Source organism: Tamandua tetradactyla, chromosome 23 (genome assembly GCF_023851605.1).
Source record: "Tamandua tetradactyla isolate mTamTet1 chromosome 23, mTamTet1.pri, whole genome shotgun sequence".
Lineage (NCBI taxonomy): Eukaryota > Metazoa > Chordata > Mammalia > Pilosa > Myrmecophagidae > Tamandua > Tamandua tetradactyla.
The window spans coordinates 55669454-55791349 of NC_135349.1; the positions used below are offsets into that span (position 1 = coordinate 55669454).

The 121896-nt window shown below is 54.0% G+C and overlaps 8 protein-coding genes, 1 long non-coding RNA gene and 1 other non-coding gene across 30 annotated transcripts; 5 read left to right on the forward strand and 5 right to left on the reverse strand.

Annotated features, from left to right (window-relative positions):
• Window positions 1-7396: 7396 nt before the first annotated feature.
• On the forward strand, window positions 7397-7467 carry TRNAI-UAU (transfer RNA isoleucine (anticodon UAU)). Its single transcript has one exon. It is a non-coding gene; the product is annotated as a tRNA-Ile (tRNA).
• A 21239-nt stretch (window positions 7468-28706) lies between these two features.
• On the forward strand, window positions 28707-31626 carry IGFALS (insulin like growth factor binding protein acid labile subunit). The gene is made up of 2 exons (XM_077140346.1): window positions 28707-28767; window positions 29626-31626. Exons 1-2 carry the CDS (start codon window positions 28752-28754, stop codon window positions 31437-31439), a joined length of 1830 nt encoding a protein of 609 aa, XP_076996461.1. The 5' UTR covers window positions 28707-28751; the 3' UTR covers window positions 31440-31626.
• A 496-nt stretch (window positions 31627-32122) lies between these two features.
• NUBP2 (NUBP iron-sulfur cluster assembly factor 2, cytosolic) lies at window positions 32123-38990 on the reverse strand. 4 transcript variants are annotated; one of them, XM_077142234.1, is made up of 7 exons: window positions 38680-38990; window positions 34338-34456; window positions 33973-34171; window positions 33252-33406; window positions 33072-33182; window positions 32916-32985; window positions 32123-32626 (listed from the first exon to the last, which is right to left on the reverse strand). In XM_077142234.1, the coding sequence occupies exons 1-7, from the start codon at window positions 38693-38695 to the stop codon at window positions 32448-32450; spliced, it is 849 nt and encodes a 282-aa protein (XP_076998349.1). In that variant the 5' UTR covers window positions 38696-38990; the 3' UTR covers window positions 32123-32447. The 4 variants fall into 4 exon arrangements, with proteins under 4 accessions (XP_076998349.1, XP_076998351.1, XP_076998348.1 ...); XM_077142236.1 differs by having other exon boundaries at window positions 38873-38944; XM_077142233.1 differs by lacking the exon at window positions 38680-38990 and adding an exon at window positions 38467-38549.
• Window positions 38335-44580, forward strand: SPSB3 (splA/ryanodine receptor domain and SOCS box containing 3). 8 transcript variants are annotated; one of them, XM_077142227.1, is made up of 7 exons: window positions 38335-38421; window positions 40538-40675; window positions 42800-42977; window positions 43066-43253; window positions 43331-43433; window positions 43501-43626; window positions 43832-44580. In XM_077142227.1, the coding sequence occupies exons 2-7, from the start codon at window positions 40550-40552 to the stop codon at window positions 44167-44169; spliced, it is 1059 nt and encodes a 352-aa protein (XP_076998342.1). In that variant the 5' UTR covers window positions 38335-38421; window positions 40538-40549; the 3' UTR covers window positions 44170-44580. The 8 variants fall into 8 exon arrangements, with proteins under 8 accessions (XP_076998342.1, XP_076998343.1, XP_076998346.1 ...); XM_077142228.1 differs by lacking the exon at window positions 38335-38421 and adding an exon at window positions 38881-39138; XM_077142231.1 differs by lacking the exon at window positions 38335-38421 and adding an exon at window positions 39109-39190.
• LOC143667703 (uncharacterized) lies at window positions 40973-42354 on the reverse strand. Its single transcript, XR_013168142.1, has 2 exons — window positions 41731-42354; window positions 40973-41200 (listed from the first exon to the last, which is right to left on the reverse strand). It is a non-coding gene; the product is annotated as an uncharacterized LOC143667703 (long non-coding RNA).
• On the reverse strand, window positions 42358-47812 carry EME2 (essential meiotic structure-specific endonuclease subunit 2). Its single transcript, XM_077140324.1, has 10 exons — window positions 47593-47812; window positions 47159-47295; window positions 46668-46760; window positions 46070-46161; window positions 45838-45928; window positions 45633-45748; window positions 45293-45482; window positions 43747-45221; window positions 43059-43603; window positions 42358-42957 (listed from the first exon to the last, which is right to left on the reverse strand). Exons 1-8 carry the CDS (start codon window positions 47810-47812, stop codon window positions 45051-45053), a joined length of 1110 nt encoding a protein of 369 aa, XP_076996439.1. The 3' UTR covers window positions 42358-42957; window positions 43059-43603; window positions 43747-45050.
• Window positions 47813-47944: 132 nt separating this feature from the next.
• MRPS34 (mitochondrial ribosomal protein S34) lies at window positions 47945-49252 on the forward strand. The gene is made up of 3 exons (XM_077140347.1): window positions 47945-48274; window positions 48455-48497; window positions 48569-49252. Exons 1-3 carry the CDS (start codon window positions 47954-47956, stop codon window positions 48859-48861), a joined length of 657 nt encoding a protein of 218 aa, XP_076996462.1. The 5' UTR covers window positions 47945-47953; the 3' UTR covers window positions 48862-49252.
• A 287-nt stretch (window positions 49253-49539) lies between these two features.
• On the forward strand, window positions 49540-50768 carry NME3 (NME/NM23 nucleoside diphosphate kinase 3). The gene is made up of 5 exons (XM_077142249.1): window positions 49540-49604; window positions 49679-49809; window positions 49890-49991; window positions 50117-50229; window positions 50341-50768. Exons 1-5 carry the CDS (start codon window positions 49559-49561, stop codon window positions 50456-50458), a joined length of 510 nt encoding a protein of 169 aa, XP_076998364.1. The 5' UTR covers window positions 49540-49558; the 3' UTR covers window positions 50459-50768.
• On the reverse strand, window positions 50175-100757 carry MAPK8IP3 (mitogen-activated protein kinase 8 interacting protein 3). 11 transcript variants are annotated; one of them, XM_077142242.1, is made up of 31 exons: window positions 100411-100757; window positions 83710-83830; window positions 81330-81400; window positions 80955-81046; window positions 78072-78095; window positions 75024-75075; window positions 71222-71450; window positions 70757-70859; window positions 70403-70521; window positions 61462-61519; window positions 60883-61035; window positions 60145-60199; window positions 58566-58696; window positions 58176-58232; window positions 57884-58054; window positions 57120-57246; window positions 56857-56952; window positions 56327-56482; window positions 55577-55742; window positions 54709-54891; window positions 54442-54631; window positions 54179-54298; window positions 54016-54096; window positions 53855-53922; window positions 53590-53738; window positions 53287-53458; window positions 53078-53191; window positions 52958-52996; window positions 52624-52803; window positions 52385-52534; window positions 50175-52306 (listed from the first exon to the last, which is right to left on the reverse strand). In XM_077142242.1, the coding sequence occupies exons 1-31, from the start codon at window positions 100735-100737 to the stop codon at window positions 52185-52187; spliced, it is 3876 nt and encodes a 1291-aa protein (XP_076998357.1). In that variant the 5' UTR covers window positions 100738-100757; the 3' UTR covers window positions 50175-52184. The 11 variants fall into 11 exon arrangements, with proteins under 11 accessions (XP_076998357.1, XP_076998353.1, XP_076998352.1 ...); XM_077142238.1 differs by having other exon boundaries at window positions 50176-52306; window positions 60118-60199; window positions 75024-75072; XM_077142237.1 differs by having other exon boundaries at window positions 50176-52306; window positions 60118-60199.
• Window positions 100758-103519: 2762 nt separating this feature from the next.
• Window positions 103520-118699, reverse strand: JPT2 (Jupiter microtubule associated homolog 2). The gene is made up of 5 exons (XM_077142250.1): window positions 118586-118699; window positions 114146-114294; window positions 109729-109871; window positions 107079-107127; window positions 103520-106097 (listed from the first exon to the last, which is right to left on the reverse strand). Exons 1-5 carry the CDS (start codon window positions 118627-118629, stop codon window positions 105919-105921), a joined length of 564 nt encoding a protein of 187 aa, XP_076998365.1. The 5' UTR covers window positions 118630-118699; the 3' UTR covers window positions 103520-105918.
• Between the last annotated feature and the right edge of the window lie 3197 nt (window positions 118700-121896).

Consider the following 121896-nt stretch of genomic DNA (forward strand, 5'->3'; position numbering starts at 1 on the left):
AAATTGTAAAATCCAAGTTGTAATACACTGCTTATTTTTAGAAGAGAACAATCAGGAAAATCGATAGGCCTTACCATTTCTCATTTCTCCTTCCAGGAGCTGCCAAGAGCAGGCATGATTTTTTAAAAAATTTTTATTGATAAAAACAAGCAATATACAAATATGAACACTCTTTTAAAAATATATGAACATTCCATACTTGATGTGCAATCAGTGGCTCACAGTATCATCACAGAGCTGTATATTTATCACCATGATCATTTTTTAGGACATTGGCATGTCTCCAGAAAAAGACATTAAAAAGAAAAAATTCACACATACCATACCTCTTACCCCTCCCTCTCATTGACCACTAATATTTCCATCTACTCAACAGATTTTAACTTTTGTTCTATTTTTTTCTATACCGTTTACCAGTCCCTTTCATTGATCACTTGTCTTTCAGTCTACTCAAATTATTTTAACATTTGTTCCCCCTATTATTTATTTATTTTTAATCCATAATTTTTACTCATCTGTCCATATTACAGATAAAAAGAGTATCAGACACAAGATTTTCACAATCACACAGTCACACTGCGAAAGTTCTATCATTATACAATCATCTTCAAGAAACATGGCTACTGGGACACAGCTCTACAGTTTCAGGCACTTCCCTCCAGCCTCTCTACTACACCTTAACTAAAAAGGGGATATCTATATAATGCATAAGAATAACCTCCAGGAAAACCTCTTGATTCTGAAAACTCTCAGCCACTGACATTTTATTTTGTCTCATTTATATTTTCCCCCTTTTAGTTGAGAAGGTTTTCTCAGGCCCTTGGTGCCGAGTCTCAGTTCATTCTAGGATTTATGTCCCACATTGCCAGGGAGGTTTATACCCCTTGGGAGTCATGTCCCACGTAGAGAGGGGGAGAGCAGTGAGTTTTCTTGTTGTGTTGGCTGAAAGAGAGGCTACATCTGAGCAACAGAAGAGATTCTCTGGGGATGACTCTTAGGCCTAATTTTAAGTAGGCTTAGCCTATCCTTTGCGGGGATGTTTCATATGAACAAACCCCAAGATTGAGGGCTTGGCCTATTGCTTTGGCTGTCCCCACTGCTTGCAAGAATATCAGGAATTTTCCAAATGGGGAAGTTGAATTTCCCCCCTTTCTCACCATTCCCCCAAGAGGACTTTGCAAATACTTTTTTATTCACTGTTCAAATCAATAATCTATTTTTCCTTCTGGTTTCATATGTACCCCCAGCTCTCCTCCCTCTATCATTCTCCCATTCAGCTTCATTCAGTGTACTAACATTATTGTGCTACAATTAGGTAATATCGTACTATCCATTTCTGAATTTTTACAGTCAGTCCTGTTGCATAGTCTGTATCCCTTCAGCTCCAATGATCCAAAATCTACCCTATCTCTATCTTCTGATGGCTCTGTTCTTAACTGAAATTTTCCCAAGTTCATTCACTAAAGTCGGTTCATATCAGTGAGACCATACAGCGTTTGTCCTTTTGTTTCTGGCTAATCTTACTCAGCAAAATGTCCTCAAATGTTCATCCATGTTGTTACATGCTTCAAAACTTTATTCTGTCTTAACAGCTGCATAATATTCCATCGCATGTATATACCACAGTTTGTTAAGCCACCTGTCTGTTGATGGACATTTGGGCTGTTTCCATCTCTTGGCAATTGTAAACAATGCTGCTGTATACACTGGTGTGCAAATGTCCATTTGTGTCCTTGCGCTCATGTCCTCTGAGTAGATACCTAGCAATGATATTGCCAGATCATTTGGCAATTCTATACTTAGCTTCCTGAGGAACAACCAAACTGCCTTCCACAGCAGTTGTACCATTTTTCAATCCCACCAACAGTGGATAAGTGTGCCTCTTTGTCCACATCGTCTCCAGCACTTGTCGTTTTCTGTTTTATTGATAATGGCCGTTCTGGTGGGTGTGAGATGATATCTCATTGTGGTTTTGATTTGCATTTCCCTAATACACAGGGAAGTTGAGCACCTTTTCTTGTGCCTTTTAGCCATTTGTATTTCTTCTTCTGAGAAGTGTCTATTCATGTCTTTTGCCCATTTTTAAATTTGGTTGTCTTTTTGTTGTTGAGTTGAACAATCTCTTTATATATTCTGGATACTAGACCCTTATCTGATATATTGTTTCCAAATATTGTCTCCCATTGTATAGGCTGTCTTTTTACTTTCTTGACAAAGTCCTTTGAGGCACAAAAGTGTTTAATTTTGAGGAGTTCCCATTTACCTATTTCTTTCTTTAATGTTCGTGCTTTGGGTGCAAGATCTAGGAAACCACCTCCTATTATAAAATTTATAAGATATTTCCCTACATTTTCTTCTAAAAATTTCATGGTTTTAGATCTAATGTTTAGGTCTTTGATCCATTTTGAGTTAACTTTTGTATAGGGTGTGAGATACGGGTCCTCTTTCATTCTTTTGCATATGGATATCCAGTTCTCTAGGCACCATTTATTGAAGAGACTGTTCTGTCCCAGGGGAGTTGTCTTGACTGCCTTATCAAAGATCAGTTGTTCATGGATGAGATGGTCTATATCTGAACACTCAATTCGATTCCATTTGTCAGTATATCTATCTTTATGCCAGTACCATGCTGTTTTGGCCACTGTAGCTTCATAATACGCCTTAAAGTCAGGTAGCATGAGACCTCCGACTTCGTTTTTCTTTCTTACGATATTTTAAGCAATTCAGGGGACCCTGCCCTCCCAGATAAACTTGGTTATTGTTTTTTTTATTATGTCTGACAATTAAGTTTTTGGGATTTTAATTGGTATTGTATTGAATCTAAAAATCAATTTAGGTAGAATTGATATCTTAACTATATTTAGTGTTCCAATCCATGAACCTGGTATGCCTTTCCTTTAGGTCTTCTGTTATTTCTTTTAGCAATTTCTTATAGTTTTCTTTGTATAGGTCTTTTTGTATCCTTAGTTAAATTTGTTTCTAAATATTTTATTCTTTTGGTTATAATTGTAAATGCAATTTTTTTCTTGATTTCCCCCTCAGATTGCTCACTATTAGTTGTCATGGTCAGATTCATGTCAACTTGGCCAGGTGGTGGTGCCCGTTTGTCTGGTTGGGCAAGTGCTGGCCTGTCTGTTGCTATAAGGACATTTCATAGAATTAAATCATGATCACGTCGGCTGCATCCACAGCTGATTCCATTTGTACTCAGCCAAGGGGAGTGTCCTCTGCAATGAGTGATGCTTAATCTAATCACCGGAAATCTTTTAAGGAGGATTCAGAAGAGAAAGGCTCTCTTCTTACTTTGGCTGGCAAGCCTCTCCTGTGGAGTTCATCCAGACCCTCCACTGGAGTTGTCACGGATTTTTGACTGTATGTTCCCATGGTTACATGAGACAATTTTATAAATTTTATATCTACAGATATTTCCTGCTGATTCTGTTTCTCTAGAGAACCCTAGCTAAATCACTAGTGTATAGAAACACTACAGATTTTTGAGTGTTGGTCTTATAACCTGCCACCTTGCTGTACTCATTTATTAGCTCTAGTAGTTTTGCTGTGGATTTTTTTGGGGGGGTTTCAGCATATAGTATCATATCATCTGCAAACAGTGAGAGTTTTACTTCTTCCTTTCCAATTTTGATGCCTTGTATTTCTTTTTCCTGTTTAATTGCTCTGCCTAGAACTTCCAACACAATGTTGAATAACAGTGGTGATAGTGGACATCCTTGTCTTGTTCCTGATCTTAGGGGAAAGTTTTCAGTTTTTCCCCATTGAGGATGATGTTGGCTATAGGTTTTTCATATATTCCCTTTATCATGTTAAGGAAGTCCCCTTCTATGTCTATCCTTTAAAATGTTTTCAACAAGAAAGGATGTTTAATTTTGTCAAATGCCTTTTCTGCATCAATTGAGAAGATCATGTGGTTTTTCTGCTTTGATTTGTTGATATTGTGTATTACATTAATTGATTTTCTTATGTTGAGCCATCCTTGCATACCTGGAATAAATTTCACTTGGTCATGGGTGTATAATTGTTTCGATGTATTGCTGGATTCGATTTGCAGGAATTTTGTTGAGGATTTTTGCATCTATATTCATTAGAGAGATTGAGCTATAATTTTCTTTTCTTGTAGTATCGGGGCTTTGGTATGAGGGTGCTTTTGGCTTCGTAGAATGAGTTAGGTAGCCTTCCCTCCTTTTCAGTTTTTTTGAAGAGTTTCAGCAGGATTGGTACCAATTCTTTCTTGAATGATTGGTAGAATTCACATGTGAAGCCATCTGGTCCTGGACTTTTCTGTTTTCGGAGCTTCTTAATGACTGTTTCAATTTCTTTACTTGTGATTGCTTTGTCGAGGTTGTCTATTTCTTCTTGAGTCAATATTGGTTGTTCATGCCTTTCTAGGAAGTTGCCTATTTCATCTACACTGTCTAATTTATTAGCATAAAGTTGTTCATAGTATCCTTTCATTACCTCCTTTATTTCTCTAGGGTCTGTGGTCATGTCTCCTGCCATTTCTGATTTTGTTTATTTGCATTCTCTCCTTCTTTTTGTCAACCTTGCTAAGTGTCCAGCAATCTTATTGAGTTTCTCATAGAACCAACTTCTGGTTTTGCTGATTTTCTCAATTGTTTTCATGTTCTCAATTTAATTTATTTCTGCTCTAATCTTCGTTCTTTCTTTCTTTTGCTTGCGTTGGGGCTAGTTTGCTCTTCTTTCTCTAGTTCTTCCAAGTGAGTAGTTAATTCCTTGATATTTGCTCTTCTTTTTTGATATAGGCATTTAGGACAATATATTTCCCTTTTTAGTACTGCTTTTGCTACAGCCCATAAATTTTGATATGTTATGTTTTCATTTTCATTTGCCTCAAGATATTTACTGATTTCTATTCTAATTTCTTTCTTGACCCACTGGTTGTTTAAGAGTGTGTTGTTGAGCCGCCACATATTTGTGAATTTTTGGCCTTCTGGCAATCACTCATTTCCAGCTTCATTTCTTTATGATCTGAGACAGTGTTTTGTACGATGTCAATCTTTTTAAATTTATTGAGACCTGCTTTGTGACCCAACATATGGTCTGTCCTTGAGAATGATCCATGAGCACTTGAGAAAAAGGTATATCCTTCTGTTGTGGGGTGTAATGTTCTCTAAATGTCTGTTAAGTCTAGTTCGTTTATTGTTGTATTCAAATTCTCTGTTTCTTTATTGATCCTCTGTCTAGATGTTCTGTCCATTGATGAGGGTCTCCAACTGTTCTAGTCTATGAAAACTGCCAGAATGCAACACACCAAAGATGGATTGGCTTTTAATAAAAGGGGATTTATTTAGTTTAAAATGTATAGTTCTTCAGAGGAAAGGCAGCTAACTTTCAGCTGAGGTTGTTTTTTACATGGGAAGTCACAGGGTGATCTCTGCTGACCTTCTCACCGGGCCTCTGGGTTCCAACAGCTTTCCCTGGGGTGATTCCTTTCTGCATCTCCAAAGGGCTGGGCTGAGCTGTGAGTGCTGAGATGAGGTATGCTGAGCTGCTTGGGCTGTGCTACGTTGACCTCTCTCATTTAAGCTTCCAGCCAATTAAATCAAACATCATTCATTGCAGCAGGCACGCCTCCTAGACAACTGCCGATTAATCAGCAACAGATGAGGTTCACATGCCATTGGCTCATGTCCACAGAAGAACTAGGCACCTTCACCTGGCCAAGCTGACACCTGAATCTAACTACCACACCAACTATTATGGTAGATGTGTCTATTTCTCTTTTCAGTGTTTACCTCAGATATTTTGCAGCATTCTGGCTTGGTGCATAAATATGAATGATTTTTATGTCTTCTTGTAGAATTGTTCCTTTTATTAATATGCAGTATCCTTCTTTGTCTCTTTTAACTGTTTTACACTTGAAGTCTAATTTGTTGGATATTAGTAAAGCTACTCCTGCTCTTTTCTGATTGTTGTTTGCATGATGTATCTTTTCCTAACCTTTCACTCTCAACCTATATTTATCCTTGGGTCTGTAATGCGTCTCCTGTAGACAGCATATAGATGGGTCCTGTTTTTAATCCATTCTTCCAGTCTATGTCTTTTGATTGGGGAGTTTAATCCATTAACATTTAGTGTTATTACTGTAAGGGCTGTACTTTCTTCCACTATTTTGCCTAATTTTTCTTTTTACCTTTACTGATCATCTTCATTTCTACACTCTTCTCCACACCTCTTTCTCCTGTCTTTTCCTATCTGTCTCTAGTGCTCCCTTTTGTATTTCTTGCAGAGCTTGTCTCTTGGTCACAAATTCTCTCAGTGATTTTTTGGTCTGAAAATGTTTTAATTTCCACCTCATTTTTGAAGAAGAAAAGGACAAGTTTGCTGGATATAGAATTCTTGGTTGGCAGTTTTGCTCTTTTAGTATCTTTTTGGGGGGGAGGGTGTATGGTCTGGGAATCAAGCCCAGGTCTCCTGCATCAAAGGCAGGCATTCTAACCACTGAACTACCTGTGCACCTGTTCTTTTAGTATCTTAAATATATCATACCACTGTCTTCTTGCCTCCATGGTTTCTGCTGAGAAATCTACGCATAGTCTTATTGGGCTTCCCTTGTATGTATGTGATGGATTGCTTTTCTCTTGCTGCTTTCAAAATTCTTTCTGTTTGACATCTGACATTCTGATTAGTAAGTGTCTTGGAGTACATCTATTTGGATCTATTCTGTTTGGAGGTACACTGCACTTCTTGGCTCTGTAACTTTAAGTCTTTCCTAAGAGTTGGGAAATTTTCAGTGATAATTTCCTCCATTTGTTTTTCTCCTCCTTTTCCCTTCTTTTCTCCTTCTGGAACACCCACAACATGTATATTTGTGCGCTTCATGTTGTCACTCAGTTCCCTGAATCCCTGCTGTATTTTTCCATTCTTTTCCTTATATTTTCCTTTGCTGGTCAGATTTCAGATATTCTGTCATCCAGTTCACCCATCCTATCTTCTGCCTCTTGAAGTCTAACATTGTAGGTTTCCATTGCTTTTTTTTCATCTCTTCCACTATGCCTTTCATTCCCATAAGTTCTGTGATTTTATTTTTTCAGACTTTCGATTTCCTATTTTTGTTCATCCCTTGCCTTCTTTATATCCTCCCTCAATTCACTGATTTGAGTTTTGATGAGGTTTTCCATGTCTGTTAGAACATCCTAAATTGTTTCAACTCCTGTATCTCACTTGAATTGTTGGTTTGTTCCTTTGACTGGGCCATATCTTCAGTTTTCCTAGTATGATTTGTTATTTGTTGCTGGCATCTAGGTATTTAATTTCCTAAATTAGTTTATTCTGGAGATTGTTTTCACTTTTTTTTACCTAGGGTTTTCTTGCTGGATGACTCTGTTGTCTTTCTGTTCTTTAACATTCAGTTTAGGGTGCATGGGTGGTTCAGTGGTAGAATGCTCCCCTTATATGTGAGAGACCTGGGTTCGATTCCCAGACCATACACCAAACAAACAAACAAAAAAACACAAAAACTTTCCATTCAGTTTATTCTAGACCTCTAGCTTAGATTTTGTTTAACAGGTAAGAATTTTTCAGTTCTTGTTTTCTTCTTTCTTGCCCTGCCTGTATGGTGCCTTTTCTTTTTTTTTTTTCTCTTGGGCAGGCACCAGGAACTGAACCTGGGTCTCCAGCATGGCAGGGGGGAACTGTGCCTGCTGAACCATCATGGCCTGGTGCCTTTTCTTTTATTCCCTTAGGAGGGTCTACTTAGGTGTTATAGACCCTAGTCAGATTTTCCCAGACCAAACTGCCATCCTCTCAGGAGGAAGCAGTCACCTGGGTCAGTTGACTGTTTTCTAGGCAGAAAAACACAGTCCTGCCCAGTATTTGGTGCTTGTCTGCCTGTGGGTCCCACCAACATAAGATGATGTGGTTCCTTTAACTTCAGCAGACTCTCCCTGCTAGGGTGTGGTCAAGACAGAGGAGAGCATTTAGGCTGGCTTTAATCACCCTAGTTTCCCAGTCCCTGGAGTCTGGATTCCTCGGGGGAGGGATTCCACCTGAGCTGGGCCCCACCCCTCTCCTGGGGAAGGCACAGCCTCCAGACAAGCTCTCAGACAAGCTTAATTCCGCTCTTGCCTGGGGCAGTTGGAGCCCGAGAAGCCCTGCAGGTATATCCAAAGAGCAGTCAAGCCATAGAAACACAGCTACAGTAAAGAAAAAAAAATCCTTTTCAGAGCAGGACCCCCATTCCCCGGGTTTGCCAATCAAGAGCTTAAGTTGGTGCTTTGCTCTGTGTATCTCCAGGTCCTATGTGCCCCCTCCTTTCCTTCAGAGCCCAGATCCTTTCAAGTATTTTGTGCTGTCTGATCCAAAAAATCTGTTTTGTTTTTTTTCTTTTTCCCCGCCAGCCTTGTCCCCTCGGTGCTGGGGCAAAACCCAGCAACCTCAGCTTTTATTTGACGTTCAGCTGAGCTGGGGGCTTATTTTCAGTAGTCAGAATTTGTTATTAATTCCACAGTTGGCGCTTGGTAGAGCTCAGCCCCTGCTGTTAGTAAAGTTCCTTTCCAGTCCCCTCCAGGAAGCAGCCTGCAAGGAGGGCACCGGCTCCGCGGCTTGGGGGACTCACAGTTATGAGTGGGATCGCAGCTGGTCCAGACTTGGGCACACTGTGTGTCTGGTCACTGATGTGGCCCCAGCAGGCAGCTGTTCTGTCCTGTTCCTGGCTGTTCACCAGCTGCTCTGCAGGACAAGCTAAATCCCACATCTCACTGTGCCCCCATCTTGGACCTGTGGAAAGATTTTTGATGACTAATTGAGTGTCTTTACTTGTAATTGGTTCACTGAGATCTTCTGCTTCTTGAGTCAGTATAGGTAGTTTATGTATTTCTAGGAATGTGCCATTCCATCTGAGTTATCTGGTTTGTTACATATAGTTGTTCATAATATTCTTATGATTTTTAAAAATTTAAAAATTTGTTCATAATATGTGGTAACTCGTTCTGTTTATCTGCGTATCTGTTTATCTGACTTTTTGTTAGTCTAGCTAGGGGGCCATCGATTTTATTGATCTTTTCAAAGAATCAACTTTGGATTCTATTGATTCTTTCTATTGTTTTATTGTTCTCCAGTTTGTTCATTTATTATTTCTGTTCTCTTATTTGCTTTGGGGTTCATTTTCATTCTTTCTCTGAATTCTCCAGGTGAGCAGGTACATCAAGTTTTGCTTTTTTTTGCTTTTTTAATATAGGCATTTAAGTGCAGTAAACTTTCCTCTCAACACTGCCTTTGCCACATCCCATGAGTTTTGATATGTCATATTCTTATTATCATTTGTCTCCAGATATTTACTGATTTCTCTAGCAATTTCTTCCTTGACTCACTGATTATTTAAGAGGATGTTATTTAATCTCCATATATTTGTGAACACTTTGGTTCTTTGATGATTATTAATTTCCAGCATTGTTCCCTTGTGATCAGAAAAAGTGCTTTGGATGATTTCAATTTTATTAAATTTATAAAGACTCAGTTTGCATCCCAGCAGATGATCTATTCTGGAGAGCGTTCCATATGTACTAGAGAAGAATATATATCTTGGTGTTTTGGGGTATAGTGATCTATATATGTCTTTTAGGTCTAAGTCTCCTACTATTACTGTTGATATGTCCATAGTGCCCTTCAGTTTTTCCAATGTTGGCCTCACATATTTTGGAGCTCCTTGATTTGGAGCAGACATATTTATGATTGTTATTTCTTCTTGGTGGATTGTCCCTTTTATTAATATGTAGTGTCCTTCTTTGTTTCTTATAACCTCTTTCCATTTAAAGTCTATTTTGTCTGGATAGTAGTATAGCTACTTCTGCTTTCTTTTGGTTACAGCTTGCGAAGATCTTTTCCTATATTTCACTTTCAATCCAGCTGGGCCCTTGAGTCTAAGATGTGTCTCTTGTAAACAGCATATAGATGGATTATGTTTTTTAATCCATTCTGCCAGTCTGTATCTTTTGGTTGTGAGTTTAGTCCATTAACGTTCAGTGTAACTACTGTAAAGGTGGTTCCTGACTCTGTTTTTTTGCATGGGCAGGAACCAGGAAATGAACCCAGGTCTCTGGCATGGCAGGCAAGAACTCTGCCTGCTGAGCCACTGTGGCCTGCCCCTTGGCTCTATCCTTTTATCTTTTAGTTTTTATTTGTCAGTTCTATATATTCTTTTCCTTCTCTCTCTTTTTATCATTTAAATTAATGTTACTCATATTCTTCAATTCTGTGCCCTCCTCCAGACCTCTTTCTCCTGTGAGTGAACTCAGACTGGTGCCCATGAAAGGGAGAGAAATTTTAAGGCAAATAAATAAATAAATAAATAAATGAAATAAAATAGAATAAGAAGTGATATAAAGAATCAACAAAATAAAAATATAAATATAAAATATATAAAAGTAAAGAATGAAAAAACAATTATACTACTAATAAAAACATACAGAAAATATGTTTTTTAAAAGGGGAGAAAGAGAAAAAGAATATTAAAAAAATAAATATGTAAAAGTAAATCCTTAGATTGGGAGTTAGCCTCCCTGCACTTACCGCTTCTAGCCAGCAGGTGGCGATCCTAAGGCTCCTGCTTCCTCAGCCTGGCCCCTCCGGCAGCAGTGGCTTGAGGATGGTGAGCATGGTGGGGTGCTGCTCCTGGCCCCCCATGGTGGATGATCAGGTGACCTCTGGATGGGGAGTTCTCCCCACCCAGCAGCTGGACTGGAGGGATGGTTGGTTCCCTCCGACCACGCCTCCCCTCACAGCAGCCCCCCACTGGTGGGGATCACAGTCACCCATCCCACCCCGCTCTCTCTGTCGCGTTCCCCCAAACCCCCTAGAGACCCCGTTTGAGGAACCTGGTCTGTTCTTCCTGTCCTGTCTTGTTCCATGAAGCAGGAGAGAACTCAGTGCACTCCGTGCCACCCTCTTCCCATGAATCCCCCATCTCTGCACTCCTGATTGGATTTCACTGCTCAGTACGTCGACGTTTGTGCCAGAGCCATGCTGTTCTGACCACTGTGACTGTGATAAGCTTTAAAGTCAGGATGTGTTAGTCCTCCCACTTCATTCTTCTTCTTTTTTTAAGGATATTTTTAGCTATCAAGGTCTCTTTCCCTTCCAAATGAATTTGATAACTAGTTTTTCCAAGTCTTCAAAGTGGGTTGTTGGAATTCTGAATGGCACTGCGTTGGATCTCTAAGTCAGTTTGGGTAGAACTGACATCTTAATTGCATTTAACCTTCCCATCCATTAGCAGGGAATGTCTTTCCACCTATTTAGAACTTTTTTTTTTTCTTTTGGCAACATTTTGTAATTTTTTGTTTACAGACCTTTATATCCTTGGTTAACTTTATTCCTAGATACTTGATTCTTTGTTGCTATTCTGAATAGAATTTTTCCTTACTTATCTCCTCAGTTAGGTCATTGCTTAAGTATAGAAGCATTATCAATTTTTGCACATTAACCTTATAGTCTCAGTTTCTTTTAATCTGTGAATATTTCAAACTCGCACTCATTTTTGAGGGACAGTTTGCTGGATAAAATTTTTTGGTTGATAGTTTCTCTCTTTAGTACAAATGGATGGCTTTAGCCCCAAACAAAAACAAACAAACAAAAAACCCAAAAAAACCAAACAGACAAAAAAAAACCAAAAACATGACAGCAATCCCAGAGGAATGGGAGAATTAGGTTTCCAAAGGTACAACAATGTAATACTAAGATCATCCAGTTGTCAACAAAAGCATTAGAAAATACCAACAGTAAAGTATGGCCCATTTCAAGAAAAAAATAATTTGACAGGAACCATTCCTGAGGAAGGTCATACATTGGAATTATTAGTCAAAGATGTTAAATGGACTAAAGGAAACCATTGAGCAAAGAACTAAAGGAAATTAAGAAGCAAAATAAAGAGATGGAAATGGTGAAAAGGAACAAATCAGATTTGGGAGGTGAAAAGTAAAATAATTCAAATGAAAAACTGATTAGGGGATTCAATACCAGATATGAGCAGACAGAAGAAACGATCAGGTGAACTTGGAGGTGAGAAAAATGGAATTATCTAATGTGAGGAGCAGAAAGAAAAAAAATGAACAGCACCTGCGGGACACCATCAAGTGAACCAACATACACATCTTTGGAGTTCAGGAGGAGAAGAGAGTGAGAGAGAAAGGGGCAGGAAAATAGTTGAAGAAATAATGGCCAAAAATTTCCCAAATCTGATGAAAGACATGAATTTCACATCCAAGAATCTCAAAAAACTCCAAGCAGGATCAACTCAGAAACACATAATCAGACATATTATAGTCAAAGTGTCAAAAATCAAAGAGAAAATTTGCAAAAAACAGGACAGATGTGACTCATCATGAGATCTTCAATAGGATTAACAGCTGATTTCTTATCAGGAAGTATGGAGGCTAGAAGGCTGTGGAATGGCAATTAAAGGCCTTAAAGAAAAAGACAACAACAAAAAACTGTCAACCAGAAATTTTACATCTAGCAAAATTATACTTTAAGAATGAAGGCGTAGTTAAGACATTTACAGAAAACAAAAGTTGAAGGAGTTCATTACTAAAAGCTCTGCCATATAAAAAATACCGAAGGGACTCCCTTCATGTCAAAATAAAAGCATAGTAGAGAGTCGCTGGAAGCCCTAAGAAGGAGAAAAGAACACTGGGAAAGGTGACTGCATTGCTAGGTTATATATGAAATACTTTAAAAAAAAGGATTAATGTACTTTTGGTTTGTAATTGATTTTTCCCACCCTATATGACTTAACATGCAAATGTGTTAAATAACACTTTAAGTCTATGTTAATGGGCAGACAATGTATGAAGATGTGTCTAAGGTAATATCATTATAAAGGGGGAGAAATGGAGATGCATAACATGAAACTAACTTGGTAATACTCAGTCTGGGTTGTTATAAGTGTAACAAAGGTAATCACTAGAAAAAAACCTTAAAAATATGGCAAAAAGAAAAGAAGAAGGGAATCAAACTAGTACAGTACAGAAAAATCAACAAAATACAGAAAAGGGGAGGTCATGGAATCATTGAGGAACAAAAAATATGTTATACAGAAAACAAGTAATAAATGGCAGAAGTAAATTCTTTGGTATCACTTATTACTTTAAATGTAAGTGGATTAATTTCCTATGAAAAGGCAGAGACTGACAGATTAGATTTTTTTTAAAAGTCCATCTATATGCTATACACACGGTTCACTTTAGCTCCAAAGACACCAAGAGGTTGCAAATAAAGGGAGGGAAAAAGATATTCCATGCAAATAGTAACTAAAAGAAAGCTCAGATTACGATATTATTCACACTCTTAACCAATGGGTTAAAGAAAACAATCACAAGGGAAATTAGAAAATACTAGAGAAGGATGAAAACAAAACCATAACATACCAAATCATAAGGGATGCAGTGAAATAAGTGCTCAGAGGGGAGTTCATAGGTGTGAATGTTTACATTAAAAAAGATCACAAATCAAGACTAACTTCACACACAGAGGAACTAGAAAAAGAACAAACATCCCACAGTTAGCAGAAGGAAGGAAATAAGATTACAGTACAGGTAAATGAAATAGAGAATAGAAAACAATTGAGAGAAACAATGAAACCCAAACTTGGTTCTTTGAAAAGATCAATAAAATTAACAAAGCTTTAGCCAGACTGACAAAGAAGAAAAGAGAAGAAATGCAAATAACTAAAATCATAAAAATGATTTAAAATTTAAAAATGTGGGTAAATTACTACTGATTTTCTAGGGAAAATGATTATAGAAGAATATTATGAAGAATTGTCACCCCAAATATACAGGCATACTTCATTTTATTGCACTCTATTTTATTGTGCATTGTAGATATTGTGGTTTTTACAAATTAAGGGTTTGTTGCAACCTTTCATTGAGCAAGTCTGTTGGCATCATTTTCCCAACAGCATGTGCTCACTTCGTGTCTCTGGGTTGCATTTTGGTCATTCTCACAATATTTCAAACTTTTTCAGTTATAATATCTGCCACCTTTCATGCTACCATTATAATTGTTTTGGGGTGCCACAAGCCTTGCCATATGTGATAGCTAACTTAATACATGTTGTGTGTCCTCACCGCTCCACTGACCAGCTGCTACCCTCTCCCTTCTTCCCTGAGACACAACAGTATTAAAATCAGGCCAGTTAGTGACCCTACCATAGCCACTAAGTGTTCATGTGAAAGGAATAGTCACATGTCTCTCACTTTAAATCAAAGCTAGAAAGATGAAGCTCAGTGAGGAAGGCTGAGACAGATGGAAAGCTAGGCTTCTTGTGCCATTTGTGAATGAAAAGAAAAGCTCTTGAAGGAAATTAAAAGTGCTATTCCAGTGAACACACAAATGATAAAAGGAAGAAACCAGCCTTATTGCTGATATAGGGGAAGATCAAACCAGCCACAAGGTTCCTTTAAGCCAAAGCCTAATCCAGAGCAAGGCCCCAACTCTCTTCAATTCTGTGAAGGCCGAGAGAGGTGAGGAGGCTGCGGGAGAAAAGTGTGAAGCGAGCAGAGGTTGGTTTCTGAGGTTTAAGGGAAGAAGCTGTCTCCATAAGATGAAAGTACAAGGTGGAGGAAAAATGCTGATAGAAGCTGCAGCAAGTTACCCAGAACACCTAGCTAGGATTACTGAAGGTGGCTACACCAAACACGTATTTTCAGTGTAGACGAAGCAGCCTCTATTGGAAGAAGAGGCCATCCAGGACTTGCCCAGCTAGAGAGGAGTTGGCAATGCCTGGTTTCAGAGCTCCAGAGGTCAGGCCGATCCTCACGTCAGGACTGAAGCAGCCGGTGACTTTAAGTTGAAGCCGGTGCTATTTACCATTCTGAAAATCCGAGGGCCTTCAAGAAGTGTGCAGTTTACTCTGCCTGCGCTCTCCAAATGGAACAACAAGGCCCTGATGGCAGCACGTCTGTTTACAACATGGCTTTCTCTGACCTATGCTCAGGGAAAAAGATTCCTTTCAAAATACGACCACTCACCGACAAGGCACGTGGTCAGCAGGAGCTCCGGTGGGGATGTATGATGAGGTGAGCGTTGCTACACAACAGCCATTCTGCAGCCAGGGATCAAGGAGTCACTCTGATTATCAAGCCTTGTTTAGAAATACATTTGTCAGGCTATAGCTGCCCCAGACAGTGATCCCTCTGACTGGGTCTGGGGAAAGCTCATTGAAAACCTGGATTCAGCACGTGACTGCAGATGGGGTGGAAACAGCAAGAGATCTAGCGTTCGAGGTGGAGCCTGAAGATGTGACGGGAAGGCTGCAATCTCATGATAAAACTTGAACGGTGAGGAGCTGCTTCTCACGGATGAGCGAAGAAGGGGCGTTTCTGGAGACGGAATCTCCTCCTGGTGAAGGCGCTGTGCATACTGGTGGAATTATAACAAAGGATTTAGAATATTATGTCAACCTAATTGATAAAGGGGCAGCAGGGTTTAAGAGGAGTCCCCCAATCTTGAAAGAAGTTCTAGTGGGGGTAAAAAAAAAAAAAAAAAAAAAAGCTCAGAGACAGCACTGCACGCCAGAGAACTCTTTCATGGTCAGCGTGGCCGGCTTCACCGCTGTCTTACGTTAAGGAGCGGCCTCAGCAGCCAGCACCCTGCACAGCCAGCGCCCTGCACAGCCAGCAGCGCCACCACGGAGCCCTGCGCAGCCAGCAGCGCCACCACGGAGCCCTGCGCAGCCAGCAGCGCCACCGCAGTGCAAGCCCCTCCCCCAGCAAAAAGGCGGCAACCCGGGGAGGGCTCAGATGGCGGCTGGAGCTTTTTAGCAATAACGTATTTCTTAACTAAGGTATGTGCATTGGTTTTTAGACATAATCGCACACTTAACAGATTACAGTCTAGGGTAAACGTGACTCTTATTTGCACCAGGAAACCAAAACCATCATGGACTCACCTGCAAGGGTCTGGAGCCACCCACAGTGTCGCTGAGGTGTGCTCTTATAACCCTGAAGAAAGGGACGGATTCCTAGAGACGCACAAATTACCTAAACTGACTCAAGAAAAAACAGAAAATCTCAAATCAGTAACAAGTAGAGAGATGGAATCAGTGATCTATAATCTCTTAAAAAGACATCCAGGCCCAGATGCCCGTGCTGGATTCTCCCAAACATTGTAAGTTAGCACCAATCTTTCTTAAATGCCAAGAAAAACAGGACTTGTTCCATGAGGCCGGAATTACCCTGGTACTAAATCTGAATACTGACGGCACAAGAAAAGAAAATCACAAACCAGTTTCCCCTGTAAATATAGACGGAAAAATCCTCAAAAAACACTGGCAAACCAAACCAGATAGCATGTCCAGGACCACGCACCGTGGCCAAGTGGGATTCACTCTGGGAAAGCAAGAGTGGTTCAAGATTGAAAAATCAGGGTAATACGCATTAATCAACTGAAGGAAAAAAATCACATGATTATCTGAATTGGTGCAGAAAAGGCATTTGGCAAAATCCATATATTTTCCTGATAAAAACATTCAGAAAACTAGGTATAGAAGGAAACATTCTCAAAATGATAAAGGGCATTTATGACAACCCACAGCTAATGCCACACTCAAAAGTGAAAGACTGAAAGCTGGGAAATCCCCCTTAGATCAGGAAGAAGACAAGGACGCCCACTGTCATCACTGCTGCCCGACATCGGGCAGGGAGTTCTGTCCAGAGCAATTAAGCAAGAAAAGAAATAAAAGACATCCAAATTAGAAGGAAGTGGTAAAACTATTTCTGTTTGCAGATGACATGATCCTATATGTAGAAAATCCCAAAGAATCCAAATAGAAGCTACAAGAACTAATAAATTCAGCAGGGTTGCAGGGTATAAGAGCAGTACACAAAAATCAAGGTTTTCCCCATATCTCCATATACTAGTAATGAACTACCTGGGAAAATTAAGGAAACAGTTTCAATTACAATAACTTCTAAAAGAGTGAAATTCCTAGGAATAAGTTTAACCAAGATGAAATAATTTCATCGGACTATAAAACACTACTGAAAGAAACTGAAGACATAGATAAAATAGAAGGAATTCCATGCTCATGGATTAGAAGACAATATTGCTAAGAGGGCACCACTTTCCAAAACAATCTACAAATTTAATGCAGTGCCTCTCAAATTTCCAGCAGCCTTCCTCCCCCACCCCAAAATGGAACAGTTCATTATCAGATTCATACGAAATTTGCAAGGATCCCAGGAACCTTAGAAAAGAACAAAGGTGGAAGATTTACACTTCTGATTTCAAGACTTACCATAAAACTACAGTAATTAAAGGTGTGGTACTAAATGGAATCTTGAAGAGGGATTGAGATTTTGTTGATTTGTCTGGTTAGTGTAATGCCCCAATATATTCCGAACACAGCTCTACATTTTCAGGCAGTTCCCTCCAGCCTCTCCATTACATCTTGACTAACAAGGTGATACCTATTTAATGTGTAAGAATAACCTCCAGGATAACCTCTCGACTCTGTTTGGAATCTCTCAGTCATTGATACTTTATTTTGTCTCATTTCACTCTTCCCCCTTTTGGTCGAGAAGGTTTTCTCAATCCCCTGATGCTAAGTCTCAGCTCATTCTAGGGGTTTTCTCAGTCCCTTGATGCTGAGTCTCAGCTCATTCTAGGATTTCTGTTCCATGTTGCCAGGAAGGTCCACACCCCTGGGAGTCATGTCCTACGTAGACAGGGGGAGGGAGGGTGGTGAGTTTGCTTGTTGTGTTGGCTGGAGAGAGAGGCCACATCTCAGTAACAAAAGAGGCTCTCTTGGGGGTGACTCTTAGGCCTGATTTAAAGTAAGTAGCCTTGACTCTTGAAGACTATATAACATTTACAATGTGAATGTGTGATTGTGAAAACCTTGTGTCTGATGCTCCTTTCATCCAGCATATGGACAGATGAGTAAAGAATATGGATAAATAAATAATAGGGGAGGCAAAGGGTAAACTAGATTGGTTAGATGGAAATACTAGTGGTCAATGAGAGGGAGGAGTAAGGTATATGGAATGTATGAGATTTTTCTTTTTCTTTCTTTCTCTGGAGATGCACATGTTCTAAAAATGATCATGGTGATGAATTCACACCTATGTGATGACATGAGCCACTGATTTTACACCATGTATGGAATGTATGTGTTTGAGGATGTGTCAATAAAAATACATGTAAGAAAAAGTGTGGTGCTGGCGTAAGGACAGTCGTGTGAACCAAAGGAACAGAATTGAGAGTCCAGAGCTACATCCACATATCTGTGGTCCGTTGGCCTTCAACAAGGCTGCCAGGAAGGACAGTCTCCTCAACAAACGGTGTGGGCTGACTGGACATCCACATGCAGGAGAATGAAGCTGGGCTCATAACTGACACCACATACAAAAACTAACTCCAAGTGAATCGAGCACCTAAATATAAGAGCGGAACTATAAAACTCTTAGAGCATGACATAGGGCAAAACCTTCCTTCTGACATTCGGCAGTGGGCTCTCAGATCTGACACCAAAACCATAAGCGATAAAAGATTTAATAAATTCAGTCTTACCAAAATTTAAAACTTTTGTGCAAAGAACATGATCAAGAAAGTGAAAAGACAAAAGATAAAAAAAAAAAAAAAGAAAAGAAAGTGAAAAGACAACCAACTCACAGAACGGGAGAAAATCATTGCAAACCACATAACTACAAATGAATGGAGAAGCAAAACGTGGCACATACACAGTATTATTCAGCTATAAAAACGAATGGAAATTCTGAGACTTGCTGCAACATGGATGAACCTTGGAAACATTATGTTCCGTTAAAGAAGCCATGCACTAGGGACAGGTGCCGTGTGATGCCACTTCTAGGAGGAGTTAGAAATAGCAGGTTCATAGAGTGTAGAGCTGACTGCGGTGGGGAGGAGGGAGGGAGAGTGTTTACTTGGTGCACATAGACTGTTTACAAATAAAAATCTATTTTGAAAGATGAGTTAGTATTTAGAGTAAAAAACCAAAATACATATGGTCCCCTTTTATTGAAAAAGCAGTCAAAATAGGTAGTTACCATGGAAAACACCCTGAACCCTTGGATGTTTAGTTGACCATGTAATTGTCAGTACAATTAAATGGATGAAGCAGAAACACTATTTTAAAACTCAAGACAAAAACAGGCCTGCAGTTTTGTTTGAATGATGACCAGAGATCAGATATAATAATCATGCCTGGTTAAGAGTAATGATCCTTACTTCACTCTGTGTCCTGTTTTCCCTTTTTTATTGCTTTAGAGTTTTAAGGAATTACAGATGAGCTAAGACATTTTTTGATCTAAAAATTCTAAGTGCGTTCCCCAGGGGCAAGCACTGCGTTTCTGCTTTGCATTCCCACGGCTCCAGGAGGGGGCAGCCCAGCACAGAACCACGGACAGTGGTCGTGGCTTCTTGGAAATAAATAGTTAAGCAGAAACTGAATAATCTATCTCTTTTAATTCTCTGAAATTTTGTGCGTTTCAAAGGATGCGTCTCAGTATTTTTTGTTGACTTACACAGTTACCAGAGTTTTCGGGGAGGTCGTAGAAGGAGGGACACGTCTGACTCAGAACCTCCTTTTTAACAGGTAAAAACCAGGAGACGTATCACAAGAAAAGTAATTCGGAACTTCTATCTTTGCGTTTTCTAGACAGCACCATTTACCCCTGCAGCATGTGTGTGTGCTGGGTTCCATGCTGGTTAGTAGTGTGTGATGCTTTTCTCAGCTACAGACTTCACATTTCATAGACATAAATAGCCTTTCCTTTCCAGTGCACACATGCATCTCCCTCCGGGAGAAATCAATTAACAAATACACCAGTTATTTCGATACTATGGACAATAACCAATATTTTCTTTAAAGCCGTACTTCGTAAATAGTAATTTGCTTTCTCTAAATCTGCAACCCTGACATACACATATATATATACACACTTTATTTTCAATTAAAAAATTAAAAATTAAAATGTTTGTGTAAAAGACATTAAGACAGTAAAACAATAAACTGCTGAATGTGAGGAAACATTTGGAAACTATGTATCTGATAAGGGTTTAATATCCAAAACATTCAAAGAATGCCTCCAATGAAACGACACAAAGACAACCCAATTAAAACATGGGAGAACTGGGATAGCTGTTTCTCCAGAGACATACGAGTGGCCAATAAGCACCTGAAAAGATGCTCAACATCATCAGCTATAAGGGAAATCACATCAAAACTAGGATGGCTGTGAGTGAAAAAATGGAAGAGAAATGCTGTCAGGGAAGTGGGAAAATTGAGACCCTGTGCATTGCTGGTTGGGAGGACATAAGCTGCCGTGGAGAATCCACTTGGCAGTTCCTCAGGGAGTTAAACACAGAATTATTATGTGTCCCAGCAACTCCTTTCTAGGTATATACAACCAAGGAATTGAAAACAGGGACGTACACAGGTATTTGCACAGCAGTGCTCACACTAGCATTATCGGGACAGCCAAGAGGCGGAACCCCCCGAGCGCCCATGCCGCAGATGGCTGGGCCGACGGTGGGAGCCAACAAATGGAGTGCGACAGGGCAGACACCAAAGGACGGTCTGGTATGGTTCCCCTCACGTGAGACCCCCAGAACAGGCTGCAGCAGGGGCAGGCAGTGCTTAGCAGGGGTGGGGCAGGAGGGAACAGGGGTTACTGCTTAATGGATAGAGGTTCTCTTGGGGTGATGAAAATGTTCGGAAATGGTGAAAATTACACGGCGCTACCAGTGTACTTGATGTCACTAACATACACTTAAAAATGGTGAGAATGGCTCTATGTACACTTTAACATAAAAAATGACCATGAAAACAAAACAAAGCCCCCTAGGCTTCTACCTTAAGAAAACAGGAAAAAGGGTAAGAGGGTTACCACACTAATGTAAACTGCTAACAGGGAAAACTGTGTGTGTACACGCGTGTGTGCGTGTGTGTGTACGCTTGTGCATGTTGGGGGGATGTGGTTTATGATAGCTCTGTACCTTCTGCACGATTTTTCTATAAAATTACAACTGCTCTAATCTCAAAAAGAAGAGCAAACTGAACCCATAGGAATCACAAGGAAGGAAATAAAGGTTAGAGAGGAGGTCAGTGAAACAGAAATCAGAAAACCCAACAGTTGGCTGTTCGAACAGTCAACCTCAACAACAAAAGCCGCAGGTGGGCTGACGGTAAGATAAGAGGGAACACACGTTCCCTCTTACGTGTCGCTGCATCAGGGGCCCTCGCTACAGGCTGCACAGAAATGAACACACGAAAGGGGAACCTAGAGAACCTTAGTCAACAAAACAGACACGAGATGCAACGGCCGGACTTCTAGAAAGACACGCCACCAGAACTGACTGCAAAGGAGTGGGGCGTCTGGGCCGCCTGCAGGAGAAGCTGCGGGACCAGGTGCACAGGCGCTTTCCAGAAACCAGACGGGCGGCCGGAGCAGGTCCGCTCGTCCGCGGGGCAAACTCCACCCCGAGGCCAGCGCCGGAAAAAGCCCCCGCGAAGACGCAGGCTCGGCTCGCCATCTCGGACGCGCACGGACGGAGCCTCCTCGGTAAGGTGCAGCGGCTCCCACGCAGCAGGATGCCCGGGCCAGCGGGCCTGCCCCCGGGACGCGAGTTTGGGGCAGCACCTAGAAACCGCTGAGTGCAGCGCCCCGTGCCAGCAGAAGAAGGAGAAAACCGCAAGATTCTCGCGCGGGTGCCGAGAACGGTCACACCCCCCCCGCTCGTGAGCGCCCCCCGCGGGAAGGCGCGCGCAGCCCGCACGGCATCTGGACCGCTTTCCCGGAACTGCCGCCACAGGTCCCCGCAGACAACCCACCGCCTCCCGCTTCTCCGGCCGCTGCCCGGAAACCACTCGTGAGCGGGGCGCCCGGCCCCGGCCTCAGCCGCCTCCCGACTTCCTCCGCTGTGGCTTCACGGCCGGCGCGGGGGCGACACTGAAGGCTGCCCCCAACGAGGGCCGGGCAGGCGGGTGCGCGCCGGCCTCTCCCGCTCAGGCCTGCCCTGGATGCGCCGTAAATTAGAGTTTTAAAAAGGTGGGGGCAGGTACACGGATTGGAAAAGAAGACCTGGAAATGTCTTTCCTCACGGATGACATGATCCCATAGCTAGAAAATCCTGTAAATCCAGTTCGACACACGCATGCACATGCATGCACACACACACACACACACACACATGCATGCATGCACACTCCCAGAACTAAGTTTAGGAAGGTCCCAGGATGCAAGCCGAATGTAGAAAAGTCCACTGTATACTAACAATGAACGATCCAAAAATGAAGTTAAGGAAACACTTCCCTTCACAATAGCATCACAACGAGTAAAAATTCTTAGGAATTAATAAAAAGGGCAAAATGTCCTCACGGAAAACTACAGAACGCTGCTGAGCAGATGAAAGGTCTAAATACATGGCAGACACCCTGGGCAAGTGCTGGGGGAGCTGGGCCCATGGGGGGGCCAGAAATGAACCCCGACACTCATGGGCAACTGGTTTTGACAAAGATGTCAAGACATTTCTGTGGGGAAAGGACCACATTTTCAGCAAATGGAGTTGGGACAGTCGGACATCCACGGAAGAAAAGTGATCTTACAGCCTACTGCACACCACACGTGTGAGTTCAAAATGGGCCACAGACCTAAAAATGGGCCTGAACGTAAGAGCTAAAGAGACAGATGAAAATGCAGGAGATCTTCGTGGTCGGGTTGGGTGGAGAGTTTAGAACGACAAAGTCAAAAAGCATGAGCCATAAAAGAATGGAATATCAATAATTTGGGCTTAATTAAAAGTAAACGTTTTAAACTTTTTTTCTTTTAATTTTTAAAAACACTTCCTGCCCCCTGCTTCCCCCCTGCCCCTGTAACCTCTAATCTGCTAAATGCTAGCATATGATTTTTGTCCTCTGTGTCCTCCTTATTTCCCTGAGCATAATATGTTAACGTTTCTTCCATGTGGCAGTTTAGCTCAGAACTTCGTTCTTCCTTGTGGCCAAGTAATATTCCACTGCACGCATACAGCACATTTTACAAAGATCCATTCACCTGTGGATGGACAGTTGGGTCGTTTCCACTCAGGGCTACTGTAAATAATGTTGCGATGAACACTGGTGAACAAGTGGGATTTCCGGGTCATGTGGCAATTCCATATTTAACTTTCTGAGAGACCGCCCTACTGCTTTCTGCTGTGGCCGCAGCACCTCCCGTTCCTGCCAGCAGCGGCTAGCGCTGTTCTCTGCATCCTCACGGAGTAACTACTGCTCCCTTGGGTGTGAAGTGGCACCCCACTGCTGTGTTGATTTGCGTCTCCCCGATGGCTAATGGTGTGGAGCATCTTTTTACGTGTGTGTTGGCCACCTGTGTATCTTTGGAGAAACGTCTGTTCAAGTACTTCGCCCATTTTTCAGTTGGGTTGTTTATCTTTTTGTGATTTCACTGTTCTTTGTATATTCTGGATATTATGCTCTTTTTGATATATGGTTTGAAACTACTTCCTCCCATTCAGTAGGTTGTCTTTTTACTTTCTTGATAATTTTCTTAATGCAAAAAGTTTTTAATTTTGGTGAAATAAAATTGATCTACTGTCTTCTGTTGCTTGTGCTTTTGGTATTATTAAGAATCCATGTCAAATCCCAGGCCATAAAGATTTCCCGTTGTCCAAAATGTTATAGTTTTATTTCTTGTATTTAGGCCCTTGATCTGTTTTCCGTCGGTTGCTGTATATGGTGTGAGGTGGGATCTAACCTCCATTTCCCCAGCACCGTTTTCTGAAAAGATGATTCTTTCTTCACTTCTTGCACTTAGCACTTTTGTCAAAAATCAGCTGGCAAATTTAAAGCTTTAGCACTTCAAAAGGCATCTTAAAAAAGGGGGGGGGCAACTCTGAGACTGGAAAAATATTTGTGAATTTTTTATCTTGTGTCCATAAAACATAAAGTGTTACAGCTCAACTAAGAAGACCCAATAAAAAAAATGATAGAAGTCTTGGGTGGGCCACTGTGGCTCAGCAGGCAAGAATGCTCGCCTGCCATGCCAGAGGACCTGGGTTCGATTCCCGGTGCCTGCCCATGTGGAAAAAAAAAGAAGTCTTGAATAGAGATTTCACTAAAAGAGATACAACGATGGCCAATAAGCACAGGGAAAGGTGCTCAACCTTAATAGTCATCAGAGAAGTGCGGATTAAACTGAGAAGCCTTCACTATAAAGGGTGACCACCCCAAATGCTGGAGAGGGGGCGGGCAGGCAGGCCGGGACGCCCCTGGTTCTCTGGTGGGGGTGGAAGATGGCACCATCCTTCTGGAAAGGAGAGCGGCAGGTCCTTTACAGGTTAAACAGGCTGACCTGGGCGGGCCTGCTGCACCCCAGGGGCGGCCCTGGTGCAGGGCGCTGAAGGCAGAGGGCAGAGGGCTGAGGGCTGGGCCTGATGGGGACGTGGGACTAGGAGGTGAACCAGGCCGTGTGCTTGGGCTACCGTCACGGGCACAGCCCGGGGACCCGGGACTCGCCCCACGGCCCACGCACCTGCACCCGTCACCTGGCCCCGCGCCCCACGCGCCCCCCCACCCCCCCACCCCATCTCAGCCCAGCCTGCACCCCTCCCGAGCCACCTCCCCTCCTGGTGCCCTGCAGGCTCTCGCCAGCGCACGAAGGCTGCGGGCGCCGACCCCCAGGCCGGGGCCGCAGAGCCGCCGAGCCTCGCCCCGCCCTCCCGAGCTCCCCGCAGCTGCTCACGGCCTCCTGGACCCGCGCATGCGCAGGGCCTCAGCCTCCCTGCCCAGCTCTGACCTGCGCAGCCGGGTCACATCTGCCCGCGATCCACGGAGGCATGAGGCGGCCGCTGCCACAGCTCTGCGCACGCGCACGAAGAGCCCTGCGCTCGACCCGCGCGCACCGGACCCACCTTCCCCGGACCGGCGCACCGCAGAGCTCGGCCCTCCCTGCCCCTGGGCGTCCACGTTCACAGCCACCCGCGTGATATCCCCAACCTGCGCTGCAGCGCATGCCCCCACTGAGCGTGCTGCCGGGTGCCTGCGCCCTGCAGACATGAGGCTGTAGACTACTGAAGGAAGTCAACTCCCAAAGCAAATCAGTCGAGATGCACGGCGCGAGGAAGACAGCAGATCACTAAGCATATCACAAAAGTTCAACAGCTCGTAAGCCAGCAGTTCCACTCCTGGGAGTCCATCCTAGAGAAACGCAGACATGTCCACACAAGGAGGTTCACGGCCACCTTCATCATCGCCCAGATGGACGCAGCCTGAGTGTCCACCCACCTTGAAGAGAAAGACACACGGTCTGTGCCTGACGCGGGCACCAGTCGGCCAGAGGGAAGGCGTCCCGCTTCCGCCGGCATCATGGCTGGACCTGGAGACGACTTTAGGCTGAGCGAGAGAAGCCAGACTCGAAAGAGCCCACCCAGTGGCGATGGGCGCAGACTTCAGTCACTGCTGCGCTGCGGTCCTCCATTTGGACAGTGTTTAGATTATGTACCCCTAAAGCCACTAGAAAACAGTTTCGGCCTATACAAGCAGGAAATGAAATTAAAGGGGGAAAAGAGAATATTTATAATCATATTAAAAAGTAACAAACATCTAGCGCAAATATTAAAAATACACACAAGACCACAACACAGAAATCTACATAACACCGTTGAGAGAAATGAAAGCCCTAAATAAAGGGACAAATATGCCACATCCATGGGCTGGAGGACAATACTGTAAAGCTGCAGCTCTCTGCAAATGGATCTGTAGTGTTACTGCAACAGTTTAGTTTTGGTTTTGTTTTAGAATCTTGACAAGGCGAGTCAAGGCCCGAGAAGCAGCCATGTGCTCCTGGGTAAGAGCTGGCAGGACCTGCCGAGGCAGGGGACCGGCTGCAGGGAGCTGGCAGGACCTGCCGAGGCAGGGGACCGGCTGCAGGGAGCTGGCAGGACCTGCCGAGGCAGGGGACCGGCTGCAGGGAGCTGGCAGGACCTGCCGAGGCACGGGACCGGCTGCAGGGAGCTGGCAGGACCTGCCGAGGCAGGGGACCGGCTGCAGGGAGCTGGCAGGACCTGCCGAGGCAGGGGACCGGCTGCAGGGAGCTGGCAGGACCTGCCGAGGCAGGGGATCGGCTGCAGGGAGCTGGCAGGACCTGCCGAGGCAGGGGACCGGCTGCAGGGAGATGAGCCCAGAAGGGCCCTGGAGCACCTCTGACGACGGATGGCACCGAGGCCACAGCGTGAGCCCAGGGTGGCCCATCAAACGCGACCTGAGCTCATGTTCTTCTAGGTTAACTGCAGGTGGCCCTTGTATGTCGGAAAGGCAAAGCAACAGGAATCTCACCTGGGACAGGTACTCAACTCCAGGTGCCCAAAGGCCTGATGTGTTGGGCCGTAAAGGCTTTTTGGGAGTTTTGCCATCTTTATTGTTGGTACTTGGGGATCAAGTGCAACGTGAAACGTTTTAAGGAACAGCTTAAACTTAAGAACTCTCACCAGACTCACCATGAAGAGAAGGAAAAGGCAAACGACAGCACAGCGGGGGTCAGCACACCCGAGAAAGGGCTGATGCCCAGAACTGTCTTTAAGACCCCACGGATCGGCCGCAGAGAGCTGCAGGGCAGAACGGCAAGACGGGGTGACGCTCCGCGCCCTCGGAGGCCGGGCCACAGGCGCCCGCAGCCTGGGACTCGCAGGGATGAGCGCCCTGTGGCGGCGTGCCTGACCCCACGCGTGCCACCCTGACCTGAGCACCGGCCCCGGCCGTCTGCGAGGAGCCATGGGCCTGGAGCTGACCGCGGCTCGGAGGTGGCCATGTGCCCAGCGGGAACCCCGCGCCTAGGAGGGGACCCTGGGTTCCAGGGCGGCCGGCTGGCGGGGCTGGGCTGAGCCCTGAAGGGAGGCCTGTGCAGGCAGGTGGAAGGGGGAGCCAGGAAGTGACCGGCTTGGAGGCTGGGGAAGTGGGGGCCGCCCTGGGGAAGGGGGTGGGCTACAGGGGGAGGGCAGAGGAAATGTGGTTGGGGCCTGTGTGGGGGAGTAGGGGATGGAGAGGGTGCAGGCTGGGGTGGGGGTGCAGAGTGAGGGTGTGTGAGGGGCTGGGGTGAGGATGGGGGCCCAGGGGTGGGTGGGAAGGGCTTGGAGCTGAGGGGTGCAGGCTGTTCTGAGGCTGCCCCATGGCACAGCGCTGGAGCCCGGCTGCTGGACGCTGGGGTCGGGCACCCTCCCTGCCGCTCCACAAATAAAAAGCTTTCCGGGCTCTAACCAGCTGCCCGCGTCCTGACACAGCCCCCCTCTCGCGCCCAGGCAGGCAGCACTGTCGGCCCTCCCAGCCCCCCCCGGCCCTGCTGAGTCCGCGCTTTCTGCTGTGTACACTTGAGGTCCAGCCTCTCTGGTGTGGACTTTCTCCCTGCGGATCTATAATTTCTCAGAAGAGAAGCTGAGAATCAAAGCTCAACCCAGGGAAGGGAGGCCGCAGCTTGGGGGGCAGTAGGGGCACAGGCTGCAGTCAGAGAGTCAGGGGAACCCACCCTCCGCCTCACCCTACCTAGCCCTGGTCTTGCCTTCTGTGCCCCTTCTAGCACCTTCTAAACATGTGCTCACGTCTCCTAGCAGAGCCAGAGGAGGGTCCCCTGGGGATGCAGCAGGGGGTGGGGGGTGGGGTGGAGGAGCAGTGACAAGGTGGGGAGGGAAGAGGACCCGCAGAGCGAGGGGCTGCAAACAGAGAGGGTGGGTGAGGGGCCCCGGCTGCCCACCGCGCCCTGGACACTCACGAGCCTCCTCCCACCTGGCTGGGGGCGGACCTCAGGCTGGGCCAGGGCCCAGGTGTACCTGGCAGGGGCCTCCATGTGCACAGGGCCCAGGCACGGGGTGGGGTGGGGTGGGTGGGGGGGTGGGGGGGAATGGAAGTCAGAGGCTGCCCGCTCCCAGGCCACTCCCCCACGACTCCCAGGCCACTCCCCCCACTCCTAGGCAGCTACCCCCTCCCAGCAAGCTCCCCCCCAGGAGATTCCCCCACTCCCAGGTGGCTCCCCACCTCCTAGGCCGCTCCCCCCTCTCCCAGGTAGCTCCCTCCTCTCTCAGGAGGCTCCCCATCCCTCACAGGCTGCTCCCCCCTCCAAGGAGGCCCGTGGCCCGAGCCGTGGCCCGAGCCCCGAGGTCACTGGCAGGGTCAGCGAAGCCAGAGAACAGCTGCTCTGCCAGGCATTCCTAAAAGAGGCCAGGGCAGTGGCCAGACAACGGCTGACCCTAGGGTCACTGGCGAGGCTGGGGCTGGGTGACAGACAGTCCCTGGCAGGGGGGAAGGGGACGAGTGGTTGATGTCCCCAAGGGGGAGGGGTAGGTAGTAAGAGGAGGTGGTCCGGCTGAGCTGGAAGTCGCAAGGTGCCTCTTAACCCTGGCACGACGGCCAGCCCAGGCTGAGGGTGCAGGACCCCAAGACCCCTGGAACTGCTGAGCACCAAGGCCTCCTCCCCTGGACTCCCCAAATGTGCCCCAAGCACCTGCCCCTCAACCCCAGGAGCCCCCGGCAACGACCCAGCCCCCACCCTGCAGGGGACAGGACGGGGGACTCAGGCTTTTGCCCCCGGCAGCTGCGTCCTGGCCCTGCAGAAGGGCTGGGGTGGATGCAGCTCCCCTGCCGCCCCGGGTGCTCACCGCACTGCGGGCCCGGCACGAGGGGGTTAAGGGCAGCCAGGGCGGCCGCAGGCGCTGGGCGCAGACGGGCGGCAGGAGGCCCAGACGGCTCGCTGCCGGCCTGAGCACGCGGCATGGCCCTGAGCAGAGGTGAGACACAGGCGGCCTTCCAGCCAGGGGGCCCTGCACTCTGGGGGTGCCGGCCCTGGGGGCCAGCTGGACGGAGAGGCGGGCGGCCCAGGCCCTGCATGCAGAGCTGCTGCTCCTGGGGGCAGGCAGGCCCCCTCTTCCCGCCCAGCCCCGGGTCCTGGGAGGGCAGCCCAGGCAAGGGCGGGGGACTGGGGGGACGGGATGGCAGGTTGAGTCCCTGGCCCTGCACGAGGGTGGGGTGCAGAAATGAGGCCAGGCGGCCCCTCACACCCCCATACCGGGGCTGCACCCAGGACCCTGCTGGAGGAGCCGGGCTGGGAGGGGTGCCTCCTGCTTGGTTGGCAGCCCCCTCCCTCGGGTGGGGCAGCCCCATGGTGTCCTTTCACATCCTGAGCCTCTGCCCCCACCCCTGGACCCCGCACCCTGGGAGGAGGGCTGAGGGCTGCAAGACACAACCGACCCTGGGGAGGCCGTGGCCTGCACCGGCCCCTCTCCACCCACCGGGGGCCAGCAAGTGCCCAGGACGGGCCACACACGCCTGGGTGCAGGCTGGGCTTAGTGTCCCCTGCTCCGCCCGGCCCTGTACAGGCTCTACCTGGGCAGGGCTACATGCCCAGCTCACTGTCCAGTCCTCTAGGGCCGCTAGTAACCATCCACTCTGGCCTGCTCCAGAAGGATCCAGCAATGGGCAGACCCTGGGTGGGGCTCAGCCCGGTGCCAGGGAGCCAAGCTGCCAAGGTGTGAGAGCAAGGAGGGGACTCTGGCTGGGAGGTGCCCCTGGGGCCCTGCCCAGCCCTGGCGCTGCTGCCCGCAGCGGTTCACGGGGCTCACGGACTCACGGGGCTGCCCTCGCTGCAGGAGGCCCGTCTCTGGTGGCGCTGCTCGCGTCCTGGGTGCTGCTCAGCCTCGGGAGCCTGCAGGGAGCAGAGCCCGGAGTGCCGGGGGTCGCTGAGAGCCTGCAGTGCCCGGCCGTGTGCACCTGCAGCCTCGACACCGACCCAGACGCCGACATGGCCACGCTCCACGTCTTCTGCAGCTCCCGGAACCTCTCGCGGCTGCCCGATGGCATCCCGGCAGGCGCCCGGAGCCTGTGGCTGGACGGCAACAACCTGAGCGCCGTGCCCACGGCGGCCTTCAGGAACCTCTCCGGCCTCGGCTTCCTCAACCTGCAGGGCAGCAGGCTGCGCCGCCTGGAGCCTGATGCGCTGCTGGGCCTTGGCACGCTCGGCCACCTGCACCTGGAGCGCAACCAGCTGCGCAGCCTGGACGCCGGCACGTTCGCGCCCACGCCCGGCCTGGCCTCCCTCAGCCTCAGTCACAACCTGCTGGGCCGCCTGGAGGACGGCCTCTTCCGCGGCCTGGCCCACCTCTGGGCGCTCAACCTGGGCTGGAACGGCCTGGCCGCGCTGCCCGACGGCGCCTTCCGGGGCCTGGCTGGCCTCCGCGAGCTCGTGCTGGCCGCCAACAGGCTGGCCTACCTGCAGCCCGCGCTCTTCTGCGGCCTTGGCGAGCTCCGGGAGCTGGACCTCAGCGGGAACGCGCTGCGCGGCGTCAAGGCCGGCGTCTTCCCCAAGCTGCCCAGGCTGCAGAAGCTCTACCTGAACCGCAACCTCATCGCCACCGTGGCGCCCGGTGCCTTCCTCGGCCTGAAGGCGCTGCGCTGGCTCGACCTGACCCACAACCGCCTGGGCGGCCTCGACGAGGACGCCTTCCCCGGCCTACTGGGCCTGCAGGTGCTGCGCCTGGCACATAATGCCCTGGCCAGCCTGCGGCCCGGCACCTTCAAGGACCTGCACTTCCTGGAGGAGCTGCAGCTGAGCCACAACCGCCTGCGGCAGCTGGGCCCGGGCACCTTCGAGGGCCTGAGGCAGCTGGAGGTGCTGACGCTCAACGACAACCAGCTGCAGGGGCTCCAGGCCGGCGCCTTCCTCGGCCTCCCCAACCTGGCCGTGCTGAACCTCTCAGGCAACTGCCTGCGTGAGCTCGCGGAGCAGCCCTTCGGCGGCCTGGGCCGGCTGCACAGCCTGCACCTGGAGCGCAGCTGCCTGGGCCGCGCGGGCCCACACACCTTCTCGGGCCTGGCAGGGCTGCGCAGGCTCTTCCTCCGCGACAGCGGCCTCACGGGCCTGGACGAGCTCAGCCTGCGGCCGCTGCCCGAGCTGCTGGAGCTGGACCTGACCGCCAACCTGCTCACACACCTGCCCGCCCAGCTCTTCCAGGGCCTCGGCAAGCTCGAGTACCTGCTGCTGTCGTGCAACCGGCTGCAGGCGCTGGCGCCCGGGGCGCTGGAGCCGCTGGGCCGCACCTCCTGGCTGGACGTCTCGCACAACCGCCTGCGGGAGCTGCCTGAGGACCTGCTCGCGCCGCTGGGCCGCCTGCGCTACCTCGACCTGCGCAACAATTCCCTGGACACCTTCCTGCCGCCGCCCGCCGGCCTGGAGCGCCTGTGGCTCGAGGGCAACCCTTGGGACTGCGGCTGCGCCCTCAAGGCGCTGCGGGACCTGGCCCTGTGGGCACCCCGCGTGGTACCCCGCTTCGTGAGAGCTGCCTCGGACGGCGACGGCCTCCAGCCGCCCAGCTACGCCTACAACAACATCAGCTGCGCCAGCCCACCTGGCCTCGCCGGCCTTGACCTGCGCGACGTGGCCGATGCCCACTTTGCTCATTGTTGACCCACTGCTGGGCTCCGCCCTGGCCAGCGCAGGGCCCCAGGGGGCTGAATCTGAGGCCCCCCGCCCCGGGAACAGGGGTTCCTGCGGCCTGGCTGTGCCCCCCCATGGTGTGCGGCCTTGGGTCCCCGGGCCTCCCCGCACCTGGCCTGAGGGCCCCAGCTGGTGTCAATTAAAAGCAATTAGCAGACCCCCTGCGCGCTGCAGGCCAGGCTCAGGCAAGTGGGGTGGCGGGGCGGCAGGGCCCCTCGGCGCCTGCAAGAATGTTCCTCAGAGTCCCCCCGGAGTAGCCACCCTGGCAGACCCCAGTGTTGGTCCCTTGCCCTGCTGGGGCTCCCCTCCCTCGCCCCCTCTGCACCCCCTCCCCACCCCGAAGCACTGCTGCATCCCTCCACTGCCCCTGGAGGGACGAGCTTCCTGGCTGTCACCCCCCATGTCGCCGTGGCACCTCTTCCACCCCTTGTCCCAGAGGTTCACTGGGCCGGCCCACTGCAAAAAGGTGCAGGAAGGTGCCCTTGGGTTCGGGAAGGGCACCCCAACTCGGCCGAGCGCCCCCCCACGTCTGTGACCCTCACAGCCCTCTCACGCGCACTCGCCCACAGGTTCGAGGACGAGCAGTGAGCCTCGGGATGGGGGTACACACCAGACCACCGGGGGCCGTGCCAGAACGATCTAGAACAACGAGACACGGTTCCGCACCGCAGGGCGGGGCTATTTAATGGTAGGGGCCGCTGGGGGTCAGCTGCCTGGCCCCAAGGGCCCTCTGAGCACGTGGGGCCGCACGCCTGGTGGGGCCGGGCCTCCTGGCAGGCTGCAGAGCGCCCCGCGGGCCACGTGCCTCATCATGGCCGCATCACAGGGGAGGTGGGCACGGCCAAGGTCTCGCTCTGCTCTCTGCCCACTGGACAGTCTGGGGCAGCCCTGGAGGGAGCTGCAGGCAGCAGGGACCACAGCCAGGACCTTGCCCCCTCAGCCTTTGGTCTTGTGAGCGCTGGTCTCACATGGGGAGGGTCAGACGGTGCAGGGGCCCAGGGGGCTGCTCCCGCCAGGAGGGCTGAGGGCGTGGCCCTCCAGGATGTGCTGGGCAATGGACGTGAGCGCGGGGAACGCAGGGCTCTTTGGAAAGTCCTGGATGAAGTCGCCACCCTCCTCCAGGCTCCTTGTGAGCTGCGGGTCCAGGGGAACAGAGCCTGCAAAAGGGGGTTGTCGCTTGGGGCACCCCATGGGAGTGGGCCTCCATGCACCTCCTGCTGCCCCAGCAGGTAGCCCCACCAGGACAGACAGACACGCAGGTGGGGACAGCAGCCTGTCCTGCCTGCCACTCCTGGGGGCTGCCCATGGCCTCTCCCGCTCGCGGCCAGCAGCTTGGACCCAAGTGGGAGATGGAGCCTGGAGGGGCTGCCGTCCTCCGTGGGTGCCTGCTGGGCCTCGAGAGGGTGAATCTCCAGTACAGGGTCCCAGGGGGGCTGAGGGACTCACCTAGGAAGGGGACGCCGGCGTGCTGGGCCAGCTCCTTCCCACCTCCGGAGGAGAAGACATGGCTGCACTCCTAGGTGGCGGGGACAGGGCCATGAGGGCATGATCTCTGCCACTGGGGCTGGACGCGGGCTTCCCTTCCCCTCTGCCTGGACTTACCGCACAGTGCGGACAGACGAAGCCGCTCATGTTCTCCACAACCCCGAGCACGCGCAGCCCCGTCTTCCGGCAGAAGGTGAGCTCCCGCCGCACGTCCCCCACGGCCACCGCCTGCGAGCCGGGCCCCAGTGAGCCGGAGCATGGGTGCCCCCCACCCGCCCCCATGAGGCACCCACGGACCTGCGGCGTGGTCACCACGACGGCCCCCAGGGGCCCGTGGGGGCGCAGGGCTTCCAGAGCTGAGAGGTGCTCGTCTGAGGTGCCCGGTGGTGTGTCCACCAGTAGGAAGTCCAGCTCGCCCCAGGCCACGTCAGACACAAACTGCTTTATCAGTGCTGCAGAACGAGGCGGCTTAGGGGCACAAGCCTGTGTCCTCAGAGGAAAGGGCCCCAGGATGGCTGCATCCAGGCTGTGGGCCCTGCTGGCCTCCCCCATGGAGGGGTACCTGGGACCCCTTACAAACTGCCGGTGGGGGGATGCCCCTCACAAACCATGAGGCAGGCGGAGCTGTTCCTGTTTCCATCCCACCTGCCCCCACTGGCCTGCAGCAGCGAAGGGTTGAGGGCCCTGGCGTCTCACCCCTGCCTCCCTGCCAGGCCGCGCCACCCTGCTAAATGGGGGCGGGGTGCGGTGCCCACGGGCCCACGTGTGCTGAACCTCACCCCATTCCTGCCACCCTCGGGGTGCCCCAGCAGCGCCTGCGCCGGCCGGAGCTCTCAGCTCCCTTCAGGAGGGCCTCCCCCAGGGGTCCCCGCGCAGGCCGCCTGCCCCGCTTCACCATCCAGGTGACAGGCGCTGGCCCATCACGAGCCACAGGGCCTTTCCTGGGCAGAGCCAGGAAGGAGCTCCCGAGCTCCGGCTCCCTGACCCCGAGGCGGCCCGCCCCAGCCCGCGCCCCTACCGCTCTTCTTGGGGCCCCGCCACACCACGGCCTCGGCGGGGTTCTCCAGCAGGAAGCCCACGGACATCAGGCAGATGCTGCGGTCGCGGTCCAGGAAGACGGGCACCCAGCCGCCGTCACACTGGTGCACCGCGCGGCCCTGCGCGCCCAGCATGCGGGGCACACTGGGGCCGCACAGGTCCACGTCCAGGATGCCCACCTGCGGGGCGCAGGTCAGCAGCGGGCCGCGCGGGGACCCAGGGAGCTCGCGGGCCCGGGTGCAAGGGGGCGTGGCGTCGGGCGGGCGGGGCAGGGAGGGCGTGGCATCGGGCGGGCGGGGCAGGGGGCGTCGGGGAAGGGAGGGCGTGGCGTCGGGCGGGGCTCACCTTCCTGCCCGCGTGGCGCAGGGCCAGGGCCAGCTCCGCGGTGATGGTGCTTTTCCCGACTCCCCCCTTTCCCGAGAGGACCAGCAGGACGTGCCTGACGCCGGCCAGGTTCCCATGTTCTTGTGGAAACACAACACGGGGCTTCAGGGGCGCGCGCACCCCAGGGCCCCCGCCCCACAGAGGTCCCCAGCTCCAGCGCCGCCGCGAGGGCTGTGCGCGTGTATGTGTGTGTGTGTTCACGCTCGCACGCGCGGGGACGGTCCGAGCCCAGGACCACGCGCCCCTGCTCAGGCGGCAGCGGGAGGTGCAGCCTGCACCCGAGACTCGGGGCTGCCCGGTGGACCGCACTGACAGGGACCCTGGACCCGGTGGCCGCGGCCCAGCCCACCCAGGCCCCTGCTTCCCCCTCTCCCTTCCCACAAGTCCCAACGCCCCCAAACCACCCCGAGCCCAGTCACACAGCCTGGGCCACCTGCCCACACCAGGGCCCCAGCCCCTAGAGATGTCCGCAGCCTCGGCCCTGCCGCGTGACCCACCCTCCAGGCCCACGTCCCCAAGGTCTGCCTGGGTGGGGGTCCCGGGGTCTCCTTCCAGCCAGGGAGCAGGGCCCACCGGAATGCGTGCCCAGGGAGGTCCAAGGACGTCAGGACCACAGGGTGCTGCAGGGGCCACTGAGTCCCGAGCCCAGGTGCAGCCTGGGTGTCGCCTCCAACCCTCCCGCGGGCACAGCGCCCAGGCTGGCAGGGGCAGTGCCCCTGACACGCCCCCACCCCCCGCCCCCACCCACCCCTCCATGGAGGTGGCTTCCAACTCTCATTTCTCAAAGTGGGTGCTGCTTTCTGTATCTTGTATCGTGAGCTGGGTGGCATTGCCCCCTCAACTTTAAAGACACATTAGGGATGTTATCTCTTTATCTGCGGGGCACTTTGCAAATATTTCCAGTTTGCCAGTTACTTTTTTCCTTGGTATAAGATAATATTTTTGGCTACTTCAAAAATTCTAGGTTTATGCACATCTGTCAACATCTTTTATTCTTCTGAGCATTGAGTCATTGTTAGAAAGCTTTGTCCTATATGCAGGTTCTGGAGGAATTCACCCATTTTTTTCTTCTCCTAATTGTTTTTTTTTTTACATTTAGCTCCCTGGTCCAGTTTATTAATCCAATTTGTCGAGATAATTTTAAATGTTCTTTCTGTAATACTTGTCATAGTTACAGTGTTACATTTGGCTTTATGCCTGAGACTTTGGATGCTTGATAATAACTGCTGACTGAAGGAAAAGGGACACAAAGCTTACCTGATGCACAACTGCACAAAGAATCAGAGACAGGCGCTTCTCACGAGACTGCATGAGAAGGGGACATTTTATGGATGGAAGGACGGAGCTGAGGACATGAGGGCAGGGAAGCGGTCACAAACCTGGCTGAGGGATCAAATCAGATCCCTTGGGGGGAGGGGGGGTCCAGTTTCTTATGTCAAGTAAACGACGTGCCGGTTATAACTGCCCCTGACAGGCTGTCCAGCGTGGGGAGGTTATATCCCCTCCTTCTGCTGTAACTTCCTTCTCAGTAAAACGGGGGACAGTCAGGCAGTCTCTAAGGTGCTTTTCACCTCTTAATGTTCTAAAATTCTACGAGAAGATAGAAGAGACCCAGGCAAGAAAAAGACAAGAGCAGGCCATTTAAAGATAAGTATACATGTAGGAGGATAAAGAAATTAAGAAGCAAAAAATCAAGAACCGAGGATGGTTTCTACAGATTTGTTTTCAATTGACTGAATAGGAAAGGAAAAAAGTTAACGTGCAAAAGTATGTAATATTTCAAAAGGGAAAAAGCGAAAAGAAAAACTAAAAAGTAAAACCGTAGGTAGCTCCCAAATTTTACCTGAGAATTTCCTTTGTGCCCTATGTGTATTTTAAAGGAAGTGAATCACATCAACCTTCCACTCGAGCTGGAAAAGTTCATAGATGGATTATCAACAAAATGCATTGGTTAAGTGCCTGCTAGATGCTGAGACTGTGCTGAAAGGTGCAGAGAAAGAACAGAAAGCAGTATCTAGTTTTACGTGGGGCAGTTGTAAAAAATGTACTATGTGTAAGGCCTTTTTAATCACATTGCCTTAATGGGACCAATTAAAAAAAAATCTACAGCCAGATTTATTGAACATAAAAGGTTCAACACAGAGTAGCCTGGAACTTCATTCTGTTAGGTCAAGCCACAGAGTGTCAAAAGGCAGCTCATTCTTAAAATAAAAAGGAAAACGCCCAATGCACGTTAAAGCAATGGCCCAGCTATGGCGCCCTGACAGTCCAGCGGCTAGTCCACACGGCACAGCCAAGCCCCTGGGAAGGGCCGGAGGGGAGATGTGCAGCATCAGGAAGCCATTTTGTGCACTGCCACTGCGGCCCACTGTGGCCCTATTGCAGGGCGCGTGATCTGACTCTAGACAAACCACAGGACGGTCAGGTCAGCTCAGCCTCTCGCTGGGCTAGAACAGGTACCACGTGCCCACGTGACAGCCGCGATGAGTCTGTGCACAGGACCATGTGGACAGAGTCTTCGCCGTGTCTCCCTCACCCCGCCCCCATCCCCAGGTGCCCGCCACATGGCACGGCCCCCATCTCCCACCCAAAAAGTTGACTCAAAAATGAATCAAAACCCTAAATATTAAGAGCCCGAACCATAAAACCCCTAGAAGAAAATGAATGGAAGCATCTTCAGATTCTAGAATTAGGCAATGGTTTCCTGGATTTTATACCCAAAACACAATCAACAAAAGAAAAAACAGATAAATGGGATCGTGTCAAAATTAAACACTTCTGCACCTCAAAGGACTTTTCTGTGAAACTAAAACCACCACCTATGCAATAGGGGCAAATTTTGGAAGCCACATAGTAGAAGGAAATCCTTCAACCCAACAACAAAATGGCAAACAACCCAATTAAAAATGGGCAAAAAACCCAAATAGGCATTTCCCCAAAGAGGATATACAACTGGCCAGAAAGACATGAAAACATGCTTATCCTCATTAGCCATCCAAAAAAATGCAACTCCAAATCACAATGTGACATCATTTCACACCCACCAGAATGGCTACTCTTAAAAAAACAAAGTTACAACTATTGCAGAGGATATGGAAGAACTGGGACAGGGGACCATCGCTGGAGGGAGTGTAGACTGGTGCAGCTGCTGGGAAGACAGGTTAGTGGTTCCTCAGGAAGCGAAGTTTAGAGTTGCCATATGACCCAGCAATCTACTTCTAGGTATAGCCCCAAGAGAACGGAAAGCAGGGACTCAAACGGATATTTGCACACCGCTGTTCACGAGGGCATTATTCGCAATTGCCAAAAGATGGAAGCGATGCAAATGTCCATCAAATGATAAAGGATAATCACAATGTGATCGGTACATGCCACGGAGTGTTATTCAGCCTTGAAGATGAACGCAACTCTCATACATGCAACAACAGGGACGGACCTGGAAGACGTCACGTGGAGTAAGTCAGGCACAAAAGGGCAAAAACTGTATCATCTCACTGACAGGAAAGAATCAGAAGCAGCACATTCATGGTCAGAATCTAGAATACAAATTACCAGGGACAGGGTGGAGGTAGGGGATGGGGAGTTAAGGCTTAAAATAGACAAGGTTCTTAAAATTTGGGATGATGGAAACGTTTGGGTAGGGGATGGCGGAGATGGAAGCTCAACCTTGTGAATCGTTTTCCAGCCCCGGATTCCACACGGGAACGCGGTTACAGGGGGGTCTTAGGCAGCAGGTATGTCACCACAACAGACGTTTACAACTGCCCAGCGCGAGCTGTGAACCTTACATGAGACCATGGACCACGTCTGATAGCACGGTCATAAAAACGTGCTTTCATCACTGGTAACACACGTGCCACACCAGTGCCAGGTGATAGCAGGTGTGCACGGGAACCCTGTGTCTCACACGTGGTTCTTCTGTAAACCCACAGCCTCTCTAATGAAAAGTTACTTTAAAAAAAGGAAAAAAGAAAGAAAAGCCGCACGTCCCCGGGAGGGAGGTGAAGAGCCGGCGCGGACAGCCTCTCCCGGCGGCCCTAGGAAGGTTGGACCAGCCCCGGGTGATCCACGCCGAGTGCGCAAGTTTTACCCGCGAAGCCCCCGAGACCCGACGTCGGCAGCTCTTCCCTGGTTCCCAAAAAGGCCTCCATCGTCCAGACTGCAGCCAGCTCACCCCCGGTCCCCCGGTCCCCCCGGTTCCCCGGCCCCCCGGTCCCCCGGCTCCCCCGGCCCCCCCGGCCCCCTGGTCCCCCCGGCCCCCTGGCCCCCTGGTCCCCCCGGTCCTCCGGCTCCCCATACTCACCCCCCGCCCCCTGCATCGCGCCGCCGCCTGCGCCTCGCGGCTTCCGTCCGCCTCTCCTCGCGGGCCGCCCGCCTCCCGGCCAGAGTGAAGGGCTTTCAGGCCAATGGGCCGCGGGAGAGCCCCCTTAGCCAATCAGACCGCCAAGACGTGCTCGCGGGTTCCGGGGCCGCGGGCGCGGCGGAAACAAACTCACTTCCTTGCGCGCCTCGGAATTGGAGACCGTCCTGCGTCCGCGTCCAATGGTCGCGGAAGTCTTGTCTCGGACGGCGTCCGAGGTGGCCAGTGGGAACGTGGGGTTAAGATTGACGGGTCCAACAACCTCTCGGCAGGAGGCGCGTCCGGTGGGGCACGCCTTCCTCCTGAAGCCGCGAGAAGATGGCCCGCCTCCTGCAGCCTTGGCCAATACGGCGCGGGGGGCGGGTCGCTGGGCGGGGATTGTTTACGTCTCGCTCGGGAGCGGTAAGTAGGTCACCGCGCGGGCCGGGCGGCGGCGGCGGCGGAGCGGCTCGAGGTGAGCGGCGGGCGGCGGGCGGTCTCTCCTCCCCGGCCACGGCCTCCCGGGTGCGCCGCGGCTGTGACCCGGCGGGCCGTGCGGGGCAGCGCTGCAGTCCCGGGCGAGGGCGGCCCGGCCCTGGCCTTTGTTCCCCTGGGCAGCCCGAGTCCGCGCCCGGCGCCCGGGCTGTGCGGGTCGCCCGCTGCCTGCACGGCCCACGGCGAGAGGCCCGGCCCTGCCCGCCGCAGCTCGGGGAGGAACTTCCGGGAACAGTCCCCGAAACTGAAACTCGCGGGAGTCCCGGAGCCGGAGCCCTCCGCTCTGCGCGCCGCGGCTACCCGGGCGCCTGGGGGATGGAGTCGAGCCGGCGCTGCGCGGGCAGGTCCAGGCGGGACGGGGCACGGAGCGCCGGCCGGTATGCAGAGAGAAGAGAAGCTGCCTCTGGGCCTAGAAAGCTGCACCTGCTGGGGGCCCCTCTACGGCCGGCCGGTTCTCCCTCCGGGGAAGCAGGCTCGCCCCCCGCCGGCTCTTCCAGGCCGTGGGTAGGACGGGAGTCACCGCGGCACTCCAAGTCGGGCAGGGGACTCGCCAGGCGAAGCTGCAGGGCCAGCTTGCAGAATACACACGGGGTAGCAGGAGCTGGTCCCCTGAAACCAGGCCAGCGTGGCTTGGGGAGGCTGAGGGGAGCCCGCGTTCTAGCCTAGGAACCGCAGAGCCCTGCAAGGACTGGACAGTGCGCGTGAAGCCGGAGGGGACGAGGGCGGGGAGGCCTGTCGTGGCGTCCAGGGCGGAAGGCGCTGGCTCAGACTGGGCGGAGGCCGTGGAGGGGGCTCAGAATGTGTCCTGAAGGTGGGGTAGGCAAGCCCTGGGGATGCCGTGGCTTGGTGGGGCATGTGGGGTGGCCAGGCTGTGTTGGGAAGGAGGCGTCAGGGATGACTCCCATGGCACTGGCATGAGGAACTGGGGATGGTGATGCCATTTGCCAAACTGGATGGTGGAGGAGGAGCAGGTCCAGTTTGAGATGCCCAGGGGGTATGACGGGGTGACAGCTGGGTGTGAGGCTGAGTTCTGAGAGAGAAGGGTTGAGAGAGGCATCCGAGAGCCAGGGGCATCTGGATGGCATTTCACACCCTGTACCTAGGTCTCATCCAGCTGTTTGGATACTGGAGTGAGGTACGTGCTTGTGAGGAAGGTTCCAGGGCCCTGGCTTGGCAGCCGTGTAGATCCGTTGGCACAGCCCACTGGGGGCAGTTGAGAACTTGCTGGGAAGTGCCACAGGCACTGTGTACAGGTGGAGTGGGGTCGCTGGCAGAGCTTCTCATGGACCACCTATCTTACCTGCTCAGAACCCGTGTTTCGTTACAGATCCTCTCCACCATGGCCAGGCGCCCCCGGAGCAGCAGGGCATGGCATTTTGTCCTAAGCGCGGCCCGCCGAGACACCGATGCCCGAGCTGTGGCTCTGTCCGGCACCACTGACTGGGGTTATGACTCTGATGGGCAGGTAGGTGCCAGCAGGAGAGGTGGGCACAGCTGGGCTCAGGGGTAGGGAAGCCATAGGCAGCTGTTACCTGAGCCAGAAATGAAAAAGAAAGATGCTCCAGAGGCCAGAGGACTGCCCCAGGTGTGCCCTGCCCAGCAAAGTTCTTGGCCTCTAGAGAGGGCCTGACAGGACTTCAGCATTAGTGCCACATTTCCCTCTCTGCACTTCCTCTGAAGACTGCAGGTCATGGGGGGGTATTTAGTAGGAGGTTCATTCAACAAAACTTGCCCCAAAGGTGGCACTGATTAACACGTGTCATTCCCCAAACAGACATAGGCTTTATATTCTGTGCTTATGCATAGAAAAAGAACCTTGATTCTTTAAGATCCAACTTCTGCCCCTTGCTCCACACAGTGCACCCCTAAACCTGGGGAGGTGTAGTCCGTAGGGTTGTCCAGAAGAGAATTCCAGTGTCTGTCCTCCCTGCAGGCTTTGAGGTCGTAGCCCTTTGTGGATTGGAGTGGCAGGATGTGGCCTTTCTCCCAGCTGGGGAAGGGAGAGGCGGGGAGGGGGGGGTGGGCTGGGCCCTTGGGGAGCTTGGCTCCTCTTTCCCTGGGCCCTCTCCTTGGGGGTCTGGGCCCTGTTCTCTGCCTGGCTGAGCCAAGAGGCCTGGGCTCATCTGCCCAGAACCAGTGCCTTTGCTTGGCTGGGTGAGGACAGCTGGACTTGGGCACTGGCCTCTGCTGGGGCAGTCGGCAGGGCCTTGGGTCCCTGCCCAGGTGGGGAGCCCCTGGGCTGCATTCCTATCCTGCCTCCAGCTCACACTGACTGTGGCACCTTGAGCAGCCTGTTGTCCGTGTGTGTGACCTGACTCAGATTGAGCCCGAGAGCAGGCACGTGGCCAGGGCACAGGTGTCTGACGCACGCATGCCGCCTGTCCCTGTCACCTAATGGGCCTGGAGGCCCTGCGTGTGGGGAGGTGCGTCACGTGCAGCACCAGAAGGTGCCAACAGGACATGCCTGACCTCCTGCCTGGAGGGAAGGTGCCTGTCCGGCCTCTAGTGGGCCTGCCTTGCCTTTTGGGGGGTGGCCAGGCCCTGCCGGTAGGGTACAGTTCTTCAGGCCTGCCATGCCTGTCCACGTGGCTGTCCTGTTGTCCTAATGTCCATTCTTGGTAGCGCCAGATTCCGCTCTGGCACTAACTGGCTCCTGCCTCACGGCTCCCTGTGGCTTCTCCTCCCAGGGGACTGCACCCCCTCCTGGGGCTTGTGGGCTGTCTGTGTGGTGCGTGCTGCCAGGTGGCCCCAGGAAGGCTGCTTCTGACTCCTTTCTGGGTGTCTGACCCCGACTGGGGCCCGTTTCCTCGGCTCACTTAGCTCACTCGTGCACCTGGTTCCCTTAGCTGTAGGCCTGGCCACGGTGCTGGCCCTGGGGTGCCTAGGAAATTGGGGCACACTAGGAAAGACACAAGGTGGGGAGGCAGATGGTAGGCAGGACAAGCGAGAATTTCAGAGAAGTGCAGTGAAAAAAGACCATTCCTGAGATGACCGGGGTGGGGGTGGGGGCTGCTGTGCAGAGGTCACAGGCGTGGCTGGAGGTGGTGGGGAAGAGCTGGCCGAGGCGGGCCCTGGGGTCTGGCCAGTCTGGAAGGGTAATGTGGGTAGCTGCTCAGTGCCTCACGGTTCACTTGGAGTCCAGAGTGGGGCGGTGCAGAGCAGCCTGCGTGGCCTCCACACTGGGCACCTGGACCCCCCAAGGCAGGTGGGTGGGCAGCCTGCCAGGAGGGTTGGGGCTGCACTGGCCACTGGCACATGCTGCGCTTGGCCTTGGCTCTGCCCGGCCCGAGGCCTCCTGGAGGAGGGCCCACCCCAGGCTGCTTTGTCCTCACAGGAGAGGAGCCGGGAGGAGCAGCACGGTCTCGCCGGGCCTCTCCAGGGCCCCAGGAGGGGGGCATAAGGGCCAGTGCCCAGGGGGAGCCCAGCTGCCTCCACTGAGCTGGGGGTGGACTTGGCACTCGGGGTTCCCCTGCCGCCCTGGGGCCCAGGAATGCTGCTGGCTGAGTGTGCTCCTGGGGCAAAGGCCTGAGCCAGGGGGAGGGCAGGGCGGCCCCCGGGGGACTGTCAACAGCCGGCCCTTTCCTCCCAGCACAGCGACTCGGACTCTGACCCCGAGTGTGCGTCGCTGCCGTCGTCCATCCCCAGCGCCGTGCCTGTTACCGGCGAGTCCTTCTGTGACTGTGACGGCCAGAGCGAGGCGCCCTTCTGTGGCAGCCTGCACGCCGTGCGCCGTGGCAAGGACTGCCGCTGTGGGGAAGAGGACGAGTGTGAGCCCCTGGCACCTGGGCCGAGCCCGCGGGGCGGGGGGCGGGCAGGGCCGGCAGGATGGCCACAGCCGGGCCTTTCACCTTACAGACTTTGATTGGGTCTGGGACGACCGGCACAAGTCCTCGGCCACACAGCTGAGCTGCGACGACCGCAAAGTCCACTTCCACACGGAGTACAGCTGCGGCACAGCTGCCGTCCGGGGCACCAAGGAGCTGGCTGAGGGCCAGCACTTCTGGGAGGTGAAGATGACCTCGCCCGTCTACGGCACGGACATGGTGAGTGGCTGGCGCCTGGGCGGGAGCTGCCTGGCTCCTCGGCGGCCGCCCCCTCTGCCCGGGCCCCTTGCTCCTAGATGGTGGGCATCGGGACGTCAGACGTGGACCTGGACAAGTACCACCACACCTTCTGCAGCCTGCTCGGCCGCGACGAGGACAGCTGGGGTCTCTCATACACGGGTGCGTGCAGGGGGGCAGCGGGGGGCTGGGGGCAGGGCTGCTGGGCTCACCCCGTCGCTGCCCCCAGGCCTGCTCCACCATAAGGGAGACAAGACGAGCTTCTCCTCGCGCTTCGGCCAGGGCTCCATCATCGGGGTGCACCTTGACACCTGGCACGGCACGCTGACCTTCTTTAAGAATAGGAAGTGCATAGGTGAGGGGTGTGGGGGGCCCCTTTACCTGGGAACCTCAGGGGCGACCCTGAAGCCTCCGGAGAGCCCCAGACCCAGGCAGCACCCCGAGGCCGGGTGCACACGCCCCCTCGTGGCCTCACCTTGGTCTCTTTAATGCACAGGCCCATGAGGGCCAGGGGAGGGGTGCGGGGGCGATGGTGCCCCCACCGGTGCTGTCCCCCGCAGGCGTGGCGGCCACCAGGCTGCGGAACAGGAGCTTCTACCCGATGGTCTGCTCCACGGCGGCCAGGAGCAGCATGAAGGTGATTCGCTCCTGTGCCAGCCGCACCTCCCTGCAGTACCTGTGCTGCTACCGCCTGCGCCAGCTGCGGCCCCACTCGGGAGACACGCTCGAGGGGCTGCCCCTGCCACCGGGCCTCAAGCAGGTGCTGCGCGACAAGCTGGGCTGGGTGCTGAGCATGAACTGTGGCCGCCACAGGCCGCCTGCAGCTGCGCCCAAGCCGGCCAGCGTCAGCAGCCCCGAGCCCAGGCCCTGCCAGAGGAAGCGCTGCCGGCGGACCTAAGTTATTTCCCAATGAAAACTGCCTTCTTGGGCTGGGACAGCCGTTTCCTCCGTCCCTTCCTTCCGGCCGCAGGAGAGGGAGGAGTTGGGCCAACGTCTCTCTCTGGGGTTGTCCAGCTTCCCCAGGTGGGAGGAGCCCCTCGGCTCCCTGAGCCCCGTGGGGGTGACCTGGGGGTGGCAGGGCCTGGGACGCCCGTCCCTGTGCGTCCCTGAGCAGGGCCCTGTCAACAGCCTCATGCCCGCTCCTGCTGGCCGCCTCGTCACTGGCTTTGCATGTTGCCCGCTGCTCCGTCACCGGAGACTGGAGTCCCGGTGATGAACGTGGCACCTCTGCACCGCCCCTGCAGAAGCTGTAAAATTAAACGAGTCCAGACGAGGCCATGGGGCCTGGGTGTTGGTGCCTCTTTTCCGCTTGTTCTGTGCCAACAGAAGAGTTGAGTCCCGATCCCCTTCCCCAGGGATCAAGGATTTGGGCTCCATGCCCCCAGGTGCCCAGGGACTTGTGTGGTTGTCAGGGCTGGCTGCTCCTGCTGCCTGGGGGGGGGTTTCCCACGGGGCCTGAGCCTGCGGACAACATCTGCAGCCCCCCTAAGGCCCCCATCTCACGTCCTGGCTGATAAGGAACTCCTTGGAAGTTCCTTCTGGGTCATTAGCACCTGCCCTGCTCCCAGACCTCCCCTCACACTCAACTTGGGGTCAGGTCCAACCCAGATGGAAACAGGCCTGCCCGAGGCCCTGCCGTGCCTTCGCTCCAGGCTGAAGGTGCAGGACTCCCAGGTTTCCCCACTGTGGGTGGCCTTTCCTGTTCCCCATCCCAGCCCCGTGAGCCCCCATCCCAGCCCCGTGAGCCCCATGCTGCCGGGCTGGGGGCAGGAGGTGCCATCAGGAGCCCAGGTCCAGCAGGAGGTCAGGGTTGGTGGTGGTCAGGAAGAGGCAGATGCGGCGGGAAAGGTCGGGTCCCAGCCTGCGAGGTCGCAGGCCCTCTGGCGCTGTCACGGGGAGGTCAGCCAGCAGGGCCAGCTGTTCCTGCTCGGTGCTGCAGGCCACGTAAGCCTAGGACAGGCAGGGAGGTGGGCAGGAAGCCTGGCCCAACCCCATCCCCAGGTCTGGCTGGGGGAGTTTACCTGCTGAAGGAGGCGGGGGGAGGGGAAGGCAGCCACAACAGCCTCGGCCGCGGCTGGGCCCACTCGGTTAAACTGGCTGATCTGCCTGTGCCAGGCCCTCCGCAGCCCCGTGCCATCTCGTGCCACGCGCTCCCCCCCTGCCCAGCGTCCGGCTGTGCAGAAGGAGAACGCCTGGGCCTCCCGGTATCGCCTAGAGACGGGCGGAGCACAGGGTCCTTCCAGAAGGTCCATGCTGCTCTGCTGCCCCTCCCCTCCAGCCTCCATGAAGTCTCAAAGAGGTAGGGACACCCACCCCCTGCCAGCCCCTCCCAGCCAGGCCCTGGGTGAGGGAGGCGCGTACTTGTAGGGGCGCTGGGCCAAGGCTCTGGTGAAGGCGCACACGTGCTCACTCAGCTCCTGCCAGGATGCCACCAGCAGTACGTCCAGCTCCGCCCAGAGCTGTAGGAGCACCAGGGCCTGAGGAGCAGGGAGCCGCAGGGTGGGTCGGAAGGCTCTCTGGGAGACACACTGCAGCCAGCCCGCGCCAGGCTCCAGCCCAGTCTCACCTCCTCCACCTGGGGCCAGCCGACGGCCCCCTCGGCACCAGTCACTGCTGGGCTCCCCTGCTGGATCCCCTGGCCACTGGGCTGGTGAGACCTGAGCAGAGGTGGATTCTGGCCCCACCCTCCTTGGGTTCTCCGGCTTCCCCCAAAGCCTACCCAGTGGAGTCCCAGAAATACCACCCCACCTTCCCTGGCTCCCAAGGTCCCTCCCAGAGGAAATGAGGGTGAGCGGTACCACAGGTAGGCATCCAGCCCGATGACGGCCAGGTGGGGGCGGGCGGGGCTTTCGGGACAAATCCAGGGCACCGAGCAAGCTGGGTCAGACCCCTGTAAGCCAAGGCTGTGTCCACACCCAGCGCGCCAGGCTGGTGTGGGCCTCCATGGTGTCAGGGTGGCTAAGAAGGCCTGTGGGCACGCTTCCTCCTTCGTGGGCCACCCCTGCGCCCCCCAAGCCAAGGTCTGGCGAGGCTACAACAGGTGCTTGAGAAATGCTGGGTCCTGGATGCTGGGACTGGGCAGAAGGTCTAACTGGGTAGCGCTCTGGCACAAGAATCACACGTGTTTTCCACTCCAGGCAAAGGGAGTTGCACAGCCAGTCCCAGACCCTTCCCTCTTGCCCGCACACAGCCTCTGCCTCCCACCTTCCATATTGCCTGGTCCCCTAGAAACAGCTGTGGCTCCCACCTGTTCATCTCACCTGCTGTCTCTGTGGTTTCAGAACAGAGCAGCAGCTGGGGCTGCCCAATGCACTCAGGCAAATACCCTCCCCCAGGAGCAACGACTGAGCCCATGAACTGAGAAGGACCCAGCCTGTCCCCCAGCCCCCCCAGCACCTGGGTCAGCTGGGCAACACCCTGCAGAAACTCCCCTGGTTCCAGCAGCAGCAGCACTTCCTGCTCGTTCTCAGACCACACCTCCGGGGGCACCTGCTAGGACATCCAGAGGCATGACTGCCCACCCTCAGCCTGCAGATTCAGGCCCTGCCAGGACCGCTCCACACCAGCACCACATCCTGGCTCCTGCCAGGGCCAAGACCAGCCGTGCTCCGTGGGGCCAGCGGGAACACCGACCACACGCTGTCACGGGCATGGGGGGTCCTCAGCAGCTGGGACCAGGCTCTGGAGGCAAAGGCCCTAGCCCTGCGCCCCTGCCCTGCTTCCTCCTGCCACCCAGATGATGTTTCCAGTTCTCAGAGCACCTCTCTAAGGGCAGGCACCTTTCGGGACGGCTGGCAGTATGTGACATCATGCCCATAAGACATGGGATGCAGTGGGGTGCTGGGCAAACCCAGGAAGCAGGAGCCCTGCTGCTGCAGGTCACTCACGCTGAGGGGGCAGGGGTCGGGCCTCACTCTGCTCCACCTGAGACTGTGGGCCTGAGGCTGGGGCTCGATGAGGTACTCGCAGCCCAGGGCGGCCAGGGCCTCCTTCAGGATGTCCGCCCCAGCGTCTTCCAGGATGGCTGGACCAGCCCCGAAGGAGAGAGACTGTCACCCCCTCCTTCACCGCCACTGGGGGAGGGGGGGCCGGCAGACCCGCAGCCTGGCTGTGCAACGCAACCTCCCGGACATGCTTCTGACGCACACGCTGATTCCCGACCGGCTCTTGAGTGCAGACGGGGTCCAGACCCGGCAATCCGCATTTCTCACGAGGTGCCAGCCGGGAAGCAGGCAGCCGAGGCCCCGGGAACCCGCCCCTAATGGGCCGAGCTCAGCCCCAACGCCCGCGGTCCAAGCAGGGTGCAGGCAGGGCCCCGCACCTGGGTCCACGCGCACCGCCAGGCGCCGCAGGGCTCGCTCGGGCCGAAGCAGCCGCAGTGCCTCGACCGCCGCCCTGCGCTCCTCCGCCGGCTCCCGGGCCCTCGCGGGAACCTCCGCGGGGACGGGGCCCTCGGCGTCCGAGTCCGAGATCTCCCAGGTCGGGGGCCGTCGGTGGCCCCGGCGCGAGCCCGCAGCGCTCCCTGTCCCAGCCCTCGCCATGGCCGGCCCGCTTCCGGCCACGCCCGGACGCCTTTGCCGGGGGCAACGGCCGCTTCCGGCGGCGGGCGGGCCTCGGGGCGCGCGTCGGAGGCTGTTTCCGCCCGGAGCGCTGAGAGCGCGGACCGCCTCCGTGGGCCGGCGATGGCGCGGAAGAAGGTGAGGCCGCGGCTGATCGCGGAGCTGGCCCGGCGCGTGCGGGCCGTGCGCGAGCGGCGGGAGCGGCCGCGGGACTCGCAGCGCTACGCCCTGGACTACGAGACGCTGACGCGGCCGCACACGGGCCGCCAACTGCCCCAGCGGGCCTGGACCGACGCGCGCCGCGAGAGCCGCCTCCTGCAGCTGCTCAGCCGCCTGCCGCTCTTCGGCCTGGGCCGCCTGGTCACGCGCAAGTCCTGGCTGTGGCAGCACGACGAGCCGTGCTACTGGCGCCTCACGCGGGTCCGGCCCGACTATACGGCGCAGGTGCGTGTGCGCCCACCCGGGAGCCTGCCCGGGGCGCCCGTGCGCGTCGGGCCTCCCCTCGCGACCACCAAGGCCGCGATTGCCTTCCAGGTCCAGGCCACTGTTGGGACAGGGTCTCTGGCTCCTAAGCCCAGCGGTGAGGAGTTTGCTGAACTGGCACCCTCTCCATTTACTTTGCAGAACTTGGACCACGGGAAGGCCTGGGGTATCCTGACTTTCAAAGGTATGGCTTCGGGGACTGGGCAGGGAGGTTGCGTAGTAAGAGTGTGATAAGGCCAGTCACTGTCTCCCCAGGCAAGACGGAGAGCGAGGCCCGAGAGATCGAACAGGTCATGTACCACGACTGGCGGCTGGTGCCCAAGCACGAGGAGGAGGCTTTTGTTGCTTTCTCACCTGCGCCGGAGGAACCCCTGCGTCCTGTGCCCTACCCCCCACTCCTCAGGGCCATGATCCTCGCTGAACGACAGAAGAGGGGAGACGCCAGCACTGAAGAGCCCATGCTGAGTCTGGAGAGGACACGCATCGCCCCCTGGGACTACCCTGCAAAGCTGGAGGCCGAGAAGAAGGCCAAGGGCACTCCAGTCTAAGGCGGTGGAACCGGGCAGGCTGCCCGAGGGCTGCAAGGGGATGCAGACCCTTTGGCGAAAGAAATGGTCTTTGGCAGAGCTGGGATCGTACTTTCCAGTCGTGCCCTGTCTTACCCGAGACTGTGCAATCTAGCTGAGAGTGTCGCCCAAATCCTGCCTCTGGGTTCTCCCCCGCTCAGTTTTTAGAGCCAGAAGTGTGAGAGCCGCAGGAAGAAGCAGTTGGGGGAAAGTTGGAAGTAAGGGAGGCTAGGAGGCATGGAGGCCATGGGTTCCCTTATCCCGGAATCTCCAGCTCTCATCACTTCTGTGCTGGGTTCAGGCCCTTATAACGTGTTCTCTGCTTGGTTTAAGGGTGAAGCCCTGAGAGAGAATAAAGGTAAATGAAGGAGTCTGGGAAGTGGTTTCTTTGGGTTTGGGTTGTGGTGAGCTATGGCTGGTGGTCAGGACTGAAGGAAGACAGAAAGTTCTCATGACAGCTGTGCAGCTGGCCTGGGTCGTGGAGGGCTCTGGCCCAGTGTCCAGCGGGCCGGCGGTTTGGCGGGCAGGAGAGTTCGGCTCGCAGCCTCGGAAGGAGCTGCGACGCAGGGCAGAGGGGTCGAGGGTGCAGCCTGGGGCTTCGGGGCCGCGGGGTCGCGGCCCCTTTAAGCGCAGGCCCCGCCCCGCGCCTCCCCGCCGCGCTCGGGCCGCCGCCGCCATCATGATCTGTCTGATGCTGACCCTGTTCGCCCACCTCTTTCCCGCGGGTGAGCGCCAGGGGCGCGGGCGGGGTGGGTCCCAGGCGGGAAAACGGGCCGCGCCTTACACCGCACCCCCGCAGCCTGCCCAGGCGCGCACGAGCGCACCTTCCTGGCCGTGAAGCCGGACGGCGTGCAGCGGCGGCTGGTGGGCGAGATCGTGCGGCGCTTCGAGAGGAAGGGCTTCAAGCTGGTGGCGCTGAAGCTGCTGCAGGTGGGCGCGGGGCGGGGGCGGCGCGGGGGCCGCGGGGTGGGGGCGCGGGGGGGCGCGAGACCTGCACCCTCTGCCCGCAGGCCTCCGAGGAGCTGCTGCGGGAGCACTACGCCGAGCTGCGCGAGCGACCCTTCTACGGCCGCCTGGTCCGCTACATGGGCTCCGGCCCCGTGGTGGCCATGGTGAGCGCGGGCGGGCCCCGGGTCGCCCCTCGTCCTCCATCTCCCCGGCCCTACCTCCTGTCTCCCCGCGCGGGTTGTCTCCGGCCCGCGCTGACCCTACACCCCCGGGACCCCCGCCTGCACAGGTGTGGCAGGGGCTGGACGTGGTGCGCGCCTCTCGGGCGCTCATCGGGGCCACTGACCCGGCCGCTGCCCTGCCCGGCACCATCCGCGGGGATTTCTGCATCGAGATCGGCAAGTAAGGCCTGCAGGGTGGGCCTCGGCCTCTTCACCACCCCTTTATAGCCCCAGGTGGCATCCCTGACTGATCCGCCTCAGACTGGGCTCACACCGGGCCTCTTCCCGGCAGGAATGTGATCCACGGCAGCGACTCTGTGGACAGCGCCCGCCGTGAGATCGCACTCTGGTTCCATGCAGATGAGCTCCTGTGCTGGGAGGACAGCACCGAGCACTGGCTGCACGAGTAGCCACCTCTGGCACAGATGGGCATGGCTGAGAAAGGCTGGGGATGTCTGGCATGCGAGTGGGGATGCCGGGTCACAGCTGTCCACCTGCAGCAGGCCACTCCCGCACAGAGATCCTGTAACCCCAGGGCCTCCTGGGGGTCTGTCTGGAAGATCCTGACCGAGGTGGGCTTTGGAGTCCCAGATGAGCTCTTAGGAGGAGGTGGAGGACCCCAGCAGGGGTTCACAGCACACTTGGAATGCATACAAGCCACAGCCAGCCCTCTGGGAATACCATTTCCTTTTCTATAATAAAATGAAAGCCCTTGTGTTTGCCATGTTGGTTTCGTCACATAGAAAGGCAGAGGTAGGGCGCTAGGACGTTTATTACATACAGAACGGGTACGTGGGTTCACTTACAGGGCCAAAGCCTGAGGGCAGTTGTAACGTGGCCACTGCTCCCAGAGGCACCCACCCGGCTAACCCCCGAGTCCCTTCACACACCATGGGGACAGACAAGGGACTGTACATACATCACAGTGGAGAGGTGGGGCAGAGGAGACAAGCCTGCAGCGTTTGGTGCTGCAGTGGCGCCAGGCCGAATGATGGCAGCCCGAGATCTGTGCTTCTCTGGTGGGCTTGGGTGGGCAGCGGGGCTGGGCTGCCCAGATTCAGGGCCTCATGGAGCAAAAACAAGGCAGGGGTAGGAACGGGAGGGGAAGCGGGCAAGGCCATTCCCTCAGTGAGGGCCGACCAGGGTGGTGAGACTGCAGGCAGGTGGCAGGAGCCCACCTGGGAGCTGAGCCCCCTCCCATGCACACGCGTGGAGTCCCTCAGGCCTGTGCGCAGCAGCCTCTTTCAGCTGCCCCCAGGAGAGCAGGCCGCCTCGGCCAACCCTAGGCACTTAGTCATGTGTCTGGAGCTAGGACTCCTCGGGGCGCTGGGCACGTGAAGACCCCCACCAGCCTGAGCCTGAGGAGAGGCCCCTTCTTCCTGAGCCTGGGCCTGCCCTGGCGGCCTGAGAAACCCCACCCTGGGGGCTGTGAGGAGGGGCAGGGCTCCAGAGCCAGCTCCCTCGAGGCCCTGCTCTGAGGACGGTGGGAGTAGGGGAATTGGGTTGGTGAGGGCAGAGTGGAGCCTACGTCTTGGAAGGGGACCTGGCCTGTCCTCTTGTGCACTGCCACAAGGAGCCCGGCCAGATGCTGTCATGCCAAATCCCCAGACACCAGGGCTGAGGGAACAGAAGTTTGGGGAGGGGGCCAACCCCAGGAGGACTAGCAGGGTCCAGGCACTGGGGTGCAGGCACCAGGGGCATCCACAACCCTAGCTCCCTGGGAAAAAGCCAGACCCTCAGCCCTGCCCTCTCAGGAAGAGGGAAAGCCTAGGAGACAGGCTTGGACCCCCTTTCCCCGAGGGGTGACAAGTGTCCAAAGACAAGTGGGCTCAGGGTGGGAAGACTCTCCAGTGCCCTGGGGAATTCCTGGGGCTGAAGGGAGTGGGAAGCCCTAGGAGTGCTGCCTGCTCTGGCCCTGAGATGCCCCTGGGACTTGGCTTGGGCTGGCTGTCGGCCAGGAATTGCTGGGGAAAGAGTGTCCCAAGAGGTTCCGGCGCCTGCAGGTGCAAGTGCCAGCCCTGCTCCCACTCCTCCTGGGCCCTTGGGGGGGAAGCTGCGAGTTGAGTTGAGAGGTTGGCGGGGGGTGGGCATGGTGCTGCCTGCAGGGAGGGCTGCCCAGGTGGACGGGTGAGCAGCTCACTCAGGGATGTAGGAGACCTGCCACACGATGACGTGACTGCGCTCTGCCTTGGAGAGCGCGGGCTTCACCTGGCTCACGTCTGCGGTGCCCTCCTCTGTCTCATCGTCTTCTCCGTCCCCTGGCAGGACAGCGCAGACGTGTGAGCCCAGCTCCTGTCTGCATCCCTGGGACCCCAGCTGCCCTGGGCCCCGCTCACCAATGCGGAAGTCGATGTAGCCCTCCCCGCCGCTCAGCACCAGCACGTTCTTCAGCTTCTGGCCCTCAGGGTCTGAGGCAGTGGCGGTGGGCCCCGGGCCCTCGGACGGGCTGTCCAGCACGCTGCCGTTGAGGGTAGCCAGCACATTCCCTGCGCGGGGGTAGAAAGGGCTTAGATCACCGCCAGAGCGTCCGATACAGCTGCCTGCGCCCCTGCACGGGCAGGGGCCACACCCCCACCTGGCACAGAGACGAAGAACTTGACGGCATCCCGGTGCCCGTGGAAGCAGAGCTGGGCCTGGGCCATGGAGCAGTAAGGGATGAAGCTGCTGGCTGACTTGTCGCTGTTGTCATCGCCGTACACGTGGATGACGCCCCCAGGGCGGGCCCCCTCCCCAGATGTTGGGGAAGTCTTGTTGGCTAGAAACAGACAGTGGCTGGAGGAAATGCCACCTGCGTGGAAGACCTTATCTCCAGGGGGCTGGGAGGGAAGGGAGGAGGGCTCCCCATGGCAGGGTAGGTAAGGCCAGCCCCGGCCAGCTTTCGTCGGACCTCCAGGGAGTGGGGGCCTTACCTCGGAGCCCCAGGAGCTGGCCTCGGTGTAGGACCACAGCTGGGGAGACAGAGGTGGGAATTCGCACAAGGGACGTTGGGCCGAGGCCTGGGGAGTGGGGCAGGGGCAGGTGGCACTCACTCTCAGTCAGCGGGATGGAGATGACGACACCATTGCCGGTGCCCACCCACAGGCGGCTGCCAGCGATGAGCAGGGCGGTGATGCGCACGAAGGAGAAGCCCAGCTTGCCCGTGCCTGAGGGCGGGGTGGGGTCAGTGGGGTGCAGGGGCTGGCAGGCACGCCCCGCCCTCAGGCACGGCCCTCCACCGGCCCTGCCCCATGGGCCTTACCCAGCATCTTGCTGACATAGGGCTCGATGTCCACGTCCTGCAGGTGCTGGTGGGTGTGGGCGTGGTAGAGCCGCAGGGTGGAGTCCAGGCGGATGGACACCCACACCCCATCGCCGACCCACGCCAGCTGCCGTACCTGGCTCTCCCTCCGTGGGTGGGCATCAAAGGACTTCTATGGGCCAGTCAGGGGCATGGACACAGTGGGAACCCCTGGCGCCAAGGGGATCCCCTGCTCACGCTCCACCTTCTGGGGCGCCGGCTCTGCTCCCGCGTGCCCCCCCACTGCCCCGCCCGCGGGCTTGCCTCGATCTGCATGGTCTTGGGCTGGATGACGTGCACCTTGTTCTTGCAGCCACACCACACGCGGTCGTGCACCACGACCATGCAGCGGATCGAGTGGTGCGGGTGGCCCAGGCCCATCAGGTGGTGGTTGCTCAGGTCCCACTGGCTGTCTGCGGGGAGCACACGCCCTGCTCGGCCTGGCCGGGGGCCGAGGGCAGCCCCCAGGGAGGCCGGAGGCAGCCGAGTCGCCACCTGCCACCCCCCACACCCCCACCGCTGCACTCACCTTCGCCACGGTGGAAGATGGCCAGAGTCCCGTCAGCCAGCGCCACCAGCACGCGGCCCTTCACGTGCCTGCAATGCGTGCCGTGCTTAGACGCCCAAGCGGAGGCCCTGCCCCAAGCCTGCCCTGCACCCCCCCGAGACCCAGGCCCAGGCGGCACCTACACCAGGCTCAGGACCGAGTCCTTCAGCTTGATGGAGTGCAGGCACTTCTTCCAGTTGGCCACGGCCGAGTGCACGTAGAGCCTGCGGAGGGGTGCTGAGTCAGGGGCTGGCCCTGCTGCCCCCCGTCCACCCAGATGTGACCCCCACACCCCTGCCTGCCTACCATCCGTTCTGGGCTCCCAGCCACATGGTGGGTGCGGCGCTGCTGCTAGTCCCTGCGGGATCCCCGCTGGCCTCCAGCTCGGGCTCTGCCCCACTGGCGTCCGCTTCCAGCCCCTTCTCGCTGCAGAAAGGTCTGTGGCTCCAGGGCGACCCATGGCCCCAGCTCCACACTGCCCCCCGCCCACTCTGGAACAGCCTGCCTCTGGGGGGCTGTCCCCTGGCTCACATCCCCTCCCTGCATCTCTCCCAGCCACAAGGGCACACCTGGCAGGCTGTGTGCTGGACGGCTGGCTGGGCGCAGTGTCCGTGAAGACATGCTCTGTGAGAGGCCCTGGCCGCACTGTGGCCACGTCAGGCTCACTGGGGCCTGGGTCCGGCACCTCTGTGGCCTCTGTGGCTTCCTCTGTGGACTGGGATGAGTTCACCTTCCCGTTGCTGACAGCAGCCACCTCCCCTGTGGAAGGGGAGTAGTGAGCTTGTGCTGAGCAGAGGGCCAGGAACAAGCAGCCCAACTGGGGCTCTGGAACTCACCCTGCCCCTTGTCCAGCACTGGGGTGTCCCCCCGGGATGAGCAGTTGCTGCGTGGCACATTGCAGCGAGTGGCACAGCCCACCAGCGTGATGCCTGCCAGGACGCCATCTGTGCCCGAGTCTTCGGGGTTCATGTCTCTGTCCAAGAAGATCTCGCCAGGGGGGTAATCACTGTCGCTGGCCGCTGGGAGTAGAGGTCAGCACCATCAGTTCCCATTGGGAGATGGCGTGGGGGTGGGGTAGGGCTGGGGCTTGCCTGCTGGCTCCTGGCTCTCCTTGCATAGACAGGCCAGCCTGGACACAGGGATACTCACCTGGGCTCCAGCGAGCATTCTTGAGGGGGTGGCCGAGTCTGAGTGGGACTGGGTACTGAGACCCCAGCCTCTGGGGAAGGACCCTAACCCTAACCCTGTGACAGAACCAGGAGCACCAAGGAACTCAGGGCTGTCCTAGTCAATGGTCCCTAATGGCCCTGCTGACCCCACCTGAGGCCAGGCTGGGGACCTCCTACCGTCCTCCACACAGTGCCAGGTGGTTGGCTGCCAGACCCGGGCAGGTCCACCCTCCTGTGCACCTGGCCACTGGGCGGTGGGTGGGGACCCACTGAAGGCTTGGCACTCAGCACAAAGCAGCATTTCCTTACTGAATCTGACTGGCATTCCAATCTGCTCAGGGTACTCAGTGCCCCAGTCTGTGGCTTCACCCGGCACCTGCATGCATGGCCCTGGGGCTTGCCTGGCTCAGGGCAGAGCCTGCCGCCATCCAGTCCTACCCTACGGCCTCGAGTGTCTCAGGCCATCACAAGATGGCCAGGCTGTAACTCAGACCCTGGGCCAAAGTCCGGGCCTCCCGCCTGCAGGCTGGCTCACCAGGGACGCTGGAGATGCACAGGATATGGGCATTGCAGACAGTAAACTGGTCCACGACTGTGCCCGGCTGGTTGGCATCGACAATCACCACTTTGCTGGTGGTCAGGGTGCTGGTGAGGACCCACACCCGGCTGGATGTGGCGTCCATCTCCTGGAGCTCTTTGGCCTATAAGCCAAGGAGACCAAAGCTGGTGCTTGAGCTTACAGCTGCCCCAGCAGCAACGTGGGGTCGCTGCAGCTCTCCTAGAATCTCTCAGACACTGACCTTGACAGTGTCCTGACAAGCATGGCTGTCCACCCCCTAAGCAGGGTGGCACCTGTACGTGGCTGACCCGCACACATGGCCTCTCTGGGCAGAGGCCGACTTGTCCTACACTGAGCTGGGAAGTAAGATGAAGTCATTGACCTGAGTTGCAGCCTTCCGGCTACGCTCCTGTACTCAGTTGCCCCACAGCGCCTGAAAGCTGCTGCGTGCACAGGGGAAGCTGCCCTCAGACCCGGCAGCAGCGGGGAGGGGGAGTCCTCCCAGCCATGGTTCTAAGCATCAGAGACCTCCAGAGGGCCTCCTGGTTCTAGGCTGCCGGGTCAGGACCCCAGGAAGGAGGATGCAGGGCTGGGGCCCCCCACCCTGCCTCACCCTGCATGACCTCGACCTCTGTTCCCCACAACCAGGCCCTGTGCAGGCTGCACGTGTGGACGACAGCAAAGACACTGGCATGAGCCCACTGGGCCTCTTGCCTACGCTCTGACCTTCTTCTCCGGAGACGTGTGGTTGCTCCTGGCTTCGCCTTCTACTTCCCGGTCGCAGGTGAGAGGGTCACGGCCAGGCGTGGGCTTGATTCCGTTTGAAGGCTCCTCCTCATTCGGTCTCCACCCACTCAGGTTGACCCCCGCGGCACACCACAGCTGCAAGGATGGGGTTTCAGTGCCCCAGCAGGTAAGTCAGGCAAGATACCCTGGGCCCCTCAAGAGGGCTCCCAGTTGGACTGGCTCTAGCTGCTGGGCTGCCCCTGTGTCTGGGGGAGGGGAGTTCCCCACCCCTCTTCCTTCTAGATGCCGGGGCCGTCCACCTGGCCTGCTGGGTTGTTTGGGAGACACTTGCAGTTTTGAGGGGCAGGAAGGTGTGGCGGCAGCTGGCTGTGCTGGGCACCCACTATTCTCTGCTGGTCGACGCTGGGGGGTACTGGGGCCAGCCTGGGGCTTCTCAAACTCCCAGGCCCCGAGTTCCAGCAGGGCCCTGTCTCTGCCCGGTGTGAGGCCCGAGGGAGCTGGGGACTCACCTTCATGGTCGGGTCCTTCTCCACGAGGGGGCGGCAGTACACAGGCACCGGCACGTTCTTCACACGTGTGTCCTCCTGGCCCCCGTTGGGGCTCAGCTGTAACAAGCAGGGAGGTGCTGGGGACGTGCCGGTAGGTGGGCAGGGGCACGGAGCGTCCTGCTCCCCATCCTCTGCGCAGGCCTGCCTGGAGGAGAGGCGATGGCCCCTTCCTGGCCCCTCTAGGTGGCCCCGTGGGGAGGCAGGGTCTGCTGCCCGCCCCTCACCTGCTTGTACTTGGCCGGCAGGCTCCAGCCGCACGCCTGCAGCCGCCCGTCGTCGTTGCGCACGTGCTCGCGGACCTGGCGGTACTGCTCGCGCTTCTGCTCGCGCCGCACGGAGGACGTGCAGTCACTGCGGGTGGGCAACGGGAGGGTGGGCTCAGTGCCCGGCAGTCGACGTGGTCTGGGCAGTGCAGAGCACCCAGCCCCACAGGCCTGCCCAGTGTAGGGCAGCTGGGGGGAGAGCCCTGGGGGGCTGCAGTAGGAAGCTTTCTCAGCCGTGGAGACCCCTCCTCCCTTGGCCAGGCACCCCTTGGATGGGAGCTGCCCCCTGGGGAGTGACTCCCCAGCACTGGGATGGGTTGGACTTAGGGGCCATGTCTCCTGTGTCCGGGAGCCCTGCGCTGTCACCGTCACCAAGGCTCAGCTGGCAGGGACCACCTACCCCAGGGGAAGTGTCTGAGTCCCCAACAGGGACTGAAGACCAAAATCAAGGAGCCTCCCGCCCTCTTCCGAGAAGTGACCCCAGGAGAGCCAGCCTGTGGGGCAGGAGCACAGCCGGCTCTGCGGGTCTAGCGTGGCCCCTCGCTGCAGGCAGGGCCTCCAGGGCGGTGGAGCCTGGGCGTGGGGGGCGGTCGTGGCCCCTGGTGCCTCAGCCATCCTCTCCAAGCTGGGTGCTGCCACTGAGAGTGTTGGGCCCCGGGGCCCTGGGAAGACGTGGCCCTGCTCCCACTCTGCACGGCGCGGAGGCGCAGGGAAGGGCCGCTCACTCGTCAGGGAAGAACTCGAGGGGGCGGCTGCCAGCTGCGATCGGGCACATGGTGTGGCTGCGCCGCTGGCTGAAGCCGGCCGTGGTGGGCGACTTGTAGTGGATGTTTACGGCTGGGTAGGCGCGCTTGGCGGGCGGAGGGCTGGAGGAGGAGCTGAACAGGCGGCTGAAGCTGCCAGGGAGGCACAGGGGAGGGGAAGCAAAGGGAGGGCAGGTGAGGCAGGTACAGCATGAGTGGGAGCCCACCCCTACCTCTGTCCAGCCATGCCCTCCCTGCCGCCCCCAGAACTCACAACTGCCAGATGGTCGACTTCTTCTTCTCCTGCACAGACGGGTGCTCTCGGGAGGCTCTGCAAGCGACACAGGGAGGGTGCTGTCTCAGCCCCTGCCCCACCCGACCACCTTCTCGTCCCCCCACCTGAGGCCTGTCCTGGGTGGAGGGGAAGCCCCTCTCAAAGGGGTCCCCTGAGCGGGGTCTCCTGGCTCTTTCCTAGAAGAGCCCCTGGTAGCTGCAGGCCCCAAAGCCTCCTTCTGAGGGATGCCCCTCTGCTACCCGAGCTGCATGCCCTGGCCCCTCCCCACCCTGTGGGCACCCCCCAGGGCTGTATGGAGGCTGCAGGGGAGGACCCTGTGCTAGCCCAGGTGCCCTTGGGTCCTAGGGCAGCGGGGGGGTGGACGGCCACCTGATCATCTCTGTCCACCGCACGGCCTCCTGCAGCTCCATCAGCCGCTCCTTGTACTGGTTGCGCTCCATAAGCACGCGGGCCATCTCCACCCGCGTGAAGCGCCGGCGCTGGGTCATGGGGACGCTGTCCTGAACAGGGAAGGAGGGGTGCCACTGCTCAGCCACAGGCGGGGGTGCCTGGACAGGCCTCAGGGCACAGAGAGCCAAGCACCACCTCCAATCCTCAGCAAAGCCAGCCAAGGGGACGTCTGGCTCTCCTGCTCGCCACCTGGGCTGCTCTTCTCCAGAGTGTCACATGAGACACTTGAGAGGCACACACAGGTGACAGTTCCTACAAGTCCCTGACCACCCCAGGCCAAAAGAAGGGCCAGCCAAGGCCTCAGGCAGGGGCTGGAAGGGGGCTGTCTGGGGAAGGGCATACAGTGGCCAGGGGAGCAGGCAGAGCGTGCTCCACACGGCACACGGCCTGCTCCACCAGGGCCCTCTGGGCACGGGACGTCCCAAGCCTCATGGGGGGGCCCACATGGGGCGCACACCCTAGTCCAGGCTATGCATGGTGAGTGCCCAAGTCACCTTCAGCTCAATGCCCTCCTGGAGTAACTGTGAGCAGGGTGGCAAAGACGGGCACCTCAGGAGCACCCTGAGCCCTGACCGCGGGGAGCCACGGCCCTTAACCTCACACCACCTAAGGAACAGGACTTGGGGGGCCCTTAGAGGCTCCACTGAGGGCCAGGGGATTCCAGAAGCTCAGCTCGGTCCTGTCTTCACCCTTAGGGCAGGCCAGTCCGGCCCACTGAGAGCGCCGGGAGGAGTGCATCAGCCAGCTCCATTCTGGGGTTTGGGTTAGGGGGAGTCCTGAGGTGGGAGTTACAGGACAAATGCCTCAGAGGCTCTTCACCCCCACGAACAGCCAGTCACGGGGACACTCTTGAACAGAATGTACCCTAAAGAGCAGAGGACATGATCCTGCTTCTGCTAGTGGCCTCAGGACGCCCCTCAGAACACCTCTGCATGCCACGCTGCATGTTAACAGGGAGGTGTGCATGCAGGGGCGTGTACAGGTGTGTGCGGATGTGTCAGGGTGTGATGGGATATGTGGGGGGTTGGGAAAAGGAGGATGTCAAAGCACGTGTGCACGTTATCTGTGGGGTGTGTGCAGATGTGCTGGGATGTGTGGGATACGTGTGCAGGGGGGCATCATGGTGTGTGTAGGGGGACCCCACAGCCATGCGGTCTGTGCTCTGACCCCACTGGGGGGCTGGGCCCATGGGAGCCATCATGTGTCATGGCTGGGCAAAAGGGCTGCACCAGGACACAGGCTAGGAGGTGCCCACCTCGCCACAGGGCCGGGGAGTTGTGTCTTACAAACTTTCCCCAAACTGTGACTCCTTGGGGGACAGAGGGCTGGGGTGTGGGTGGTACACCTGGAGAGGGTGGGTGTCCCATGGGAATGGTGGGGGGTCCCTGGTCCTAGATGAGCCAGCAGGTCTTGCAAATCCCACCCCCACACCCCACCCCCCAGCCCCAGGCATGTGAATAGTGAAATATACCAATTCTGTACAGAGATAGCTGCTTACATCCTCCACCTCTTCTTTGGGCTCACGCCGGGCAATGATGGCCTCGGACTTCACTCTGCAGCACGGGGAGGGGACAGTTAGGGCCCAGCCCAGCCTCTGCTGGCAGCTAAGTCCACATCCTCCACAGGGGCTGCGTGGCCGTCCTGCTGGTGCTGGGCCCTGAGCGCTCCCACCCCCCCACCCAGGGCTGGACTCCCCCACCACCTGCCTCACAGGTCCCCTGAACCCCAGGTGTCTGTCCTGGTGGGCTTAAGCCAAGGAAGAGGGCTCTGACCCAGGTGGCGGGTCATCTGCAGGGAGCAAAGCCAGTCCACCCCCAGCAGAGCTGCCCTCCACACCCACAGAGCCTGGGAACATTCTGACACTTCTGTCTCCTTGGCACCCAGTCCTGACTTCCAGGAGAGTCAAGAAGAGCAAGGCTGGCGGGAGTCTCCCTAGGGGAAAGTGCTGGGGGGCAGCACTGGGTGCGGTCAGAGCATGGGTAGCAGCGGTGGGTAGGGCACTGGGTACCCCAGGGGCCCTCACGCCCCCCTCCCCAAAAGGGACTCAACAGCAGCAGCCAATTCCTGCCCTGCACCCAGAGGGAGAATGCTCCGGCTGGACCCTCCCCTCCGTGGGGCCCCCGCAGAAGCAAGGAGCCCCTTGGCACCTGGCTGTTGTCCCTGTCGAGTCCTGGGAAGGGTCTCCCTGTTGGGCTGACCGCTCCTCCCAGGCTGCCCATGGCTGCTCTGGCCTCACCTTTTCAGCTCCTCCTCCAGCTCCTTGACCCGGTTTTCCAACTTGACTTTGGCCTGTTTGGCAGCTTCCAACTCCCCCTTCAGCACCTCCTGCTCCCCTGACAGCTGGTCGACCTTGGCGATCAGGTCGTTCTTTACTACGTTCAAAGCATTTCTTCGGAAGACAGGAAGACCAGAGTGTCATTTGGCGTGAGTATACAGGTGTGAGGGTGGCCTTCAAAGGGGCCACCTCCACTTCTTGTCCAGCTAAGGGGGCAGGGGGAGCACACGTCCTGGTTATGGGGGAGCAGGTTCGTGGTCTCCCGCTTGTCTTCCCAGTCGTCCTGGTCACACCTGTGCCCAGTGTGATGGTGACAAGTGCTCCCCACACAAAGGGCCCCCCGGAGATGCTCAACTGTACGGCTACCCTAGGTAACGGGTCCTCGGAGAAGCTTTCTAAAGGCACTTCTCAGGAAGCCCGCCCACGAGTTTCTTCCCCTAAAGGGACGACAGCCTCAAGCAGCTCAGGGGCCCCACAGGCCAGGCCTCCCCAGTGCTGGTGCAAGGAGGGGCCACCTCAGCACAGGGGGCATGCTCTTACTTGGTTTCTAGGAGCTGTGAGTTCTCCAGCAGCAGATTCCCCACCTCCTTGCCCATTCCTGAAACAAAAGGTGAGGAGGTTTCACCTGCACCTAAGATGGACCCAGTGCTACCTCAGGGATGAGGCTGCGGTGGGAAGCGAGATGGGGCTGCAAGGAAAGTGGGGATGTGGGGGAGCCTCTCCCTGCCTGTGGGCATGCCCCCAACTGCCGCACCTGTGTGGCATGAAGACCTCAGGGGGTCCCCGACTGGCCTCACAGAGCCTGAGCAGGGTGCCTGAAGACTCTGGAGGGTGCAGCAGCTCTGCTGGGTGGGCAGGCTGCTTCCTGGGGTGGGGCACTGAAGCAATGGGGGGCGCTTGCAATGGATCTCTGTTGACATGGAATTGGATATAACTGCACCTCCTGGCCACACCCCACTTCCCCTGACCCTGACCGCCCCAGTGCTGGGCCTCTAAGTTCATCACGCAGTGGAGATCTCTCAGAGTCCCCTGCAGGGAGTGGAGGTGGGAGCCGAGTGACAGGAGACAGACAGCAAGGACCGCAGAGGAGATAGGATGGCCCCAATGGCAGGCGCGCCTCTCCACCTGGGGAAGCAGCCCTGGCCGAGGCCACATTTCACACTCCTGCAGCAGGCGGGTAGGGAAGGGAAGGGATGTGCAGACAGTGTCCCTGGCACTGGGCCCCAGAGGAGCTGACACATATCCTCTGCTGACCAGACCCCAAAGCAGGCCCTGCAGACCAAATTCTCTCCGGCATGTCACAAAGCCCAAAGGTACCCACTCTGGAAGGGAAGGAAAACCTGCCTGTCTCTCCTACCCACCCTGCTTTTCAAGGCAGTCATAAACCAAAAGGACACCCACGCACACGCTCAAATGCACAAACGTACTCACGCGTACACATTCTCACATGCATACGTGCACACCCACATGTGAACACACATGCACAGTTCATGAATATGCATGCTCATGTGCACGCATGTAGCAGTACCCACACACACACGTGCAGACACCTGCTTGTGTGCACACACGTCCACGTGTACATGCCCACTAGCACACACGCACACATGCATACTCCACATTTGGTCTGAAGGGCCCCTGTCTGCTAGCCCTGCTGTGACCTCCCTGGCCTCAGTCTCCCCTCTGGGTGGGACTTGGCAGGCAGCAGACCCACCCTAAACAGACTTCAGGGAGCGCCTGGGGCAGGTGTGCCCGAACTCATGGGGGTTCTGAGAGTCTGGAGCTGACCCCTCAGCCCATCCACGGTCAGCCCACCGGCCCACCCAGTTCTGAGGGCGGCCCTGGAGGCCAAGGATCAGGCGTGGCTGCCTGGCAGATGGGCTCACCGGGCCAAGCCAACGCCCAGCGTGGAGAGGTCGCCTTGGCTCAGCCTGCCCCCCAGGAGCCTGCAGCCCTCACTGGCCCCCGCCACCATGCAGGACAAAGCAACAGCTCATGAAGCATGACAAGATGTCGGGTAGAGAGGAAGCCAGAAACAGGGCAAGCACAGACTAAAGGCGGCCTTTGCCTTACCAAAAAAGTCACCGCGCACTATGGGAGCCGTCCCGTCCCACAGGAGGTGGGCAGGCCAGGGGGGAGGGAGGAGAGAAAGGGAGGGAGAGAAAACAAGCGTGTTAAGCCCGTCGAAAATAGCAAGGTGGGGGTGGGGGTCCTAGGGCTACCTCTCATGGGGCTAGGGAGTGGCACAGGTAGGGGGCAGGAGGGCAGGAGCAGCAAGCTACGTCTTCTGGCAATGTCCAGGACTTTATCCTTGGGGATGCCTCGAGACTACAAAGCCGAAAGGACATGCGCAGGAGTAAAAATCCAGGGGTCTGCTAGAAATGCAACTACAGTCTCATAATAAAATCCTGGGAGCAGGGGTAAGGGGAGCCATCGCTACGTTGAGGGAGGGGCCGACACAGTGGAGGCTGGGTGGAGGGAGCTGGCCCTGGAACCTCCGGCTGCCTGGAGCTGGCTGCCGAGCTGCGCCGGGTGGGAACCGAAGGGCATCCTTGACTGCTGGGGTGCCTCTGGCAGGGCAGGGAGGCAGGCGGCAGGCCTGGCCCCTGAGTCAGTAACTGCCAACTGGCAGGCATTTTTAATGGCCCTAAGGACCTTAGGAAATGCCCTGGGGGCATTGTCAGGCTCGGGAAAGAGGTCTGGGAGGCCCCGGTGCCCCTAGATTCAAGGCCATTCTCCATGGGCGGATGGGCAGACTGGAATGAGCTCTCAAGCAGTGGGAGGCTGGCGAGCAGAAGCAGGCCTGTTTCAGTGGCTGAGGCCGGCCAGGGCAGCCAGGCAGAAGCCAGGAGAGAGGTGGTGGCAGGGGTCCAAGTGCAGGCCCCTCTACCTGGGCTCCACGAGGGTAAGAGGTGACCCAAAACCAAGACAAACAGGGAGAGATACACACCTGAGAACTCCCCTGGGGCCATGTCCAGCGAAGCACAGAGAGACGGGGGAAAGGAAGTGGACAAAGGTCAGTTGGTGACTGGAACCAACAAAATAAAGAAGTTCTCATTAAAGAAAAAGTAACAGTGACTCGACCACTTGGACACTGAAGGCCGTCTAAGACAAGAGCAGACGCCATCAGGTCCCTGGGCAAATCCTGGCAAGACGAAGGGGCCAGAGGGCAGTGCCTGCCAGTCCCCGAGATGCCTAGAAGGTCATGCTTCATGCCGAGGCCGCACCCTCATTCTAAAACCCGCTCACCCCTCCTCTCTACTCCGCTATCTGCCCATCACGAGGACTGGCCGCTGCAGACCTGACGATTCAAGCTTGTAAAAGAAGTGTGTGTGCACACGTGTGCAGGTGGTGTCACATAGTGTGACAGTGTACAAAGTGTGTGCATGTGGGTGTGGGGTGCATGCATGCACATGGTATATGTGGTATATGTGGCATGTGCATGGATGTGTGTACGATGTACATTTACGTGTATGCTATGCCAAGTGTGTGCGGGTGCATGCACGTGGTATGCGTGTTAGGCATGTGTATGTAGGATGGACGTGTGCACGGTGCATATGTGTACATGTGGCATGTGTGTGCACGTGCGTGCAGTGTGTGGCATGTGCACACGCATGTAAGCCAAGCTCTGCCGAGGGATTCCAGACCCACAGGAAGCCTGAGTGAAGGAGCTGCGTCCTCACTGGCTTGCTCTGACCGCAGGACAGTATTCCCAGTGGGGTGTGGTCTGGGCAGCGCAGACAGAGACCTGGACTCCTGGTCCTCTGGTCAGGGCGGTTTAAAGGGAAGGACACAGCCTCAGGAAAAGGATAACTAGAAGTTAAAAATGAGCATGGAATGCAAAAACCAGCAAAAAGGCAGAGGGCCGGGGGAGGAGGCTGGGGTCCAAGCCTCGCTCCTCTGCTTTGCAGAGACCCCTGAGGAAATGGATGAGAAAGGCTTCTTTTCCCGACAGAGATCTGATGAAACGCTTTTGGTGTTACCCGATTCATTTCACATAGAAAGGAAAGTGGTGTCAGGAAGTCCTTTGACTGGAATCACAAAATGCATCATTTGTTATAACAATTCAAATAACAGAAGTGTGCACATTAGGAGGTGGAGATCCCTTCTCTCAGCCCCGGCTCCCAGAGCAACCACGGTGGGCATTTTCTCTCTCTTTCTCAGCCTATTTCTAGATGGACATCAACTTCTAAAACACAACAGTGGGACCGTCCTGTCTGTCCAGGTGGCCCTGTGGGCAGACCCCCGACTGGCGAGGTCGTTTGTCCACAGGAAAATGCACATGCCTCACGCACGGCCTCCTGGGCAGCACCTGGGCACTGGGGAGCACGTGCCATCCATGGAAAGCCAGGCCCTCCCCAGCCCACTCGCCCCCAGGTGCTCTGAGTGCTGGGCTGTCCTCACACTCTGGATGAACTTCAGGACCCAGCCAATGAATTTACCTGAATGTCATACATGTGGGCCAAGGTGGCACCTGGGTGTCGTTATGTCTTCACAGCGACCATACACAGCTGCTTAACTACAGTCCAAACAAGCTACTTTGTACTCAGGTAGAGCCCTCCTGCTTTGCCTGCCTCGTGAAACTGGCCCTGATTGCCCGCCTGGATGACCCAGGGCCCTCGGCAGGCCTTCTCTGCCCAGTCGGTGCCCCCACCCCCTCCTGCAACTCTTCAGTGCTGTCCCCAAAGCCCGGTGTCGCTGCCCACACCTGGCCAATCCTCCGGGATGGACCCCCAGTGCTTGAACTCACGACAGTCAGGATGGGGTCTGTGGTGTCCTGCAGCGTCACACTGCTCCACCTTTACACCAGAGGCATGCGACACTTCTATTTACTTAGGCTCCTTTCATGTCCTTTGACTAGGTTTTCTGATTCCCTCTGCATAGCCATGCCTGTTTCTCAAGGCTCTTTCTAGATGTGGTAGTTTGGGTTACTGCTGGGGTGGGATCTGTCACTGCTACTGTCACACTACTCATGTGGAGCAGAGGACAGACTTTGACATGAGAAAGGTTCTAACTGAATAACCCAGGCCGGGTGCTTAACTTCTCTGAGTTTGGTCCTTTGTAAAGCGGGAAGACAATTCTCAATGCAGGGTGGCTGCGGAACTCAGATGAGGTGGGGTGAGTCCCAGGTGTGGCCTCTGTGGCTGACTTGAGATTCCTAAAATATTGGTTCATCTTGCAACAGGCGTGGCTTATGACATATGCCTAGCCAGGGTCATTTCCCTCCTCCCTTCACTGCCAAAGGAATTCAGTCAAAATGCTAGCAGGTGCCTGCAGCCGTAAGCCAAGCACTGGGAGCTCTGGAGGATGTCACCAGTCAGCCATGACTGCATGGAACAGCAGCCTGCAGCTCAGACAGAATGTGACGCGCTCCTAAAATGACAGCATCTTTCCTCTGTGGAGAAGTATCACAAAACTGAGACTGCAGAACAGCCACCGTCCCATTCTCCTTCCTGTCCCACAGCTATGTGGTGGGACTCGGGGCACACTGCTCCCTCTTCAGGGATGTATCTCAGAGATGACCTTATTCTACCCGAGCCAGACTCTGCGAATAGGGGCAGCCCTGAGAAGAGGTGATTAAAGTAGAGAGGATGCAGACACACAGCTCATTTCTCCACTCTGTGAGACGCAGATCTGTTGAATGTTCCATCAAAGCGTGCATTCTTAGCTGATAGACTGTCGTCGAAGTGGAGCCCTGGCCTAAGCCGCTGTGAAGGCTCCAGCAAGGCCCACCGCCACCCAAAGGAGGTCCTCACTCCATCCCGAGCCGCACGGTGCCCAGGCTGGCTGCCGCCCTGCTCAGCGTCCCTGCAGTCCACTACTGCCTGAAGCTTCCGACTCTCGTCGCTGCGTAACAGCTGCCCAGGGCCCCGGGCTTCTTCCGAGGGAGGCACTGCCACTCCTCTTCGGAGGTCAGGGCGAGCCCTCTTTATTCTGGGAACCCCCCCGTCAGGAGCCCCGCAAGATCCATAAGACGTCATTCCCCTCCCCATAACTTCTGACCGCGAGTTTCGCAAACCTATCTCCAGTTGTAGGTTCTGTTAACGGGGTCTGTGAGGTAAGCTCACCCATGTACCAGTCTAGTTCTCTACTTTTTCTTCCCACTGCCGTTTGTGGAGATACTGTACGAAAGAGACACTTGGGGCAACGCTGCCTGAACAGGGGCCCCACCAGTAGGGGTACTGACGCGTGAGAAGTGGGCCACCAACAACGCTGCACGGGGCAGACTCTGCAGTGAGATGGCTCTTCGGCCTGGATCAGACAGCAAACTCGAGGTCACCAGCAGGTGACCAGAGCAACACCCGAGGACCTGTCTACACCAAAGCCAATGTGACGACTGACCAGCAGGCCAGACATCCAGCCACTCGCTGGAGAGGAAGCTCTTCCGCCCTGCAGCCCGCGCGACCATGAGCAGGAGCCCGTGAGTGGGGGCAGCTTTCTTCACAACAGCCAGAAAGTGGAGACCACCCCACTGGCTGTCAACGGATGACCAAGTGCAGCGCGTGGTACATCGACACGGAATGTCAACCAGCCCTCAAGAACGACATGCTGGCTGCGCTGCAGCAAGGGTGGGCCCTGAAGGCATCGCACCGACTGTCAGAAGCCAGACACAAAAGGCCAGATGCTGTAGGATCCCACTCACATAAAAGGTCCAGAACGGGCAAATCCATAGAGACAGTGGCTCGTGGTGGTCAGGGAAATGGGGGGTGACTACTAATGGGCACAGGGCTTCTTTTCAGGGCAATTAAATGTTTTAAAATTAACTGTGGTACTGTTTATACAACCTGATGACTACCCTGAAGGCCAGTGAGCTGCATATTTAAAATGAGTGAATCGTGTGGGACACATACTCTGTCTTGAAGAAGGTGTTTACAAAAAAGTGAGCTGGTGGCCAGAGTCGGGGCTGCCGCCTGGGGTCAGGCCTGGCCTGGGTCCCGGCCAAGGCTCTCACATGCTGCCATGGGGCGTCCTCTGTGAAATGGGCCTGCTCATAGCGCTGACAGCCACATGCATGTCAAATGGAGGTGCCAACTTATCACTGCTGCTGCTGCTGCTGAGGGGACTGCCCCTGAATGCACCCAGATCATGCCTGTGGCCATTAGAGGGCTCCTGCAGCCAAGAGAAGTGGGGAGAGGCTGGCGGAATTCCCCACGCACCTGCACTTTTCTAAAGGCTTTTAATACACATCTCAAAACTCAAGAACTACCTGCCTGCCCCGTGAGTCCACCTCGCCTCCATGTGGCCTCCAGGTGGCTGGTTCTCTGTGCAGTGTCAGGTGTCCTCGCAGGACGTGTTCTTGTGCCTGGGTCTACATGGGCGCCACTGCCTGCCTGGCACGCTCTCCTCCCTGCCCCACTGTGGGCTAGATCCTGTGTGCCCTGCCGATCCGGGCACAGGTGCCACAGCCCGTCAGCTTGGCTTGTGACGGTTCATCACGCTGGTCCTTGCTGCACGTTGCAGCTCCTTAAGGAAATGGCATGACCTGGTACGAGGGGCCCCCCCCAACCCTCAGGGAGCACGACTGAAGTGAGAGCCTCCCAGACGCCTGCCCCCTTCCCACAGAGGTGGCACTTCCAAAAGTCTATCCTAAAGAAATTGCCAGATATGGCAAATGCTTACGCCCAAAGATATCTATTTAGGCAGGGGTCATAAGAGCAAAACTTGGAAACAAGAGGAATCTTATTCAGTAATTTACAGTACACAGACACCGGCAATCCTGTAAAAGACAGTGAAGATATCAAGACACAGTTTTCTTGGTTCAGGAAGCTGTTTCTGTCACCAACAATCAAAGGACAGATGAGCCATCCTAGCCCCCCCACCCCGCCCTGCTGGCCCCGACCGCTCGCCTGGGGGGCTGTGCCCACGGCACTGGAAAGATCACAGTAGCCTTTCTTTGGCTTTTATTCTCTTTCTGGCACTTTCCAGTATTATTTGAATGTTATTATAAGCACATGACATTTTTCAAAAAAATAAAAAGATGCTGAGAAATTGAATATACAGAGTATAATCTGGACTATGTATGGGAAAGTGGAAGGAACCATGTCAATACTAAAGGGGATCACACCTAATTAGAATTTTTCTGAATGTTAATGGTTTTGGAGTATTTCTATGTATGGTTTTTAATAATATGCATCAGAAAATGTTCCATTAAACATACCCACCTTTACTCGGGGAGCAGGGGTGGGGAAGGGGGGGGCTGTTATCTAGTCCCTGAAGCCTGGCTGAGAAGCATTTGGTTTCAGGCAAGAGGAAGGGCTAGCACTGCAGCCATGGTTGGGGCTGACTGTCAGCAGGCTAAGGAAAAGCCGGAAGGCGCAGGTTGAAAGACCTGCCCTGTCCTTTGCCAGGCTCAGGCATGGCACATTGGCAACTGGAAGGCTGAGCACACACGTCTAAGGGCGGAGTGCGAAGCCTAGGCATGCAGGGACACACTGTCAAGCCCCACAGGGCAACAGGCCATCCGTGCAAATCGCTGGGAAGTGACACCAACGGGAAGTCTGGCAATTAACACCCTGAGATGTCAGACCACAAAAAATACATAAAAAGTACTGATCGTGAGGTCAAAGGCACCCTTTGAAGATTCTGGAAGCAGAACTACCATTACCAAAAGACCCCACATGGACAGCTGAGGTGGGTGGCCTGGCCACAGCCTGTTTGCTGGCACGCCTCCTGAGCCTTGGCAGCGAAAAGCAAGCCCACTGAAACGGGAGGTGAGGGAAACATGGGGAAAAAAAGAAGGCATAATGGTACCCGGCTGCCCTGTGACACAGACACGTTCTCCCTAGCAAGCTGCCAGGAGGGGCCTGTGGGAAGAAGGGCTTCTCCTCAGTACTGGCTCAGAACACGGGGCCGAGGGCGGAGCTCCTGCCCCCCTGAAGGGTGGCTGTCCCTAGCAGCGGTGCACCAAAGCCCGCACACCAATCCCATCCATGCGGCCACACTCGGCCCCGGGAGAGCCAGGGGGCAGGAGGCTACGCCCTGCTCATCACCGGACCCTGGCTTGAGTCAAGCTGTCTCCTGCAGCCACTCAGACCCACCCAAGGCTTCCCCCCACCACAGGTGGGCTGGCTTGTAGTGCCAAAGGCTTGGAAAGGGCCCCTGAGCCTGCCACACATTCCCCATCCCCCCGACTTGAGAGAGCCAAAAAGTAGCCAGTGGGGAAGTAGCTCCTAGAAGCAGACGGTCTGGGGGCATGGGTGGGAGATGGAATGGGGTGGGGGCAGCAGCTAAAGGGCATGGGGCTTCTTTTAGAGGTGTTGAAAGTGGTGACAAAAGTGTGATAGTTGCACAGCTCTGCAAACACGCTGAAACCACTGAAGTGTACACTATAAACAGTGGCCTCTGTGGCACGCAAAATACATCTGCATAAAGCTGTAAGATACACCCCTAGCTATGGCTGGTATAAAATTTTCCTTTCTTTACAACAAAAACAACACCACAGTCCCGTCCCTGGGCACCAGTGGTACAGTCTGCCTATTTTTACCTAGCAGGTCGGCCCCTTCGTCCACGTCCCCGATGGCCTCGGACCCTGCAGTGGACAGCTCATGGAACAGGGAGTCAGTGTTGATGCCGAAAGCCTTGTTCACGATCCCTTGGGTAGGGCTGTTGGGACACATGCCCAGAGGGTTCAGTGTCTGGGCGCCAGTGACCTGCCCCCACCCAGACCCTCCCCACCCCTCTCCCTGGACTGCGCAGCACAGCAGTGAGGTGACAAATGAGGACAGCGGGGTCTGAGTCCTTGGACTCTCCCTCTGGGCAATGAGAGAGGCTGCCCTGGGCCGGGTAGGGAGGAAGGAGGGGTGCACAGCTGGAGCCTGGCCCTGGGCCGAGCCGGTACCTGTTGCCACTGCGGTCCAGGCGGGGCTCCTGGCACATGTCCAGCTCGGGGGTAGAGTCTATGATGTCCTGAACATCAGACCACTCGTCGCTGCTGCCCATCCCTGAGGGCACATGGGAGAACCTGGCATCAGAGGGCCCAGCGACTCCCCTCCACTACCCACAGCCACCCTTCAGAGCTGAGCCTGGAGGCTGTGCTAGATGACCTGTGGGCAGGGGAGTCGGGAAGGGCTCCACCGTGCTGGCTAGGGTGGCTGAGGGGCTCGGGGGTGAAGGAGATGGGGCCCAGTGACCTGTCCACCCCAGAAGACCCTGGGCTGTTAAAACAGCTGCCTCAGCCAGTGCCCTGGCCGCCATGCCCACGAGTGCATGTCTCTTTTCCCTCACGAGGCTGTGCTCTTGGACGCTGCTGGCCTCGACCTCCCCGACAGCGCGCGGCCCGGCCAGGTGAGCCGGGGCTGCGTACCGATGCTGACGTTGCGCATCTCCTGGGTGACCTGGACTTCCATGTTGCGGCTGTGGCGCTTGCTATTCCTCGGGCCCGTGCCATCCCCCAGGGGCTGCAGGCTCTCATGCAGCGGCGTGACTGCTGCCGAGGGCACGGAGGACGTGGGCGTGTTAGACTTGGTGCCGGCGGTGCTGGGCGTGGCAGCTGCCGAGGACTGGCCCGACTCGGACATCTCGTCTTGTGGGCACTAGGTGCAAACACAGGGAAGAGGAGAGCACGTCGCTGCGGCCTCCTTTGCCCCTGAGCTCCAGGTTTGGCGACAGAGAGACCGCACAGAGCCTGGGAGGCACTAGAAAGGCCGGCAGAGGGGCCTGTTGCCTCCATCCGAGACCCTGCTGCTCAGCCCCTTGCTGCTCGTGAAGGAGCCAGAGTGAAGCTCACCCTCCTCCGCCTCCGACCCGTCAGCCAGCTCTTCTGGGCCCAGGCACTCCCAGGCACACGTGAGAAGGTTTTGCTTATTCAGCCACTATCTGGGCCTTTCCGGAAGTAGCTGCTACCTTATTAAGTGGTGGGAAATGTAGTTTTTGACCCGTACCCATCCACAAGACAGTGCGATGAGGCAGAGTGCAATGGAGATGACGGTGAGATGGACACGGTGGGGCAACCCTTTGCAGCCTGCTGTGTATCAGAAGCAAGTTGTAGTCTGGGCCCTGGGGGAGGTGGGCTGGCCCGGGCAGGGCTGCGGGGTGCTGTGGCTCTGCCCCGTCACACACCCGGGGCCTGCCTGTCCTGACTCCTGTTTCCTGCCACCATCCTCCAGGCAGCAGGAGATGCCCACGGCGCTCTCGCTGGGGAGGGGGAGGACTCAGCCCTGCTTGCACCGCCCTGGGCCCTCTCTCATCATCTCCTGCATGGGAGGAACGCTAAGGGGATACGTGATGCTGAACACTGCAGCTCAGTCAGACTGGAGGTTCAGCCCGAATAAATCAATGCAAAGGTGAGTAAACAGAAACTCCATTTTTATAGAATGGGACAAAACCAAATATTCTGAGAAAAAAATATTTGATTCTTTAAAAAACTGCAATCAATTGTTTACCCTAAGAATTCCATTAAGGAGGAAAACGTTCTATTTGAAGAAATATAGGACATAAACATATAAATTCTTTTCCTATCTTTCCTGATGAAAATATTGTGTAATCTCAAAAAAAGTAGCACTGCAAAGTAGCACTGCCCCCCAAGCCTCTTCCATTCATTAACATCTGTAACTCCAGGTGTCCTGCTGAGTGACGCCTGGCGCTGGGACTGTGGCTCCCCTGGGCCCTGCTTCCCAGCCTCTCTCTGGTGGAGAAAGGGTGCAGGGTTCACAGTGAGAGTGCTGCCCCCCTCGCACACACACATGCACCCGACAACGGCGCTGGGCTGTAGGGTTTTCCCAGCGCCCACACTCCCGGGGGACAGTCTAATGGTGAGGACACTTATCCAGTGAGGGGCTGACTCCCATGTATGGATGTGGGTGTCCAGTCCTCTGTGTGAAGCCGGATAAACAGCTGGGATGCACTTATGCCCACCTTTAGCTAAGAAGGCAGTGGCCACCTCCAGGTGAACCCAGCAGTGGGAACAGGTTCTGAACTCTGTGTCTCCTCATCCTTCTGTGCCTGCCAGGTGCAAAGCAGGAGGCTCTCAAGCACAGGACATGTGGCATTCATTCAGAAAATGGGCTTCTGGCTTCATCCAATGGGCTCTGGGATGGCTCCTTAGCAGGGGCTCTCAGCTGGGGTGACTCTGCCCCCGGGGGCATTTGGCTACATCAGCACTGGGGTGGGTCCCCCAGCACACAGCTCAGTCCCGGCACAGCGCTGAGAGTGCTGCCTCGGGGAAGCCTGCACTAGAGCCATTCCCTACCTCCCGAGCAGGGTCTCTGAATACTTAGATTCAGATCTAGATTCAACAGCTCACGCCCCATATGAGAAGGAAAAACGCCACCTTTCCTCTTCACATCTATCGACCCAGACTGAAGGTGAGGCCCCGGAGACGTAGCTCCCAGATGACCTCTGCCTGAGCCTGCACACCCCTGGTGCCCAGGGTCCTGCAGGGGAGGGTCCACTGGCCCCACACTGCAGAGTGGGGGAGAGCAGAGGAGTGAGGAGTCCCACTTGTAGGCCAGGTGGGGTCATGTGGTGTACCCACACTGCGGGGAGCCAACTGGAGGTTCTGGATTCTTGGTGGGTCTCACTGACACTAGGAATTATTGCCAGGAATTCTCTGGCATAACCACACCCCCAAATCCCCCTAGCTCTCAGCGCCCTAGGGGGCCACCACTTACCCATGGGACACTCCCCCTGACCACCACTTACCTAAAGGCAAACCTCTCAACCTGCTAAACACCGAGGTGGAACAGTGCCCTCCAAATGCAAAGAACCCAGACTCTTAGCGGTCAATCCTCACCATGAGTAGCCACAACTGTTTGGTTAAAACACTGAAAATATAGCACATAAAAACAAAACAACAAAACAGAAAACAACAAAAAATTAAGAAATTAGAAAAACTTTAAATCCTAAAGTACGAAACAAAAAGAACTTAAAAGTAATTAAAGAAAATAAAAACACAACTACAAACTAAAACATAAAACACTATGATTACTAAAAAGAAGACTAGTTCAGACAAGAGTAGGAGAAAGAGAGTGCAGAGAGCCAGTGTAGAGAAAGAGAAGTGAATTCAGGTGAGGCATGAGGACGGTGGGCCCAGGGCGGGCCTGCAAGCCCGCGGAAGCCTGCGTGGCGGCTCCAAATGCTAACAGGGCACACTCCAGCTGGGAGGCCCAGGCTGTGTGAGCACAGCACACGGGAGCGAGCAGCCCTAAGCGGTGCTGGACCTGACAGTCGAGAGAGCAGGCACTCACCAGTGCCAGGTGGCTGGTGGCCCACTGAAGAAGGCACTGGCTCCACGGAACAAAAGCAGAGCAGCTGAGGCCACTCCGTGGCAGTCGGTAGGCAGAGCAGTCGGCACCCAAGAGGCCACAAGAGGGAGGCTTCTGGAGAAGCCCCCGACCCCACCCACCAGCCCGCCTAAGCTTTGCCTTCTGCAGGCACCCTGACCTCCTGGTGGGAGGCCCAGGTGGCCACCTCCACCACAGGCTCTGCTCCTTACCCGGCACCCAGCCCGGTGTGCTCGGCAGAAGCGCCTGCGCCCACAGACCCACACCTGCGGAGCCCGCAGTCTGGGATGTGCTTGAAGCTGGCACATCCATGGAGGTTCATTTGCCATGTCAGCTCAAAGACAGAGGAGCTGCTATCATGGAAAAGCAGATGAGTACAGATTACAGAAGAGAAGGGAACTCCCTGCCTTTGACTTCCTCCCAATTAGAGTGCAAGCCGCAGATACGAGGCACTTCTGTCCCTAGTTGAGGAAAAGGGCGCAGGCCCCAGGAGGAAATGCACTCTGGGCTGGAATGCATTTGAGACCCAGGCTTGCATTCTGGAGAGTAGTTTGGCAGTGACAGCTCAGCTCAGACCTGGAGTAGAAGGGTACTGGGGGCAGCCAGGCCAGCAGAGGCCTGTCCTGACGTGCTGTCACACCCTCCAATTGTGCAGCACCCCAGGGCAGAGGTGCAGCAGGGCTAGGGAAGGCTGCAAAGGGTTGTGCTCAAAGAGCAGGGCTTCAGCCTGGATGGACACAGGGTGCCAGTGATGGGGGCAGGGACCCTCACTCCACAGCACAGCTACGAAACCTGGTGGCTGGAGCTGGACTGCAGCTGGCCGAGGTCACTCAGATGCCAGTGGTCCGCCGTTGGCATGAGCTTGCCCCCTATCTGTGCACGTACCATGCCGTCAGCCAGGGGGAAGACGTTCAGAGAGGTGGGGCGCTCCTTCCTGCTGAAATACAAGGGCAGGAAAGAAAAGCAGCCAATGGTTAGATGGGGGTTCATAAAAATAACACTGCAGACTCTTTCTGGAAACACAGCCTACTCTGCAGGGAGAGTTGCCCCAAGGGATGTCCAGACAGATGCATCCTCACCCCCAGCTCAGGGTGCAGGAAGTCAGTCAGCTCTGGGGAGGGATGGGCCCTGCTGGGCAGGCTGTCACACACAGCTGTCAGGGCTACCTTCCTCCTCTCTGACGGCGGTGCCCCCAGTGCCCAGTCACCCTCTGATCAGATGAGTACGCTCAAGGAGCAGGCAGAGGCCGCTCCCCAGTTCCCATCAGGTGGGACATTCCCCCTTTCTTTGCATTAAGAGACTTTCCTACAGAGGCAAAGCACACATGACACCCAGGTTGCCACCCCGAGTGAACGGTGCTGGGCATCCAGGGCCTCGCAGCAATGACTGGCGCTCCCCCTAGCTCCAGAGGCACGCCTCACACCCTTCCGGCACCCGCTGCCTTCTGTCTCCCTGAGTCTGCCTAATCTTGACACATCCTGTGGTCTCGGGGGGAATTCTTCCACTCCATGTCAGGTTTACAAGGCTCACTAGAGTTCACCCAGAAAGTCATCCCATTACAGGCGAAGGATATGCCCCTGTATGATGGACCATGTTTTGTTTCTTGCTTCGTTGGCTGATGGACATCTGTTACATTCTGACTTCTTTTAGGTTTAAACAGATACCTGTGGAACCAGGAAGCACTGTAGCAATGGGGCTTTTGGCTTGCGACAGCACCGCCATGTGCCCGAAGCAGCAGCTTTGGTGCCAGCTCTGGTGGAGCCCAAAGCTGTCTCCTCCGGGTCTTTGCCTGCCAGTCCTGCTCCTGTCCTGGAAGCCGTTTTGCTCGTTCTTTGTTCTTATTCCCCATCCCTCAGTTTCTTGAGGGTTTTCCTTCATCCGCGGGTCCTCACTGTCAAATACTAAACCGGACACCGGCAGAGTAAAGAACGCCATGATCCTCTGAAGCCCATGAATGGCGTCTCCTTCTCCATCGCGCCTTCCTCCGCCGTGGGAAGCTTTCACAAATGCACCAAGACACAGGAACTGGGTAAAGTGGGTCACGAGAGCACAGGTGAAACTACCCCCTTCTTACAGTGGTCTGGGTGGACCAGGGGGTGTTCCCAGGTCACGAATGAGGACCCGAGGCTTGTGCTGAGTGGCACAGGGATGGGCCAACTGTCCCTGCAGAGAGGTGACCTGCCCCTGCAGCCCTGAGTCCACACTGCTTCAGAGCAGCAGAGTCGATGAGCCTCCAGGAAGCACTCGGGCCTCTCCAGCCCAGGACGCAGGCTCTGGAGACTGTGGTGGGCAGGAGTGGTGCATACAGGGAGTTTACTTCCACCACCTCCCTCAGCCTCTCCAGTGCTGCTGCAACGAGTCCTTTTGGATTGGGGATGCTCCACCAAAAGCAAAAAAGGAGGTAAGACATGGACAAGAGGGTTTGGGGAACAAGGAGTGTGGTCCAGAGGCTGGACTGTTTCTGAAGAGGGAAGCGGGGCTGGGCTTCCCCAGTGGGGCTTGGATGGAGCAGCAGCCACCACTGACCAGGATGGCCCGTAGGAGCTTGGAAGGGCTTCGTGAAGTACGGTGCGGGAAAGCAGTCTTTCTCTGGCTTGAGCCACTAGGAGTCAGGGGGCTGTAATAAGGCAGAGGGGAAAGGGAGGCTGGCAGGCCCATGAGTACAGGGTCCCGAGGACCCACCACACCCTGGCTGGGGTGTCTTAGTTGCTAATCTATGGCAGGACAGAGCTAGAGCAGCCGGGGCCATGGAGGTCCCACTTCCACCGAATGTCAGCCTGTGCCATGGGGGTCCTGCTTCCACCGTCTGGGGTGGTGGAGACAAGCCCTGGAGTCGAGGCAGGTGTGCTCAGATCTGCAGCTGCTCGACAAAGTCCAGTTTTCTGCAGAGGATCTCAGTGCTAGGCACGACCCTCATCCCTGGGAGAGAGGAGGGAGCTATCCTTGGACATTTCTCAGCCTTCCCCTTTAAAGACGTGAGGAAACTCAGTTGCTAAGAAGGACGTCAAGGTCAGAGAGCTCTGAATCTGCTGGCCCAGCAGAAGGTCAGCCTGGCCCCGAGAGCACTCAGCAGGGCCCAGGGGGATGCTGAGAAGGCCGCTGCTGCAGGGAGCACGTGGCGGCTCTCAGAGAACAGCAGAGCTGCACACAGGCTGTCAGCGCTGTCCAGAACGCAGCGTGGATGGGCTGCCATGCCCAGCCGGTCCCAGCAGGCACCTGGCCCAAACACTTCTTCTGGGGCTCCCAGTCTCCTGTCGGGGGCTCCTCTCCCAGGGGCCATTCACCCCCATTAGATCCGTTCGTGACTTCCTGGGGAACGCACATGTTGGACCCCTAGATCCCAAGCAAATGCGATCACAGCCAACGCGGATGTCTCGGGTGAGTCTGGGGAGCTGTGTGGGCCCTGGCAGGGCAGCTCTGTGGTGCCGCACATGTGCGGAGCTGAAGGCACCACTGAGACCCACTTTAACGGGGCTGTCTTCTCTGTGCCCCTCCTCGCAGGCCCGTGCCGGTGCTGGTTTCCTGACGACGCCTCAGCCCAAGCTGGCAGTCACATTCCTTTCACGCCACCTTGGTGGTGCCGGCCCGTCGCGAGGGGAGAAGGCCTGGCTTGCAGAGGGGCTGCGGGGCTCTATCCGCCCAAGGCTGGAGGGGTGCTTGTGCCTGTGCCCGCTCCCAAGTCCGAGGCTGCTTGGTGTGGTACAGTGCTGCTCAGCGGCAGCCACCCTCGCCCTCCACCTGTGACCCATGTGGGTGCAGGACGCACTGCTGACCTGTGACATCAGCTCCAGACAGCACGGCTCCTGGCCAAGGACCCACCGTGCATGTGCACATGGCCCGGAACCCTTCAGTCACCTGGTTCCCTCCCTCTGCCCACATCAGACCCCAAGGGCAGCCCCCGCGGAGGCCCAGAGAGCGCCGCCCAGGTTTTACCTCTTCCTCCATGACTGGCGAGGACTGTAGTGCAGCGACAGACACAACAGGCAGAACACAGCAACCACGACCCAGGATGCAAGACAAGAAAACACTGTTAGAGGGCAGAGGTCCTGCACGCTCACCTCCATACACGCCCGCACAGCAGAGGAGGTTCCCAGGTACCCTGCTTCACACTGCCCTCGGCACAGACAGACAGATGTGGATGAGGGCAGACATGGGACACCTCACCCTGTGTCTCAGTACACTGCCCTCGGCACAGACAGACAGACGTGGAAGACAGCAGACATGGGACACCTCACCCTGTGTCTCAGTACACAGACGCACAGGCGGCACTCCTGCCGTCACCCTGACGTCCCTGCAGAGATGGGCCCTATGTACCAACTGGTGGCTGAGCTCACACCAAGCTTTATTCTAATGCCAGAGAGCAGGAAAAAGCCTGCCTTGTCTCGTCCCCTGGTGGAAGCTGGGGAAGCGTGAATATTTGTCCTCCAGAGGATGGAAAGCTGCAGCTCGAGAGCCCGTCCTCCAGTGGAAAGAGAAGTGGGCTTTCAGCAAAGGTGGATGGGGGCCTCCCCTCAGCTGCCTCACAAAACAACAGCCCTCAGAGGGACGCTTCCCACTCCTCTGAGTCCTACTAAAGCAAATGCCCAACACAAGGAGAAACGGTTTATACTTCCTTTATTCTTCACAGGTGGCTGTTCCTCCAGCAGCAAGGTCTGGGGCTGGCATGGCGCATGCACAGCTCGCCCCCAGCAAGTCCCGGGTCCTGGTAGACTGGTCGGAGTGAAGGCAGCAACCCAGAGCATGCCTCTTTCAATTGTGATAGCAACCACAGGGTTCATGACAGAGTAACATCCGGGGGGGGGGGGGGGGGGCAGGGGCAGGCCGGGCAAGAGAACAGACGTGCAGCCCTGCCTCTGCCACCTCCTGGGACGCGTGCTCCGTGAAGGAAGTGTGGTTCCGGCCTGCCACCCTACAGGGGGCCCCCCTCCTCATGGCCAACAACTGGAAAGACCACTGTGACAGACCTGGGCCCAAGACAGGCAGCACTGAACCAGGCGCTCTCCCACCTGTCAGAGGCTCCAGCAAGAGGGGCTATTGGTGGCGAGAGCAGAAGTGTCTGCAGACTGGGGTGATGTGGCCACCACATCTCCGCCCATGAACCTCCTCTGGAAGGACTGGACTCAGGGGAGACCAGGGCTTTGGCATAATCCTGGATGACAGCCCCCCACCCCGAAGTGAAGAAGCAGGGGGCTCCTTCTTAAGCACTCCTGGGGCCTCGGCTCAGCATGGAGAGAGACCTGCAGGGTAGCCACAGCCTAGGCTTCATCGCTCGCCACCTTTGCCTGCCCCGCCCAGAGCAGAGACAGGTGCTGAGAGCCAGGCAGGAGGAATCTCATTGCAGTTGGCATAGAAAAGACACACACATCCATGTAGTCACAAAAAGGGATCCACTGGCTTCTTAACCGCCTCAAGGCCTCTGCTGATGCCGTGTGTGTTGAGTCCCCTGAGGCCGGGTCCCAGGTCTTAATGACCTCCAGGACTTCTTTCTCAAGGCACCCTGGCAGGCAAAGGGCCTGAAGGACCGGGGGCAATGCAGCTCTTGGTGAGCAGCCAAGCACCTGGTACGCACCAGAAGACACCCAAACTGCCCGATTTCCACGTGATGAGCCATCTTGGACTACCTCTGTCCAGCTACCCATAAAAATGCACGGAGACCCTGAATTCAAATCAGTGACCTAGAGACGCTTCTGGTAGCTCCTAAGCGCCAGGAGCTGAGATTCCGTTGTGTGCTAATGAAGAGATTTCCCTGTCCGTGAGGTGAGGTGAGGCTTGGAAATCAGTACTTCCTGCCTCCACTTATCTGGACCAGGAAAGGATGACATCTGCAAAGGGCTTCAGAGTTTAGACAAATGCTTCCATACATATTACTTCACTTGGGCCCCACAGTGCTCAGGAAGCCAGTTTAAGCAGCCCTGAACTGAAGCAGGAACGCACCCCCAGCGGCTGCAGGTTCCTTTACCCTGCTGCAAAGAGTGAGACTGTGTCTAAAACACACTGGCCACCCTTCCCAGATCCCGCAGGGTCTTCTCAAATCAGGAGATGGAGTGCAGGAATAGGACAGCTTGGTCCACGTCATCCAGAAAGTAACTGACAAAGCCCACGGTCGAGCATCCTGAATCTCCTTGTTTGCAGATAAAACCTACTGTACAGTACGCACAAAAGAAAACTACGGCAGCTCCAAAGGCCTATCTTTGAAGTACCAAACAGTCTTCCGAAGGCTTGCCTGCAGGAAAAGGGAGCGTGACTTCGCGTGGCTGAAAACCCCGCACAACTAGGGACGCCCAGGACTCCAGACCTCCTGCCTCTGATGGCAGTGTGATAATGGCGGACCAGCCTTCCTAGGCGGAGGTGACCTGTGTGGGCCTCCTAGGGCTCGCAAAACCCTCGACAAAACCCTACACGAGCCATTCGCTTGGGGGACTGCATTCAGTGTTATTCCAACTCAAATGGCACCAGAGACGGAGACGGAGCCAACTCCTACAGGCTTTTCTGCACCCAGCGTGGAACCAGCACAGCCCCTACGGGGGAAGGCGGCCTGGCCCGCCATCAGGGTGTCCTGGGCCTCTTTCCCCACCCACGTGTGGGAACTGCCCTGGGCCTTCTGGCCTGAATTGGGAAATGGGGCCACATCCTTGGCTCAGCAGCCCTCTCTGTGGTTGCTGGCAATCCCAGCACACATTTCTCCTCAAGCCACACCCGGTCCCTGCCTGAGTCAGTGAGGGCGGAACCCTCTGGAGAGCTTCTAGCTCCCCTGATCCACTACGGGACACCTGCTAGCTGAGTAGAGACCAGCTGTCCCCAGCCTGGCTGCCATACCTCCTCCCTGGCAGGCTGCCCTCCGTCTGTCCGTTTCCCCCAACCTGCTGCATCTTGGACCTCTCGATATGCTCCACATAAGTCTGGATCATCTGTGAAGAAAGGAAACCTCTGCTTCAGTTTGCACTCCTAAGTTCTTCCCTCCCCTCTCTAACCTGTCACGTGTTTGGACTTGAATTCTGACAGAAATAAAGACGATGTTCACTGGAAAGGTCAGTTAGTCAGCAAGAAGGCTAGCTAGCCGTTCAGGTTTGGCAGCAGAGCAGAAAGCAAGTCTAGCAAAGGTTCCCCAACCAGCGTAGAGCCCAGGGGCCAGGTGGGGCCTGGCTGTGCCACACCCTGCTCGCCGAGCCTGGCCGCCACACCGGCACGCACCTCCGTGTGCCGCTGGTGCAGGGCGTTGTACTCCTTCTTCATCTCCGACTCCCGCTCCTCCAGCCGGGAAACTGGAAAACACAACTGTTGTCAACGGCACAGTCCACTGCTTGCTGCTCCCCATCTCTCCTCTTGGCAGCAGCAGTTGGGGGGCAGGGGGTTCAAGTGCAGTCAGAGCCTGGATGTCTGTGGCACACCGGGCAGCCCCTTTGGCCCAGTGGGTCATCCCTACCAGGAGAGGGTCCCCAGGGGATTCTGCTAGAACACAGATTCTGACTCAGCAGGCTGGGGTGAGGTAGGAATAGTGTGCATAATTGTGTTGAGAATATTCAGTTCTGTCATAAAGAAAAACAGGACAGATGAAACTGAGATACAGGCAAAAGCCACATGATTTGTGGTGTCTAGGTAAGTAAGCATGGGTTTGTGGAAAGGGCCAGAATCCACAAGGGAGAGACCTGCAAGAGACGTCAAGAGTGACCGGACATGTGCAGTGCATGGTGGAGCAGACCACGTGTCCTGTATCTGGAGCAATAGGTGACCCAGCAGGTCATGAGCAGGCCACCTTCGGGCTGACAGGTCACTCCTGAACTGCTACCCTTGGTGACACCCAGGATGGTCCTCTCTGGGCCTCCAGGTGGTCTAGCTAAGAAACACAGGTAACTGGGAGCTACATGGCAGCCTTAGGTGGCCTGGCCCTGTGCCTTTCCCACAGGGCCAGCACGCCATCAGCCTCTGGCACTTTCCGCTCCATGTGCCAACTTCAACTCTGGCCTTGTTGCCCCCACCCAGTGGAGAGGCAGATGTGCACAGCGAGAGGCAGGATCTGTGAAGACCACATGACCCTGAGTCAGTGTGTCCGTCCACCCACTGTATCCTGTCCTGAGTGTGTCAGCTTGCTCCAGCTTTCTCCCCGGCTTCCTGGTGTCTGTTTTAAATGGTTTTAATAAATTCCAAGACTCTAACACCCTATTTTGGTCTTTTCTCCCTTCTGTTTTGTGGCCTCTACCACAGCTTGCCTGCGGTGTACCTGGAGGCTACCCCTGCATCAAAGTGGCTTCCACCTGGCAGGCAGGGCCTGAGGTGCTTCTAACAAGCTCCCAGGTGGTGCTGATGCTGCCAGTCCAGGGGCCACATCTGGGAAGGGAAAGCATGTGCGAAAGGTAGAGTGCTAGTTTAGTGCTGGTTTAGAGACTCTTCCTCAAAGGGCTGTTGGACAAGGGCCCAGCAGCACACCCAGAAGTGGCTGCCAGAGGAAGAAGATGACTGTCTGTCTCAGGTGGGGCTGCCCGTTGGTGCCTCGGGCCCTGGAGAGGCCTGCAGGGTCCGGGTCTTGGGACCCCTCTGTGACTGCCTGGAGAGGCAGGTGTACGGCCAAGGCTGCCGCCTGCTTGAAGGAACCCAGGGCCCTTGTCCCCTGCACAGCTGGCCCTCACTCTTGGGGCTGGCCAGAGGAATACCTTCAGCCTATAATCTACACTTCATACTTTTTCTCCTTCCAAGAGAAGAGCCGAAAAGTATGCTAAGGAAAAGCTGTGGTAAGGATCCTGTATAACTAGAGAAAGGATGGGCCTTTTTGGTTTGCTCCTATTTTGAAATCACTGCTAAGTGTATCTGCAGGTGGGAGCTGCTGGCCTGGGGGCTGTGACTGACCCTTGGCTGACGGCAGGCTGGGAGCCTCAGCAGGTGGCTTCTCCGTTGTGGTGGGAGATAGCGCTAGGCCCAAAGCATCAAACTCAAGTTTTTCCTGATTTGATTGTAATCTTTTAGAGAAATGACGGCACCTGCCATCCAAGATATCTGGGTGAACCAGCAGAGCAGGTCCTTATCATCACAACATTGAATCACAGAAAATATAATGACACGGGTAATTCTAACTTTGGCAGTCCAGTTATTTTCCATGAAGACCTCTGGTAACTAAAATTATTGTTTTTACAATAATGATAATAAAAAACGCTTTTGTCCCTTCTCCTTACAGGGGACAGGGTTTTCCTGTGGACACCCTATATCAGGAACTGTCACCAAAGTGGTGGCTCCCCTGTATCAAACAGCAGAGGCCCTGGTGGGTGGTGGGAACTCTGCCTGAAGGACCACGGTTCTGTGACAGCCCTGAGCAGAAGTGCTAGGTCACTGAAGGGGCTCATCTGTTGATCTGATTTATTTCCACGAAGGACCTAAGGCAGGTCTCATAAGCACACAGCAGTGTAAGAGATAAGCACAAGGCCAAGGGACTCATGGTGAAACCAATGAGAAAGCCACGGGCCTCGCTAGGATTTTCTCTGGTCTCTTTTCAATAAAAGCTCTCAGTGTCCTTCCCATCTGCACTGGCCCTGGGACAACAGATACGTACAAAGGCGCTTGCGTCACTGTGCCAGCTACTTACTCTGGTCGGCATAGTTTTTAGCCTTCAGCTCCAGCTGGCGAGTCTGGAACTCAAAGTGCTCCACCTGGACCTGCAGCTCCTTCTTCTCCTGTTCCAGGGCATCTTCGAACTCGATGAATTTCTGTGCATGAAAGGAAGAAAAGAGGTGGTGTCACATATGTGTGTGCGTCAGAAGATGACAGCAGGTGGTGGCCAGAAGGCGCCTCCCACGAGCCCTTGAGAGGATGGCACACAGGCGTCAAGTAGCAAAGATTAACGTCGTCTCCAAAGCCAGCCAGCAGACGTCCTATCCAGAACTGGGCCCCATGCTGCCTTGGCACAGACAAGACAAGTGAGCAGGAGCAAAGGTGGAAGGTCTTCCCACAGCGTTTCAAAACTGAACCACTCTAGAACCTACTAACCACTTAAAGGCACTGGCAACCCTCGGAGACTTACGGTCTCTCCTGTCCAAAAAAACTTTGGAGACTATGGTTGCCAAGTAGAGCTGCTCGGAGCAGTCTCCCAGGGCCCCACTCTTCACATAGAATGGTGCCTGGTTGAGTGCTCAGCTGTTCCTGCCTCGAGTTTCTGAATAATTCTGACCAAGGGGCTGTGGTTGCTCTTTGCACTGGGACCCACAAATCATGTAGCCAGTCCTGTCTGCAATAGAATAGTTCTCTCAATAGGATCATCGAAATGCGGTAAAGCCTACTTTTCTTTCTACCTGGATTTCAATCACGACCACTTCAGGATGCCATCACCAAGCTAGCAACTAGCAACACACAGTGGTGCTCCGATTTCTTTAAAAGAGAAGGGGCAGGTCTAGATTTGGAATCTTCACCTTACATGTAAGTTTCTGAGCGAAATTTATATCAAACCAAGTAAAAAGAAAGTGCTCTGCAAAATAAGAGAAAGCCTTGAATGGCCTTAGGTGCTGAGGCTGCAGTGGAAGCCAGAGGCCTTGGCTGCAAACTTCCGCGGGTCAGCACTGGGCAAGGCGGAGTTGGGGGGCAGATGTCAACGGATGTCACTCCTCCAACTGCCCCCAGGAGCGTGAACACCCCAGTCTCACCAATGAGGAAACAGGAATGAGACAAAGATTGGAGCAGCTAAGAACTCTCCTTTGTAGGAAGCATGGCTACCTGCCGGTTCTCAAGACGCGAAGAGACTCTCGGAAGATGGGAAGGCAGAGCCGACACTCACTTCTGGCTTTGAGCACCTGGAGGGAGAGGGCGTGGTGGCCAGGGCCGCACTGACACGGCCTCCCCAACCCCCTGCCTGGGACGTGCTCCTCAGAGACGCTTCAAAAAGGGTTTTGTGCAGGAAACCACTGAGTGCTGCTCTAAGGATGGCGCGTTCTGAGCCGTGTGTGGGGGTGGTGGTGGTGTGTATGTGTGTGAGAGGGTGGTCAAGTCCTGGGGAGGGTGGCGAGGGCAGGGAGAGCAGAAGGGACGGGGTTAGGCCGGCCAGGAAAGGCAGCCGAAAGGGCAGGAATTATGTCACATGCAATTTAAGGAAGAAGAAATGAAGAATAAACACAATAGCCAGGAAAATGCATATAAGCTGTGCAGCTATAGAACAAAAAATAAAAAACAAAAATAAGCGGGTTTAACTCTGCAAGTAAAATCCTTATCCTCCCTTCCCCCCACACACACGTGGGACAGGACATCCAGGGGGTGAGTCTCCCTGGCAAAGTGGACATGACACCCAGGGATGAGCCTGGCCTTGGCACCGTGGGACTGACAATGCCTACCTGACCAAAAGGGGGGAAATGTACCATAAGAAGGTATCAATAGCTAAGAGATTTCAAATAGGGTTGAGAGGCTATTTCAGAGGCTACTCTTACGCAAGTTGCAGGTACGTACTAACAATTGCCATGGTTTGCCACACCCAAACCAACAGGATTCCTGTAAACCCTAAAGAAAACCCAGGACACTATCTGAGACTCTATAATAAAGTTTCACTCACTAAACTTTTTTTTCAGAAACCTATAACCCCCAGAGGTTTCCTAGGCCAGATAAGCCCTCAAAGTCAGAGGTACCAGTCTCTCCAAGAGCATCAACCAGTTGTATCCCCTACCCTAAAACACTGACACCCCTTTCCAACATGAAGCTGCTAGAATGGTCACTGCCAAAAACATCCCTAAAGATTGGGAGAAGGATGAAAGGCGAAGGAGGAGTTGTAACAGAGAAGTGAGGATTTAACACATGAGTATGTCTGCTGAATCATTATATATTGATATATTTTTTTAAGTCTCCAGTGTCTTGGAGCAGCTAGAAAGAAAAAACTAAAATTGTGGAACTGTAACCCCTACCATAGTCTGAATTTGTTCCATAACTACTAAAATATACCTTGAAATTTATCATTTTTGTATATATGTTATATTTCACAATAAAAAAATGTTAAAAAAATAAGGAGGTTTGAATTAGCAGTGGATATGATGGTAGCCAAAGCCAGCATACGAAGATTAAGTAAGTGCTATTCGACTATAAAGGATATTTTAAAAACTGGGTAATTATAATTCCCATTACTTAAAATAAAAAAACAAAATTATTACACAAGCAACATAGGTTTTTGTAGAAATATCAGACAAGAGTTTTAAGCAAGAATATTTTTTAAAAACCATAATCCTACTAGAGTCAGTTAAAATTGCGTCCTTCTATACGTGCCTGTGCACGTCTGCCCATGTGTGTGTCCGTGTGTGTAGGGCAGATGTGCGATCGTCCTGTCACTTGTTTTATTCACAGATTAATAGTGGAATATCTGTCTACATCAATAGAGGTATTCCGTTTAATGGAGCACGTGCCACTGGCCTGTGTGTGTGGAGAGCCCAAGCACTCAATCACCTGCCGCAGGACCTGGGGGCAGTCTGGAAACTTCTGCGGAGTTGTGTGCATACACCTTCGCGTACCCGCCCGACGGCTCCCTGCCATAGAAGGCTCTGGTCACCACACTGGGTGCTCTGCAAAGGGACTCCAATTCCCTCGTCCAACAAAGTGCGCAGCTCCCTTTCCCTATACCCTCACCACCCCGCTGTGTGCAAACACACCTGCCAATGTGCCAGGTGGAAAGTGGCTGGCGCTCTGGCTGCATTTTTTGGGGCCTTGAGGACTGGCAATGCGGAGCACCTTTTCGTAAATTTATCGATGACGTATATGGCCTTGTTTGTGAACAGCTTGCTCTGTTCTTTGCCCAACTCCTTCCTATTACCTTCATATTCTTCTTGATTTCTAAGGACTTTCATTAACCTTATCCAGGAATTTGCCTTTTTCTTGCAGGTTGCAAGTACTGCTCCCAGGCTAAAGCAGGTGTGTTTGGGATATAGAAGTTAACTCAATAGCATTTACTTAATAATTTATTCTCTCCAAATTGCTTAGAAATGTTCCTTTTATCATCTGCTAAATTCCAGTATATATTCAGTGAATTTCTGGACCTAGAATTTTGTTCCATTCATATGTCTGTTACTGAGCCAGTACCAAAGCTTTTTAAACTTTTATTGTAGCTTTAAGTATCTTTTGATAACTGATACATACCCTCCCTAGCAAATCTTTCTTTTCTTACTAACAGACATATGTTCTCCATCCTAAATCTCCATGTTCAATATTTTCTTGGCTATTTACACTTATTTTTCTTTCTAGATTTACTTGCAAATCATCATGAATAATTCATATATTTATTTTCTCAGTATGCATTTTGCTTATCAGAAAGCAGGAGAGGGTCCAATGTTTGGTCCTTGTTTTTTATGAGAAAACGCTCATGGCTAGCCTTGAGATGAAGAAAACAATGCTTTTGTGTTTAGGGCAGCTTGATGGGACAGTCTGGGGCTGTGAGATGAAAAGTTCTCACTTTCTTTAAACCAACTGCACTAAAAACAGGGTTCTTCGCTGCTAGTGTCATTTCACTGGAATTCTCCCTTCTATCCTTTCTTGGAGCACCCATGTTTGATATGTGGGAGTGAGCTGCAAGATTTCCAAACTGAAGACAAGGCAGGAAAGCCCAGTCTCAGACCTGGAGGAGGGTCCAGACAGACGATCACATGGTCTGTCTTGAGAGGTGATAATTGACATTCAACGCCTAGTGACAATGCCAAGCGCGCCTTGTCATACCACATAGCAATCCACATGTCTAGAGATTTCTCACTGAGTTGGCCCCAAAGCCGGCCATGGGCAGAAAGCCTCTGACACGGTGATGACACTGCTAGGCCTTTCGGCGTCAGGGGCTATGGAAACTGACCAAGGAGGGAGGTCACCTGTCAGCAGGGGAGGCAAGCAGACAGGGAGAGAGGCCCGTGCACCACAGCAGCGGACAGGCAGAACCCTCCGGGTGGGACTGGCCATGCTGAGTGCCACCTTTCCTTCCTCTGGCCTTGCTGCTCCCTGGCTTCCCACTGCAATACCAGGGTCCGGGTGCTCACTGGGGACAAGGCCTGAGACCAGGAAGAGGCCCAGGCCACCAGAGGCAGCAAGGGCTCCTGGCCTGGGCTAAGCCTGAGCCCGTCCTGTGTCCTGGGGAGAGGTCCGCCTGGGCGAGGGTTGCATGGCCAGAGTTGGAGGTTTAGCTATGGGCGTGCAGAGCAGCGGCTTTATCAGCTAAGGCCACGCAGAGCTAGGAACCTCCTCTAGGTTCGGAGTTTATGGAAACATCACAGCAGATCAAGAGTTTTCTACAAGTAAAATGAAATTCTCTTTCTTCCCCTCTTGAAAAAATCATTTCAATACCATTAGGTAAGGGTGGGCCACAGTGGCTCAGCAGGTAGAGTTCTCACATGCTATGCCAGAGACCCGGGTTCAATTCCTGGTGCCTGCCCATGAGAAAAAAAAAACAAAAAAACGGACTCAATACAATTAGGTACTTTTAGTCAACAAAAATGCAAGGTAGCATTTCTCCAAAACTGAAGGAACACACGGTGGGTGTGGGTAACTGGTGGTTGCTGGGAATCGAATTGTGCCCCCCACAAAAGGCGTGCTCTGTGCCCACCCCTTGCCCTGTGAGTGTGGACCCCTCTGTAAAGAGAAACTTGGAGGATGCTGTTAGCTAAGGGGAACCACAGGGAAAGAGGGGGGCCTTAGTCCAGCAAGGCTGAGGTCCTCAGGAGCCAAGGAGATGGACAGGGGGAAGCCTCGGGAAGCAGCCAGAAGTCAGAAGTCAGGGACCCCAGAAGAGAAAGGAGAGGAAAAACAAGAAGAGAAAGGCCTTGTGCCTCACAGTGGGACAGAAAAGCCAAGGATCCCCTAGATTAGCTGTCAGCCAGAAGATACCCGCCGTGGGAGGAAGCCAGCCTCCAGCCTCTGAGACCAGAAGCCAGAACATTCCTGCTGTGAAGTCGCCCCATAGTACGGTATTTGTTTCAGCAGCGGGGAAACTAAGACAAGGAAAGTGAAGAGATGAGTGCAACAGCGCTGTGAACTCAAGGCCACGGAGGATGTATCTCAGATTTTATGAATTGGGCTAAAGTCACAAAACACTCAGCAGATGTTTTCAAAGAAGCAAAAAGTAGTTTTATTTACTGACCATTTACTTGAGGCATAAGGGAATGAAAGGTTTTCTGTGGCAGGGAAACAGATTAGAAACTAATGTAAGCCCCTAAACCTTTTTCTACTATAAGAAAACTAAATCACTTAAAATAGAAAATGACAGTAACGAAATGTGAATGGAACTAAGGAAAAGCAAACTTCCAACTACTAGCATTTGGGTTGAGAATCTGCATGGTACTGGATTTTAAAAATTAAAAATCTTCTATCTGAAATAATCTTTCCAGCAGTTTCGTAACTGAGAAATTAAGATTTAAGGGATGATTTTGATTACCGAATCATTATACAGATATTCCTTTTTGCTTTTTGGTATATTGGAGTAGACAGAGGGAAATACCTGCAATCTGTAATCCAGTTCCTTGATTTCTGAAGATTGTACAGCTTTATCTTGTTCCTCTGTGGTTGTAAAAACCTTGTGACTAACCTTCACTTGTACCCATTAATCTGGTTTTTCAACTTTAGAGTCTTATGATCACTAAAGACAGCCCCTAACGTTTATTAATGAAGGGTCTTGGGTCAGCCCTGAACTAACCCACCCCAAGTCCAAAGTTATTTTGATAACCGTTATCCTTGATAACGGATCTAACCAAAATGGGCCCACCTGACATGTGTAGTAGCTTAGACTTTAACCTACAAGTCGCCTACACTTTATTATAATACTCAAAATCATGCCCATCCTCCTATTAAGGACACCGAATTTTCTTATACACGTCCTGTGACCAGGCGTGGAATCAACATGCTCAGCAGTTTGATCACCTCTCATTACATCGTCGGGGGCCACTGTAACTCATTATCCTAAAACCTGCCCATTTTTTATTTCTATAAAACTACCAGAATTATTGTAGTTCAGGGAGACAGATTTTGGGCTGAGAGGCCATCTGTTCTCCTGCTACGTGCCTAATGATAAACTTTTTCTCTCTTTGAAACCCTGGTGTCTCAGGAATTGGTCATTTGAGTGCATCCAGCAAAAGGATCCACTACCTTTGTCCGGTAACAGTCTCTTAGTGCCAAAAGTCCACGGTAGGCGTAGTTGTAGCTAACCAAGAACTTTTCCACAAACACACTAATAATGCACCCTACGGATTTAAGTTTATTTGGAATTATCATGTCTAACCAAGTCTGAACCTAATGTGAAGCGGCATGGGGTCACAGTGGATGTTGAAGGCCGCTCTTACTGACAAACCTTTTCTGTACTCCTAAGAGTAAAGACCAGTAATTACAAGTTCAAGGAAAACACACCAGGGTGTCTTTTCCCAGTGTCTCACTCCTGAATACCAATGCATCACACACTTTCCTTTGTAGACTTTGTTTTTAAGACATACCTCTTTCTCTGTCCTACCAACCAAGTGTTCTGTTTTGAATTAAACTTAACTTTTGCTTTTAGAATTTTTTTTGTTGTGAATTTCAAGATACATGTTGAAATTACTTGAGCGTACAGTTCCCTTCAGAATCTAGGAATCAATAAAAAATGTATACAACAGAGTCAGCTTTTCTCAGTTATCCATGGGATAAGATGACCCTTCCCATTTTATACGTAGAAAAAAGCAAAGCAAGCCAACAAATATAAAATGACACTAGAAGTAAGTACTTAAAATTGTGGCATGCAGAAAACATTACTAGGGAAGCATGAGAGCTGAACCAGAGAAACAGACAAAGATGAAAAATACCTCAAGACTCTTCAGCCCCCTCCAGCAGGTGCATTTGGATGACAAAACTCTGCTGCTCAAATTTCTTGCTCCCAAGAACTCACCAATGAAAAATTGGTCTAACCCTAGCCCCAACCCCCTTTAAAGACTCTGACCTGAATCCAGGTGGGCAGGAGTTGACTTCTTGCATCAACTCTCCCTGCTGCCCCCCTGCTAATAAAGTCTGCTTTTCCCACTGCCGGTGTTGTGTCTCTGTCCCAGCTTAATGTCTCTGACCTCGGTTCAGCCTGGGACTTTCAGTAAGCATTCTGTTATAATGCAATCATTAAAGAGTTGGTAAAGTTCCTAACCTAAGGGTTTATTTTTATTTTTCATACATGTCTTTATTACTCACCTGCTCATACACTGGATAAAGGGAATGTCAGTCACTTTTATAACCACACACTTGATAAAAGCTATATAGTTGGACGATCATTATCAAAGATCAAGGCTACTGGTTTACAATTCAACAATTTCAGGTACTTCTGGCTATTCTAATACACTAGAAACTAAAAAGAAATGCCTTTACAGTGAGTCAGGAGTCATAATCATTTGCTAAATCCTAACTCCTCAGTTACACTTCCTCCCTCTCATTCGAGCACTCTCTCAACCATCAGGGAAACCTGGGCAATGGCCATTTTAACACAGTCATGCTGGAAAGGGGTGTCGACCTCATGGGGTAGCAGAATGGACCTCGTTGATATTATTGGAGAGACGAGCAGTTCTGGGTTCCAGGGCTTATCTGGCATATAAGACATCTGGAGGCCTTAAGCTTTTGAAAAAATGATCTTACTAGTAAAACTTTTATAGAGTCTTAGATAGAGAGCAGGGTATTCTTCAGGGTTTTCAGGAATACTGCTGGGTGGGGCTTGGCATATTGTGGAAATCTGCAGTGTCTGCTGAACCCTGCATAAGAGGAGCCTCCAAAATGACTTCTCAAATCTATGTGAAATCTCTTAGCTGCTGAAACTTTACTTTGTTTCATTTATTTCCCCCTTTTTGGTCAGAAGGCACTCTCAATCCCATGATGCCAGGGCCAGGCTCATCCCTGGGAGTCATGCCCCACATTGCCAGGGAGACTTACACCCCTGGGAGCCATGTCCCACGTGGGCAGGGAGACTTACACACCTGGGAGCCATGTCCCATGTGGGCAGGGAGACTTACACCCCTGGGAGTCATGCCCCACGTCGCCAGGGAGACTTACACCCCTGGGAGTCATGCCCCACGTCGCCAGGGAGACTTACACACCTGGGAGCCATGCCCCACGTCGCCAGGGAGACTTACACACCTGGGAGCCATGTCCCACGTCGCCAGGGAGACTTACACCCCTGGGAGTCATGCCCCACGTCGTCAGGGAGACTTACACACCTGGGAGTCATGCCCCACGTCGCCAGGGAGACTTACACACCTGGGAGCCATGTCCCACGTGGGCAGGGAGACTTACACCCCTGGGAGCCATGTCCCACGTGGGCAGGGAGACTTACACACCTGGGAGTCATGCCCCACGTCGCCACGGAAACTTACGCACCTGGGAGGCATGTCCCACATGCCAGGGAGACTTACACACGGGGGAGTCATGTCCCACATGCCAGGGAGACTTACACACCTGGGAGTCATGCCCCACGTCGCCAGGGAGACTTACACACCTGGGAGCCATGTCCCACGTGGGCAGGGAGACATACACCCCTGGGAGCCATGTCCCACGTGGGCAGGGAGACTTACACACCTGGGAGTCATGCCCCACGTCGCCACGGAAACTTACGCACCTGGGAGGCATGTCCCACATGCCAGGGAGACTTACACACCTGGGAGTCATGTCCCACATGCCAGGGAGACTTACACACCTGGGAGTCATATCTCACGTGGGAGTGAGGAGAGTGAGTTTATTTCCAGAGTTGGTTTAGAGAGACTGGCCACATATGAGCAACACAAGAGGGTCTCTGGGGGTGATTCAGGCATAATTTTAAGTAGGCTTAGTTTTGAAAGTACAAAAATAAGTTCCGTAAGGGCAAAATTGAGAGCCTGGCTTATTAAATTGGGAGTCTCTAATGCTTGAGAGAATTATCAGGTCTTCCTAGATGGAGAAGTTTAATAGTTTCACATTTTTTCTCCAGTCCTTCAAAGGACTTTACAAATACTTTTTTATTTTCTGCCCAAAATACTCTGGAATGAATCACAGTATTTCAATCACTTGTACAGAATAACGAGATCTCAAATTCTATTCTAGGTTCCATGTAATTAGGTTGCTTAAGTAACCTGACGAGACAGGTTATAGTACATAGTGTGCTGCAGAAAATGTAAGTTTCGAACTAAATAAACATCTCTCCCTTTCTTTAGTCTCACACACAAGGTAATGTGCTAAAACACAGACAAGACCATCCCTTACTCTGTATTCTGATTTACCCTACTCTTAATCAGTTCCATTTCATTCATATCTCTGATTGAAGTCTGATCTATTTTTCAGCTATTTTAACAGTTGCTGTGTGGGGTAATGCTGACTTTCAGAGCTGAAGAGCACTAGCTGAGTCTCAGGTGTCACACAGATACCCAAAGTTCCAGGAAATGACCAGGCTATACACAAAGAGCTCGGCATCTCAGAACTTAGAAATAACAATTACAACTCAGGAATAGATGTGACTGTTAAAACCGCTCGCAATCCCAGGACCCTTTACAGTGAGCCTTATAGGACATTCTGTACTTCTGGTCATCAATTGCCCAATCCTTGCCCACTTTCCACCACCTGATAACCTATGATCTCCAATTCAATTCTCAGAGTTTGTTTCTTACAGTAAGTTTCTATCAGTGAGACCAGACAATATTTGTCCTTTCATTTCTGGCTTATTTTGCTCAACATACTGTCTTTCAAGTTTATTCACCTCATTGTACGCCTCACGACTTCATTCCTTTCCCAACGATATTTCAAACCAACATCATAAAAACGCTAACACTTCTATCTTATATGGTCCTTAGGTGGGGGTTATACATAGGAAGTAGTTCAACACGGGCTGATTTTTTTATTAAAAAATTAGTCAAAGGTCCTGTTCTTTTGAATTCTTTGGTCAATTTAATTCCTTCCTGGTGGGGGGCAGGGGGTGTTGAGTGAGTTTCTAAAAGAAAAATGCTTTCTGTCTGATTGTTTAGGCAGGCAGAGCGAGGGCTGGGGTGCTGTGCAGGCTGTGGCCCAGAGGAGCTGCCCCTCCCGGCACTGGCAGGGGCTCCCGCCACGAGCATGGCGCACGGGGCACTCAGCGCAGGGCCACTGGAAACCACACGTATTCGTTTACAAGCTTCCACTTCCTGCACCTAACCTAGAACGCGGTGTGGGCAGGCGAGCAGCCAGGACACAGGGCGGCCCTAGAACCAGAAAGCCTGCCCCAGAGGCCTGTTGGGCGGAGCCCGGGACAGAAAGACATGCTGTATTCACATCCTGGGCCCACGTCTGGGGGATCTGGCCAGGGCGGAGGAGTCCAGGAATCAGGCTGAAAATCAAGTCCCGCCCCCCAAATCTGAAATGGTGGAATGGTGGCCCTTAACAAACTCTGAAATCTGTTCTGTAACTACTTGCTGAAGTGTGCTTTGAAAATCATTGCATTTTCTTTCTTTTCTTTATATGCTATATGTAACAATAAAAAACACTTTTAAAAAATCAAGGGCCTCTGGCTTTAATGTTAAAGGTACTGTGCGATTTGGTATCCTCCAGAAACCAGCCCCACAAATGACACTAGTTTAATTCACGCTGGTTTTTAAGAACTGGGTAGACAGACAGAAAATAAATATAGTACCAAGGGAAATAAGAACAATGAAGATAAAAATTAAAATTCTAACTTAAATTTCCTATCCTGTGAAAAATTTACCTGGGAAAAACTGTTTTCAAGTAAAATGTTACTCTCTGAAGCATCTGAAATAGCTTGCCCTGGATTCTTAAACTATCTTCTCTACTCTAGCTTCCACCTTCCCCTTCAATTTCAAGAGTCAACAGGAGTCAAGAAGAATCCTTGCTTTCAAGAAAGGAACATTCTAAGTTAAAGGGAACTGAAACATACCTGAGCAAGCACCTGTGAGTCCTGCTTTTTACTGGGGTCTTATTTGCTAGGGACAAGGAGTGGTGACAAGAAGACTGGCTTGTGGAAAGTGTAGAGGGTGGGCCCCAAAGTAGAGATATGCAAAGAACGGCACCCGAAGTTGGAAAATATGAGGCTGGAGGTTGGGGAAAAACAGAAATAGAAATAGTGACTAGAAGACTTGGCTTTAAACCTGTGGCATGGATAAGAATCTAAATTCCCTCCAGCTGCCTCACAAACCTCATCAAATGAAGGGAACATTTCTTGAGGACAAGGACCTGATCACGTGTAACCTGGCACCTCCCAAAGTTCTTGCACATAACAGGTACCCCCACCAAAAAAAAAAATCTGCTTAATGACCACATTAAGTGGACTCAGTGGGCTCTTCACGACTTTGCCACTACTTCATTGCCTCGGGCTGGACCTGTCCACTCCTGGGTGGCCAGGAGGCTTTCCCCAGTCCTGACCCTGGCACGCTCTGATTCAAACCTCCTGGATTTGACCACATTTCTTCTGGGGACCCCCACCTGCCAGCGTGAGCAGCCCCTGCAGGGCAAGACCGCACTTGAGCAGCGCCTATCTCAGGCACCAAGGCTGAGTTGGGGCAGGGCGGGGCGGGGCAGACACAGGCTCCATCAGCAGGTGAGGGGGGAACCTGCAGCCCTGAAATGCTGCTTGGAAATGAAAGGGATGAATGAAAGGAAGGGTGCACAGAGCGACCTGGATGAATCTCAAAGTCACTGTGTTGGGTCAAAGGACCAAAATATGCCATGTGGTTTTATTTACACAACATTCCAGAAAATAGAAACCATACCAGTGGTTACCTGGGAGTGGTGTGAGCAGGGAGGGGACAAGGAAGCTTTGGGGGTGAGAGATACATTCATATCCTGACGGTGTGCTGGCTTCACGTGCGTGTATACTTTAAATCTGTGTGGCTGAGTGGGTGCTAGCGGTACCTCAAGGAAGTTAACAACAACAGAGCCTGAGCCCGAGGTAAAAGGCCTGTCCCCTCCTTCAGCACCAGCCGCTTCCAGGCACTAGGCGTTTCCCACCACGCTTCTGTCGTTGGAGCATTTCATCACCTCTCTGCTTTTTCTTCAAGACCAGGCTTTTTTCTTTCTTTTTCATCTTACAATATTTTCTTCTCTCCGATCTCCTATACTAGAACCTTACTGCTTTTCTGAAATTAGTCCACTGGAATAAAAAACCACCTTTTCAGCATCTTCTTTTCTTGCCTGAGCTGAGTGCCTTAGAAATATTCATCACTGGCCCCGACATGTCTATGTGCCTGTGCTGGCCAGTGTGGAATCCCTAGCCACACACGGCTACTTAAATTTAAAGACATCAAAGCGAAATGGAGTTTAAGACTTGGTTCCTCCATTGTACAAGCCACATTTCAAGTGCTTGATGGCCACACGTGCTGATGGGACAGCACAAATCTGAGCACTTCCATCATCACAGAAAGCGCTTGGGCAGAGCCACTGCAATGCAGACTCAAGTCAAAGAAATGATCCTTGACTGTCAGGAAGGAACACAGCACTCAGTGTCAAGGTGCGTGGAGACAGGGGGAAGCACGCCTTCTTCTCTCATCCACCCACGCCCAGCTGGAAGGTCATCCCTGGGCACCGAGGTCAGGCTGAGAAGGGACACAGGGGCGGGGCTGCAAGAGAGCCCCAGGGAGACTGCCCATCGCTCAGCAGGAAGGCCCTGGAGCCTGCAAGGTGAAGACTCCATGGGCGGGTCTGGGGCCTCAGGCTGACTCAGTTCCTGTGGGGTCACTTGTTTTCTCCCCACGGACAGGGGGAGGGCCCAGTGTGCATGCTGGTGGGGAGAGAGTGGGAGACCTGCCGGTCCATGTCTCCACTATAGCTATGCTGGGCCAACACTTAGAGGCCAACACAAAGGCAGCTCTGCACACCAGATCTTAACACCTTCATCTAAAAATAATGGCTCTTGGGTGGTGTGATGGTGGCGCAGTGGCAGAATTCTCGCCTGCCATGCCGGAGACCCAGGTTCAATTCCCGGAGCCTGCCCATGCCAAAAAAAAAAAGGCTCTTAAAACTACAACATGGAATGGAATGATTTCTAAATGTTGTGTTAGTTAATTTTTTTTTAAGAAATTAAAAAAAACAAAAACAAAAAAACTACAACATGGCAGAAGAAACAGTGTCCTCTAGACAGTGGTGAATTTATTAATTTGAATACAGAAACTAGAATGAAAACTTCTGATGCATCATATGAATTCACTTATTAAAAAAAAGACAAAATGATAATCTCTATAGAACAGGATGATGGAGTCTTTTCCTCCATCTTAATTCTTTTCAAATGTTCTAAGAAATGGATGACTTTTTTATAACTAGAAAAAAATTAGTTTTGGAGAAAACTTTCTTCTACCCTCTACATTCCTTACATAGCATCGAATGCCAAGAACCGGCAAATACTCACAGGCTCCATGGACAAAGCGTTCACGGAGTTGCTTGTGAGCAGGTGGAGGGTGTTACTAGCAATTTCTTTTGGGCTATGGAGACTTTAGTGCAAATAATGGCTTCTTCTACTCAAGCATTGTCCTTCAGACACTGTTCTTCCTCTCACAAGCTATGCACCTGAGGAGTGCAGGGAAAAGGGCTCTCTGCTGCCTGGGTAAGTGTGACAACACACCCTCTGAGATCAGCCCTTCCATGATTTCAGTGGGGACAACATACTCAACACACCGCCAGACCAAACCGAGCCAAGTGCCTATTTTCAAGCTGCTTCTTTTCCAATGTAAAAGAACTGGCTGGATTTTTAACAAAACTTTTTAATGGATACAAAGCTCAAACATGTCTTAAGATCTCTGTGGAAATTTCAGAAGCCCCAAACAGGTTCATTTAGCTCTGTGAGCCTGTGCCGAGCTGTGTTAGGACCTGCCGTTCTCAAACACAGGGGCAGAACTGGATGCCTGGACTTGGGACACCCGCATCGAGACTCCCTGCCAGAGGCTTGGCAAGGAAGGCTCCCTGGAACCTATCAGGACCCTGCTTCTTGGGCCTTGATACCACTAAATCCACCTTGGCACTGCTCTCCCAGCAACCAGAGGCCAACGGTCGGAGTTGGCGCTTGAGATGAACCATTCGCCATTCTGGCGACCTGCGCACTTTACAGGGAAGGTCAGTGTGGGCCAGAGTGGGGAAGAAACTCCCCTGGGCTCTGAGACCCAAGGGCAGGGCTGACACTCAGCGTCCGCGCTACCAGGTGTGGACCACATGGTCTCCGGTTACCACAAGTCCCACTGAACTAGCCACTTGGTAGCAGAACATACTCGCAATTTCTAACTGCAGTTATTACAGGCAAAAAGAAATAGGGACAGGCATGTCTGCCCTGCTGAAGGCTTTCTCTCTCTCTTTTTATGAAAATCTGCAGATTTTGTCTGCTCAGAGGCTGCAGGCAGCTCAGGTTACTTCCTCTGACTAAGCCTTCTTGAGCAGAGTGGTTGGGGACAGGCTCCGGCTAGGGCTCATATGGGAGGAGTCTGCAACGCCAACATCTTGGAGCTTGCAATACTCTAGCCCTTGTTATCAGACACATAAATACGTCATCACAATTCTCTGTCTGGAGAAAGAAGCTGGTCCGCAGTGCCATGGTGGTCTTTTCCCACAGAACTAAAACGCATGTCCGGTTGATTTAACAGTGACTTAGAATGCCAAGCATTTCTGTAGCTGTAACATCACTTGAGGTCTTCCCAAGGACATACTACCAGCATCTAACCCAAACCTTGAGGCTGCTAGCCAAGTATGTGTTTTCTTCACGGCTCTCTGCTCATGCAGCTCTCTGGGCAGCTTCTCTGAATAGCTGCCCTAGTGCTGGTTCTCAGACCCCAACCACACACGCACACCCAACAGCTCTCAGTCCAGCAGTGAGGGTCAGTAGGAGGGCAAAGCACACTTGGTAGAGGTTGCATGTGAAGTGCACAGAGCAGAGAAAGCCTGATCTATGTACAGCTAATTTTAAAGCAAAGCTATGATTCTTAGCTACAAGACTGTCCCTTTTGACTTTTCTCCTTTTAGTTCCTTTTCACCCACTACTGAAGGAAGAAAAACCAATCTGAAACCTCCATTGTGCATCAAATGGGCACTAGAGCCGAGAGAGAGGTGGAGGGCAGTGCCCAGTGCCCAGGTATGGTACTCTGATCCCCAGAGCTTGAGACAGGAGGAAGTGTCAAGCTGGGAGTCAGGGCTCGCTCCAGGGCCCAGTCCTGCTCACCCGCAGTGTGTGACCTTGGTCGGGTCCCTCCACTCCTCGGGTGGCTCCTACCCCGGAAAATGCCCAGGCTGCTCTGAGCTCTGAAGTTCTCTGCGCTATCGCACGCCCTTACGTTGAGAGATTGAGCTCAGCTCTGGTGGCACCTGGGCACCCCCATCAACAGACAGCAGCAGCCTCTTGACAGATAACAGGAAATCCCAGAGCAAAATAAACCACACTAAATAGGAACAGTACAAGACACTGTTCCTTTCTATAAATAAACTTTAAGTCAAATGAGGGTGTAAACCGGGTTTAAGGAAAACTCAAAATACTGAAGCAACCTTTCATTTCAGTACTGAAGTCAGGAATGTGCTACATGAATGACAAGGGAATCTGAACTCATTTGACAGGACACCTCCTCTCCGTAAATCAAAGCGCTCCCCCTAACTCCTGCCACAGCAGCACCTCCAGGCGGGGGTCCATCCAGGGCAACTTGCTCATCTGACTGATGGAGCATCCCAGCCGGGAGCAGGCCCGCCAGCGGCCAAGGTCACAGAGGGGGTCTGCGGCCAGGCAGGGGTGGAATCCCATATCCCCCACCCCCCTTCACTCTGCTGTCCTCCACAAAGGGCAAAGCCGCAGGTCGGGCGAGTGACCACGCTCAAGTATTCGGTGGTGAAGGAACGAAGCTGCTGGTATTCCCTCGCACACAGCTGGCCCCAAACCGGCCGATTTCCAGGCAATGGAGGCGGCCTACAACACAACCCAACCTTTCAAAGCCTGCAGAGCCAGGGCGGAGCCCCTGGCCGCCCACAGCCAACTCTGTCGCCCCCGCAGGGAGCCAAGGGGCACCTCCCCACCCGAGTCTTTCACCCGATGCGGCTTTCGTGACGTGGTATGTCCACCACCTGGTCCACTCAAGCCGCAGACCCGCCAGATGCTGCGTGAGGAACAAAGGAAAAGGGCTCCCGACACCCGCGGCGCTCCTGGGCGGCGGAGGGGCCGGAGATGGTGACCCCGGGGTCTGGGGGTGAGAAGGGGAGGCGCGTGGGGCGGCGGGCGGCGCGTGGGGCGGCGGGCGGCGCGGGGCGGCGGGGGGGACGGGGCGGGCGGGGAGCGGGGCGGCGGGGGGGACGGGGCGGGCGGGGAGCGGGGCGGCGGGGGGGACGGGGCGGGCGGGGAGCGGGGCGGCGGGGGGGACGGGGGCGGCCGCGCGGGCCCACGCACCTCCTCGGCCTGCCTGCGCAGCGCCTTCTCGCGCTCGTACTGCGTGAGCAGCTGCTCGTTGTCCTCACGCAGCAGCTCCAGCTCCACCTCGTGCTCCTGGTTCTCGCTGAGCACCGAGTCCAGGTTCTCCAGCACGTTCACCACGAGCGGCATCAGCTCCTTGACCACCTCCTCGTCGTAGCAGTGGATAAGGCGCTCGAACTCGCGGTAGATGGAGCCCGCCAGGCCCGACACCCGCTCGGACATCACCGAGCCCGAGCAGTAGTCGTCCTGGTACACCACCACGCCGCCGCCCTCGTCCATCTGGATCTCCATCATCGCGGCCATCGCCGCCGCCAGCGCGGCCCGCCGTCCGGCCGCCGCGAGGGTCCGCAGGCCGCAGCAGGTCCTCGCCGCCGCCGCCGCTGTCGCCTCAGGCTCGGCCGCCGCGCCCGTCACTCACTGGCCGGAAGCCCCGCCCGCGCCGGAAGTCCCGCCCCCGCGCCGGAGCCCCGCCGCGCGGCGCCGCCAGGGGTCGCCCAGCGTGAGAGGAAGCGGGTGTCGCGAGTCTCGCGGGGGGCGGGGGCGGAAACTCGGCTGGGCTGGGCAGGATGTGTTTCCGGTGGAGCCGCCCGGGGACCCGCCCGGGCTTCGAGACCGGGGGCGTGTGGTGTTTCCCAAACGGTTCTGCTTGGACTTCAGCCCGCCCCCGTTTACAAACAGGAACGTCCCTGGAAGCCCCGCGGCGGCGCTTCTCTCCAGGGCGGCCGTGGCCCGGCGCCCGCGGTCCTCTGAGCACCGGTGCAGCGTGACCGCGGAGCTGCGCGTCCCCACGGCGCGGCCCACCGCTTCTTAAGAACACCTCTGCGTCCAACCAGATGCGAGTTCGTCCCACCCTAAAATCCTGTAGCTTAGTCTGTTTCTGCCCTGCTTTTTTGTGTAACTTATTCAGATCCTCGTTTTTCTGCTGTCTTATTTTACCTGTCCATTGCATTTTTCATTTCAGTGGTTACTTTTAAATTTTCTATTTGCCCCATTTGGTTTTCTTATGTTTTACCAGTTCTTATAGGCGCTTATTCCTTACAGTTTAAGCGCTTTTTTTTTGGTATCTGAGTTCCATTACCAAATTTTTCAGGTCTGATTCTGCATTCTGCTCAGGCTCCCTCCCCCAGCCCCCTCTAGCTAGTGTTCCATGGGACGTCATCTGTGAAATTGTGGCTGTTTTAAAATGAGCTGCTCTGCAGGGTTTGTCTTTTCTTTTGCAGGGCATCGGGGGCTCTTTGAACCCACAACTAACATTTTCAGCCTGGGATTTACGTAGGCCACATAGGTGCTGTGAATTCTGGTCAAAAACCAAATCAGTGCCTGCTTAAATGCTCCCCTTTCACCTTCTGAAATGCTTCAGAGCCAATGCGAACCCTCATCATATCCCAGTTACACCCAAACAAGGAATTCTTCTGTCATTGACACCCCTAAACACACACTATATTTTCTACAGATTTTATCCTTGCAACACAATTTACTGTATACATGTTCACCTGCTCAACTCAGAGGTAGGTTATATGAGGCTCTCAAGTTTCAGACGCAGACTGTCTGGATTTTGATCCTAATCAAGTGACTGAATCCAAGTCTTCATTTCCAAACCTGCAAAACAGCCAAAAAATACTAGTGTACTGTGAACACTGGTAGATTAAGTGAATTAACCCACAAGAGATTTAGTTAGCTCTATTTCTAGCAGATAGTAAGCGTGCATTCAATGTTAGGTAGAAACGAATTGAAATTCTCAAAAGGCAGCAGGACAAATGGATAAAATATATTTAGTTCTCCCTGGTGAGCAAGAGAAAAACTTCCACCTTGGGCCTTTTGCAGAAATTTAACCCTTTTGAACCCTCTGAAGTAGCATGCTACTGCAGGAACAGTCACCTCGGCCACAAGGAGCCACTGACTGGGCCATCAGCTTTATTTTGATGGCTCAGGACCAGGGCAGATTTGTTGCTTGAAACTGCATTAAAATTAAACAAAACGTAACAAGATGACTTGCTGAATCCTTGCTGCTTACCAGATAGTGCAAAGAAAGTTCAATCTAAGGGAATTCCTAATAGACTAGACTTAGATTGATCTTCAAAGATAGTTTCAAGATACATAGTTCTCTGATCTTGAAAGATAGTTTGGGATTCAGGTTTTTCTTTCCTCATTACAAGATCCTTTATATGAAACATGGGCAAGTTTCAAAACTTGCTGATTTCTAAGTGGATGCCTCTCATGCTTGAAAAGGGCACCTCAGTCCCTGTAACATTTTTTTTTTAATTGAAGTTTACAAAGCATTGCTTTGCAGCCACTCATAAAACAGAAAATTCACTAGTGCTACCATTTAAGAATGCTAAGGATTAAGAACGGGAAAAAATAAAGAGGGGAGCCCAGAAGATGTGGTCAACTCTGGATGTGATTAAGCGGGAGCAGTGCAAGGTTTGACTGAGGCACCCCACAAAAAGCACGTTACCCATGGCTGGTGCACCCCCGACTGGCTGTTATTCAGGCCCTCACCCCCACACAGGTGGAGCCACTGCCATGCCTCTGGAGACAGAAGCTGTGGACCTGAGACCTCGGCTCACCTGTGACTGCAACAGCTGCTGCTAATATAGGTTATTTCTAGCTGCCCTCTACTGCAAATCACATGGGGATAAGCAAATGAAGATGGGTGTTTCATAACCCATGCCTGGCTTCTTTCTGATTTTCTGTCCTCATAGAGGGGGCTGGAACGATTCATCACCCTGAATCCATGTACTGTGGGTAAGGACATAAAGCCTGCTTCTGGGACAAGGGAAGATAAATGAGGAGGGAAGGCATCCAATCCTTCTCTCTATATATGGGTCTGACAAACCCAACTCTCAGGAGCAAGTCCAGTACTTTGTTTTTAGGAAAACAAGTGGTATAGAAGAAATAATCACTATTTCTTACAGAAATCTTACTATTTCTTACAGTAGCATACAGAAACTGGAAACACCACTAGCACGGTCCCAGTCATTCTACTCAGAGCTAAATGTTTTCAATGAAAAACCTTAAATCCATGTTTGAGAAAATTAACATGGAGATTGGGCCGTTTAAGGAAAGCACACACACACACAGCAAAGATTTTAAGTTCTTGATTGCTAAGTTTAATTCAACTGTTATACCCCATTCTGCCTTGTAAAAATAACACAATGTTCCTATCAAAATTACATTGAGATGTGAGTACAGGTTTTTTTGGTTGTTATAGCTCTAGAAAAATGTTGGCACCAAATGCACTAAAAAAAGGTTTAAGGCTTAATAAAAATACAGACTAGTAATTTCTCAAGGCAGCTCAGAGGTTTGAGATCTCCCCAGTGCAGATGGTCCCATGTGGCGCTTGCCTTCCCAGTACCACGGCCACTGGTCGTGCTCTATGCAGTTCTTCCACTTCTCCCAGTGAACGGACCACCCAGACAGGCTGAACCCTGTTCCTGCACCCTAATGGAGAGAAGAAAGGGGGAAAGGACGGGAAGGAGAAAGGGGAGGCGGAAAGTTCCATCCTTGCTGACTGGGGGTTCTGTCATCCACATTTTCCTTACTTCCCAAAGACTGCTCCCATCTTTGCTTCCCCATCCCCAATCATCACTAAGCATCAACAATCCCCAGTGCACAGATCCCGGCCAGGGCAAGAACGGGCAGCACTTCCTCCCACAAGATGACAGCAGGGGCGTGGCAGAGAACAAGGGTGAGCCTGTAACGTCGAGTTTCTCCCTGGTAAGCCAACGTGCTACTCGTGAATCATTTCCTCATCAAAAACATGGTTATACACGGCAGTTCATTTCCATCATTAAAACATTCCAATGACGTTATAAGTTACACAAATTAGTGCATTTGGGCTTGAAAAGCTAACAGCCATTTACGATACTGTTCTCAAATGGAGAGAAAATTGCTGTGTTCCAAAAAACTTCCCTATAAAGAACTGTGAGAGGCAAACTATTTGGAAGTTGGAGGCAGTGGACATTTCTTGGCTCTGAAGCTGGCAGGACAAATGGAAAGGGGAAGAAGCGGAGCTTGGGCAGCAGGGCCAGTGAAGGCGACCCACCCAGCTTCCACATGACTTCAACAGTCAAAGTGACTTCTGCCACTTGGTGTGGACCTCATGGGTCCCCTTCCCAAAAGCTGCCCCCAGGAGACCCTTCCTTCATGTTAACAGACGGCTGGGTGACTCGGTGAGGGAGCTGGGACTGCAGCCTGAGGGCTCACTGGGAGAAACTTCTGCCTGAAGCTGAAAGGCCCCGAGTTCTTGTCAGCCTGCCGTCTTTGCTGCTGGGAGGCCACTCGCTCCTGGCCCGACGTCCCCAGGCCCCTGTGGGAGGCTGTTTGTGGCTATAACCTGCAGGTTGTCCTGCAGAGCTTAACAAGCCTGGCCTAAGCATCAACAACTCCTCTTTGGTGTACCTGAATAACTGAGGTTTCCTGGAAAGGCATCAGAAACAGTCATTTATGTGAAGCTGGTACTTAAAAAAATAGCTCTTCAGATATTACTAAGGAATTAGAACTGAAGAAACTGAGGCCTCAAGCATCTCTTCTTCCCAGCAGGAATGAAGTAAACAGATGAACACGTTACCCAGCCCGTGTCCAGTTGGATGTGAATAGATTAACATCCTCAGACACCAGAGGACCCCTGTGGAGGGAGGATGACAGCTTGTGAGGGCAACTGCCCATGACACCGGTGAGAAGCAAAGGCCTCAGCTTGAGGATCACGGGAGGAAAAAGGAACAATTCGCAAACAACTGACAGGGAAAGGAACTAAAGCCACTCCCTTGGGAAAGGCAGGCAGGCATACTGCCTCTCCGTTCTGGCTGAGGCTTTAGGGGGCGGCAGATGGGCACTTCGGAGGATCAGGGCACAAAGTCTTCCAGAAAACATAAGCTGAGAACAAGGGGAAAGGGACACCGATTAGTGAAGGGCTTGCATGGAGCACTTTAGATGTAACTTTTTGGTCTTGGTTGGAAGCTGCTGAGGAAAAGCAAGTGAGATTCTCTGGAAAAGACTGAGTAAGACACGGGACTCGGTAGTGGTATGCTCAGGGTGGCAGGTCATGGGACCAGAAGGGGATCTTGTCCAGTGCCCGCCGCCCTGTGCTAGTGTTTCTGCTTGTGCCTCCTTTCTCTACCCCAAGGCAATGACAGGCTCGCAGTGGTGTCCTTTCACCTCTTCAGGGCCTGCTGTCCCAGTCATCCCTAAACCCCCGCAGCCTGCTATCGCCTCCCCACCCACCCCACCACAGTTCCCTCAGAATCTGGAATTACAAATGAGTGCACACCTGCGGAGGTGCTTTTATCCCCATGAAGATGTCTCCTCGGTACCCGGAAGGTGCCGCCTCCCACGCAGCTCTTGCAGATGGCCACAGAAACTCCAAGCAGCTTCAGGTGCACAACAGACCTGCTTCCCACCCCCGCTTTCTTGGGCTAAAAGAAACTCTACTTGATATCCTAGCTCTCAAGTGTCTTGTCCTGCTCCGGGGAAGCGGGAGCTTCCTCAGTAGAAGGAGATGCTGGACTTGCCTCCCGGAGGGTTCAGGACCTTGTTGTGTGAGCGTGGCCGCGGCCCCAGCCTGGGCTCGTGGCTGTCCACCCTGGGTGTGGGCTCTGGCTCCTGGGCGCAGTCTGCTCCTTTCGGGCCGCCGGGCTCATCTCCTGGTGGGGTGCTCGCTGCAGCTGTGGGACAGAGTCAGCACACCACCCCATTAGAAGCTGACCACACCCCAGAAGTCAAGCTGTGTGAATGACAAGTCTGTGTCGTAGAGTGGCCTGCAAGAAATTCACACAGTGACCAGGAAAAGGGATGACAATAAAGCAAAACTCTTCGGCCTGCATCAAGACTCAGAGTTAACAGATGCAGAACTGGGGTTACTACCTGCCTCCTTCACTTAGTTCTAAAGAAGTCATTTCTGTCTCCTGCACGCTCAACTCCGTTTCCATTTTTCCCACCTGAGTTTGAAAAGCAAACTTCTTCAAAGTGAGTTCAGAAAGGAGGAGACAGAGCTTGTCTCAGCAGGAGGCCTAGCTAGGGGCCGGCAAGGTTTTGGGAAGCCAATCCTCTGGACCTTCTGACAGCTGAATGGAGTCCCAAAAGCAGAAGCGAATGGCTACAGTCTGCTCAGAGATGCAGGTGGGATGAGTGGAGCTGCTCTCTCCTGGACACCAACTAGCTGGGACCCCTCCCCACCATGTGCCCAGCCCACGTTCCTCCTTCCTGGGGAGGACCCAGCCCACCAGGTCTCTCCTTCTGCTTCTCATCCTTCTCCTCCTGCTCTCCTTTATGGCCTTCTCTTCTGTGTTAGTCCTGGAGGCTCACTGAAGGCTTCAGATCCCTGCCCTTAACAAGGTTGGTTTCTAAGGAACGGAGAAGTTCTTCTAAGGCCTGGGTTGATTCACATTGATAAGTTAAGAAAAGCAGACCATAATCACCTGAAAAGTTCTGAAAACATCCAAGCCCACTTCCCTGGATGAATACCTAAGCCCAGGTCCCTGCCCTTCGTCAAATACTAAATCCTCGCATTGGTGAATGTGACCGCATCGTTTTACCCAGGTGGCCTGAAAGGGGCGAGATTAACAGCTCCTTTGTTCTCTAGGGGCACACCAGCCACTCGAGGAGAGCAAGGTGTTCAGGAGAGGGACAGAAAACAGAAGTCTCACCTCGTGGTTCCAACTTTGGGTCTTCTCCTTCACGCAAGAAAACATGGTCCTGCAACAAGGCAAGCAGTCAGGTCAGGATGCAACTCAGAGACTTCCTACCACATTCAAAAGGACAAAACAGCCAGGGTACACAGGACCTTGACTTTACTTTCCATTTTTACAAGTATTTTCATTTCAGATGATTTTAGCAGTGGAGACCTGCAGGACACACGGCATAGCCAGGACAGCACCTGCGAGGGCTGCCCTGGACTCACCCACCCTGTGCTCCTGACCGAAATCCTGGGTAGTCCACTTCATTCATAAATATTTCAAGATGTGACTCTAGAATGGCCCTCAGAACCACCACAAAAAGCCACAACCAGAGACTCATGGCTGTAAAACTCCTCAATACTAGAAACATGGTTTTCAAATTATCTTACTCTTAACTGTTGAGTGGTTTCACTCAAGATACAAATGAGGGCCACACACTGCCTTTGGGTGGCACGTCTCCAGTCTCTTTTTAATCATTAGACTCTTCCTCTGTTTGTCAGTTTCCTCTATTTTGCATTGTTCTGACTGAAACTTTGAGGTATCATCCCAAAGTCTGATCTGGTTGAGGCTTGAATTTCTCAACCAGGAGACTTCAGCAAGGGCACAGGCTTTCATGGTATCTGGTTGTCTCTCGCTGGGGATATGATCAGCTACCGATCATTGCCTACATTTGTTATTCCATCACAAGTTTACAAAACGGTGATATTCAAATTTTATCGTTCCTTCTTCATTCACTAGGCTGGAATGTCCATTTTAAGAAAAGGAATCTTTCCTCACCATCTATTAATCCAAGGCACAGTTCGTACAGGAAACACCAATGAAATGCTTGGCTCTATTTATCACTTTCCATAATAATAAATTGGTCCTCTGGCACTCTCCAAAGGTGAAAAATCAGTCTGTTTTTCATGTCATCACGGGCCCAGGAATGCTGACTATCTGGTGCACTGTTACATGCGGCAGTCAGTCCGTATGACTGCATGGCCCCACCTCTGGGCAGTGGTCTCTCCAAGCTGGGCCCTGGGTCTTTCTGGCACGATCCCAGCATTTGGTCACTTCCTTGTCTCTGGTACTCCCGGCTCATCGTACACATCCCTTGCCCCTCACCTGGAACTTGCCATTTCTTCCTCCTGGGGGTGCCCAGTGCCACTGTGTCGAAACAAACCAAGGGAGGCTCTCTTCTGTCTACTCTTGTCCTCTCCCCAGCTGCACTGATGGCCCGTGCTCCTTCACAGGACCACACATCACCGCAGCACTTCACAGCAGGCGGTGTCTTCTCTTTGTGCTCAGCCAGTTCAAGTCCTGCCCTTAGTGAACTGCTGACTTTTAGGACATTTCTGGACCAGCCAAGGTTCAGACTGGAGCGAGAGATGCCACCTCTCTTTCTGTTTCCCTTGAGCATCAGTCCATTAAGGACTCAGAGGCTCAAGACTGGCTCCTACAGGACGTGATACTGGACAGACACACTGTTACTGAGACGGCCAGCACAGGGCAGGTGGAGAGCAAGCTGAGCCAGGCTGCCTTGGAGACGAGACTTCCTAGGCATAAGTCACTGCAGAAGTAGGTAAGAACTTGCTCCTTTAGGGAACCAGACCATGGTTTGTTTTTATTTTGGGTGCATGGGTCTGGGAATCGAACCTGGGTCTCCCGCATGAAAGGCAGGTGCTCTAACGACTGAACTGAACTACCCATACATCCTAGGCCATGCCTTTTGACCACAAGAATGTGGGAGAGCTAATAAATGGGTTAAAAAACCGTTAGTCAAAGGTTAAAATCTACTGAGTAGATGAAAATACTAGTGGTTGATGAAAGGGAGGGACATGGTATGTATGAGTTTTCTCTTTTTATTTCTTTTTCTGGAGTGATTGATGCGAATGTTCTAAAAAAATGATCATGCTGGTGAATATACTATCATGTGATGATATTGTGAGCCACTGATTGTACATCATGCACGGAATGTTTGTATGTTGTTTTGGTTTGATAATACAAAATAAGTTAAAAAAAAAAAAGAACCCGTTAGTGACTCCTGCTGAGGAGCTCCAAGTGGCAGCAGAGCCCAGGAGCACTCACCCATTGACACAGAGCGTGCAAGCCAGGGCAGCAGGGACTCTTGGCTGTCAGGGACCCTAAGGCTGCCTTTAATCAGGTCCCTGTCCCAGCTGGGGAGGGCATGCGGCACTGACTGACACCTCCACAGGCCGCGTCCAAAGTCACAGCACTTGGTTCAGAGGCATCAGTATTGGGGGGAAAAAGCACATCAAGAACCATCACAGAACCTTCCCAAGTTAAATACAAATCATGAAAAAATGCCTAAGGAACAGACCCCTCTGCTGTGTGGTTGCCGTTGTAAATATTCCCCGCACCCTCTGGAATGCCCAGGGACGAGCACGACCTTTCTGCAGCACAGACTCGCTGCCGGCAACCAGCTCCTCCAAGTTCAGTCGTCACGGGGCTGGAATCTGTCTCTTGGATGACTCATGGGAGACCTGAAACTTGATGACTAATCACTGCACTCAGGACAATCAACGCCACCCCTGTGTGTCTTCCTAACAGCAGTCACATCTGCCTCAGAGCTTGTTAAAAGTGCTTGGCTCAACGTCTGCTACCTCGATGGAGTGCATACCTTGGGTTTGTTTGGGTGTGCCAAGGGGGAAGTGGCAGTGATGGGGGACCCGAAGATGTCACTGGTCTTCCCACCAGGTGGGTTCACACGCTGCCGAGTCTGTGCAGGTGCAGATTCATCAAAGACCCCACTTCCTTTTCCCCCTGCAGAGAGAGTCACAGAACGGTGAGCTGCCTGCTCCATCTGGCCTTTGTCACCACGCGGGTCCCACTTCGGCCCTGATGACCTGTGAAAAACCCAAGAGGGGACATGGCATAAAACAGCACATTTTCCCTCTAGAATTTTCCTTAACTCTGAACACTTCGTGTTTCCTGTTCTTCGTTAAACCCAGGAAAGGTTTTTCGTAGATTAAAAATAAACATGTGCTGAATTTCTATGTCTCACAGAGCTCTGACTTTAAAAAGATACCCTATCCAAAGGCAAACCTGTAATCTGGAAAATAACATTTATTCATCATTCTTCTGACCTCATTCTGCCTGGAACTTTCAGTGACTATAACTAGGTATGTCAGCAAATTGCAGGCAGTTAGCTCTGCTGACAGACAAAATGGAAATGCATGTCTGCGACAAGATTCGTTCAAGCTGAGGACTCAGGGCTGGGTGTGCACAGCCAACACCCACGTTAGGCCGAGATGGTTACCTGGTGACACCAGTGGTTGTGTCTTCCCTCAGCACACCCCAGGCCCAGCTGTCCTCAGCAGAGGGGAGGTAGCATTTGAGCCATAGGCCCTGGGAGACAGGGGTTTATAATTTACAAGGGGAAAGAAGACACACTCCACTACCCAGCTGTGTGACACCAGGCAAGGTGCTTGGCCTCTCTGTGCCCACCTTTCACCTGGAGATGGGACGACCAGAGCCCCACCTTGCAGGGCCTTCACTGTTCCCACAGTTCATGGGCAAATGCTCAGTGACACCACTGCTCCTTGAACACTGGCTGTAGTTTCCAAGTGCCAATAAACACCTCCCAGACAAAATGCTCAGTGAGAAAAGAAAGGTTCAAAAGATTTACCTGGCACACAGCTTTCAATGTAAAAGGGGGAAGTGAACATTTTGAAAGGGTGGCGGGGTTCCCTATTTGCTTGTACGTGGGTGACCCACTACTCCCCACAAGGTGGTCACCTGCAGGGAGGAGGGTGGGCAGGTGCGGGGTGACTGTAGGAAAGAGGTGTGTCTTCTGTACTTTCTTTTCAAAAAAAAAACAGTTCCTTCTTGTTGTGAAAACTAAGCTATGTGGCTCTCACTCAGGCCAGGGGCAGCACGAGCACACCTGGGGCTGGCGCTGTGGGCACTCCTGCAGTGGTGGTGGTGGTGGGGCCCTGTCGGGGCGCGCTAGCTGGCCTTGGACCCGCTGTCGGGGCCCCAATGCCAGAGTGGCTACAATGCCTTGTGGGTGACGGACAGCCACCGCATGGAGGAGGCTGAAGCAACACAGCGAGGGGGCTCAGGCTGGAGTTCCCTGCCTTTTTGGGGTGCTAGAATGGACCCCTTCCTCAGGAAGACACACACATGCACAGCCACTGCTTTTTGGGTACTGAGAGGCCTTCTGACCCTCAGGCACAGGCCAACCTCCCAGAGACCCACAGGCCCTGGCCCAGCACAGACAGGTGGGGTGCTACGGTGGCCTGCACCCCAGAAAACAAAGACTTCATCTGTCCAGTCCTGTGGGCGTGATGTACTGTAAACAGGACCTTTGGATGGGTGACTCTGGTTAGGGTGCATGGCCCAGTGGGACCAGAACGGGTCCCGACCCCGTGGCGGGGGGCCTCCTAGAGAAGGCCTGGGGGCAGAGGCTAGGGAGAAAGGAGAGGCTGCTGCCACCGCATCGCCACGTGACGGAAAACCCAAGGACCGAGGGGCGCTGGCAACCAGCCCCAGAGTGCTGGTCTTTGCGGAGAAAGCCTTGCTGACACCGTGATTTTGGACTTTTTCCCTCAAAACCATGAGCCAAAAAATTCCCATTGTTAAGCCAACCCCTTACACGGCATGTGTTTTAGCAGGCAGAAAGTCACCTACGAGCTGGGTAGCTTCTTATCCAGTTCCTCAACTCTGACAGAAGGTAATAAACGGTCACAACCCGACCTTGGGCGCTGGCGAGGACAGCGGGGTTAATACCCGTGAAGTGTAGTGCACTGCCAGCTGTGCCAGCCCCCGCCGTGCTGTGGGGATCGTCCCCAGATCTTCGTGACCACAGGAGGAGAAACAAGGGCTGGAGGCCACCCCTTGGGCACTGTGTCCTTCCTGGGCTGGCATAAAGGTACACCTGAGTTCTTTCCAAAGTGCCTATTTAGCTTTGTTTAAAATGGAAGACAAAGAACTCAATTAGAAGTTTCTGATTATAGACACTACTCACTCTTGGATTCTTAAAAAACTGTGAAACATAAGATAGAAATGTCGATGAGACCCACAAATAGGCACAGGGTAGGCACCACGCTGTGAGGCCCAGAGCCCTCTCCCCAGTGGCTGCTGTTCTCCTGCATTCTCTGGAAACCACAACATTTTTAAAAAATCATTTTACTTGCAAACGCTAAACAACCTGTTCTGTTTTGAACTCGATAAGAAAGGGGTCACATCGCTGTGAGTTACTGTGAGTCCTTCTCCATTACTCAACATTTTACCTGAAGGACAACTTCCATCTTGTGGACTGAAGAAAAATTCAAGATACATGGGTTCTGAAACCACATTGCAAAAGTAAACGATACCATATTGGCGAATAAGCTTGGGGAAACAAGCAGGCATATATATTATGGGTAAAAACCGGGCAACCTCTTCAAAGAGCCATCACCAGCATCTGCCAGTACTGTGACTTCACATACCCTTTGGCCTGGTGACTCCGCTTCGACACATCTATCCCAGCACATACGCTGAAGAGGTAAATTCACATACCTGAGGCCGGTTCCACCACTCAGCCACGGAGCCCCAGACACAGCAGGGAACCAGGCAGACCCTCAGCTGCCTCTTTAGTAGAGGGGGTGAAAGCACCTACCCCCAGGGTTGTGGCGGGGACTATGTGAAAAAAATGTACGCAAAGCCCTCAGCACAGGTCCAGGCAAAGGGCCAACAAGCCACGGTAGGCACCATCGGGATCAGGAGGCCGGGCAGCAGCCTGTGGAACTGCTAAACCAGGCAACCAGCAAAGGACACAAAGACTGCAAGGAAAGTTACAGGACACTCAGTGAGTGCTGTTTGGTACTTGACATGCATTTCCAGCTTCCACAAGCTTTTCTCAGTCACGCGCTCTGACTGCAGAGCTACAGGGCTAAGGCAGGGCTTTAGGTGGTGGACACGGACAGTAGTTTCCCTATGACAATTCAGCACAGACTCTGTTCAAAGGAACCTTGATATGATGGAAAACAAACCCAAAATATGGCTAGTGAGAGGCGGTAACTCAGCAAAGTCTTGCTGACATGTGTGACCTCATGGGTCTGGACAGTGAGAGCCCCTGTGGGATGACCTGAGTGCACTGCCCCAGGCTGCCATGTTCCAGGTGAGCTGGCTGGGCCGCATGGCAGGACCTCAGCTCAACTCTGTACCCCAGGAACGGCCCACCCCGGCCCGGCCCCATGCTCGTGGGCTGTGTCCAAGGAGGCCGAGGCAGGACACATACCTAAGGGCAGCCTGAACTGCTTCTCTCAGAAAGCAGCCTCCACACCCCTGGTGACCCCTACAGAACACCTGAAAAACTAGCTTTGAACCTGCTGCTTTTGTTTCTCCAGGTTTGGTCGAATACTGGAACTCGGAATTGGGGTGGGGCAGAGAGCAGCTCCACCCTGTTTCTGTGAGTCTCTCTTTATGGAGCCCCAGCTCCCAGCCTAAACTCTCAAAAGCTTGAAGGGAGGGGCAAACCCTGCTTTTCCCTTGTGGATGCAGACACGGAAGAGCACGGGGAGGCACCCAGCGCCGTGCAGCAGCAGCCGTGGCGCCCTTCCCAGTGACTGAGAGAGGTGTGTGTGCTCTGAGGAACTGTGCAGAAATGTGCCCCAATATTACGCTCTTTAGTTTCAACCCCTCTGACCACGTGATAAAAAGCAAAAAACTGTCCCTGAAAAAAAAGTCTAAATACATGGCAGTGTGTATGCCATTCTGGGACTCTTGTCCATGACCTCGAGGGATCCACGGGACAGGGCCCAGCCTTTCCTCAACCGGCAGGAGCTGGGACGTGCCACGCCCTGTGGTTCCCTGAGCATGTCATACAGATGGAGTAGGATTCAGGAGTGCTCGGGTCACACTCAAAGGAGAAAGTAAGGACTAGAGGAGCCCTTTCCTTTATTCCAGGAGAACTCAGGTGACAAGGGCTGACCTGAGACAGAGAGCAGTTGGGGGAGTGTGTGTGCGTGTGTGTGTGTGCGCGCGTGCGTGCGCAATGTAAGGAAAGGGCAGCACAGCAGAGGACGGGGGTGGATGGGTCACAAAGGCCCTACCTGGGGGGTTTGTCCTCTTGGGGATGTTCTGAGGTTCTTCATTTGGTCCAAAGATATTTGAAGCCATCCTGTTGGGTCTGCTTGAAGGGATGGCTGCTTCTGGGCTTCCACAAGGGTTGCTGGGGTCTCCTCCGGGGGGCTTCACTGCCCTGTGTGTAGAGGAAAGTGCACGTCACTGGAGGCCGACCAGGGCTCGTCGCCATGCGGGGCTGCAGCACAACCACTGAGTGCCAGCATGGGCAGGGCACACTCTGCCACACAGCTGGCACCCTAAGCATCCCCCCAAAGTTTCCTATATATTTCTAGGCTATAGAAGAAGACTTCAGAAACTTAAATATTTCAAAATCCTTCCTAGGATCTCTCATAGTAGAATTAGGCAGTTCCCTGAAGCAGGTGTATGCGGCCCCACTCCCTCGTGTTTAGTTCTGTGATTGTGGAGTGCTGACAATATGCCAGATCCTGCCCTAAAACTGCACACCTTCCACCCACCCAGTCTCAGATGACCCGGGAGGCACGTCCATCACTTCCACTGCACAGACTCCACAGAGGAAGAGCAGTCAGATGATTTGCCCGAAGTCACACAGGGAGTAGCAGAGCCAGGATAACTCTAGGAAGCCTGGATCTACAGCTGGACTATGCCTGAATGCCCCTTAAAGGTCTCTAAAAAAAACCCAAAACTCAGGGGCCGCCCACCCGGTGTCCACAGAGGAAGGCCGATCACAGGCGCAGACCCGCCCGCTGCACTGGGGGCCACCGGCCAGTGTGTGCTGCACATTCACCGACTGGCTGCTCTGGGCTGAGGCAGGCTGCCAAGCGTAAACACACCTGGACCTCCACGCTCAGGGTGCGGAGCTCGAAGACCTGGGTAGCCTTTTCTTTAACTCTGATCACATGTTACAGTAACAACCTGCCCAGGCTGGGCGGAATACTCTATATGGAAAGTTCATCTTGCCAGATTCAGTAAGTGGTCTCTGCCACATCCCGGCACTCTAAGAACGTGGATTTTACTTAAACACCCAGGGGGGCAGCTGCCATTGGAAACAGCAGTATCTACCTGAGGCCCGATCTCTGGGAAACGGGCTCAGGCGCTCTCTGGAAGTTCCAGCGCACACAGCTGCAGGGAAGGCCGCAGTGCGCATCGTCACGCCCCTCCAGCAGAGCACCTGCACAGGCCTCCACATGCATGTTAGCTGAGCAGGGCCTCCGAGATTGAGTTTTGGGCCCAAGAGCAGCACGTGGTTTCCCTAACTCGACACACGGGCGGTCCATGATGCCAACATTTGAAAATACTCAAAAATGACAGGGCTTGACTCCATAGGAAAGCCGGGTGAACACTGTTCAACCCCGAGTCCACAAAAGCAGGTTACTGTAAATCCCTTGTGTCCAGTCAGGAGAGCTATAGACTCCAAGTGCACGGTGCCCCAGAGCTCTCAGGCCCTGGCAGCAGCAGCAGACAGGCCGAGGCACCCACCAGGCACCCACCAGGCACCCCGAGTCCCCGTCTGCACAGAGGCTGGGGGGCGGCTGTATGGCTGCCTGGTCGGCGTTTCCTGACGAAGGCCCTCGGGAAGGGAAAATAACCACCTCTATACGAGAGCAGTGTTTTTAGATAGCCGGGCTTAAAGCAGAAAGGGGTGCAGGAACTCCTCAGGCAGCCCCAGCCGTTCACCCCTCCCACGGCCCTCGCCAGCCCTCCTCCTGCCCCCAGGTGCAGGGTGCAACCTCCGCACGTGTGGGACTCGCGGGCTTCTTCGGAAAAAGGGGGAACACAGGATCTTGAGAAGGGAGCTGAGTCCAGCACCCACTCCCACGCCCGCACGAGCTCACATTTAACTCACGGGCCTGTGTGCTACCTCATGGGTCTGTATGCGACCTCAAGGCCCAAAGTGCTGGGGAGAGTGGATGCAGACGGCATGTGTCCCGACCTAGCGGCCAGCTCCTCTGCAGGGTCCCTGGGTACCATCCCGGGCTGGCCGGCCTGCACCAGGCCCTGCGAGGGGGACAGGTCTTGGCACTCAGCAATGCAGCTCGCTGGATGGGGGTGGCCGCGAGCCTGAGGTGAGGTCCAGTGAAGCCCCCCACCTCTACCGGAATGGGACACCGACCTGTCCCCATTCTGTATGGACAGTGGGGAACGGAAGTGCGCAACGGATATGGGAAAGGACCAAATGTTAAGCCTGGGTGGTGGAAACCGGGGTGCTCATTCTATTACTCTGAATTTTATTTTATTTTTAATTTATATATTTACTTTTACATGGACAGGCACCGGGATACAAACTCTGGTCTTTCAGCATGGCAGGCAAGCACTCTGCCTGCTCAGCCACTGTAGCCCTCTGAATTTTATTTTAATTTGAGAAAGAAAAACCATGCTAGAGAAAAAACTGTTTTAGCCAAGAGGTCACTGTCCTGAGACTCCAGGTGATCCGAGGTCACCTGGTAAGCATCATGCAAAGGGGCACAGATAAACGTGCCAAGATCCGGGGGAGGGGGGTGGGGATGCGGCTGAGCAGGCAGGTCCAGGGGTGCATCACCTGCCGGCCGCCTCCTCACCACTCATGCCTTTGACTCCCTTCCATTTATTTCAACACAGACATTCAAAGTGCACACAAAGGAAGCGGCACGCCCAGCTCAGTGCACTGTGGCACAGGCAGAGGTGCAGGGAAAAGCAACTCTCACCCTGGGGATCTCCAGGATGAGACCCTCTCCCTCCAACAGCTCCTCCCTGCCTTTCCTAAAGCCTTGGAGAGAAGCAGTGCAGACAGCAGACTCCAAAGAGCTTCGTAACAAAGAGAAACGTCATGGCTTCAATGAAAAGGCTTAGATAAATGACCCCTCTAAACACAAAATAATCCCTCAACAAGAGAACAAAAAAGGTGAAAATCCTAAGACTGGAGGGCCCACCAGGAAGAAAACCTGGCTGGATAATCCAAGCCCCCACTAGGTTCATTAACTGCTGCCTTAGGTTAGACGGCCCTCAAGCTGCGAAGTTCCCGAGGGATCCCTGGCAGGAGACGCCAACAAAGACTCTTGGTTTTCCTTCCTTAATATCCTAAAAGGAAGACTTCTCATTTTTACAATATCCTCTCTAGAAGCTAATGCCCCAAGGAAGTGTGGTGTACTGTAGGGCACCAGCTCCACAGCTAACTCTTGTAGCTCTAAAAGTCAGCCTAACATCAATGTGACACTTGGGCTTTATTCATTAACTCCACCAACATTTCCTGGGGCCCCGGTGCCAGGCAGTGTAAACAGAAACGGACCTGACTAACAGGACACAGGAGAAAGAAGTGTCCAGAAGCATGTGGCTGCTGGAGCAGCCCTGGCTTCTTCCTGGAGACACCCCAGCACGTGCACTCGCTCTGGGGGACATTTCTGGCCCCATACCAGCAAAGGTCAGTCCGTGGTGGGTTAGCAGTCATTGCTGGATAGGTTAATTACCAAGTTATTTGGCCAGGGATACTCCCCAGCACATGTGAAGGGCACGAGGAGGCGATTCTTGCACTCAACACTTATCTTAACCTCTCCATGTTCCCTTCTTTCCTGGTGGAGGCTCACAAAGAGAAAAAGCTTATGCATCTGAAGACCCAAAACTGTGCAAGGCAAGAAAAGCGTCTCTTGCCAGCTCTGCCAATCCTAATTTTGTGGGTTGGAAAAAGTACTTTAAAAGTTAAAGAAACAAACAAATAAAGCGCTTTGTGTTCCGGGGTGGGCGGGAAACCGTCGCTTCAATCTCAGTTCTTATCACCTGAATCCGGTCTGTTTGCTGGTGGCCAGCGGCGCGAGGCCCCACCCACGTCTCCGGTTGCCCTCCGCTTCCCGGAACACGCGGGTCCTCTCTACCGCGAGTGGACTTGGACTTGTTGGAGGCAAGTACAAACACACACAAAGCTCAGGGACACACAGACACTGGAACTCAGATGTCCTCCCGCCTGCCCACCCACAAACGCTAGCATTGTTCCCGGGCCTCCTGGCACTACCACTCTTCCCAGCCCTTTCCCCGCAGGACAAGTTGGGGTGGTCTGTGCGGCCAACGACCCTTTCGGTTCTAAGCATTTAGAAAATTAACGTAGTATGTGGGCGACAAAAGGGCAAAAACGTGTACATGCGAAGAGGGAGACTTTCTCACTGCGGTACCTTCCGGTGCCACCGCAAACTCTGCAGAGGTTGCTATCAGACAAAAATAGAAGATAATGGCAGTAAAGTTCAAACTCTATTTGCCAAAAGTCCAAGCGGCGCACCACGCCCACGAGCCAGCTCCGGATCGTAAGTGAGGACAGGGGACCCGGGCAACAGCGCCGCGGCCTCCGGGAAGGGCCCGAGGGTCCGAGTGGTCCCGGTCCGCCCACGCTGGAGGGCCCCGCGTCCCACCCTCCCGCCGCCCTCGGCCCGCTCCACGAGCACCCAGCTCTTCCCCGCGTCCGCACCCTCGCCCGCCCGCCGCACCTGGAGCCGGTCCGACCGCGCTCGCTCTCCGGGGCCTGGAACATGTCGCCGCACCCGCACCTCCCTCAGCCCGCTGCGCTGCTGTTCCCGCCGGGCCCCGCGCTCGGCTTAGAGGCCCGCCCGCCCGCGCCCATTGGCCGGAAGCGTCGTCAGTCAGGCCTCCGCAGCCTACTGCAGCCCTGGGGCCCGCCTCCGCCCCTCGCAGCCGATTGGTTGGAGGAGACGCCGCTCAGGCCGTCAGGCACCTGCATTGGGCCGGTCACCACCCGCCCAGTGGGCGCGCCCCGTCCAGGGCTCCGAGCCGGCGCAGTCGGTGGCGCTGCGCCTAGAGCCCCGCCCTCCACCCAGGCAGGCCGGGGCTGAGGAGGAGGGGCGGTAGGGAGGTCAGATGCGAGTGGGATGGCCGCCCGGGAAGGTGGCCAGAGAGCCGGGCAGCGGGTCAGGCCGCCCCGCGACTCCTGTCCTGTTCCTAAGGGACGTGGACTTTCCGTGGGTCAGCAGACGTTCCCTTCTAGCAGACCTCAATGGCACGTGCAATTCCTGACCACGGAAAACGCTGGGTTTGAATTATCCGTTCGGGGAAGCCCCCTTTGCCTCACCCACCCCCACCCCCGGCAGTTTCTCTATCCTGCCCTGTGCGGTGGGACAGGCTCAAGAAGATTTATTAGTAGGAAGCAAAAGACCTGGAAGAAGGATGAGCCCCCGGGCTGAGAATGCTGAATCGCCCTATTTCTGAGTCAAACACTCAGCAGTTGAGGCTCAATTCAGGGGCTGTGTGGGTGGCCCATCTACTGATCTCACAGGTGCCGCCAAGTGGCGGCCATGCACCCCACTTTCTACGTACACACTTTATTAAAAAAGGGCAGAAACAACAATTACTAGATCAAGTATTAGTATGTATTATGCACAATAAAAACAGATTTACAAGTTGAACTGGAAATTTAAACATAAGAATTTCAACAGCTTTTATTATATTAAATAACGAAAACACCTTTTATTCCCAAAATTGGTAAAGAATAAATAATATAATTTACAGTATGGTACAAAAAATAATCAGGAAGGACAGGCATTCTGCTTTATACATACACTGTATATGTATATTTATAATCTATAAAACAAATTCACATCTCAAAACAAGCCGAAAACTTTAGATGATATGGCTTAACTATTATTAAAAGAAACAGCAATAAATTCTGCTGCCCAGACCATAAGCCCCAGAGCCAGCCATCCTGTTCTGGAACATAGGGTATAGGATGCTGTAGTGCTTCCAAGGCTAAACTGACTTAAGGTGAGATCAGGAGAGCTCTGACAGGCAGGAAAGGTTTGCTGTGGATTTCCTTCCTTCTTTCTTTCTATTTTTTCTAAAAAACTTTCCCTTTTTTTTTCCTTACAAAAAGTGCCTTATTTCCTCACAAATGCATTTGACAGATCTGAATGTTTTTTTAAACATGTAAGTACTGTTTTCCTCCTGGATTGTTTCCAGCATCTCGTACCATGACTTCTCTTTGCGGACCAAGTATGGATTCAGTGGTGTGATCTAGGTAAAGTCATTTCAGCTGAAAAGGACATTCACGGAGCACTGAGGCCATGGCACAGAATTCTAAGAACAAGGTTCTGAAACTAAGAACCTGGAGAGGTGGGAAAGCACGGACACTGGTGATACATCCCCATGTCCCCATGACCTGAGCAGACACTTGACACCTAGAAGATACAGAGATGAGAGAACACCCACCATGATATTCACAAGAAGGAATCAGGGCCCAAACTGCCACCTCCCTTAGCAAGAGATGCTTGGTCTCAACATTTAGAAATGATAAGTCAAGAAAAAGACCCCAGACCTTAGAGTGGTGAGGGAGAGATTTTTCTATGACACCGATCTCGTCTTTAACATGCTCAAATGCACAAAGGAAGCCATCAATCACACAGAGGCTGTCCTGTCTTCCATGGGAAAGGCAGATGAAAAAGCAGGAAGTGGGAGACTTCTCTGCTGGGGTCTTCTGAAAAGTCCAGCCTTAACAGTGGTCTACTTTTATACACATATATTCATTGGGGCTGGAGAAAACAGTCGTTTTTCTTCTGCTACAAAGGTTATCATTTTCCCTTTATTATGGCAAGCAAATGCTATACCTGCCTGGTTGCTAGAAAAGCAACAGAATTCCCTGGAATTGTGTCAGCTTTATTACAGGTGAGAATAAAGTGAGAGAAATACTCTCCTCCTTAATCCATCTGCTCCCCTGGATGTCACTGGCCAAATGGAACCTGCAGATACCCAAGCAGGAGGTGCGGCTGAACAAAGAGCCTGCAAAGTGGACCCTCCTCTCTAGTTTTCCTCCTCTGAGATGTACCGAATCACATGTGCGAACCTGCCCACCAGATGGGGTGTACTGATCACCAAGACTGTCACACCACTTGGTACCTCTGGCCCAAGGCCGGGAGTATGTGAGGAAATCCTCAGTGTTGAGCTGGGCCTAATGGCCTGACCTCCTATAGCCCTAGCAAAGCTAGATGCCCTGGGCGTGTGAGACCCACTGACGTTGTTCCGATTAACAAGATGCAAAGCTCAGGAAGTGGATGTCTTGGCTCAGAGCATGTGCTAGTTTAGGGATACTCCAGCTCAAACACTGCTGCCTGTATCACTCAACAAAGTGGTACCATATTCCTCTCCCTTATATACCTCCAGGCAGTTTTTGCACAAAACTATAAAAGCTCAGAAGAGTTTTACATGTTGGCTCTTGTCAGTAACATTTGTGCCTGGAATTGGCTCTGAAGGGAGGAAGCCATGCCTGAGCTGACCCTCCCACTGGCTAGAGGAGCTGCTCCACCAGCCAGGTGGAGGTGCAGGATCAAGAGCAGCTGCCTGCTTGAACACACCAGAGACCTGCTCCCTTTGTGCTGTGAGAGGGAGGAGCAGATGTGCTGCAAGGGCCAGGCCTGCCCTTAAAGGAGGAGGAGTAGGCAGCAGAGATGGTGAGGGGTTCTGGTGGGACTTCTGGCTGATGGGGGGAGCTTCGTGAAAGAGCAGGGGAGATGGTGGCACCCCTATGTTCTGCTCCCACCCCAGCTACGGCGGCTGGCCACACTGAAGACAACTGCATGGTGGTTTGTGTGCAGAGGAGCCCTTGCCCACTCCATTCTGGAAAGACTGGATGCTGGACCACCTGGGATTAAAGTAACTGGCCAACAAAAGGACATGGTTTTGATGAGCTCTGTCCCCACCCGGACGTCTGAGCAGGGTAAAGAGCAAGAGGCACTGTGAGGGCTTCAGTGCAAGCCTGGGGGCAAGTCCTGACTTCCGACAGAAGTGGCTGTAC

What these genes read in the sequence shown, in the direction of transcription:
- NUBP2 (XM_077142233.1), bottom strand. Translation starts at nt 38,527, where the DNA reads ATGGAGGCCTTTTTGGGAACCAGGGAAGAGCTGCCGACGTCGGGTCTC. An exon ending in TGCGCCACGCGGGCAGGAAG is followed by an intron (nt 34,172 to 34,337) that starts GTGAGCCCCGCC and finishes TGCGCCCCGCAG; the next exon opens with GTGGGCATCCTGGACGTGGA. An exon ending in TCGTCTGTCCGCACTGTGCG is followed by an intron (nt 32,986 to 33,071) that starts GTAAGTCCAGGC and finishes CCCGCCACCTAG; the next exon opens with GAGTGCAGCCATGTCTTCTC.
- SPSB3 (XM_077142226.1), top strand. Translation starts at nt 39,526, where the DNA reads ATGGAGTCGAGCCGGCGCTGCGCGGGCAGGTCCAGGCGGGACGGGGCA. An exon ending in CCGGCTCTTCCAGGCCGTGG is followed by an intron (nt 39,715 to 40,537) that starts GTAGGACGGGAG and finishes GTTTCGTTACAG; the next exon opens with ATCCTCTCCACCATGGCCAG. An exon ending in CCGTCTACGGCACGGACATG is followed by an intron (nt 43,254 to 43,330) that starts GTGAGTGGCTGG and finishes CCTTGCTCCTAG; the next exon opens with ATGGTGGGCATCGGGACGTC.
- EME2 (XM_077140324.1), bottom strand. Translation starts at nt 47,812, where the DNA reads ATGGCGAGGGCTGGGACAGGGAGCGCTGCGGGCTCGCGCCGGGGCCAC. An exon ending in GGGCTGGATGCCTACCTGTG is followed by an intron (nt 45,929 to 46,069) that starts GTACCGCTCACC and finishes ACCTCTGCTCAG; the next exon opens with GTCTCACCAGCCCAGTGGCC. An exon ending in TTGGCCCAGCGCCCCTACAA is followed by an intron (nt 45,483 to 45,632) that starts GTACGCGCCTCC and finishes GCCCGTCTCTAG; the next exon opens with GCGATACCGGGAGGCCCAGG.
- MRPS34 (XM_077140347.1), top strand. Translation starts at nt 47,954, where the DNA reads ATGGCGCGGAAGAAGGTGAGGCCGCGGCTGATCGCGGAGCTGGCCCGG. An exon ending in GGCCCGACTATACGGCGCAG is followed by an intron (nt 48,275 to 48,454) that starts GTGCGTGTGCGC and finishes TTTACTTTGCAG; the next exon opens with AACTTGGACCACGGGAAGGC. An exon ending in GGGTATCCTGACTTTCAAAG is followed by an intron (nt 48,498 to 48,568) that starts GTATGGCTTCGG and finishes CTGTCTCCCCAG; the next exon opens with GCAAGACGGAGAGCGAGGCC.
- NME3 (XM_077142249.1), top strand. Translation starts at nt 49,559, where the DNA reads ATGATCTGTCTGATGCTGACCCTGTTCGCCCACCTCTTTCCCGCGG. An exon ending in TGGCGCTGAAGCTGCTGCAG is followed by an intron (nt 49,810 to 49,889) that starts GTGGGCGCGGGG and finishes CTCTGCCCGCAG; the next exon opens with GCCTCCGAGGAGCTGCTGCG. An exon ending in CCGGCCCCGTGGTGGCCATG is followed by an intron (nt 49,992 to 50,116) that starts GTGAGCGCGGGC and finishes CCGCCTGCACAG; the next exon opens with GTGTGGCAGGGGCTGGACGT.
- MAPK8IP3 (XM_077142237.1), bottom strand. Translation starts at nt 100,737, where the DNA reads ATGGCCGCGATGATGGAGATCCAGATGGACGAGGGCGGCGGCGTGGTG. An exon ending in GATGCGCAACGTCAGCATCG is followed by an intron (nt 70,860 to 71,221) that starts GTACGCAGCCCC and finishes ATGTGCCCTCAG; the next exon opens with GGATGGGCAGCAGCGACGAG. An exon ending in GACTCGGTCCTGAGCCTGGT is followed by an intron (nt 53,923 to 54,015) that starts GTAGGTGCCGCC and finishes CACGCATTGCAG; the next exon opens with GCACGTGAAGGGCCGCGTGC.
- JPT2 (XM_077142250.1), bottom strand. Translation starts at nt 118,629, where the DNA reads ATGTTCCAGGCCCCGGAGAGCGAGCGCGGTCGGACCGGCTCCAG. An exon ending in CAAGAGGACAAACCCCCCAG is followed by an intron (nt 109,872 to 114,145) that starts GTAGGGCCTTTG and finishes CTCTCTCTGCAG; the next exon opens with GGGGAAAAGGAAGTGGGGTC. An exon ending in CCCAAAGTTGGAACCACGAG is followed by an intron (nt 106,098 to 107,078) that starts GTGAGACTTCTG and finishes TCTGTCCCACAG; the next exon opens with CTGCAGCGAGCACCCCACCA.